This window comes from Cynocephalus volans, chromosome 10 (assembly GCF_027409185.1).
Source record: "Cynocephalus volans isolate mCynVol1 chromosome 10, mCynVol1.pri, whole genome shotgun sequence".
Classification (NCBI taxonomy): domain Eukaryota; kingdom Metazoa; phylum Chordata; class Mammalia; order Dermoptera; family Cynocephalidae; genus Cynocephalus; species Cynocephalus volans.
In genome coordinates, this window is record NC_084469.1 from 58,818,175 (window position 1) to 58,962,353 (window position 144,179).

The 144,179-nt window shown below is 41.3% G+C and overlaps 1 protein-coding gene across 1 annotated transcript; it reads left to right on the forward strand.

The window, feature by feature from the left end:
- Positions 1-9,734: 9,734 nt before the first annotated feature.
- LOC134387422 (carcinoembryonic antigen-related cell adhesion molecule 5-like) lies at positions 9,735-63,677 on the forward strand. The gene is made up of 12 exons (XM_063109900.1): positions 9,735-9,798; positions 10,790-11,149; positions 14,698-14,976; positions 15,365-15,619; positions 17,043-17,321; positions 19,238-19,492; positions 20,898-21,176; positions 23,093-23,344; positions 27,069-27,127; positions 27,860-27,967; positions 61,844-62,027; positions 63,313-63,677. The coding sequence occupies exons 1-12, from the start codon at positions 9,735-9,737 to the stop codon at positions 63,675-63,677; spliced, it is 2,739 nt and encodes a 912-aa protein (XP_062965970.1).
- The last annotated feature ends 80,502 nt before the right edge of the window (positions 63,678-144,179 follow it).

A 144,179-nucleotide genomic window follows, 5' to 3' on the forward strand; every position in this document is an offset into this window, starting at 1 on the left:
GTGGGGATTAAGCTTCAATGGTTTTGGGGGGACCATTCAATCCATTGCTGGTGTTGACAAGAGCCATGGAGGGAACAGAGCAGAGAAAGGTCAGAAAGTGAGGAACCAGGGTCTCTAGAGAAGGTGGTCAGGGAAGGCATCTCCCAGGGATGACCTGAATGTGAGCAGGGGTCTGAGGGCAGTTAGAGGGTGAGCCTTAAAGACACTGAGGACTAGTATTACAGAGGGAATGATAAGTTCAGAGTCTCTGGGGGAACGGAGGTCACACTGTTGACCCTAACCTAGCAGGACACACACACACACACACACACACACACACGAAACTCGAAGGATAAAGAGACCTGCTTAGGACTCAGGGTTCCATGTTTTTATCACAATCCATATGTCCCAATGTTGGCTCATTTCTCTCCCTTCCTTCCTGTCCTCACTTGTAACCTTCTGGAACCCTCCCACCACTGCCCAACTCACTATGGAATCTGTGCCATTCAATGCTGCTGAAGAGAAGGATGTTCAACAATCTTGTCCACAATCTGCCAGAGTATACTCAAGTTGTGTCTGCTACAAAGGAAAAAGGGTAGGTGCTAATCTTCGCATCGTAGCATATATAATATTCACTCAAGAAAATACCCCAGAGCCTGCATACAGCAGTCAAAAGACATTATTTCCCAATCGACCCCTGCTGTTCCGTAACATCACCACGAGGGACATAGGACAATAAACACTACAAATCATAGATGCAAGTCTCAGCACTGTGCAAGTATCTGGACAGTTCCGCGTACACCATAAGTGATTCCTCTACACCTCTAGGTATTGGGGTGGAGTCAATTCTACTTCACACACACTAGACTGTCAGGCCTGGAATGTGCCTACATCCCCCTCTGCATTATGTCCCATGTTGGGGTTTGAATAGTAGTGCAGGACACACACTGTGGAGACAAACTTCAAAAGATCAGAATTTCTTACTCCAGATTTCTGACCCTGCAGACACCGGCTGCAGAGAGAATGACACTCTGATGGGGTAACTCAGCAGAAGGACACCAGTCTCAGTCCAGCCCCCTGTCACCCCACCCACCCAAGGATATGACCCTGAGGAAGATTCTGCAGGACTTGGTCAGGGTCTGGCCTGAGGAACCTCTGGGATCCTCACAGGGAAGCTTAGCAGCAGGAAGCCTCTACTGCAGACCCCTGTCCCAAGGTTCTTGATTGCAGGTGACCTAAAGCCTGTGGCCAAGGCTGGGTTTTGGCCTCCTGGGCAGAGCTTATGGGGAGCAATGATTTACCAGCTGCCTGAGTCTTATCACCAGTCCCTAGAGCTGGACAACAGCCAAGACTCAACCCCAAGAGCTATATCAAGGCAAGGACAGAGGCTATTCCTTCACCTACTTGAGGTGGAGATAATAGACAGGTGCACCAAGACATTAGCCAATTGCCCTTGGGAACTTAGGAGATTCCCTAGGAATGTCAGCATGCCCAGGGGGAGAAACAGAGGAGAGAAGATGCTCTGGAAGCTCCTTGTCCACCAGGGATCAGGCCCAAAGATAATGAACATTACTCTTATCCACCCATCCCAGAAATTGGCAAATCGTAATCACAGGCTGGATCTGTGCTGGACAACAGGTCTCTCACTCCGAGTCACAATGAACAATACAGGACCCTACGAACGCAGAACCCAGAATCCAGTGAGTGTCAGCCACAGTGACCCATTCACCCTCGATGTGCTCTGTAAGTAACTTCTGTTCCCTGGTGGCCCTGGCTGCCAACCTAAAATCACACAGCCAAGTGCCACTTCACTTAGTCCCTCCCAGATCCAAGTACATAGACCCTCACCCCTGGACACCCAGAATGGCCATGTGCTTCTGCCCTAAGCAAATGTGGCAGGTTGAGCCTTGAGCCAAAAGCAGGAAGTGGGGGGCTGCTCCTGTCTTGAGAAGCTTGGGGTCAACAATCTGTGATGGGAGAAACAGGTTAATGTCTCAGACCCAGGCTCAGCAAACACAGGGGGATATGATTGAAACTTATTTTTTTCAAATTTTTTATTGTGCTAAAATATACATAACATGAGTTGCCATTTTAAGCATTTTTAAACATACAATTTTGTGGAATTAATTACATTTCAATGCTGTGCAACTACTACTTCTATTTCCCAAACTTGTTTGTCATTCTAAACATAAACTCTGAACCCATTGAGAAGTCACAGTGAAGCAAGAAAAAATATCCAGGATATGAAGGAGGAAATTTACAAAGAGATTAATAACATAAAAAATAATGTAACAGAATTCCTGGAAATGAAGGATTCTCTGAATGAAATACAAAACAGAACACAAAGCTTGAGCAGCAGGCTAGAGCAAGCAGAATAAAGAATCTCAGAACTTGAAAATGGTCTTTTGAAATAACCCAGGCAGACAGGAAAAAGGAAAAAGAATTTTTAAAAATGAGGATAATTTAAGAGAGCTAGCAGACAACCTCAAGTACACAAACATCCAAATCATGGGTATTCCAGAAGGGGAGGAAATAAGAAAAGGGATTGAAAATTTATTCAAGGAAGTAATAGAAAACTTCCCAGGTATCGGTAGGGATGCTTATCTTCAGATCCAGGAAGCCAAAAGATCTGCAAACAGATTCAGTCTAAAAATATCTTCTCCACACACGTAATAATCAAACTGGCAAAACTCAAAGACAAAGAGAAAACTCTTAAGAGCAGAAAGAGAAGAGCACCAAGTCACCTATAAGGGAGCCCTCATCAGACTAACAGCAGACTTCTCAACCGAAACCTGACAGGCCAGAAGAAAATGGGATGATATATTCAAAAGACTAAAAGAAAAAATTGCCAGCCAAGAATCCTATATCCAGCGCAGTCATCCTTCAGAAATGAGGGAGAAATAGTTCATTTCCCTGACCAACAAAAGATATGGGAGTTCACTACCACATGACCAACCCTGCAAGAAATAGTCAAAGGAGTATTGGCATCTGGAGTCTGAAAAATGATAATCAATATCATGGACTAACAAGAAAGAGCAAAACCCGCTGTTAAAACCAAAATGCAAATGAGAAAGAAAAAGAAGCTAAATCATACCACCTCAAAACCCAACTAACACTGAAGATGAAAAATAAGGGGAAGAAAGGGACAGATGATGTTTAAAACATCTAAATAAAAAGCAATATAATGACAAGAGTAAAGCAATAGTTATCAATAACAACCATGAATATAAATGGATTAAACTCCCCATTCAAAAAGCACAGATTGACTGGGCCGGCCCCGTGGCTCACTCAGGAGAGTGCAGCGCTGGGAGCGCCGAGGCCGTGGGTTCAGATCCTATATAGGGATGGCCGGTGCGCTCGCTGGCTGAGCATGGTATGGAAAACACTGAGCCAGGGGTTATGATCCCCTTACTAGTAAAAAAAAAAAAAAAAAAATACACCGATTGACTGATTGGATTAAAAAGCTAGACTCAACTATATTCTGTCTTCAAGAGACCCACCTCACCTATAAAGACAAACAGACTAAAAGTGAAGGGATGGCAAAAGATATATCATGCAAATGGAAGCCAGAAACAAGCAGGGGTACCTATCCTTATATCAGATAAAATAGACTTCAAACCAAAAACCATAAAAAGAGATTAAGAAGGCCACTATATAATGATAAAGAGACCTATCCAGATAGAGGACATAACAATCATAAATATGTATGCACCCAACGGTGGAGCACCTAGATATATAAACCAAACACTCTTAGACCTAAAAAAAGAGATGAACCCAAATACAATAATAGTGAGTGACCTGAACACCCCTCTCTCGCCATTAGACGGATCTTTCAGGCAACAAATCAACAAAGAAGCACAAAATTTAAACTACAGCTTAGGCCAGTTATATCTGGGAGGCATCTAAAGAACATTTAATCCAACAACTAGAGAATATACATTCTTCTCATCAGCACATGGAATATTCTCCCAGATAGACCACATACTAGGTCACAAATCAAGTCTTAGCAAATTTTTAAAAATTCAGTTCATCCCAAATATCTTTTCAGGACACAATGGATTAAAACTGGAAATCAATAAACAAGTAAAATTCTGGAAACTACTCAAGCGCATGGAAACTGAACAACAGACTCCTGAACAATCTATGGGTCCAAGAAGAAATTAAACAGGAAATCAAAAATTTCTTCAAACTACCGAAAACAAAGATACATCATACAAAAACCTATGGGATACTGCAAAAGCCATTCAAAGAGGGAACTTTATTGCAATAAATGCTTACATCAGAAGAGTGGAATGTTTTCAAATAAATGACCTAACACTATGCCTCAAAGGAATACAAAAACAACAACAATCAAATCTCAAAAGTAGCAGATGGAAAGAAATAATCAAGATCAGGGCAGAATTAAATGAAATAGAGACCCCAAAAAACAATTAAAAAGATCAATGAAACAAAAGTAGGTCTTTTGAGAAGCAAAATAAAATAGATAACCATTATTTAGGTTAACAACAACAACAAAAAAAAAAAAAAGAGAGAGAGAGAAAGAGAAGATCCAAATAACAAAAATCAGGAATGAAAAAGGAGACGTTACAACTGATGCCACAGAAATAAGAAGAATCACTAGAGATTATTATAAACAATTGTACACCAGAAATTATGAAAACCTGGAAAAAATGGATAAATTTCTGGACACATACAAACGACCAAGACTGAACCAAGAAGAAATAGAGAACATGAACAGGCCAATAGCGAGCAATAAGATTGAAGCAATAATCAGAAATCTTCCAACAAAGAAAGACCAGGAATAGATGGCTTTAGAGCTGAATTCTACCAAACCTTCAAAAAAGAAGTAATACCATTTCTCTTCAAACTTTTCCAAAAATTGAAATAGAAGCCATTCTCTCCAACTCATTCTATGAAGCCAGCATCACCCTGATACCAAAACAAGATAAAGACACAACAAAAAAGAAAACTGCAGGCCAATATCCTTGATGAGCATAGATGCAAAAATCCTCAACAAAATATTGGCAATCAGATTACAGCAGCACATCAAAAAATTATACACCATGATCAATTGGGATTCATCCCAGGGATGAAACGTTGGTTCAACATATGCAAGTCAATAAATGTGATACACCACATCAAAAAACCAAGGACAAAACCATATGATTATCTCAACTGATGCAGAAAAGGCAATCAACAAAAGTCAACATTGCTTCATGAATAAGATGCTCACCAAATTATGTATAAAAGGAAATTATCTCAATACAATAAAAGCAATTAATGATAAACAAATCACCTGAATGGGGAAAAGCTGAAAGTGTTTCCCTTAGGAACAGGAGCAAGACAAGGATGCCCATTCTCACCACTCCTGTTTTAACATAGTATTGGAAGTACTAGCCAGTGCTGACAGGCAAGAGAAAGAAGTAAAGGGCATCAAGATTGGAAAGGATGGGGTCAAACTGTCCTTGTTTGATGATGACATGATCTCATATATAGAAAAACATATAGACTCTACCAAAAAACTCTTACAGCTGATTAACAAATTCAGTAATGTTGCAGGTTCCAAAATCAACACCCAAAAATCAATAGCATTTTTACAGTCCAATAACAAACTGCAGAAAATGAAATCAAGAAAGCAAGCCCATTCACAATAGTCCCCCCCAAAATAAAATGCCTAGGTATCAATTTAACCAAGGAGGTGAAAGATCCCTACAATGAGAACTACAAAATGTTAATGAAAGAAAGTAAACAGGACACAAAAGAGTGGAAACACATACCATGCTCTTGGATGCGAAGAATTGACATTGTCAAAATGTCCATTCTACACAAAGAAATCTACAGATTCAATGAAATCCCCATCAAAATACCAATGACATTCTTCACAGAAATAGAAAATGCAATCCACACATTCATATGGACAAACAAAAGACCCTGAATATCCAAAGCAATCCTAACCAAATAAATAAACAAACAAACAAATAAATAAAGCTGGAGACATAACACTACCTGACTTCAAATTATATTACGAAACTATTGTAATCAGAAGAGCATGGTACTGGCATAAAAACAGATGCTTGGATCAATGGAACAGAACAGAAAACCTGGGAATCAACCTACATACTTATAGCCAACTGATCTTTGAAAAAGCAGCAAGAACACACATTGGGGAAAAGACTGCCTCTTCAATAAGTGGTGCTGGGAAAATTGGACATCTACATGCAGAAAAATGAAATTGGACCTGTACCTCTCACCATATACCAAAATCAACTGAAAATGGATTAAACACTTAAATATAAGACCTGAAATCATAAAATTACTGAAGGAAAATATAGGGGAAACACTCCAGGTGATAGGACTGGGGAAAGACTTTATGAACAAGACCCTAAAAACACCAGCAACCAAAGAAATAATAAATAAATGGGATTATATTAAACCAAAAATCTTCTGCACAGCAAAGGAAACAATCAACAGAGCAAAAAGACAACCTATGGAATGGGAGAAAATACTTGCATACTGTACATCCAATAAGGGATTAATATCTAGAATGTACAAAGAACTCAAGCTATACAGTGAAAAAACAAATAATCCAATTAAAAAATGGGCAAAGAAGGTGAGTAGACACTTTTCAAAGAAGACATACAAATGGCCAACATGTACATGGAAAAATGCTCAGCATCACTAGTCATCAGAGAAATGCAAATCAAAGCACATTGAGATATCATCTCACCCCGGTTAGACTGGCCATTCTTAAAAATGATTGAAAATAACAGGTGCTGGCAAGGATGTGGGGAGAGAGGACTCTTCTACACTGTTTGTTGGTGTATAAGCTGGCATAGTCATTATGGAAAACAGTATGCAGTTATCTCAAACAGCTACCATAGGATCCAGCAATTCCACTGCTGGGGACATATCCAGAGGAATGGAAATCACCATTTTGAAGGGATACCTGCACTCCCATGTTCATCACAGCTCTATTTACAATAGCCAAAATATGGAACCAACCTAAGTGTCCATCGTTGGATGATTGAATAAAGAAAATGTGGAATATATACACAGTGGAATACTACTGATTTATAAAAAAAGAATGAAATGCTGCCATTTGCAGCAACATGGATGAGTCTGGGGAAAATTGTGTTAAGTGAAATAAGCCAGGGTAAGAAAGAGAAAAACTGCATGTTCTCACTCATAACTGGCTGCTAGGAACAAAGGAAGGGAGGGAGAGAGGAGGAAGGAAGGAAGGAATGAAGGAAAGAAAGAAAGAAAAGACCGCAACAATGCATTGAACTTTCAGAAGGAGAGAACAAACCTAAGGATGCTAGAGATGGGGGCTAGGGAGGGAGGGGGTTTTGGAAGTGAGAGTTCAGGCAAAAGTTATAAAGAAATATCACAATTTTGAAGAGTGAATATGCTAATAATAAATAAAATTTTAAATAAAAAAAGAATTTCAGCACACTGACATAATGGTATTATATTACATACAGGAAATTTCTAATTGTAGTTCTCCTTGTGACAACACAGGTCACATCCTGTGAAGCTGGCCCCTTCACAGGCTCTGGACACACCGGATTTTGTCCCATCACAGCCCTGCTCTCCATTATTACTAACTCCTTAGTTCCACGATGTTCACTGAGTACCCATCTTCACTGCCACTAAGAAACTCCACAAATTCAGGGACCATGTCTATCCTGGTCTCTATGGAATTCCCAGAACACAGCACAGTGCATGACATGAAGAAGATGCTCAATTAACACTCATTAAATGCATGGTGTCTGGACGGGCAACCTATGTCCTTCCTCTTCTCACAAAGATGCCTGACCGGTCACAAACTGTGCATCCTCCATCCCAGCTGGAGTGATGACCAAGACAGGACTGAGCTCCACCCTGACCACAAAGAAAGTCATGGGGGGACTCCTGATCTCCAAGGGTCCAGATGTGTGGGGACACCTGGCTAGGGCCCCTGCAGATCCTCCACAACCCAAGGAGTCCTTGGGGAATGAGGGGAACTTCCCATGCAGGACAGGACAGGATAACCCAGGATCTGCTTATGCAGCAGGGTGGAGGGCCCACAGGCCTCCTCTCCCTTCACAGAGGAACCCACAGATCCCCTTCTAAGTCTTCAGATGGGAGCTTCTCCAGTTCCTGGGACCTGTGGGGATGTCTAGGGCAGACAACAGACAGAGACACAGATGACTTTGATGGCTCACCCCTAGTGCTGTGATGGAGGGAAACACTGGGCATTCAGGAGACCAGCAATCCAGGCAGCATCCTCTCACTAAAGCCTCAAGACTCCTCCCCAGGCCCTTCCCCTAATACCCCGGGGACATATGGCTCCTTCCAAGGCAGCACATTCCTCTGATGAACAGTCCTCACAGACATGAACCCAGAGTCCTCTGGACAAACTCCAATCCTCTCTCTCAGCTCACCCTACAAGGCAATAGAGTCGGAAACCTGGGGACCCACAATGAGCAGGACCCTGGTTTACCTGACCCTGTAGCCAGTAGGTTAGAGCCCATAGTGATGGGGTCTTCCCAGGAGTCACAGCCACTCACACCATTTGGAACCTGGTCAGCATCCCTGGTGCAGCCCGTGACACTGGCCACAGGTCTCCACATACCCTCCAGGGGGCAATATCGGGATGCACAGACAACAGTATATAAATTCATCTGAGACATGAGCCTAGCTTTCGCTAAAGAGGTAACGGTAGTGCTTGATTTCTATCTCTTGCTCCAACAAAACCTTCTGGGTCACTCCTTTGCACCTGCTCTGCCCCATTTGCTTTTTCTAAGGGTCTTTAAGAACTCTGCTCTGCCAGTGGTCCCTTGCAGCTCCCATTCCCTCCTGGATCTTCCTGGGGAAAGGTGAGATGACCACAGGAGAGTCAGCCTAGCAGAGGACAGAGGCCACCCAGAACAGTCAGGGAGATCACGGATCGGACCTGAGTCACAGCTCAGCCGACAGACATATGGAGGGAGGGTCTCCATGAAACCTTCCCCTAGGGCAATGGAGCACCTGACTTCTGTTCCCACAGTCCTCTCTTCTCAGGACATGCAGGACCCCTACCCCTTCATAACCAGGACCTGAAGCTCCTTCTGAAATACCCATGTCTGGGTCTCTGTCCCTGGATCTGAGGCCAAGGTGGTGACACTGAGATAGAGGGCAAGTCCTCTCACCAGTTATCACTCAGCTGCCCCTTTCTAGCCCCCAGAGTCAACTCTGTCACCTCCTGCTGGGAGTGCCTTTCCCACCACATTGGAGACCATTGAGAAGAAACAGGTGATTAGCTGATTTCTGTGTCACATAGAGAAAATCAGACCTAGATTTAGGGACCCAGAGCCTCTCCGTATGGTACTGACAGACCCAAGGCCAGGACACAGCAAAGGTCAGAGCTGGGGCTTGTGGGACATCCTCCTGGTGGACAGGAATCCCTATCATCATTGGTTCTCAAAGTGTGGCCTGAGGAAATGAAACAGACAGGGGGAAAGGGGAGATATGCACAAAGAAGGTAGGACTGAGAGGGTAAGGGAGAAAGGTATCCTGGCTGAGACCCCGCCCCTGCCCATGTGACCTGGGAAGTGCTCCTGCCCCAGGAGGCTCAGTGCAGAGGGAGGAAGGACAGCAGAGGTGACACATCTCAGCAGCAGTGCTTCAGAGCATTACTGGAGCAGAAGCTCTTCTCCACAGACGGAGGACAGAGCAGGCAACCGAGCTCTGCAGGCAACCGAGCTCTGTCTTCTCCACAGAGCAGGACAGAGACCATGGAGCCCTCCTCAGCCTCTCCCTGCAAAGGTCACATCCCATGGCAGGGACTCCTGCTCACAGGTGAGAGGGGACCAATCCCTGGGAGTGGGCAGGTGGATGAGAGCACAGAGACTGGCTGGCATGTTCTTGAGGAGGACAGGGCTCTGAGAGGGAACAGGCGGCTTCTGTTTGGAACCTGAAGGGAGAAGACACCAAAGAGACAGAGAAGTCTCAGCAACAGGAAAATCACATTTCTCTGGGATTGAGAAGGGGCAGAAAAATCTCATTTGCTCTTTGTTTCCCAAGTTAATCATCACCAAACACTACATTTTGGAAAATGATAATAATAACTTGGTCAGAAGGACACTCCATATAAGAACACAACTGGGGCATTAAACACTGTGCTTAACCACCTACCTCAGAAACTAGCAAAAAACCACCAGGACTCACAGGGCCCTGGGAACACTCATCAGTTCATCCACAGGTATCGTCAGCCTGTTCCAGGCACTGAAATACATAAATGATCACACAAGCCCCTGCCTTCATGGAGCTCGTGCTGTAGTGGGGAGGAAAACACACAAGCAAAGAGATCTAGAAGGTGAGGTTAGGGGCCAACAAGAGCCAAGGAGGGAACAGAGCAAGGAAAGGTCAGAAAGTGAAGACCCAGGGGCTCTAGAGGAGGAGGTCAGGGAACATTTCTCCCAAGAATGCCCAAATGTGAGGAGGGATCTGAGGGCAGTGTGGGGGAGTCCTGCAGACAACGGGGAAGAGCATTCCAAATAGAGGGAATGGCAACTTCAGAGGCACTGAAGCAGTAGTGGTCACACTGCTGACCTTGACTGAGTAGGAGACACACTCACTCACACACACATACTCACTCACACACACATGGACACACACACACATACATACTCACACATACATACATGTCATATACACATGCATGCACACACACATACACACAGAAACCCCAAGCTGAAAGATAAGGAGACCTAGTCAGAACCCAGGGCTCCATCCTTCCAACCCAATACGTAGGTCCCAATATTTACTTATTCTCACTCTTCCCTCCTAGTTTCACTTTTAACCTTCTGGATCCCACCCCACACTGCTCAACTCACTGTTGAATCAGTGCCCTTCAATGCTGCTGAAGCGCAGGATGTTCTTCTGCTAGTCCACAACCTGCCAGAGAATCTTCTAGCCTATCACTGGTACAAAGGGCAAGGAGTGCTCAACAACCAACTTATTATATCATATGTTATATATAATCAAGTAAATATCTCAGGGCCTGCATACAGCGGTCGAGAGAGAGTATTCCCAAATGGATCCCTACTGTTCCAGAATGTCACTGTGGAGGACACAGGATACTACACACTACAAACCACAGATGCGTATCTCAGCACTGAGCAAGTATCCGGACAGTTCCATGTATACTGTAAGTGATTCCTCTATGACCTCTGGTTGTTGGGGTGGGGTCAATTCTACTTCACACACACAGAGGACTGTATGGCCTAGACTGTGCCTACATCCCCCTCTGCATTATGTTCACTAAATGGTGTCCCATAATTCTCATAAGCTTTCTTCATGTATAAAAAAATTTCTTTTCCCCTCTGATTGGGCTATTTCAAAAGATCTGTCTCCAAGTTCAGAAATTCTCTCTTCTGCTTGATCTAATCTGTTGGTGAAGCTCTCAGTTGTATTTTTCATTTTATTCATTGAATTCCTCACTCCAAGATTTTTGTTTGGTTCTTTTTCCTGATTTCATCTTTTTGTTAAATTTCTCATTCAGATCCTGAATTGTTTTCCTGATTTCACTGAACTGTTTGTCTGTATTCCCTTGTATCACATTGAGTCTCATTGAGATCATTATTTGAAATTCCTTTACTGGCATTTAGTAACTGCCCTCTTCTTTGGCATCTGTTGCTGGAACCTTACTGTGTTGCTTTGGGATCATCACGTTCCCTTGCTTTTTCATGTTTCTGTATACAAACCCTGATATCTGCATGCATAACTGAGTAGATGCTTTTCCAAATTTTACGGAGTGGATTACATGAAATGATTTTTTGCCCTAAGGTGAGTCCTAAGGTATCTGTTGGATATATGGCATTGACTTTGTTCTGCATGGACTCAGTAGCATAGTTTCTGGGTCATTTCTTTGGTTGTAATCCCCTTACGTGATATCTGCAGGAATGTGTGCAAACACTTGTACTGTTTTACTGGGTTGGAGCTTCCTGGCTAGTTGTTGGGCCAGGCATGTGTGGACACAGAGAGCCAAATGGCTGTTTGCTGATCTCTCTGAGGCTCAGAGTTTCGGCCTGCTCATCTATTAGGCCATGGGTGGGTGCAGCTCTGATGCTGTCTCCAGGTGGTGGTGCACTGCCTGATGAGATTTTGGACTGGAAATGGGTGAGCCTGGGTACAAGGTGGGACAACTTTTCCAAGGCCTGTCAAAGGAGTGGATGTCACTGTCTGGGCAGCAACTGGCATGCATAGGCACAGCAGAGCCAGATGGCTTTATGCAGGCCTGCCTGAGGATGCAAGACACCACCCAATTCACTGTTCAGCACGTACAGGCACACACCAGTGCAGCAGAGTCTGGCGGTTCTGGGGAGGGTTGCTGGATAAGCAGTAAAGCCTGGAGCATGTTAACAAGGATGTAGCAAGGTCTAGCAACTTCATTATGGCCTACCAGAGAGAGGCAAGGCCACCGCCTGGTTCACTGTCAGACAAGCAGTAGGCATACACCAGAGCAGCAGGGACCAGCAGCCCTGTGGAGGGCTGCTGGATTAGCTACTAAGCCTGGACCAAACCTGCAAGGGTGCAGGCAGGTCTGGCAGTTCTGCGGAGGCCTACTGTAATAAGGAAAAGCTGTTGCCCTTTCTGCTGTCATTCAGAGAGCAGGTGACTAGTGCTGCAGGGTCTCACAATTCTGTAGAGAGCCATTGGATCAGGCATTGGGCCTGGAACAAGCCTACAAGGGCACAGCCAGGTCCAGAAGCTCTGTAGAGGCCTTTCATGGAGGGTCACAGCCACTGCCTGCTCTGCTGTCATTCAGGAAACAGCAGAGTCTGATGGATCTGTAGAGGCTTGCTATGAGAAGGCAGTCCACTGCCTGACCATTGTTGGTCTGGGAGCAGGTGTACACTGGTGAAGCAGGCCCTGGCAGCTCTGTAGAGGGTCAGGGGGAAAGGAAGGGCTACTGGCAGACTGGTTGTTGGCTGATGTGGGCACCTGTGGGCTTACCAGGCCCATGGGTTGTGCAGGGCAGGTGTGTGCGAATGTGGTGGACCACCACTTACTAGCAGTTTCCCTCTGAGCAGGTAGGTCTGTTTGTTTACCTGGGAGGGTGGGAGCAGGGGATGCCATGTGGGTTCAAATGCTGGGGTATCGGTCTTCTGTCTAACCTAGGCACCAGGCACCTGGAGTCGTGGTCCTGGAGACACCCCTGTGAATGTGGTGGAATGAAGGTGGGCCCTGAGGACAGAGGAAGACTGTTTCCACCAGCTGCCCAGGCAGGCTACACTCTAGCCAAGTGTTTAGCTTCAAGATGACACTGTAACTTAACTGCTTAGGCTGGGGGTTGGGTTCCTCTCCCTGGTCTTCTACTATGAGGTGGTGAAGCTGCACAAACTCCCAGTTACTCTCCAAGTGGCTTTGGGACCTGTGAGGACTGGGGGACCCTCCTCTGGCAGAGATTAGTGACGATTGTGGCAGCAGTGTAAACAGATGGGGTTTTTCCAGCTCACCTTTTCTCTGTCTGACCCCAAGCCAGTCTCTGTAGTTCTGCTCTCTACGGTGCTATCTTCTGTGTTCCATAAGGTTTCTTCACTCCGCTCGTGCTCTGCAGCATACTTCTTCAGTCATTCCAGTCCAAATGCAGTTGTTTGTCGCTTTGGTCTCTTTTGTGGGGAGGGGGACAAGCGCCAGACTACTCTACTTGGCCATCTTGCTCCACCCTCTTCATTCTCCCTTTATATAATTGAGACACCTCAGCCTTCCCCTCTGACCAGTTCTGTCCTCTTAACAGCACTCACAGGTCTCTCTCTACCAAGGGAGTCGCTGATTTCAAAGTGACTTTAGCATCTTCCTTTGAGCATACTGTGATCCTGCTGGACTTCAGAGCTGTGCCTAAGACCTTACCCTGCTCTGCAGAGATATACTCCTTTCAGAAATTGGTTCTAGATCCTGGGTACTAGTAACAATGTTCATCTATGGCAGAAATTTAACTTTTCCAACTTTTATCCCACATCCACCAAACACACATGGTCCATACAGGTGCAGTGGGAGAATGGACATCAAAGAGCAAGGATAGAGAACATGGCTTTGCTGCCAAAGCCAACAGCTACTGCCTGTTCCCCTCACTCTTTTCTAGCTCATTCCTTGGATTATGCTTCACTATTATTAGTTCACTAGATCAAGTCAGTCACCATCAAACACCTGGGCAGAACTTTCCCACCTTGTGGCCCTGTGCCCTCATTGCTGAACTCACTCCATACTTGCCCCTGGTCTCTGTTTGTCATTTCTGCTCAAACACCCAGTTCCCATCATGACCCATCCTAGAATATCCTTTAAAAGGGAAGTCTCAGAGAAAACTTTCCTAGGTGGAGCAATGTAAGACTGTACAGCTGGAAGAGACTCAGAACCCACATGTCCCCAGGTTTGTCAGGGAGTCAGCTTGTGAGTGAGGAACTAGGAGAGAGGCCAGGGGGTCTGTAACTCCCGGTCTTATGTCTGTCCATAATGAAGTGCTGCTGCTCAGTTCACATGTGAGAAAGCATGCTTCTCATAGACACAGAGCAGGTGGCCTCACATTCTCTGAGCCCCCAAATTCTCATACATCTATTTTGTGACACATACACCTGCCTGGTTCTTTTAAGAACTTAGGTTGGCTGAAAGATGAAAGATGCCAACTGTGATTGAAAAATGCCTTTGGAGGAATCAAAGGTATCACACAGGACAATCTTCTCTCTGTTCTCTGTGCAGTGGAGTTACCTGAGCCCTCTGTCACAAGCAACAACTCCCACCCTGTGGAGGACAAGGACTCTGTGGCATTAACATGTGAACCTGAGACTCAGGACACAACCTACGCGTGGTGGGTAAATGGTCAGAGCCTCCAGCTCAGTTCCAGGCTAAATCTGTCCGCGGACAACAGGACTCTCACTTTACTCAGTGTCATGAGGAATGACACAGGACCCTATGAATGTGGAACCCAGAACCCAGTGAGCACTGGCCGCAGTGACCCAGTCACCCTGAATATTTCCTGTGAGTAACTTCTGTTCCCCCTGACCCAGACTGCCAGCGCAAGTCACAACAGCCAAAGGCCAGACCACTCAGTCCCTCAAGTCCAAGTACAGAGACCCTCACTCCGAGACACTCAGGATGGCCATGATATCTGACCAAGGCAAATCCCGATAGGTCAAGCTTCGAGGGAAGAACAGGAGGGGAGGGCCTGCTTCTGTCTTGGGAATCTCAAGGTCAACAGAACGGGAAGTGAGAAACAGGTTAGGGTCTCGGACTCAGGCTCAGTGAACATGGGGGATTAAAACAAGGTTGGGACACAGATCAAAGCAATACTATGGCCCTTCAATAGACCAGGAGTATCCCCTTCTCCCAGGTGACATCATGTGTGGCTTTATTCTCTTTGTTCCAGATGGCCCGGACACCCCCACCATTTCCTCCCCAGACTCACCTTACCGTACAGGAGCAAACCTCATCCTCTTCTGCTACGCGGCCTCTAACCCACCCGCACAGTATTCGTGGCTTATCGATGGGAGGCCCCAGCAATCCACCCAAGAGCTCATTATCCCCAACATCACTGTGAATGATAGTGGATCCTATACCTGCCTTGCCTATAACTCTGCTACAGGCCTCAACAGGACCACAGTCAAGACGATCACAGTCTATGGTAAGTGGATCCCTGCAGCATCGACACCAAGCTCTGGGGTGCAATCTACCAGGTTTGCAAAGAGAATCCAGGAAAACATTTCTTTCTCAGCTGGTGTCACATAGGTACAAGCAAAAGCCTAATTATCCCCATGAGTCCTCCCACTCCATCTCTGCAGATTCTCTCCTCCCCTTGCTTCTCTGATTTCTCATGGCTGACCTTGGAACAGCTTCATAAAGACCCATACAGTGGCAGGGGCTTCAGAGAGTGGGGAAAAAAGAAGAGTCCTCAAGGTCAGGTTTCTTCTCTCTGTCACTAACACATCCCGTCCTGTCACCTCTTTGTTTTCTTTTACCTACTCCACGAGCTACAAGGAACACACAAGCCTTTGAAACAAGCTCATACTGTATTTCCCCAAATGAAAGGAGGAAACGCCACAGATGAGGATGAGCAAATCGTAGCTCTACTTCCTGCTCTGCTCCCGGCTCGCCCAGTCACTGCTCTGCTCTGACACCATCTAGGGTGGGAATGGGGCAGGTGGAGAAGGTGCCCAGGTGGCCTGTCCTGAATCTGGCTAAACGTGCCACCAGTGGGCACCAGGGCCTCCCTCAGGTCAGGTTGCAGGGAAATGGGATGAGAGCGAGCGTCGGGACAGTTGCCTGTGAGCTGTGTCCTGGCTCTGATGTCACCAGTTGTACAAACCTGTGGACACCATCGCATGAGATGACCACATATGACAGTGAGTGATGTTCACTTGGAGAAGCAGAGAGACTCAGCCATGGAGTCCTGCATGGAGGGAAGGGGCTGTGCCAAAATGTATATACAGAGAGAGAGAATGAAGAGGACTGGGCCTATACCAATACATGTATGGTGTGAGTGTGGGTGTGAGTGTGTGGGGGAGGGGGTGTATCCCCACCTTCTGGCACACACCCTGACTACTAAACTGATCACCAGGCTTGTTCCTGGTATTTCATGTGTTTTATTTCTGCTCAAACATCCAGTCCCCATCATGGCCCATCCTAGATATCTTTGAAAAGAAAGGCCTCAGAGAAAACACACCTCAGCTAGGCAGTGTAGGACTGTGCAGCTGGAAGGGACTCGGCACCCACATGTCCCAAGGTCAGTCAGGCAGTCACCTGGTCAGCAACAAACCCGGAGAGGCAACGGGAGACCTGCGACTACATGTCCTGTGTCTGTCCACAACCAAGTGCTGCTGCTAATTTCCCATGTGAGAAAGTTGAGTTTCTCGCAGACAGAGCAGGCAGCGTCACATTCTCTGAGCACCCAGATCCTACTGCATCTGTCTTGTGACACAAACACCTGCCTGGTTCTCTTAGGAACTCAGGTGAGCTGAGAGGTGAGAGATGCCAACTATGATTGAAAGATGCCTTTGAGGAAATCAAAAGCACCACGCGGGGCAATGTTCTCTCTGTTCTCTGTGCAGCGGAGTTACCCAAACCCTCCATCACAAGTAACAACTCCCACCCTGTGGAGGACGAGGACTCTGTGGCATTAACGTGTGAACCTGAGACTCAGGACACAACCTACGTGTGGTGGATAAATGGTCAGAGGCTCCAGGTCAGTCCCAGGCTGGATCTGTCCCTGGACAACAGGACTCTCACTTTACTCAGTGTCACGAGGAATGACACAGGACCCTACGAGTGTGAAACCCAGAACCCAGTGAGCACCAGCCGCAGTGACGCATTCACCCTGAATATTTCCTGTGAGTAACACCTGTTCCCATGTCCCAGGCTGTCAGCCCAAATCCACGCAGCCAGAGTCCAGGGCACTCAGTCCCTCCCACGTCCAGGTACACAGACCTTCACTCTCGGACACACAGGCTGGCCATGTCTTCCTGCCCCACGCCTATTCGGGCACATTCAGCCATGAGCCAAGAGGAGGGGAGGGCTTGCTCCTGTCTTGAAAGGCTCAGGATAAACGACATGAGATGGGAGGTACAAGTTAATGTCTCACACTCAGGCTCAGTGAGCACAGGGATTATAGTTGGAACTTTTAAAAAAATTTTTCATTGAATCATAATTGATTATACTTATTTTGGGGGTTTAATGTTGACATATGTTGATCAAATCAATATTACTAGCATATATATTGTTACAGTTTATACTTATTCTTTATGCCCCTTGTCCAATCTCTCCATAGCCCCTCTCCCTCTCCCCTCCCACCTCTGATAACCCTAGATTTCTTCTCTCTTTCTGAAAGAGTAATAGTTACTCTGTTGATTTCTTGCCTAGATCATCTGTCCAATGATGAAAGGTATGTTTGGGTCCCTCAACATTATTGCAGAGCAGATGCTTCTTCTTTCACTCTGGAATGGGCTTTGTGGAGAGAGACATCCTCTTATTTTCTTTGGTCTCCGCTGGTGACTCTCCTTCTGTCAATGCACTGCAGTGGCTGGCAGGCCATCTGCATGATGGTTGTGATGTCTAGCCACTTTTGTGGCAGCCGTGCTTACTGTGGTGTCTGTGGTGGGCCACCCACATGGAGGTGATGTTTTTGGCATGCTCTTTGATGCTGGTGGTGTGCCTGGGTGTGGAGAGGGGGTCCAAACCCCATATCCTCACCTCAGGTCCCTGGGTAGAACTTGAGGCACTGGCGATGTGCCTGGTTGTGGGAGGTGGTCCGGTGTCTGCCTTCATGCCTCAGGACCCCCAATGGGCTCCAAGGCACTGGTGGTGTCCCTGAGCTGGGACTCATTTTTTGTCCTTTGCTTACATCTAAAAGAGGGGAACTTCATGATTGGACCATTACTTGAGCTGTGTGGTTTAGATAAATTGCTGCTTTTCTTCTGCTTCCCTAGGGAAGGCTTTTTGTGCAGCTTAGGGTGTAATGGTTGACTTATACCTGCTTCTGGCTCTCCAGGGACCTGGTGCACCTGGGTTGTGTAGAAACTCTGATCTGGGCCTGAGTCTTTTCATCAAACTGCACCCCATGCAATTCTATATTCTAGACCAGTCTCCTCTGAGTCATCCTCCACAGATTGGGGTGCAGGTCAGCTGTCCTTGCTGTGCCCCAGTGTTCCCTGGGTCAGCCTGTATCCCCCACCGCCCACATGGGCCATGTGCTAGATCCTTGTGATGACTCACTGGCCTCTAAGTAGCTCCTTTTTTTCAGTTGTGGCTCCTCACTCTTACGTGGGTCCACGGGAACCCTCTTAGTGGTTTTGCTGGTCTGGGGCCACCAAGGCCCTCTTCTCTCCTGCTGCCTCAAAGCAAATTCATCCAAAGGGCACAGCTGTGGCTTTTGCCGGCTCCTGCTCTGTGCATTTGGCAGCTCCAGCCTTAAAATGGCCCTAGCAGAAAATGGTCAGAGCAGTTTTTTCTTTCTCTCATCATGGCCTCTCCTGCCTTCATGCCCTCTGTAGGTCTCTCCTCCTCTTCCCCTGAGCTCTATCAGCCCCAGCTTGACTGTTGTTGCTTTGTTATAGTTGTAAATTGGTTAATTTGTGTGAGAGAGTGATACTGGGACTGCCTATTCCTCCATCTTGACCACAAGCCCATGGCTGGAACTTTTTAAAGCAAGTTTGACATGGCTCAGAGGGATACAGTGACCCTTCTACAGACAAGGCGTGCTCCTTCCCCCAGAGGACATCATGTGTGTCTGTATTCATTTTTGTTCCAGATGGCCCGGACACCCCCACCATTTCCTCCCCAGACTCATCTTACCGTACAGGAGCAAACCTCAGCCTCTTCTGCTACGCGGCCTCTAACCCGCCCGCACAGTATTTGTGGCTTATCAATGGGAGGTCCCATCAATCCACACAAGAGCTCATTATTCCCAACATCACTGTGAATGATAGTGGATCCTATACCTGCCTTGCCTATAACTCTGCTACAGGCCTCAACAGGACCACAGTCAAGACGATCACAGTCTATGGTAAGTGGATCCCTGCAGCATCGACACCAAGCTCTGGGGTGCAGTCTACCTGGTTTGCAAAGAGAATCCAGGAAAACATTTCTTTCTCAGCTGGTGTCACATAGGTCCAAGCAAAAGCCTAATTATCCCCATGAGTCCTCCCACTCCATCTCTGCAGATTCTCTCCTCCCTTTGCTTCTCTGATTTCTCATGGCTGACCTTGGAACAGCTTCATAAAGACCCATACAGTGGCAGGGGCTTCAGAGAGTGGGGAAAAAAGAAGAGTCCTCAAGGTCAAGTTTCTTTTCTCTGTCACTAACACATCCCATCCTGTCACCTCTTTGTTTTCTTTTACCTACTCCATGAGCTACAAGGAACATACAAGCGTTTGAAACAAGCTCATACTGTATTTCCCCAAATGAAAGGAGGAAATGCCACAGATGAGGGTGAGCAAATCGTAGCTCTAATTCCTGCTCTTCTCCCGGCTCTCCCAGTCACTGCTCTGCTCTGATTCCATCTGGGGTGGGACTGGGGCAGGTGGAGAAGGTGCCCAGGTGGCCTGTCCTGAATCTGGCTAAACATGACACCAGTGGACACCAGGGCCTCCCTCAGGTCAGGTTGCAGGGAAATGGGATGCGAGCGAGTCTTGGGACAGATGCCTGCGAGCTGTGTCCTGGCTGTGATGTCACCAGTCGTACAAACCTGTGGACACCATCGCATGTGATGACCACATACGACAGTGAGTGATGTTCACTTGGAGAAGCAGAGAGACTCAGCCATGGAGTCCTGCACAGAGGGAAGGGGCTGTGCCAAAATATATATACAGAGTGAGAGAATGAGGAGGACCGGGCATATACAAATACATGTATGGTGTGAGTGTGTGCGTGTGTATCCCCACCTTCTGGCACACACCCTGACTACTAAACTGATCACCAGGCTTGTTCCTGGTATTTCATGTGTTTTATTTCTGCTCAAACATCCAGTCCCCATCATGACCCATCCCAGATATCTTTCGAAAGGAAGGCCTCAGAGAAAACACACCTCAGCTAGGCAGTGTAGGACTGTGCCGCTGGAAGGCACTCAGCACCCACATGTCCCAAGGTCAGTAAGGCAGTCACCTTGTCAACAACAAACCTGGAGAGGCAACGGGAGACTTGTGACTACATGTCCTGTGTCTGTCCACAACCAAGTGTTGCTGCTCATTTCCCATGTGAGAAAGTTGAGTTTCTCCCAGACAGAGCAGGCAGCATCACATTCTCTGAGCACCCAGATCCTACTGCATCTGTCTTGTGACATACACACCTGCCTGGTTCTATTAGGGACTCAGGTAAGCTGAGAGGTGAGAGATGCCAACTGTGATTGAAAGATACCTTTGAGGAACTCAAAGGTACCACACAGGGCAATGTTCTCTCTGGTCTCTGTACAGCGGAGTTACCCAAACCCTCCATCACAAGTAACAACTCCCACCCTGTGGAGGACGAGGACTCTGTGGCATTAACGTGTGAACCTGAGACTCAGGACACAACCTACATGTGGTGGATAAACGGTCAGAGGCTCCAGGTCAGTCCCAGGCTGGATCTGTCCCTGGACAACAGGACTCTCACTTTACTCAGTGTCACGAGGAATGACGCAGGACCCTACGAGTGTGAAACCCAGAACCCAGTGAGCACCAGCCGCAGTGACGCATTCACCCTGAATATTACCTGTGAGTAACACCTGTTCCCATGTCCCAGGCTGTCAGCCCAAATCCACGCAGCCAGAGTCCAGGACACTCAGTCCCTCCCATGTCCAGGTACACAAGCCTTCACTCCCGGACACACAGGCTGGCCATGTCTTCCTGCCCCAAGCCTATTCGGGCACATCGAGCCCTGAGCCAAGAAGAGGAGGGGAGGGCTTGCTCCTGTCTTGGGAGGCTCAGGATCAACGACATGTGATGGGAGGAGCAAGTTAATGTCTCAGACTAAGGCTCAGTGAGCACAGGGGTTATGGTTGGAACTTTTTAAAAATTTTTTCATTGAATCATAACTGATTATACATATTTGGGGGGTTTAATGTTGAAATATGTTGATCATATCAATATTACTAGCATATATATTGTTACAATTTATACTTATTCTTTATGCCCCTTGTCCAATCTCTCCATAGCCCCTCTCCCTCTCCCCTCCCACCTCTGATAACCCTACATTTCTTCCTCTTTCTGAAAGAGTAATAGTTACTCTGTTGATTTCTTGCCTAGATCATCTGTCCAATGCTGAAAGGTATGTTCGGGTCCCTCAATATTATTGCAGAGCAGATGCTTCTTCTGTCACTCTGGAATGGGCTTTGTGGAGAGACATCCTCTTATTTTCTTTGGTCTCTGCTGGTGTCTCTCCTTGTGTCAATGCACTGCAGTGGCTGGCAGACCATCTGCATGATGGTTGTGACGTCTAGCCACTTTTGTGGCAGCCGTGCTTACTGTGGTGTCTGTGGTGGGCCACCCACATGGAGGTGATGTTTCTGGCGTGCTCTTTGATGCTGGTGGTGTGCCTGGGTGGGGAGGGGTCCAAACCCCAGATCCTCACCTCAAGTCCCTGGGTGGACCCCGAGGCACTCGTGATGTGCCTGGTTGTGGGAGGTGGTCTGGTGTCTGCCTTCATGCCTCAGGACCCCTGATGGGCTCCAAGGCACTGGCGGTGTCCCAGAGCTGGGACTCATGTTTTGTCCTTTGCTTACTTCTAAAAGAGGGGAACTTCATGTTTGGACCATTACTTGAGCTGTGTGGTTTAGATAAATTGCTGCTTTTCTGCTGCTTCCCGAGGGAAGGCTTTTTGTGCAGCTCACGGTGTAATGGTTGACTTATACCTACTTCTGGCTCTCCAGAGACCTGGTGCACCAGGGTTGTGTAGAAACTCTGATCTGGGCCTGAGTCTTTTCATCAAACTGCACCCCACGCAATTCTATATTCCGGACCAGTCTCCTCTGAGTCGTCCTCTGCGGATTGGGGTGCAGGTCAGCTGTCCTTGCTGTGCCCCAGGGTTCCCTGGGTCAGCCTGTCTCCCCCACCGCCCACATGGGCCATGTGCTAGATCCTTGCGATGACTCACTGGCCTCTAAGTAGCTCCTTTTTTTCAGTTGTTGTGGCTCCTCACTCTTATGTGGGTCCACGGGAGCCCTCTTAGTGGTCTTGCTGGTCTGGAGCCACCAAGGCCCTCTTCTCCCCTGCTGCCTCAAAGCAACTTCATCCAAAGGGCAGAGCTGTGGCTTTTGCCGGCTCCTGCTCTGTGCATTTGGCAGCTCCAGCCTTAAAATGGCCCTGGCACAAAATGGTCAGAGCGGTTTTTTCTTTCTCTCATCATGGCTTCTCCTGCCTTCATGCACTCTGTAGGTCTCTTCTCCTCTTCCCCTGATCTCTAGCAGCCCCAACTTGGCTGTTGTTGCTTTGTTATAGTTGTAAATTGGTTAATTTGTGTGAGAGAGTGACACTGGGACTGCCCATTCCTCCATCTTGACCAGAAGCCCATGGCTGGAACTTTTTAAAGCAAGGTTGACATGGCTTAGAGGGATACAGTGACCCTTCTACAGACAAGGCATGTCCCCTTCCCCTAGGGGACGTATTGTGTGGCTTTATTCTCTTTGTTCCAGATGGCCTGGACACCCCCACCATTTCCTTCCCAGACTCATCTTGCAGTACAGGAGCAAACCTCAGTCTCTTCTGCTACTCAGCCTCTAACCCACCCACACAGTATTCGTGGCTTATCAATGGGAGACCCCAGCAATCCACACAAGAGCTCTTTATCCCCAACATCACTGTGAGTGATAGTGGATCCTATACCTGCCTTGCCTGTAACTCTGCCACAGGCCTCAACAGGACCACAGTTAAGACAATCACAGTCTGGCAGCTTCGGCACCAAGCTCTGGGGTGGTGTCTACCTTGTTTGCAAAGAAATGCCAGAAAAAAAATTTTTTTCTCAGCCTGCATCTCCCAGGCACAAACAAAACCCTAATTCTCCCCATGAGCCCTCCCACTCCATCTCTCCAGGCTCTCTCCTCGCCTTTCTTCTCTGGTTTCTCATGGCTGACCTTAGGACCTTACTGGAATGTGAGAAGGGGGTTCTCTCAGCCTTTAGAAGTTCCATGTAGTGGGAAGAGCTTCACAGAAGGGACAGGAAAAAGAGTCATCAAGGTCAAGTTGCTTCTGTCACTAACAGGTCCCCTTGTCACCTTTTTGCTTTCTTTTACCTACTGCATGTGCTACAAAAAATATAGTAAGCTGGTATATCATTGTGGTTTTGATTTCCATTTTCCTGATGATTAGTGATCTTAAGCATCTTTTCACGTGCTTGTTGGGCATTTGTTTATCTTCTTTGGATGAGCGTCTATTCAAGTCATTTGCCAATTTTTAATTGTGTTCTTTAGTTTTCCTGTTGAATTGTAGTCATTCTTTATATATTCTGGATATTAATTTCTTAACAGATATATGATTTGCAAGTAATTCTCGCATTCTGTAGGTGGTCTTTTTACCTTCTTAGTGATGTTCTTTGATGTACAAAAGATTTTAATTTTCATGAAGTCCAATTTTTCTTTTGTTGCCTGTGTTTTTGTTGTCATAGCTGAGAAATTATTGCCAATCTAACATCATGAAGCTCTCACTCTGTGTTTTCTTCTAAAAGTTTCATAGTTTTAGCTCTTTCATTTAGGTCTTTGATCCATTTTTGAATTAATTTTTGCACGTGGTGTTAGGTAAAGATTGAACTTCATTGTTTTGCATAAATATCCAGTTTTCTCAAAATCGTTTGTTGAAAACATTATCCTTTCCCCATTGAATAGTCTTGGCACTCTTGTCAAAAATCTTTTGGCCATATATGCGAGCATTTCTTCCTGGGCTTTCTATTCCATTCCATTGGTCTATATGTCTTTCTTTATGCCCATACTACACTGTCATGCTACACTGTTTTGGTTTTTGTAGCTTTGTGGCAAATTTTGAAATCAGTAAGTGGGAGTCCTCCGGCTTTGTTTTCCTTTTTCAAGATTGGCTATTTGGGTTCCCTTGCAATTCCATGAATTTTAGGATTGATTTTCTATACCTGCAAGAAATGTCCCTGGAATTTTAAAAGGGATTGCATTGCATATTTAGATTATTTGGGGTAGAAATGTCATCTTAACAACATTAGGTCTTCCAACCCATAAAAATGGGATGTCTTTCCATTTATTTAGGTCTTCTTTAATTTCTTTCAACAATGTTTAGTAGTTTTCAAGGTACAAGTCCTGGTTAAGTTTATTCCTATATATTTTATTCTTTTTGAAAATCTAGTAAAGGAAATATTTTCTTAATTTGCTTTTGGAACGTTCATTGTTACTGTATAGAAATACAAGTAATTTTCATGTGGTGATTTTGTATCTTGCAACTTGGTGGAATTTCTTTATTAGATAAAGGGGTTTTTCTTCAGATCTGTAGGTTTTCTACATTTCAGTTCATGTAATGTGCAAACAGAAATGTTGTCAATTTTTTCCATTTTGGATACAAATTGTTTACATTTTTTTCCCTAATTGCTATGGCTAGGACTTCCAATACTATGTTGAATAAAACTGGCAAAGGCAGGCATCCTTACCTTGTTCCTGATCTTACAGGGGATGTCTTCAGCCTTTCACCACAGAGTATGATGTTCACTGTGAACTTTTTATATGTGGTCTTTATTATGTGGCAGTAATTTCCTTCTATTCCTAGTTTGAGTGCTTTTATCATGTACGAATGCTGAGTCTTGTCAGATGTTTTCACTGATTTAATCTCCTTACTGTTATAGGACTATTCAGATTTTTAATTTTTTCATGATTCCTTCTGGTAAGTTTTGTGTTTCTAGGAATCTGTCCATTTCATCTAGGTTAACCAATTTGTTACCATACAATTATTCATAGTACTCTAATAATTCTTATTTTTTCTGCACAATTAGTAATGTCTCTACCTTCATTTCTGATTTTAATGATACGAATCTTCTCTGTTCTTGTGTTAGTGAAAGTATTTAAAGGTTGCGAATTTTTTTAAATTTTGGAAAACCAACTTTTTGTTTCATTTTTTTTTACTGTTTTTCTCTTCCCCATTTTATTTATCTCCAGTCTAATTTTTATTGTTTCCTTTTCTCCACTAGCTTTGGCTTTAGTTTGTTTTTTTTAAATATATCTTTAAGTGGGAAACTTAAGTTGTTGATTTGAGATATTTCTTCTTTTTTAATGTATGCTTTTGCAGTTTTAAATGTCTTGTACATGATTCTTAACGTAGCTGAGCCTCAGATTCCTCATCTGAAAATTACAATGACTACCTTCTTCATGGTATTATTTTGAAGATTTTATGTAACAGTTAATCAAAACTTCAGCAAAATGACACACGCAGAAGAATTGTTCCATAACTCTTAACTGATATTACTACCATTGTCATTAGCCTTGAAGACAGGTAGTTCTAAAATTAAATCCAAGATCCACCTCATACTAGCCCTTTGGGTAAGTTTTTCACCACCCTAAGCTGCAATGGTTTCATCTGTAAAATGGAAATACTGACTACCTGACAGGGTTATCATATGGATCAAATGAGATAGATGTAAAGAACTTAACACAAGAACTGGCATATAGTAAGTGCCCTGTAACAGTAAATAGCATTAGCATCAATCATCAGCCTTCAGTTCACTGGAGAGTGCTCCACCCAAAATGGTTCCAACATAAATAAAGAACAACAAACAGATGCAAAACTTATTATATACATGGGGGAGAGGGCACTATACGAAATACCTACTAGGACATGGTTACTGCATAAATATGGGAGAAGGAAAAAAGGAATTAAAAGGCAAAGTCTCAAGCCTGTTGATTTAGTTTTTACCCCCTGAGATGCAGCCAAGATGAGACATGCATGATATCTATTACAGAAAACACTGGTGAGGTAAAGTGGGGCAGGAGTGGGAGGAGCCTGAGAGAGCCCTGCACCATGAAGTGGAGCGGATCCCTGTGAAGGAGAAAGAGAAGCAAGGAAGTTTTAGCCTGCAGCACAGTTCGATGAGAGTTTCTGCAACACTGATGGGAGTCCTTGAGGCAGTCCCCATCAGAGGAAAACCATGTCTCTTGGAAATGGTCTTGCCTACATACCTCCACTGGGAGCCCGTGGGTAGCATGATCTCTGTGCAAAGGAGGTCGTGAATTCAGAAAGCAGTAGCCTGGGGCTTCCATCAGTTAAGCCCTTGCCATAGGAGACCTGAGAGCCACATATTCATGGCTGCCCTAAAAATGGGACACTGAGAAAAAGATGCAACCAGGAAAGTAGGAAGTTACAACAACATACCAAAAGAGCAGTCAGCCTTTCTCACATTTCCAAAGCCTTCAAAAACATCTGAGTGCAGAAAGGCCAAGATGGAATTGAGCGAAGACTTATCACCAACCTAGAAACACAGTGAGAGAGAAGAAAAATCACAAGGATATACTTGCCTAATCACCTCCCAGCAACCTTCCCAGAGAAAATATATTTCTTGAAGGAACAAATAGAGACTATTCAGGCTGAGAGTCATTACCCAGGACACCCATACTGTAAAACAATTCCACCTTCATTCTTTCATCTTTTTCTTTTCCATGACAGATAAGCCAGTAACAGGAAGTTCTCCAGGCATTTCAGCTGGGTTGCTTGTTGGCATCGTGATTGGAGTACTGCCGGGGTGGCTCTGACATAGCAGCCCTGGTATGTTTGGGGGAAGATTGGTAGGTATGATATCTTTTTCTTTGCTTCTGTTTTATCCAAGGCTCACTGCCATGCTCGGGAGAGGAAAAGGTCTTCTTCACCTCCATCTCTGTGACTGGATCTCCTCCTCCTCCTACCTGAACTCCTGTTTCTTGGCACTAATTTCTGCAGGTCTCTTCTTCCCTGGTCTTCATGCTCTCTGTACCCCACTGTCTCTTGTACATGGTTATTCCCATCCCCATCTGGGTTAGAGGAACAGGCCCAATGATGTTCCTCTGTCCCCCAGTGAAAGAAGCCAAAGTCCAAGAAGAAATATAAATGAGGAGATGAAAGGAGCTGCAGGGGAAAGCTCTGTTGGCCACAGTAGCAGGAGGAGGGAGAGATAGAAAGAAAACCTAAGAGAGAGAAGAAACAACCAAAGTTCTCTGGGACAATAAGTAAAGTGACAGAAAACCAGAATCTACCCCTGAAATACAAAACAGGAAATGTCTTAGGGTAAGAAGTACCAACAGAAGCAGTCAATAAAGAATGGACCTAAATGTGAACACCCAGCAAAAAGGAAAGGAGTAAACACTGGAAGGGATCATGGTTAGATTAAAGAATGAGGCCCCAAGGGAAAAGGCAGTACCATCCACAGTATGAATGAACACCAAGGAGCCTCAAGGAATCATCTACTGACCATGTCCTTCCTAATTCAGGGAGCAGAGATCCTGGACTTTGGAATAACAGTCACAGTGTCTGATATTTATTTAGGGCAAGTGACCAGCACAATCAGACAGAGCACAAACCCTCAGCCTCCAACCACAGTAAGTAAAGCCAACCACCCATTGAGAACTGGTGTGTTCCACCACGTGCCCTGCCCTGGAAGGGAGTCCTGGATTCCCAAACCACTCCCTCTCTTCTGAATTTTTACAGAGGGAGGCTCCACTTCCCAACCCTCAGTTGGCTTAGGTCTCATATTCTTCCTAGCCACAAGAGGCCCCTGAGAAATCCCCAGAAGAGAGGCTCACACACCTAGGCCAGGCAGGCCTGAGTCAGATCCCATGTCTCTAGGACCCATTTCCTCATCCTTACTCCTTCCCCCTCCTGCCTCTGTTACAGATGTGGGCATTCTCCCTGGGTGAGACTTTCCTTGTCTTGTGCATGCTCTGGGAGCTGTGGACCTCAATGCCCCCCTTGCCAATGTGACGTGTTACTGAGAAACACATTTGATAAAAAATCAAGGCATTGAGAACTGGTAGAATCCTTCAGAAGTGGATTGAGGCCTCCTGTGGCTCTATCCCTGCTCCCACTCTGGTACTAATGCTGGATCTGCACCAAAGGCTCTGAGGGAAGCAAATTCTTTCAGTGATCATGGGCTACCTCCCCCCAGTCCCCCATCTGCCACCTTCCTCAGCTAGAAACTACAGGCCATAAGTTGGCTTTGCATTTCCAGAGATTGATAACTCTTCTTTGTGTCCCTATGTCAGGACCATTCTGACAACTCCCCTAACAGAGTAAACACAGCCAGTTCCATGGCTCATTTTCTCATGGAAATGTCTCTGCATAGAATGGGATATTTCTGAAGACACAAATGTGAGGTCAAGTTTGGGTCAAAGTTCCTCAATGCAGCAACAACAAAGAAGTATTGATTAATCATGCCCCTCAGTCTACTCATAGCAAGAATGTGCACTGGAACTATCCCTATTCTGTGTTTGAGACCAGGTGTGACTTAGTGGTTTTGTGACCTTGGGCAAGTAACTCTACATTTTTGATTCTTGTCATCTGTAAAATTCTGCCTACTTCAAAAAGAAGTTGAAGGGATGAAACAAGATAACATTTATAAAGCACCCAGCACAATGCCCAGAACAAGGAAGGCACTAAATTATTCTGTCTTCCCTACCTTCAGTCTGGCTCTGCTCTTATTGTCAAAAGGGTAATTTCCATTCTAATGGCTCTGAGGTCCTGGTTCCTTTATTTTATAATTATTTTACACAGCTTTTCTCATCTTAACATCTCAATGGAGTACACACATATATACTGAAAAGTGTTCAAATTATAAACATGCTTTCACAGTGTATGAACTTTCACAAGCTGGACACATGCATGTAAGCAGAGCCCAAATCAAGAAATACTACATGACCCCTCCCTCCTGAAAAACTCTTCCAGTCACTTTTGTCCTTAGAGAAAGCATAATCCTTTCTTCCAAAGCTCTAGATTAATTTTGCCTGTTTGTGCTCTTACATAAATGAAAAAAAACAGCATAACCCTGTGTGTGTCTGGCTTCTTTCACTCAACATGGTTCTGAGGGATTTACCCATATTGTTCTATGTATTTGTGGTCTGTTTGTTCTCATGGCTATACCGACATATTACACTATGAGCAGCATAATCTGTCTTTTCCAGTGACCTTTCATCAGGATGCTAGCAAGCAATCGGTAACATTCTCTTAGCTTCTCCATAGTGAAAAGAGGAATCTGCATGTGGTGCTGAATCATGCTAGGCAAGGCAAGACCCTGACCTGTGACACTGACTTGACTGATCACTGCTCATACTTTTCAGATGGATGAAGTTGTATATTCCCCCTTGAACTTCAATGCCTGGCAATCAACACAACTGTCTTCAGCCTCCCCATCCCAACAGACACAGAAACAGTTTATTGAAAAGTAAAAAAGAAGGAATGCAGCCTGTCCAGCTCACTGCACTGCAGAAGTATTCCAAGTCTCTCACCCTCATTCCTAGGGGATCCTTTTCCTTCAGGGCAAAAGGAAAGAAGTCTCCCCTATATTTTCCTCCTTAATGCAGCACCTTCAGGTGCCTGGTACAGCCACTCCCTTCAATGTCAATAGATAAAAAGGTACATCCAGGACTCTGTAGGAAAACTAACGTGTACTGTCACCGAAATTTGGCAAAGCTGACTTTGGGAGAGAGCTGTCATAACCCCTCACCTTTCCCCCTGTCCCGATCTAGACTTGTTTTAAACTTACTGGTAAACCGTATTTATGGGAGACCATCTATTTGAACACCAAACCAATATTGAGTTAACTGCTGGAGGCTCTGTAACCAATTAACCAATTAAGCTGTAACAAAGTAAACTGTTTTTACCCTGTGCTTACATTTTCTAATAATGTTGTCAAATCATGTTATTGGTTGAAGTTTTCTGATCCTGCTCTGGTTCAGGGGGCTGATTAATACTTGAATAATTTTTGTTTTACTTTGCTTCATTTTGCTCTGTTTTGTTTTGAGTTTTCTTTTCTCGAATAAACTCAGTTGAAACTTAAATTTGTCTAAGGTTTTTCTCTTTGGTGTATTTGGTGCAGTTGACAGGATCTGAAGCAGAGCTCCGGTGATCCCCAGGAGCATGAAGTAACCAGGCATAGGTACCTGCTGAGCTCATTGTGCTCACTCTTTACTTGCCGCATCTGGGGATTGTGAATAAGTTCTCTCTCAGATTCCAGTGCTCCAAAGATTTGCATTTTCAGCTATGTAAGTTTGTATGGGAAAATTTTAGATCCAAACTGGGTTTGAATGTCACAGCAAAACAGACCTGGGTTCAGTAGGTAGGTTAGGTTACTAGAAGACAGGAAATCATGGGGTTGATTTGGATCCAGGGCATCTAGATCTCCACCTTCTTGAACTTCATCCAGAAGTTAGTTTCTGTTGTGAGAGGGCATATGACCCTCTGGGGGTTTTAATTGGCTGTCTGGGCCAGCCAGAAACTGGACTGAGTAAATGGTGCAGAACTCCTCCATTTGAAACTCCAGTCAATGTTATGTATGAAAATTCTCCAAACCTGTATTGTTTTGTTTGTGCTCTAGAGAAGTGTGTGAACATTACCAAGGTAATTTGGAATCACAATAACCATAAGTGACGCAGTTTTGATTTGGTAAAGTTGTTTTTCTCGGGGTATAAACGGAAAGATATCCCATGCTCTTCGATCATAAGAATTAACATTATGAAAATGTCCATATTATCCAAAGTGATCTACATATTCAATGCAATCCACATAAAAATTCCAATGACATTTTCCTCAGAAATGGAAAAAACTATCTGGACATTCGTATGGAATAAGAAAAGACCAAACATAGTGAAAGGAATCCTGAGCAAACAAACAATAATAACAAAAAAACCCTGCAGGCATAACACTAACTGACTTTAAACTATACTATAAAGTTATAACAACCAAAACAGCATGGTACTGGCATAAATACAGACACACAGATCAACAGAATAGAATAGAGAACTCAGAAGTCAACTGATACACCTACAGCCATCTGATCTTTGACAAAAGCAACAAGTTTACACACTAGGGAAGAGACTACCTCTTCAGCAAATGGTGCCAGGAAAACTGGATATTCATATGTAGGACAATGAAACCAAACCCGTACCTCTTGCTATATACCAAAATCAACTCAAAATGGATTAAAGAATTAAATATACATCCTGAAACAATAAAACTCCTTAAGGAAAACATAGTTGAAACACTCCAGGAAGTAGAAGTGGGTACAGACTTCATGAATATGACCCCAAAAGCACAGGCAAACAAAGGAAAAATAAACAAATGTGATTATATGAAACTAAACAGAATCAACAGAGTGAAAAAGACAACCAACAGAATGGGAGAAAATATTTGCAAAATGTTCATATGTCAAAGGACTAATATCCAGAATATAGAAGGAACTCAAACAACTTTACAGCAAAAACCCCAAATAACCCAATTAAAAAATGAGCAATGGAGCTGAATAAGCATTTCTCAAAGGAAGATATATGACTGCTAAAAAGACACATGAAAAAATACTCTTCATCACTCATCATCTGGGAAATGCAAATAAAGACCACTTTGAGATACCATCTCACTCCAGTCAGGATGGCTAGTTTCTAAAAGACTGAGAATGATAAGTGCTGGAAAGGTTGTGGAGAAAAAGGAACTCTCATACACTGTTGGTGGGGCTGCATAATAGTGCAGCATTTATGCAAAATGGTATGGAGTTTCATCAAACAATTGCAGATAGATCTACCATATGATCCAGTTATTCCAGTGCTGGGAATATACCCAGAGGAATGGAAATCATCATGCTGAAGGGATACCTGAACTCCCATTTATTGCAGCCCTATTTACAATAGCCAAGAGTTAGAACCAGCCCAAATGTCCATCATCAGATGAGTGGATAAAGAAACTGTGGTATATCTACACAATGGAATACTACTTTGCTATAAAAAAAGAATGAAATACTACCATTCACAACAACATGGATGGACTAAGAAAACTATATTAAGTGAAACAAGTCAGGCACAGAAAGAGAAATACCACATGTTCTCACTTATTTGTGGGATCTAAAAATAAATAAATAAAAATTACAAACTGATAAAAGGGAGGGGAAGAAGACACAACAATCATTACTATTCCTTGAACTTGCTAAGTGAACAGTTATGATGTAGTGGCAGGGGGAAGGTGGGAGGAAGAAGAATGGGTAAAGGGACATGAAGATCAACTACAATGCATAGTGAGAAGTTAAAAGAAAATTAAATTAAAATCAAAAAAATGAATGAAAGAACGAAAAGGGAGTATCAGAACCCCTACAGCAACAATGCAATATATTTTTAATTTTTTTATATTAGTATTTTATTTTATTTTATTATCATTGTACATGTTCACGGGGTACAGATTGTTCTTTCATTGAATGCATATATTGTATAGCGATCCAATCAGAATATTTCCTATATCTATCATCTAAACATTTGTCATTGCTTTGTGGTTCTAACTTTTGAGATCCTCTTTTTTGGCTATTTTGATATATATATATATATATATATATATATATATATATATATATATATATATAATACAATATTATTAGCTATAGTCACCCTAGAGCACCAGAACTTATTCTTCTTGTCTACCTGGAACTTTGTCACTTTGTACTGGTCAACCAACATTTCCCCATCCTCTCTTCCCTCCTCCCTTTACCTACCATGGGTAACAACTGCTCTACTCTCTTTTTCTATCTCTTTAATTCATTTTCTTTGAGCCATCATTTTTACGTACATGTATGGTTCATAATATGATATTTGGGTCCATTCTTATTGTGCACAATGATCATATCTGAGCACTTACTATATCCATCACATCGAACATTTGTCATCTCTTTGTGTTGGGAACATTTAACATCATCTTTACCAGCTACTCAGAGATATACAATACTTTGTTGTTGACTGTAGTTTCTCTACCTTACTATGGAACACTAGAGCACATTCCTCCTATCTCCACTATTTTGTATCCACTGACCATGTCGAGAAATTTATCCATTTCCTCCAGATTTTCAAATTTCTTAGCACATAGAAATTTATACTAGTCTCTAATGATTTCTCATATTTTTGAGTTGTCAGTTGTAATTTCACCTTTTTTATTTCTAATTTTTGTTATTTGGGTCTTCTCTCTTTTTTTCTTAGTTAAGTTTGCTAAAGGTTTTCTATTTTATTTATCTTTTCAACAAACCAACTTTTTGTTCATTGATCTTTTGTATTGTTTTGCGGGTTTCTCTCATTTAGTTCTGCTCTGATTTTAATTATTTCTTTCTCTCTACTAGCTTTAGATTTTGATTGTTCTTGTTTTTCCAAATCTTTAAGGTGAAGCATTAGGTTGTTTATTTGCCATCTTTCCATTCTTCTGAACTAAGCATTTAATGTGATAAATTTCCCCCTTAGTACTGCTTTTTCTGTATCCCACAGGTTTTGGTATGATGTGTTATTATTTTCATGAGTTTCAAGAAACTTTTTGATTTCCTGTTTAATTTCTTCTTGGACCCATATGTCATTAAGCAGAATGTTGTTTAATTTCTATGTGTTTGTATGGTTTCCAGAGCTTTGTTTCTTATTGATTTCTAACTTTAATCCATTCTGATCGGAAAAATCACATTGTGATGGAATAATTACAATTTTTTTGGATTCGTTGAGACTTGCTTTGTGACCTACCATGTGTTCTATCCTGGAGAATCTTTCATGCACTGATGAGAAGAATGAATATTCTGAGGCTGTTGGGTGGAATGTTCTGTAGATATCTGCCAAGTCCAAATGGTCTAAAGTGTTGTTTAGATCTCATGTTTCTCTGTTGATTTTTTGCCTAGATGATCTGTCCAATGTTGAGAGTGGGATTTTCAGGTCCCCCATTATTATGGTGTTAGTGTCTGTCTCCTTCTTTAGATCTAAAAGGGTTTCCTTTGTAAATCTGACTTCTCTGACATTGGGTGCATATATATTTATGATTGTTATGTCTTCTTAAGGGATAGATCCTTTTATCATTATATAGTGGCCTTCTTTATCTCTTTTTATGGTTTTTCCTTTAAAGTCTATTTATCTGATATGAGAATAGCTACTCTAGCTCATTTTTTATTTCTATTTGATATATGATATATCTTTTTCCATCCTTTCACTCTTAATTTATGGGTGTCTTTACAGGTCAGGTTGGTCTCTTGAAGATAGCATATTGTTGGGTCCATCTTTTTAATCTGGTCAGTCAATCTGCGTCTTTTCAGTGGGGAATTTAATCCTTTTACATGTAGAGTTATTATTGAAAGGTGTTGATTTACTCCTAATATTTTAATCATTTTTGTTTAGATGACTTAAGTCCTTTTTGTTCCTTTCTTCCTAAATTTTCTGTTTTTCTTCTGTATTTGTTGGTTTCTTGGGGTGGTCGATAAACTATGTTTTTTCTTTATTGTTAGAATTTTTGTTTTGCTGGTAGGTATTGTTCTTTCTCGAGTATTCATGGCAGTGATGGTTGTTTATGAGGTATCAAACCCACTACTTCCTTGAGAATTTCTTGTAAAGCTGGTTATGTGGTAGGGAACGCCTGCAGTTTTTGTTTGTCTGAGAATTATACTATTTGTCCTTCATTTGGGAAGGATAGCCTTGCTGGGTTAAGTATTCTTGGCTGGCAATTTTGGTCCTTTAGTATTTTGAATATATCATCTCATTCTTTTCTGGCTTTAGGGTTTCTCATGAAAACTCTAATGTTATTCTAATTGAGGCTCCCTTATAGGTGACTTGCTGCTTCTCTCCTGCAGCTTTTAAGATTCTCTCTTTGTCTTTGAGTTGTGCCAGTTTGAGTATAACATGTCTTGGAGACAACCTTTTTGGGTTGAATATGTTAAGGGATCTTTGAGTTGCCGGAATCTGGTGATCTGTGACTTTCCCTATACCTGGGAAGTTTTCTGCTATTATTTCATTGAATATGTTTTCAATGCCATTTCCTTTTTCCTCCCCTTCTGGAATACCCATGATTTGGATATTTGAGTGCTTAAGATTGTCTGTTATCTGTCTTAGATTTTGGCAATTTTTCAAATTCTTTTTTCTTTTTTCTGTTCTGTCTGTGTTAATTCAAACAGCCTGCCTTCAAGCTCAGAAATCCTCTCTTCTGCTTCTTCTAGCCTGCTGGTTAGACCCTCTGTTGTGTTTTGTTCCATTGAATAAATCCTTCAGCTCCACAAGGTCTGCTGTGTTCTTTTTCAAGGCATTGATTCCTTTGTACATTTCTTCTTTCATATTTTTTCTCATTTCATTATGCTGTCCAACTGAGGTTTTTTGTATCTCACTTAGTTTCCTTAGAATTTTTGCTCTAAATTCCTTGTTCGTCATTTCAAAGACTTCCTGTTCTATAGGATCTAGAGCTTGAGAGTTATTTTTTATCTTTGGTGGTGATGTACTGTCTTGATTTTTAATATTTCTGTTATCTTTCCTTTCATGTTTTGTCACTGTGGCAGAGGTTATCACAGTCCACTCATTTCATCCTGAAGTCTGACTTGGATCCTGAAGGGACTGCCAATTCCGGGCAGCAGGAACTACTCTGGGCTGGGAGTCCTGTGATACCTGTCTATTCCAGCATGGCTGTCTCAGGGCAAAGGGGTCCTGAGGCTCTTAAGTCTGTGTAAGCAGCAGGGAATGACCTGGACTGAAGGTCCCACAGTGCCTGCCTTTTCTGGCATGGTTACCTCAGAGCATGTGGGCCCCGACGGTATTAAGTCTCTGTAAGTGGTGGGTACTGACCTGGGCTGAAGGCCCCACAGCACATGCCTTTACCGGCATGGCTGTCTCAGAGCATGTTGGCCTCAAGGCTCTTAAGTCTCTGTAAGCAGGTGGTACCGATCTACACTGAAGGTTCCACGGCATCTGCCCTTTCTGGTGCAGCTGGCTCAGAACATGTGAGCCCCATGGCTCTCAGGACTCTCTGGGCAGTGGACAATGGCCTAGACTGCAGTCCCACGGCACACAGCTCTTTCCTCTTTAGGCACAGATCTCACATCTCTTGTTGTTGCTTTTTAATATTTTATTGTTGGTCGCTATGTGAGAGCAAGCCACTCTATGAACCGTCTACTCTGCCTTCTTGACCAGAACTCTCTGTTACATTGTCTTTTAAGGTTTTAATCTCTTTGTAAACTTCCTCCTTCATATCCCGGATTTTTTTTCTCATCTCATTATGGTGTCTAAATCAGTCATCTCATATCTCATTGAGTTTCCTTACGACTGGTGCTCAGAATTCCTTTTCAGTTATTTCAGGGGCTTCCTGCTTTATACAGTCTTGTTTTTGAGAATTACTGCATTATTTGAGTGGTATAATATTTTCTTCTTTTTTCATATTTCTAGTATCTGCATGTGGATGTCTGGCCATCTGGTAGAGCAGTTGCTTCCTCTACTACTTTGGATTGGTCTTTGAGGAGAAAGAACTTTTCCTTCCTTTGCTGGCCTCCATTGGTGACTCTTCTTCAATGCAGTCAAGTGGGTGGTGGGCCACCTACATGGTGGCTATGGCTGCTATTGTAGTGGCTGGCCACCCTTATAGCAGGAGTGGCTGTGACTGTGACTGCACAGAAGTGGTGGTTTTGGCATGCTCCTGCCTAGGACTCTGGGCATGCTCCTGCCTTCTGCCTGGTGGTGGGGGCTGCCTGCAGTCCCTGCCCAGAACTCCAGGCATGCTCTTGACTTCTGCCCATAACATGTTCTTTTAACCACCCATACTGCAGCAGAGGTTCAGCTCCTTGAAATTTGGGCCAACATTTTACAACTTAAAAGGCCCCTCCCTTCAGTTTTTGGAAATGTATACCACTTGGAGACTTTAAGGTAAGAAAGCCAATTACAATATTTTAGATATGGACATCTTCTTTCCAAGGCATCAGAACAAGACACTTATCATAACAAGACTTACCCCTCTTAATTTTACCTTGCTTATGCCAGCCTTTCCTTTTTTGACAGGATAATGTTGTAGCTAGGCTTCTGAACCTACGTGTTCTCACTCCCTGTTTAATTTAGCCCAGTCATGAAGTGGTAGATTACTTACTAGCTGAACAGGGAGGAGTTTGTGCCATGTAATACTTTTGCTGCACAAGGAATAATATATTGGATTTTGTAGAGACTCAGTCACACACACAAAAATACTAACAGACCGTTTGGTTAAAATAAATAGAGTATCCTTTGATGAATTCAATTTGAGTTAGTTTGGTTATGAGGACCCGAGTTAAGATGCATACTCCAAATTCTTGGTATTATCCTTCTGATAGTCATAATAGTAGCCTCCCTTGTGCACTATATTCTCTCAGAAGGTTTGAATGTCTACATGCAGCCACCTGCTGACTGCTAAATGGTCTGTCTTCGATGGAATGATAAGAATTCAAAGGAATATGTAATCATGCAGACACCATAATCTATAAATGATTTCTTGAGACCAGTAATCCAGGACGATGGTTACTGAGAGTATCACAGATGCCCTAAATTTTGGTGACATCCTCAGTGCAGGTGAGAATCTGACTGTGGGGGATGGGGAAATGTTAAGTAAAATATGTGGGAGGCCATTGATTTGAACTAGGTTCTTGCACTAAGCCTAGCAAACCAAACCAATAAGAAGTTTAACTACAGTAGCTGAGCTTTAGTTAATTGCAACAAGCTCTTTCACCTACAAACCAATTAAGCTGTAACCAATTAAGTTGTCTGTACACTGTATGTCCACTTCCTATAAATGCTGTCAGATCATGTTATTGCTTGGAATTCTCTGGAACTGCTCTGGTTTGGAGTGCTGCCCAATTGGTGAAGCATTTTTGCTTTCCTTAATCTTGCTCTATTTTTTTATTGCTCTAATAAACTCAGTTAAACTTTAAATTTGTGTAAGGTTTTATTTTTATTATTTACCATTACTAATTCAGAGTACAATCATTACTTCCCACCCTAGTCCTGTCTTATCAGAGTCTAACTGGAATTTGCCTTAACCTTAAGGGTTCTGTCCTTTTCCACTAAAGTATATTGGCCAGGAAAACAGAGAGCAAGAAAGTAAACTCAGAAATGGCTTCTCCTATCTCTCCAAAGTCCAGTGTTACTCCACCATACACAGGAAAATCAAATATATAACCAATAGTGAAGTGGAAAATTCTACACCTTTTTCCACTGTCAGGGTTGCTGACCTGTAGAATCAGCATCTTAAGCACCTTGCTGCTGAGCTAGAATACCACCTAAGCACTTTGCCAATCCTGTCTTCAGAGCAACCACTAGAAGAAACAAGGAAACCTTTTACTAAGATCTATAGGCAATTTCTAATGGAAAATGCCAAAGTACATGTACATTTTAATATTTTTTATGGGATTTATTCAAGGAAGTGCCCAGAGAGATTACAGCTTTAGAGGGAAGTCATCTTTTAATAGACACATATTTTGGGAATTTGGGAAAGAAATCAAAGAGCTACTCCTCAGAAGTTATTTAAATTATTGTTAAAGAATTCATAATTGGGGGTATTGTGTTTCCTCCTTTTCTGAGACATTTCATCGTTAAAATTTTTGTAATTGCTTATGTATGTGAAAAAAGAGTATTTTTACTTAGATTAGCTTTATAAAACAATCTGCCTCCCTTAGGTGAAAGAGCTCACCAAAATCCCTAAGGTCCATTTAGCGAGGAGCCTCTCAAGGCATTTTTTCGGGGGCTTCAAATACAAAATATAAGGCTGTTCTTCTTCGTGGTGAGAAAGGAATTTAGCTCAGTTTCTCAAAATTTCAGATCAATCATCAGCTATCATTCTTTTCCGTGTTCCTGCAACTGTGTCTTATATCTTCTGCCCCACTCACATTTTCAGAAAACCTTGGCCTTTGCCAAATTGTGATTTTCCCTTAGAAAGTGGAGTGCCATAATGGAAACACTATCACTTATGCTGATGGCATTGTTTGCATCAAAAAAAAATTAAAAATTGCAAATAAACTACCTAACAATGCACTTTAAGAAACTAGAAAATGAAGAACAAAACAAACCAAAAATAAACAGAAAAAAATAATAAAAATCAGACCAGAAGTAAATGAAATTGACAGTAAAAATATAATACAAAAGATCAACCAAACAAAACACTGGTTTTTTAATAAACAAAATTGACAAACTATTCGATAGACTAACCAAAAAGAAGAAGACCCAAATAAATGAAATTGGAAATACAAAGGGAGACAGTAAAACTGATACCACCAAAATCTGGAGGATCATTAGTGATAAATATAAACAACTATATTCCAATAAATTGAAAATCTAGAGGAAATGGGTAAATTCATGGACCCATAGGACCTATCAAGACTAAACCAAAAATAAATTAAAAACCTGAATAGACCAATAAAAAGTAAAGAGATTGAATCAGTAATAAAATGTCACCAAAGAAAACCCCAGGACCAGATGACTTTCCTGCTGAATTCTACCAAACATTTAAAGAAAACCTACTACCAGTACATCTTAAACTATTTCAAAAAACTGAAGTGGATGGAATTCATACAGTCATACTACAAAGCCTGCATTACATTGATACGAAAACCAGGCAAGGACACAACAGAAAAGAAAACTCCAAGCCAATGTTCCTCATTAACATAGATGCAAAATTCTCGATAAAATAATGGCAAACAGAATCCAACAGCAAATCAGTAAGATTATACACCATGACTAAGTGTGATTTCTCCAAGAATGTAAGGATGGATCAACATACACAAATCAATAAACGTGCTACATCACATCAACAGAATAATGAAAATATATATGCATATAAGCATCTCCATGGATGCTTAAAAAGCATTTTATAGAATTCAACATCCTGTAATGGTAAAAACTCCCAAGAAATAAGGTACAGAAGGAAAGTATCTTTGCACAATAAAAGCTATACATAACAATCTCAATGCTAACATCATGTTGAATGGGCTTTTCCCCTAAAAACTGTAAAAAGACAACATATCCATTCTCTCCACTTGTATTCAAAATAGTACTGGAAGTCCTAGCCAGATCATTTAAGAAAGAGAAAGGAAATAAAGAGTATACAAATTGGAGAGGAAGAATTCAAGATGTGGCTCTTTGAGGTGACATGATTTTATATAGAGAGAAACCTAGAAACTCTACAAAAATTCGTAAACTTGATAAAGAAATTCAGCAAAGTTGCAGGATACAAAATCAATATACAAAAATCGTTAACATTTCAATACACCAACAACGAATGTGCAGAAAAAGAAAGATAGTAATACCATTTACAATAGCAACAAAATAATAATACCTAACAATAAATTTAATCAAGAACAATCTCTATAAGGAAAACTATAAAACACCAATTAAAGATATTAAAGAAAACACGGAAAATGGACAGACATCCCATGCTCATGAATTGGAACAACCAATATTGTCAAAATGACCACACCATCCAAAGCGATCTACAGATTGAATGAAATTCCCATCAAACTACCAATGACATACTTCACAGAAATAGGAAAAAAAATTCAAAAGTTCATATGAAACAATAAACACCCTATATAGCCAAAGCTATCCTGAGCAAAAAGAATAAAGTAGAAGGTATTACATTCCCTGCTTTCAAAATAAACTACAAAGATATAGTGATCAAAGCACTATGACACTGGCACATGAAGAGACACATAGAGCAATGGAACAGAATAAAGAATCCAGACATAAATCCACATACCTACAGAAGACTGTTTTTTGACAAAAATGTCAAAAACATACATTGGGGAAAGGACAGTCTCTTCAATAAATCGAACTGGGAAAGCTGGAGGTCCATGTTTAGAAGAATGAAATCAGAACCCTATCACTCACCAAATACCAATATCAACTCAAAATGGATCAAAGACATAAATGTAAGACCTGAAACTACAAAACCACTAGAAAAATCATAGGGGAAATGCTTCAGGACATAGGTCTTGGCAAACATTTTACGAATAAGACCTCAAAAGCACAGGCAACAAAAGTGAAAATAAACAAAGGGGATTTTATCAAACTAAGGGATTTCTGTACAGCAAAGAAAACAATCAACCGAGTGAACAGACAACCTGCAGAATGGGAGAAAATACTTGTAAACTATGCGTGCAACAAGAATATACAAGTAACTCAATAGTAAAAAATATAATAATTCAGTTAAAAAGGGACAAAGGAACTGAATAGACATTTCTCAAAAGAAGACATACTAATGACAAACAGGTATATTTAAAAAATGCTGAATATCACTAATAATCAGAGAAATGCAAGTCAAAACCACAATGCGATATTATCTTACCAGTTAAAAGGCTATTATCAAAAAGACAGAAAACAACAAATTCTGTCAGGGAAGGCGAGGAGGGGGAATTCTTATACATTCCTGGTCGGAATGTAAATTATTGTAGTCATTAGGGAAATAATATGGTGGTTTCTCAAAAAACTACATATGGAAGTACAATACAATTAAGCAATCCCACTTTGGGGCATATATCCAAAGGAAAGGAAATCAGCATGAGGAAGGGATACCCACACTCCTGTGCTTACTGTGGCTCTATTCACAATAGCTGAGATGTGAAACCTACCAAAATGTAAATCAACAAAAGACTAGGTAAAGAAAATGGTATATTTACACAATGGAATGCTGCTCAGGCATAAAAAAGAATGAAATTCAGATATTTGCAGCAACTTGGATGAACTTGGAGAAAATTATGTTAAGTGACATAAGCCAGGCACAGAAAAAGAAAAATATTGCTTGTTCTCACTCATATGTGGAAGCTAAAAAAGTTGATCTCATAGAAGGAGAGAACAGAATAGTGGTTACTAGAGACTGAAAAGGAGGGAATGGGTCATCAGTGGATACAAAACTGTAGAGACATAGGAAGACTAAGATCTAGTGTTCTATAGTAATACAGGAAGACGACAGTCAACAACAAATTACTATGTAACTTCAAGTACCTAATTAAGAGGATCTCGAATGTTCCTACCACAAAGAGGTGACAAATTTTTCAGGTGATGGATATGCTAATTAGCCCGATATGATTATTGCACTCTGTATAAATGTACCCAAATATCACATTTTACTCCATAAATATATACAATTATCATGGGTCAATTAAGAAAAAAGTAAATTAAAAAGACAGAAAATTTTAGAGGCAGAAGTAGACTACAGGTTACTAGAAATGGGGGGAAGTAATTAGAAGTAATTGCTTAATGAGTGCACAGAGTTTATGCTTAGGATGACAAAAAAGTTTTGGAAATAGAGATAGTTCTTACACAGCATTGTGAATGTGACTAATTTCACAGAACTGTATATTTTATTTTATTTTATTTTTTAATTTAATTTTTTTTGTCAATATACAATGTGGTTGATTATTGTGGCCCATTACCGAAACCTTCCTCTCTCCTCCCTCTCCCCCCTCCCTCCCAACAACCCGATATCCCTTTGCTTTCTCGTATCAACTTCAGGAATTGTAATTGTTGTGTCTTCTTCCCTCCCCCACCCCAGTTTATTTCTGTATTCATTTATTTATTTCTATCTCCCACAAATAAGTGAGAACATGTGATATTTCTCTTTCTGTGTCTGACTCATTTCACTTAAATAATTCTCTCTAGGTTCATCCATCTTGTTGCAAATGGCAGTATTTTATTCTTTTTTATAGCAGAGTAGTATTCTATTGTGTAGATATACCACATTTTCCATATCCACTCATCTGATCATAGACATTGGGCTGGTCCCAACTCCTAGCTATTGCAGAGTGCTGTGATGAACATTCGGGAACAGGTACACCTTTGACTTGATGATTTCCATTCTTCTGGGTATATTCCCAGCAGTGGGATAGCTGGGTAATATGGTAGATCTATCTTCAATTATTGAAGGAACCTCTCTACCATTTTCCATAGAGGCTGTACCATTTTGTAGTCCCACCAACAATGTATGAGAGTTCCTTTTTCTCCACGACCTCACCAGCATTTATCATTCAGTCTTTTGGATATTATCCATCCTAAATGGGGAGGGATAGTATCTCGGTCTGGTTTTGACTTGCATTTCTCAAATGCTGAGTGATGTTGAGCATTTTCTCATGTGTCTGTTGGCCATTCATATATCGTCCTTTGAGAAATGCCTATTTAGCTCTTTTGCCCATGTTTTAATTGGGTTACTAGTTTCTTTGTTGTAAAATTGGTTCAGTTCTTTGTATGTTCTGGATATTAATCCTTTGTCAGATGTATATTTTGCAAATATTTTCTCCCACTCTGTTGGTTGTCTTTTAACTCTGTTAATTGTTTCTTTTGCTGTGCAGAAGCTTTCTAGTTTGGTATATCCCATTTATTTATTTTTCCTTTAGTTGCCCATGCTTTCGGGGTTGTATTCATGAAGTCTGTGCCCAGTCCTACTTCCTGAAGTGTTTCTCCTATGTTTTCTTTAAGAAGTTTTATTGCTTCAGGGTGTATATTTAATTTTTTAATCCATTTTGAGTTGATTTTAGTATATGGTGAGAGGTACGGGTCTAGTTTCATTCTCATGCATATGGATATCCAGTTATCTCAGCACAATTTGCTGAAGGGGCAGTCTCTTCAAAAAATTTATTGAAACTAAGGAAAGCAATGATACATCATACCAAAACCTAAGGGAAAAAAAGCAAAAGCAGTACTAAGGGGGAAATATATCGCATTAAATGCTTACTTCAGAAAAATGGAAAGATGGTGAGTGAACTAAAGAACTAGAAAAACAAGAACAATCCAAATCCAAAGTAAGCAGATGGAAGGAAATCATTAAGATAGAACAGAACTTAATGAAATTGAAACCCCAAAAATGATACAAAAGATCAATGAATCAAAAAGTTGGTTTCTTGAAAAGATAAATAAAATTGACAAACCATTAGCACGGCTAACTAAAAAAAAAGAAGAGAGAAGACCCATATAACAAAAATTAAAAATGAAAAAGGTGATATCACAACTCACTCCTCTGAAATACAAGGAATCATTAGAGACTACTATAAATAATTATATGCCAACCAATTTGAAAATCTGGAGGAAATGGATAAATTTCTGGAAACACAGTAACTACCAAAACTGAGCCAAGAATATGTAGAAAATCTGAACAGACCAATACTAATAAAACAGATTGAAGCTGCTATCAGAAGGATCCCAACAAAGAAAATCCCTGGACCAGATGGATTCACAGCAGAATTCTACCAAACATTCAAAGAGGAATTGACACCAATTCTCTAGAAACTATTCCAAAAGATTGAAACAGACACAGTTCTCCTCAACTCGTTCTATTAAGTAAACATCACCCTGATACCAAAGCCAGGCAAACATACAACTAAAAAAGAAAACTACAGGCCAATATCCTTGATGAATATAGATGCAAAAATCCTCAATAAAATACTAGCTAAGAGAATACAGCAACACACACACAAAATTATACACCATGATCAAGTGGAATTCATCCCAGGGATGCAAGGTTGGTTCAACATATGCAAATCAATAAATGTGATACGCCATATAAGTAAAATCAAACACAAGAGCCATATGATCATCTCTGTAGATGCTGAAAAAGCATTTGATAAAATTCAAAACTCATTCATGATAGACTCTACAAGTTAGGTATAGATGGAAAGCATCTCAACATAATTAAAGCGATATATAATAAACACACTGCCAATATCATACTGAATGGGGATGATAGAACTAGAACAGGAACTAGACAAGGATGCCCACTCTCACCACTCCTATTCAACATAGTGTTGGAAGTACTAGTCAGAGGAATCAGAGAAGAGAAGGAAATAAAGGACATCCAGATTGGAAAAGATGAAGTCAAACTGTCCCTCTTTGCAGATGACATGATCCTATATATTAAAGAGCCTAAAGCTGCTACAAAAAAACCTCTTGGAGTTGATAAATGATTTCAGCAAATTTTCAGGATATAAAATCAACACACAAAATTCAGTAGCATTTCTATTCTCCAATATTGAACAGGCAGAAAGACAAATCAAGAAAGCTTGCCCATTTACTATAGCTACTGAAAAAAAAAAACTTAGGAATTGAGCTAACCAAGGATGTGAAAAATCTCTATAATGAGAACTACAAACCACTGCTGAGAGAAATTAAAGAGGGTGTCAGATGAAAAGCTATCCCATGCTCTTGGATTGGAAGAATCAACATTGTGAAAAGGTCCATACTACCCAAAGTGATATACAAATTCAATGCAATCCCCATCAAAATTCCAATGACATTTTTCTCAGAAATGGAAATAACTATCCAGACATTTATATGGAATAACAAAAGACCACACATAGCCAAAGCAATTCTGAGCAAAATATAAATAAAGCTGGACACATAATCCTGCCTGTCTTTAAACTATACTGCAAAGTTATAATAATCAAAACAGCATGGTACTGGCATAAAAAACAGACACACTGATCAATGGAATAGAATACAGAATCCAGAAATGAACGTGCATACCTACAACCATCTGATATTTGACAAAGGCAGCAAGCATCTACACTGGGCAAGACTAGTGTTAAAAGGTAGACAGAAGACCCAAATAACAAAAGTCAGTAATGAAAAATGAGACATTACATCCAGATTGACCAAAGTACAAAAAATCAATAGAGATTACTATGAAGAACTATACACTAACAACTTTGAAAACCTGGAGGAAATGCATAAATTTGTGGATACATACAAACTATCATAACTGAACCTAGAAGAAATAGGGAACCTGAACAGACCAATAACAAGCAACAAGACTGAAGCACTAATTACCAGTCTTCCAACAAAGAAAAGCCAAGTACTAGATGGCTGTACTGCTGAATTCCACCAAGCCTTTACTGAGGAATTAATAACAAACATTTTCAAAATATGTTTAAAACTTGAAACAGATGCCATTCACCCAAACTCATTCTATGAGGCTCGCATCACTCTGATACAATACAAAAAGAAAACTCTCAGGTAAATATCCTTGATGAAGATAGATGAAGATAATTCTCAACAAAATATTAGAAAACAGAATACAGCAGAACCTCAAAGTATTATACATCATGGTCAACGGGGATTCATCCTGGTGATACAAGGATCATTCAACATACACAAGTCTATAAATGTGATACACTGCAGCAACAAAGCCAAGGACAAAAACCATATGTTTTCTCAACAAATGTAGAAATTCACTGACAAAACTCAACATCCCTGCATGTTGAAGACTTTCAACAAGTTAGGTATAGAAGGAAAATATCTCAACAAAAGAAAAGCCATATACAACAAACTCACCACCTAAATCATCCTAAATTGGGAAAGATTTTACTTTAAGAACAACAACAGACCAAGGATGTGCACTCATCACTAATATTTAACATAGCATTGGAAGTACTAACCAGAGCAATCAGGCAAGAGAAGGAAATAAAGAACATCCAAATTGGAAAAGATGAAGTCAAATTGTCCCTGTTTGCAGATTACTTGATCTTATATATAGAAAACCTAAAGACTTTTCCAAGACACCATTAGAGCTGATAAATGAATTCAGTAAAGCTTCAGGATACAAAACCAATATACAAAAATCAGTAGAATTTTTATACTCCAACACTGAATTAGCAGAACAGGATCAAGGAAGCAAGTTCATTTACAATAACTAGAAAAATATAAAATAACCAGGAATAAATTTAACCAAGAAAGTGAAAGATTGCTACAATGAGAATTACAAAGCACTGCTGGAAGAAATTGAAGAGGACACAATAAAGATAGAAAGACATTCCATGCTCTTGGATTGGAAGAATTAATGTGGTGAAAATATCCATACTCCCCTAAAGGATCTACAGATTCAATGTGATCCCCATCAAAATACCAATGACATTCTTCACTGAAATAGAAAAAAAAATACTAATATTCATACAGAACAACAAAAGGCCCCAATTAGCCAAAGTAATCCTGAGTGAAAATTAATAAATCTAGAGGCATTACACTACCTGACCTCAAAATATATTACAAAGCTACAGTAACCAAAATGGCATGGTACCGGCACAAAAACAGACACATGGACCAAAGAAATAGAATTAAAAATCCTCAAAAAGAAGCCCACACACTTCCGGATGACTGATCTTCATCAAAGGCGCCAAGAACATATATTTGGGAAAGGACAGTCTCTTCCATAAATAGTGCTGGGAAACCTGGGTATGTGTAGAAGAATGAAACTGACCCATACTTCTCACCATATACCAAAAATCTATTCAAAATGGATTAAAGACTTAAATACATGACCTGAAACTATAAAACTCCTAGAAGAAAAAGCAGAAGAAACACTTCAAGATGTAGGACTTGGCAAAGGCTTTACAAATAAGATTTCAAAAGCACAGGCGGCAAAGAAAAAAATAACAAATGGAATTACATAAAACTAAAAGGCTTCTGCACAGCAAAGGAAACAACCAATAGAGTGAACAAACAACCTTCAGAATTGGAGACAATATTTGCAAAGTATACACCCAACAAGGGATTAATATCTAGAATATATAAGGAACTCAAACACCTTCAGTACAAAAGAATCCAACTAAAAACTGGGCAAATGAGCTGAATAGACATTTCACAAAGGAAGACATACAAATGCCCAGCAGGTACACGAAAAATGGTCAACATCACTAAGCCTCAGAAAAATGCAAATCAAAACCATATTGAGATATCATCTCACCCCATTTCACTGGCTATTATCAAAAATATACAGAAAAACAACTGCTGGCAATGTTGCAGAGAAAGGAGAATGCTTCAACACGGTTTTAGGAAGACATTGTAGAGAATTGTATGGAAGCTTCTCAAGCAAGTACACATAGAACTGCCATATGATCCAGCAATAACACTAATTCGTATATACCCAAAGGAATGGAAATCATCATGTCAAAGGGGTACCTGGGCTCCTATATTCATGACAGCTCCATTTACAATAGCCAAGATATGGAACCAACCAAAATCTACACTGGCGGATGACTGGATAAAGAAAATGTTGTATATATACATTATGGAATACTACTCACCCATACAAATGAATGAAATTCTGCTGTTTGCAGCAACATGGATGAGCATGGGCAAAATTTGGGGAAATAAAAAAAAAACAGTCACAGAAATATCACATCCTCACTCATAAGTTGGGAGCCATGAAAATAAATAAATTAAAAAGAAAGAAAGAAAGTAGGAAAGAAAGAAAGAAACAAAAATCACTAATACACTGAATTTTCAAAAGGAGAGCAGAACTGTGGTTACTAGACACAACAATGGGGGAGGGGAGGAGGTAGCAAGAAACTAGTTAAGGGTCACAAATAGTGATCACATTTTGTAATGATGAATATACTGATTATCCTTATTTGATCATCACATATTGTACACAGGCATTGTTATTCAACTCTGTAACCCACAATATGTGTGATCAATTATGTTTCTATAAAAAAAGAACTAAAAATCAAATCAGTATATTTGCAGGATACAAAATCAACACACGAAATCAGTAGTGTTTCTGTATGCCAAGAGCAAACTATTTGAAAAGGAAATCAGAAAGTAATTCTTTTATAATAGCTACAAGAAATAAAATAAAAGACTTAGAAGTAAATTTGAACAAGGAGGTTAAAATTTTTTATAATGAAAACTATAGAATTTCAATGAACAAAGTTGAAGCCACAAGTAAATGGAAATATATCCTGTGCTCATATACTGAAAGAATTAATATCATTAAAATGTCTATACCACCCAAAGTCATCTACAGATTCAATGCAATCCCTTTCAAAATACCAATGACATTCTACATGGAAATAAAAAATACAATCCTGAAATTTGTATGAAATCACAAAAGACCCTGAATACACAAAGCAGTCTTCAGCAAAAAGAACAAAGTTGGAGGTATCACCCTTCCTGACTCTAAAATATACCGCAAAGCTATGGTAACCAAAACAGCATGGAACTGGAATAGAAACATGAACATGCACCAATGGAACAGAATAGAAAGCTCAGAAACAATTCCACCCATTTACAGCCAAACGGCTGTTGACAAATGTGAAAAAAAAATACACATTGGGCAAAGGAAGTATATTCAATAAATGGAGCCAGAAAAACTTTATACCCACATGCATAAGATTAAAACTAGACCCCTATCTCCCACCATAAACAAAACTCAACTCAAAATGAATTAAAGACCTAACATTTCATATACAAAACTATGAATCTTTGAGAAGAAATTATAGGGAAAATTCTTTATGACATTGAAATGGCTAAGGAGTTTTTGGATAAGACTTCAAAGCTAGAGGCAATGAAAGCAAAAATAGACAAATGGGATTACATCAAACTAAAGAGCTTCTGCACAGCAAAGGAAACATTCAGCAGAATGAAGAAACAACCTAAAGAATAGAAAAAAATATTTGCAAACTATGAATCTGGCAAGGGGCACATATCCAGAATACAAAAGAAACTAAAATAACACAACAGCAAAAAACCTTCCAAATAATCCAATTAAAAAGTAGCCAAAAGACCTGAATAGACATTTCTCAAAAGAAGATATACAAATGACCAACAGGCATATGAAAAATGCTCAACATCACTAATCATCAGGGAAAACAAATAAAAATCACAATGAGGTATCACCTCACCCCAGTTAGACCATCTATACTGAAAAAGAAAAAAGAACAAATGCTGGTGAGGATGTAGAGAAAGGGGAACTTTCATGCACTGTTGGTGGTGTAAATTGTACAGCCAGTAAGGATAGCAGAATGGAGGTTTCTCAAAAAATTAAAAAATAGAACTATGTTATGATCCAGCACTCCCACTACTGAAGATACAGCCAAAGGAAAAGAAATCAGTATGTCAAAGAGCTATCTTTATTCCCATGTTTATTGCAGCACTGTTCATAATAGCCAAGATATGGAATCAACCTGAGAGTCCATCAACAGAAGAACTGATGAGTAAAATGTTGTGTACTTCAACAATTAAATTCTATTCATCCATGAAGAAGAATGAAATTCTCTCATTTGTGATAACATGAAGGACCCTGGAGGACATTATGTTAAGTGAAAAAATGCAGATGCATGAACACAAATACCACAAGACCTCACCCATATGTGGAAGCTAAAGAAGTTTGTCTCATAGAAGTAGAGGGTAGAATAGCAGTTATGGGGGATGGGGAGGGTAGGGGAAAAGATGGGGAGAGTTGGTGAACAGGTACAACATTATAGTTAGATAGAACAATTTCTGGAGTTTTATACACAATAGGGTGACTAAAGCTAATAATATAGTATGTGTATTTCAAGATGGCTAGAAAAGAGGACCTTGACTCACAAAGAAATAATACATGTTTTGGTGATGGATATAATAACTACCCTGACTTAATTATTAAATAATGTATGTATATATTAAAACATCACACTCTACCCCATAAACATTTACAGCTATGTGTCAGTTATAAACTTTTTAAAGCTACAAAAAAGGAAAATGACAGTAAAAGAGTAAAGGAAGATATGTAAGGCATTAAACACAGTGCCTCGTATGTGATGAGTCCTCGGTAAATATTACTTTCAATCCTTTCCTGTTGCCATCCCATTTTGTCCTTTGTCTCTTTTCTCTTCAGTGACTCAGTCTAGCCTACCATTGAGCATAGAAGGCCATACTATGCACTCCCTAATGATTCTGTGCAAAGATTCTTGTGACACGGTCTGCTGTCTACTCAAGGAACCCACTATATTTATATAGAGTCTGATTTTTAAAAAGTTACATTCACAAAAACTAATACACTTCTTATCTTTACACACCAGTCTCAATCCTGTCCTGTTAATTTATCCATTCATTTCCTTATTTCATGCTTCTTCAGTCTTTCTCTTTACACCTTACAAAAAAGGTTACCACAGAGACAAAAATAGTGACCTGGGTAACAATAGGGAGTTCCTTTAACAAGATGGATGTTTTCTTTTGGTAATATGAATGTTATTAGCAAGACACCACCTGAAGCCTGTTACTGGGTTTGGCTTTCAGCAACACCGTTTGACTCTAGGACACATTCCAAGACCCCCAGAAGACAATAACTGTGAGAGAAGCCACAGCTACTCTGGGTATTTCTGCTGTTGGGAAGGGTTTTCACAGAATGCTGTGCATGAGTTACTGCTCCCCAATCCTTCCACTCCAGGAAGTTAAGCCTCCCCCTATCATTTTCATCTCCAGCTGAACTGCCAGGACACAGGCTGGGAAACACTTCCCACCCTAGGTGACCAAGAGGGTCCCTCTGCCGATAGTTATAACAGCTGACACAGACTTAGCACTCATTAGGTGAACTACGGTCTTCACAAAGATCCCGTAAGTGCCAGCATCCCCATTTTTACAGATTATACAAAACAAAGTAGAGAAGTTACATAATGTGCCCAACATCACACATCTCCATAATTTAATCTCATTCCCCAACCTATCTGGGCAGTGGGCATCCTAAGATTTCTGAGGTCCCCTGAATGATGTCCACCATCCAAAATGATTTTGCCTCCTCCACTTTCAGGATTTGACCAACAACCAGCACTTTGTTTTCTTTCTCACCATCATGTACGCACACGCTCCCTAAACCACACTCACAACTTCACAGCCCTTCATAAAATCTTGCTTTTATGAACCTCGACCTCTTTTGGGAAAAGCAGAGCAAGGTTCCCAGTTATCATAAAAAGCCATTTTTACTGAATTGTCAACTATTTGCACAGCCATTCTGTGGCCATAAAAAGGGGTGCACTAGATAAAGAAAGTGTAATGAGAAGGAAGTAGGAGGAGGGAGAGGCCCTGGAGTTGTCACAAAGAGAAATAGATTCCAAAACCAAAATCAGTCATAAGACACACCCAGAGTTTATGGCCTGTGAACAACGGCAGCCCCACCTGTCTCTTTCTGTGCCTGTGGGCATCTGACTCCCTTCTCAGCCCACAGAGGCCTGGGAGCTGGGGCCAGAGCAGGGAGCTGTGAGGATGGAGGAAGCAGAAAACAGAGAAGAAAGCTCAAAACATAGGGGACTGACTCACCTATGTACACATCACCTGGGTGGGGGACAGATCTGTGAAGTGTTGCTGTGCAGGACTCATGGGTAAAGAAGTTATACTAGGTAGTTGTACTTGCTCAATGTGTCTGACAGAAGGCACCACAGCTTCTTCCCATTTAGAAACTAATCATCCCTCCCTTTTCCCTCTGTGGAGTTACGTTCCTCTGTCCATATTTACTGAGTTGTGTTCCTGGAAATAATTCAGTACAAATCCTTAAAGTCCCAAGAATTCAGTTCAGCTCAAGACTGTTGGTCATATTAGTGATGGCCAGGAGAAATATTTTTTAAAGGCTCTGTAGTACATTTTGATAACCCAATATACATTTCAGGATCACTGAACTACAAAAATGAAGAGGAAGGAACCTACTATGTGCAGGGGACCTTCATGTTTGCACCTCATCTAATGCTCACAATCATCCTTTGAAGAAGGTACTATTATCCCTATTTTCTAAGAAGCCAGACTTCTGGTCAAGATGGCAGAATAGATGGTCCCCAGTGTCACTCTCTCCCACAAATCAACCAATTTACAATGATAAAAATATAACATCAAGTGCGTATGGAATCGGGAGATGTCCATGGGGGGAGGCGAAAGCTCCATGGAGACCACATGCCCTGTGGGGCTGCTGTCATGTGATCCAGCAGATAGGCTTCACCACCACCACCTGGCTCCATTCCCAGCCTGGCCCAGTGCACATGGAGTGGGGAGACATCCATCAGTGGAGGCCGAGGCTCTGCAGAAACCACACACCCTGTGGGGCCACCACCACTCAGTCCAGCAGGTAGGCTTCACCGCTGACACCTGGCTCCATTCCCATCCTGGCCCAGTGTGCACAGAGCAGGGAGATGTCCAGTAGGGGAGGTGGGAGCTCTGCAGAGACCACAACACCACTGTGCAATCCAGTAGCCCAGCCCAGGGCACACGGAGTGGGGAGACATCCAGTGGGGGAGGCAGAAGCTCTGCAGAGACCACATGTCGCCTGTGGCTGCCATCACGTGATCCAGCAGGTAGGCTTAACCACCACCACCTGGCTCCATCCCAAGCCCGGCCCAGCATGCACTAAGCAGGGAGATGTCCAGCAGGGGAATTGGAAGCTCCACAAGAGACCACATGCTCTACGGTGCCTCCGCACATCCCAGCAGCCTGGCCCAGTGTGTGAGGAACACGGAGATGTCCAGCAGGGGAGGTGGAAGCCCGGCAGAGACCACACACCCTGCAGTACCATCCCATGACCCAGCAGCCAGCCGAGTCCAAGCTGACCAGAGAGGTGGCTCCCTGGAGAGGCCCAAGACCTGAGGCAACCACACACGCAAGGCACTAGTGGCCAACTGAGCAGTCACTGAGGTAGCCATACCAAATTGGCAACCCCAGCAACATCCTAGTCAGACAATAGTGTCAAACCTGTGGACTGTGAAACCCCCTGCCACAATGACTAAACATCAAAGGAAAGATACCAGAAATACAAAAAAATCAAAAAAGTACACCACCAAAGGGTAACATCTCTCAAGCTCTAGATCCTATAGAACAAGAAACCCTTGAAATGTCTGACAAGCAATTTTGAGTGATAATTCTAAGGAAACTGAATGAGATACAAGAAAACTCAGCTAGACATGATGAAATGAGGAAAAGTATACAGGACCTGAAAGAAGAAATGTACAAGGAAATCAATGCCCTGAAAAAAAATGTAGCAGAGCTTGCTGAACTGAAGAATTCATTCAGTGAAATAAAAAACACAATGGAGAGTTTAACCAGCAGGCTTGCAAAAGTTGAAGAGAGAACCTCTGAATTTGAAGATAGGCTATTTGAAATAATACAGGCAGACAAAAGAAAAAAGAATCAAAGGCATTGAAGAAAATCTGAGAGAGAAGTCAGACAACCTGAAGCACTCAAATATCCAGCTCATGGGCATTCCAGAAGGGGAGGAAAAAGGAGATTGCATTGAAAACATATTCAACAATATAGTGGCAGAAAACGTCCCAGGTATGGGAAAAGTCACAGATCTTCAGATCCAGGAAGGTCAAAGATCCCCAAATGTATTCAACCCAAAAAGGTCTTCTCCAAGACATGTTATAGTCAAACTGGCAAAACTCAAAGACTAAGAGAATCTTAAAAGCTGCAAGAGAGAAGCATGAAATCACCTATAAGGAAGCCCCAATCAGACTAACATCAGACTTTTCATCACAAACCCTAAAAGCCAGAAAGGAATGGGATGATATATTCAAAATACACAAAGACAGAGATCACACTGCCAGGTTGACCTACAGACACACAGCATTGCTGACAATGGTCTCTGCCTCCTCTCCTTTGCTCAGCTGCTGCCATCTCCTGGAGGATGACTGATAAGCAGGATGACAGACCATGAGAGCTGGTCCCACTGCTAATGAGGGACACAGAATTCTGCCTCCAGAGGCCTCTCACCCTGGTGGGCACAGGGGTGCTGTTCATAGCAACTCCATTGACCTGGGGGTGGGGGAAGGTTGGTATCAGGAGAGTTGAGCAGTCAGACAGAGCTGCATAGTGCAATGGGGACACTGGGCTGATATAGGACTGAGGGTCTCAGAGGTGTGGGGTGGCTGCAGCTGGGAGCTCAGGGAGCAGAATTGAGGACCTTAGCCAGAAGCACTGAAGAGTGAGGGTCTTAAATGTTTGCAGGGAAAAGACTCTGTCCACTCAATGTCAGTAGAACTCTCTCCCCAAGTTCTGACAACCAAAAATGTCTCCAGGCATCACCAAATTCACCCTGGAAGGTAAATTGTCCCTAGCTCAGAATCACTGATCCATATTAATCTCTAATGACTGTTCACCACATGAAATCCTATGTGCAGAGAGATAGAAATGCATGTTTTCAATATCTATGAAATGGATTTTTTTTGTTAAATATTTATTAAGAAGTTTTAAATATAAAACAAATAGAATACAGGAACAATTTGCTTACAAAATAACCTCCTTCAAAAATGGTGGAATTTAGGTAAATATTTTTGTCTAATAATTCATTTACTTAATAACTAAATGTCCCAGGAGAAGACATATTTAAATGTGATGACCATAAGGCTACCTGCACCTCAGCAGCAGGAAAGGTGGGAGCTTTTCAAGGGTCTGTAATCACAAATGAGAACGACACTGGCTGGGTTATGTCACAAAGTGGGACATGGGAAATACTCTAGACATTGGGAAGAGGAAATACCCAATATGAATCTGCACCCCAATGCACTGGAAAGTTCACTCTTATGCTCTTGCCAACATAGGGGCATCTTAGCCATGAGTGCAAAGACAGTTCTGTCAGTAGGAAGAAATGTCTTATTAAAAGGAAAAGTATAGCACAGGAATTTCCTTTATGTTTGAATTCGTATACTTTTGGATCATTCCTTAAGCAGAATCCATCTCAATATAGACCTAGTAACTGGACAGTGTTGGGGTCTCATTTCCTGCCCCTGTGAGCTGACAGCATCCTGCGACCGCACCCTGGTCACCCTCTGAACTACAGGAGGCTTGGACGCTCCCTCACCAGAGGGGAGGGGGCAGGGTTCACTTGTGACCTTACCATTCACCCACCCATAAGGATACACATATGGACCAATGGAACAGAACTGAGAGTCCAGAAATGAACCCTCACATTTATAGTCAATCGATCTATATCAAGGGTATCAGATAACTTAGTGGGGGAGAAAAATCTTTTGAAATAATGTTATTGAAAGAAGTAGGTAACTATGTGCAAACGAATAGTTTCAGAACTCGACTTCTCATCATATTAATCAAATATTTCAAAATGGATCAGCAAGTTAAATATAAGTGCTAAAACCACAAATACCCCCTAGAAAAAAAGGGGTAAATCTTCATGACCACAGATGTAGTAATGAATTCTTACATATGATGCAAAAGTATGAGCAACAAAAAACAAATATAGATAAATTGAACTTTATCAAAATTAAAACCTTTTGTGCATCAGAGGACATTATCAATAAAGTGAAAAGACAACTTACAAAATGAGAGAAAACATTTCCATTTCATACATATAATAATGGTTTCATGTCCAGAATACATAAAGAACTACTACAACTCAACAACAAAAAAAGCAAACAGCCCGATTTTAAAATGGGCAAAGAACTCAAGTAAACCCTTCTCTAAAGAAGATGTACAAATTATCAATAAGCACATGAAAAGGTCTTCAACAGCATAAACCACTAAGGAAATGCAAATGAAAATCACAAGGACGTATCACTTCACATCCCCTAAGACAGCTATAAATTTTTTAATGAAATGTTAAATTACAAGTGTTGGCAAGGCAGTGGAGAAGTTGAAATCATGGCCACTTATTCAGATCTTGCTGTAGAGTTGAAAAGAGGAGGTAATGAGGTCTGTCTCCTGAACACTCTGTGTGAGGACACGGGACCTTCCATTAGGTCTCCACACAGGGCTCTGACCATCTGGGCATTGTAAGGAGGGTTCTATATCAGGCTCAGGGAAAATGTGGAGTATACCAATATTTATAAAGCAAATGTATTTCACAGGGCCTGATTTTCCAAAGCCTTGCAGTTTCAGGTTTAGCCTAACTTCTTAAAAGTACGTATAAAATGTTAACCCTGCAAAAGACAGGAAATTTTTCCTCAGGCTAGTCTCTGTTGTAGGATAAAGAATTGCAGCACAGCAAGGGCGCTGGCTCAGAGGACAGACAGGTTACTGATTGATATGTAAAGATACTGGGAAATTGCTGTAAGGAGAGAGAATGTTTGCTAAGATCAAGCTTTTGTTGGTGGAGAGACTTAACCTCTTGCCAATTTCATTATGGAATGTCATCTGGCTTGTTTTACTGAATGTTATCAGCCTATAATGTTGAACTATAACCCCACCTATGTTCTCTTCCTGTAACTTCCTGGTCTAGAGAATAAATGGTGGAAGAGAACCCCAATTTGTGGTTAACTTCCCAAATGGAAGGAATGCCTCTCTCTTGAGGGTTCTGGGAGATTAACCCCTTTGGGGCTTCTCACTGCTCAGAAGAGATGGGCTTTGAGTAATCCTTTGTGGCTCCATCACCCAGGGGAAGAGGGGTGACAAATCTGTGTGAGGCAAAGCAAGAGGAAAACACAAGAGTATCAGCTACAGAGAGGAACAAGGAGCTAGAGGAGCTGGTAGACAACACTGAGCATGGTCCCTGCAGTTCACAGGTCCAGCTCAACCTGGAGTGGTGCCCACTGTGATCCGGTCACCTCTGAGACACAGCTCCCTTCTGTGACCTCTTTCCTGGTGGTACTTCAGGGCCCCTCACTCTCAAGCTGTGCAGACATTGCAGCACCTTGGACAGCATCAATATCTGCTTCGCCTTTTTCCCTCACAGGAACCAGGGTTCAGAATACGTGACAGAGGCCAGTGAGGCCAGAGCTTGTGCGGGGGCAGTGACAACAGGGACAGCTGCCTGAAATAGGCATAGGTGGGGTCACTGGCCAAGGGAGTCAGTGGAGGCCCAGGGAGACAGTGCAGGAAAGAAAACCCAGGAATGAGGAGGGGTAAGAAGAGGAGGAAAACAGGCTCTGTGGGGTGCAGCCCAGTGCAGGACTGAGAGTGAAGCCATCTCAGCAGGTGAGACCAGGTGCTGGTGAGCAGAAGGGGAAGCAGCTCCCACCTCACCTGACCCAGGGACGAGAGAGGGCTGTGGTTCTGTGTGTCCTTGAGCCAGGGTCTCCTGTCCTGACACCAGGCCCAGGGAGTGAGAAGTGAAGTTGACTTTTCCATCCTTCCCCTCTGCTCCCCTGACACTGACCTTCCCTCCTGTCCCTCTTTCTTCTACTCACAGATCTCCACCCAGTGCTCAGCCCCAGACATCACTGTCCCCAGCAGTGAGCATGGCAAAAATTACTAGAGACAAAAACAAAGGAATACATATTGCTGGAAATCTCAGTTTGGGCATCTCATTGAAAAGGTGGTAAGAATGAGCATACTTGGAGCAATACAGACTGAGCCTCATGAAGCTGGAATGTGGTGGAGCAGTAACATGACCTGTGACCCATGGGAAATGCCTGCAGATTTGTGCTGAATAAAACATGCCGCCTGGCATGGTGCCTCTGCCATCTACACTTTCTTTATCATCCACCAGAAGGCAGCAAAGTCCCCACAACCTGGGGCCTCCCGCGAGGCTGCAGACCCCCCTCAGCATGACCCACAGCCCAGCAGGGTCCGACCCTCACCAGCTTCAGCTCAGTCCACAGTCCTCCTCGTTCTCTAAGCCCCCCACTAATGACCTTTCTGCTTCTCCCTCTAGCCTGGCATCTTCCACCTCAAGGCTGCTCCCTCTGCAGGCAGCTCCTGCCTCCACATCCCTCATCCTTTCCTGGGGACGTCCACTCGGCATCATGTCTCAGCCAAAAGGGCACTTTCAGGGGAGCCCCTATGATCCTTAGACTAGCTCAGCCCAAAACAGGCTCCAGAATCTCCAGACACTGTCCCTTCACAGCCCTTCTCGGCATGACCATTATCTCCATAGTTCCACGATGCCCATCTCCCTGTTACAGGGAAACCATGAATGCAGGGACCGTGTCTGTCCTATTCTCTGTGGGACTCCCAGGGCCCAGCCCAATTTCTGATATGAAATGGATTCACAATAAATACTCCCTAAATGGATGGGGGAAAACATACATTAGAAGCACATCACCTCCATGTGACACCTGGAGCTCAGAGCATGTTCCCTGTGGACACAGGTCACAGGCATTAGCAGGGGAAGAGACTGGTAAGTGCCTGCAGCTGTCCCAGTGACAGGGCTTTTACCGTGGTACCTTTAGCAGAGGACAGGGACCCCCTAACCATAAGGGGTAAGAACCCGATTGGTACCTAGAACATTGACACCCACTACCCAACTCTGACTTGTGAGCAATAAAATACCTTCCAAGAGGGACTGGACAGGCAGTCCTTGTCCTTTACTCTTCCTCTTCTCACAAATACATCTGACCTATCACATAATCTCTGTCCTCCATCTCAGATGGAGTAACCACCAGGGCAAAGCCAAGCTTCACCCAGACCACAAAAGAGGTCAGAGGGTAACTCTCCAACAATAAGAGTCACAGGCCTCTGGGGACACCTGGCTATGGTCCCTGCAGATCCTCCCCAGCCCAAGGAGTCCCGGAGGGCAAGGTGAACTTCCCATACAGAACAGGACAAGATAACCCAGGATCTGCCTGTGCTTCTATCTCAGAGGGGCTGAGGGGCCACAGAGCCTCCCCTCCCCTAACAGAGGAACCCACAGATCCCCTGCTGAGTCTCCAGGTGTGAGCTGCTCCAATTCCTGGGCCCTCTGTAGGGAGGCCTAGAGTAGATGACAGACAGGACATAGATGACTTTCAGGCTTCACTCCTAGGGCAGTGATGGAGGGAAACAGGGTGTTCTGGAGATCAGCCTTGCAGGCCAGCATCTTCTCACTAAAGCCTCAAGAAAACCCTCCCCAGGCTCTCCCTTTGAAACCTTGAGGACAGATGGCTTTTCCTGAGGCAACACATCCCCCTGGTGGACAGTTCTTCCAACAGTGAACCAGGAGTCCTCTGGACAACGCCTGTCCTCTCCTTCAGCTGACCCTCCACTGGGATGGAGTTGGCAGCTTGGAGACCCACAGTGAACAAGACCTGGGCTGAACTGACCTTGCAGCCAGGAGGTCAGAGGCCGCTTCTGTACAGGGGTCATGGCCACACACATCATTTGGAGTCTGGTCAGCATCCCTGGTGCAGCCCCTGACATTGGCTGCAGGTCTCTTGCCCTCCCAGAGGTGACATTGGGATGCACAGACAACACTCAGGAAATGAATTCCCCTCAGACAGGAGCCTGGCTTTGGCAAAGGAGGTGGAGGTGAAACCTGATTTCCATCCCTTGCCCCAACAGACACTTCTGGAATCCTCCTACATGCCTGATCTGTCCCTCCTGCTCCTTCCTGAGGCCTCTAAGGATCCTGGTCTACCAGGGGTCCCTGTAGAGCTCCCACTCCCTCCTGGCACCACTCATGGGGAAAGGCAGGATGACCACAGGAGCGTCAGCCTGGCAGAGGACACACGCTGCCCAGGATGGTAAAGGAGAACATGGACAACCCCTGAGCCACAGCTCAGCTAACAGACACAAAGAGGAAGAGGAAGGGTCTCCCTGAACCCTTCCCCAAGGACAATGGAGCCCACAGCACCCGACCTCCCACCACCGCAGTCCTCTCTTCCCAGGACATGCAGGACCCCTCCACTTTCACACCCAGAGCCTGCAGCTCTTTCTGAGACACCATGTCCTGGGTCTCTTCCCCTGGATCAGAGGCCAAGCTGGTGACACTGAGACAGAGGGTGTGTCCCCTTAACAGTCATCACTCAACTACCCCTTTCTAGCCCCACAGTTGATTCTGTCACCTCCTGCTAGGAGTAAGTCCAACCTTCCCAGCACATTTGAGAACATTGGGAAGACCCAGGTGTTTAGCCGGCGTTCTGCATCACAAAGAGACATTAACCCACACAGTTGGGACCACAGAGGTTCTCTATGTGTTGCTGACACACAGAGACTCAAGGCCTGTCCATGGCAGAGGTCAGTGCTGGAGTAGCCAGTCTTCCTCCAGGGAGACAGGGGTCCCAATCTGCCTTGCTTCTGACAGTGAGCTCCCAGGACAGTACCGTCAGCATCACCTGACAGCTGGAAGATGCAAACTCTCAGGTCTACTCCACAACTGCCAAGTCTGAACCTGCATTTTAACAGGGTCTACAGACACTCTGTGTGCACAGGGAGAAGACGACCACCACCCCAGCCCTCACATTGAGTCTCACCCTGGCTGGACATCGATGTCACTTGTGCCACTGAGGCAGCATTTCTGAGGCATCACCCAGGATTCTCAACATCTTTATAAAGTTCCCCTGGTGATTGTGAGGTACAGGAGGGGTGAAATCTCTGTGACAAGAGTTCCTGGTGCAGACTCCTGGCTTCTGCTCTGAAGGGAAGAAGAGATGGATGAGAGTTCTGCAGGGGAGGCTGTCTGTGCACCCCAACCTGTACCTGTGGGGGTGGCAGGACACTGAGGGCCCAGGACGCTTGTTTAGCCAATGCTGTGTGTGTATATGTGGGTGTGTCTGTGTGTGTGTGGTTGTGCATGTGTGCATCTGTCTCTCTGTGTGTGTCTATGTGTGGTTGTGCATAAGAGTATCGGCCTGTGTGTGTATTTTTGTGTACATGTGATTGTGCATGTGTGTATCTGTGTGTGTCTGTGTGTGTGTCTGTGCGTGTATGGGCAGCTGGAGGAAGAGTCATAACTGAAGAACGCAAATGTTCTCAGAAGTTCCTAAGAAACCCAAATGTACACAGGTGGGAAAAAGGGAAGAAGGAAAACAAGAGGCAGGAATAACAGAGAATGGGACAGGGAGACCTCCTGGGCAGAGACCCCGTCCCCATCCCATGTGAACCTGGGAAGTGCTCCTGTCCTGGGTCCAGGCTCAACACAGATGGAGAAAGGACAGCAGAGCTGACACACCCCAGCTGCAGTGCTGTGAGCATTTCCGGAGCCGAAGCTCTTCTCCACAGAGGGAGGACAGAGCAGGCAGCAGAGACCATGAGGCCCCCCCCCCAGACCCTCCCCACAGACAGCACATCCCCTGGCACAGCCTCCTGCTCACAGGTGAGAGGGGAAGGTTCCCTGGGAGTGGGTGGGAGGATGGGAGAACAGAGAGTGGCTGTGGTCTGCTGGTGAGGAAAGGGCTCTGAGAGGGGACAGGGGGCTTTTGCTTGGAGACTGAGGGAAGAGGGCAGCAAAGAGACAGAGGAGGCTCAGCAACAGGAAAGATTCAGTGAGTTGGAATTGGAAACGGGCAGGACAATCTCAATTGCTCTTTGTTTTTGAAGTTATTTATCACTGAACACTGAATTTTGAAAACTGATGATAATAACAATTTACATCACGGTGAAAATCAAGAAAAGCAAAAAAAACCAGGGGCACTAACCTTTGCATTTACAAACCTCAGAAATTAACAAATAAATAGCAGGATGTGGACATCCTGAGAACACTTCTTAACTCTTCCACAGGTATCTGCAGCCTGTCCTAGGCACTGGGGTACAACAAAGACCACACAAGGCCCTGACCTCAAGGAGCTCACGCTCCACTGGGGAGGAAGACAAAGAGATCTAGAAGGTGAGGTAAGGTGTTGTATTACACCATTTCTCTTCCTTATAACTAAATACTTAGAACTGTGTATTGTGTAAGAAAGTGAAATTTATTGCTGACAGTTTCCAAGGCTAGGAAGTCCGAAGTCCAAAGTCCAGGGAACACATCTGGTGAAGGCCTTGGCAGTGACACTAATACAGGCGTCTCACATGGCAGAAAATGGCAGACCAGAGATAGAGAGACTCATGTGCTCTCCTTTTAAAGCCCTCAGAACCACGTCCATTCACGATAGCATGGTCCTTACAATTAATCACCTCTATAAGTCCCCTCCTTTTGTGATCATAATAGGATTTCCCATCCTCAACAGTTACAGTGGGGATTAAGCTTCAATGGTTTAGGGAGAACCATTCAATCCACTGCTGGTATTCACAAGAGCCATGGAGGGAACAGAGCAGGGAAAGGTCAGAAAGTGAGGGCCCAGGGTCACTAGAGGAGGTGGTCAGGGAAGGCATCTCCCAAAGACACCCTGAATGTGAGCAGGGGTCTAAGGGCAGTGAGGGGGTGAGCCCTGAAGACACTGAGGACTAGTACTCCAGAGGGAATGACAAGTTCAGAGTCTCTGGGGGAATGGAGGTCACGCAACTGACCCTAACCTAGCAGGACACACACACACACACACACACATACAAAAACACATGCCAAGGCTGAAGGATGAAGAGACCTGCTCAGGACTCAGGGCCCCATGCTTCTATCCCAGTACATACATTCCAATGTTGACTGATTTCTCTTTCTTTCCTCCTGTCCTCACATGAAACCTCCTGGAACCCTCCCACCACTGCCCAACTCACTATGGAATCTGTACCATTCAATGCTGCTGAAGAGAAGGATGTTCCACAGTCTTGTCCACAATCTGCCAGAGAATACTCAAGTTATGTCTGGAACAAAGGAAAAAGGGTAGGTGCTAATCTCATTGCAGCATATATAATATACACTCAAGTAAATACCCTAGGGCCTGCATACAGCAGTCAAAAGACATTATTCCCCAATGGATCCCTGCTGTTCCAGAACGTCACCCGGGGGGACACAGGACACTACACACTACAAATCGTAGATGCAAAGCTCAGCACTGACCAAGTATCTGGACAGTTCCACATACACCATAAGTGATTCTTCTGTACATCTGGGTGTTGGGGTGGGGTTGATTCTACTTCACACACACATGACTGTCAGGCCTGGAGTGTGCCGACATCCCTCTCTGCATTATGTCCCACATTGGGATTTGAACATTTAGCGCAGGGCACACACTGTGGAGACAAACTTCAGAAGATCGGAATTTCTTACTCCAGATTTCTGACACTGCAGACACCGGCTGCAGAGAGAATGACAGCCTGATGGGGTAACTCAGCAGAAAGAGACCAGTCTCAGTCCAGACACCCGTCACCTCACCCACCCAAGGATATGACTCTGAGGAAGATTCTGCAGGACTCGGTCAGGGTCTGGACTGAGGAACCTCTGGGATCCTCACAGGGAAGCTCAGCTGCAGGAAGCCCCTACTGCAGACCCCTGTCCCAGGGCTCCTGATTGCAGGTGACCTATAGCCTGTGGCCTAGGCTGGGTTTTTGCCTCCTGGGCAGAACTAATGGGAAGCAATGATTTACCAGCTGCCCAAGTCTTATCACCAGCCCCTAGAGCTGGACACCAGCCAAGGCTCAGCCCCAAGAGCCATATCTGGGGAAGGGCAGAGCCTAGTCCTTCACCTACTTGAGGTGGAGATAATAGACAGACAGGTGCACCAAGATATTAGCCAATTGCCCTTGGGAACTTAGGAGGTGCCCTAGGAATGTCAGCATGCTCGGGGAGAGAAACAGAGGAGAGAAGATGCTCTGGAAGCTCCTTGTCCACCAGGGATCAGGCCCAAGGGCAATGAACATTACTCTTATCCACCAACCCCAGAAATTGGCAAATCACAATCACAGGCTGGATCTGTCCCTGGACAACAGGACTCTCACTCTACTCAGGGTCACAAGGAATGATACAGGACCCCATGAGTGTGGAACCCAGGATCCAGTGAGTGCCAGACACAGTGAACCATTCACTCTGAATGTGCTCTGTAAGTAACTTCTGTTCCCAGGTGGCCCAGGCTGCCAACCCAAAATCACACAGTGAGAGGCTAGGTCACTCAGTCCCTCCCAGGTCTAAGTACACAGACCCTCACACCTGGAACCCAGACTGGCCATGACTTTCTTCCCTAAGCAAGTATGGCAGGTCCAGCCTTGAGCGAAAAACAGGAAGTGGGGGGCTGCTCCTGTCTTGAGAAGCTCGGGGTCAACAACCTGTGAAGAGAGAAACAGGTTAATGTCTCATACCCAGGCTCAGCAAACACAGGGGGATATGGTTGAAACTTATTTTTTTTCAATATTTTTTATTGGGCTAAAACATACATAATGAGTTGCCATTTTAAGAATTTTTAAACATACAATTTTGTGGAATTAATTACACTTCAATGCTGTGCAACTACTACCTCTATTTCCGAAACTTGTCATCCTAAACATACACCCTATACCCATTGAGCAGTCACAGTGAAACAAGATAAAATGTCCAGGATATGAAGGAGGAAATTTCCAAAGAGATTAATAACTTAAATAACTTAAACAATAATGTAACAGAACTCCTGGAAATGAAGGAGTCTCTCAATGAAATAAAAAACAGAACAGAAAGCTTGAGCAGCAGGCTAGAGCAAGCAGAAGAAAGGACCTCAGAATTCAAAACGGTCTTTTGGAATAACCAAGGCAAACAGGAATAAGGAAAAAAGAAATTTAATAAAGGAATAAAATTTAAGAGAGCTAGCAGACAACCCCAAGTGCACAGACATCCAAATCATGGGTATTCCAGAAGGGGAAGGAAAAAGAAAAGGGATTGAAAATTTATTGAAGGAAGTAATAGAAAACTTCCCAGGTATCGGTAGGGATATCTTCAGATCCAGGAAGCCAAAAGATCTGCTAACCGAGTCAATTCAAAAAGGTCTTCTGCAAGACATGTAATAGTCAAACTGGTAAAACTCAAAGGCAAAGAGAGAACTCCAAAAGCAGAAAGAGAAGAGCACCAAGTCAGCTATAAAGGAGCCCCCATCGTCACGAAAAAAAAAAAGAAAGAAAAAAAAAAAAGTCCTTGTAAGGAGCCCCCATCAGACTAACAGAAAACTTCTCAACTGAAACCTTACAGGCCAGAAGAAAATGGGATGATTTATTTAAAAGACTAAAAGAAAAAAATTGCCAGCCAAGAATCCTATATCCAGCAGAGTCATCCTTCAGAAATGAGGGAGAAATAGTTCATTTCCCTGACCAACAAAAGATATGGGAGTTCACTACCACATGACCAACCCTGCAAGAAATAGTCAAAGGAGTATTGGCATCTGGAGTCTGAAAAATGATAATCAATATCATGGATTAACAAGAAAGAGCAAAATCTGCTATTAAAACCAAAATGGAAATGAGAAAGAAAAAGAAGCTAAATCATATCATCTCAAAATCCAACTAACTTGAAGATAAAAAATAAGGGGAAGAAAGGAACAAATGATGTTTAAAACATCTAATAAAAAGCAATATAATGGCAAGAGTAAAGCAATAGTTATCAATAACAACCATGAATATAAATGGATTAAACTCCCCATTCAAAAAGCACAGACTGACTGATTGGATTCAAAAGCTAGACCCAACTATATTCTGTCTTCAGGAGACACACCTTGCCAATAAAGACAAGCAGATTAAAAGTGAACAGATGGCAAAAGATATATCATGCAAATGGAAACCAGAAACAAGCAGAGGAAACTATTCTTATATCAGATAAAATAGACTTCAAACCAAAAGCCATAAAAAGAAATTAAGAAGCCCACTATATAATGATAAAGAGACCTATCCAGGTACAGGACATAACAATCATAAACATAAATGCACCCAATGGTGGAGCACCTAGATATATAAACCAAATACTCTTAGACCTAAAAAAAAGAGATGAACCCAAGTACAATAACAGTGAATGACCTGAACACCCCTCTCTCACCATTAGACAGATCTTTCAGGCACAAATCAACAAAGAAGCACAAAATTTAAACTACAGCTTAGACCAATTATATCTGGGAGGCATCTAAAGAACATTTAATCCAACAAGTAGAGAATATATATTCTTCTAATCAGCACATGGAATATTCTCCAAGATAGACCACATACTAGGTCACAAATCAAGTCTTAGCAAATTTTTAAAAATTCAGTTCATCCCAAATATCTTTTCAGGACACAATGGATTAAAACTGGAAATCAATAAACAAGTAAAATTCTGGAAACTACTCAAGTGCATGGAAACTGAACAACAGACTCCTGAACAATCTATGGGTCCAAGAAGAAATTAAACAGGAAATCAAAAAATTTTTTGAAACTACTGAAAATAAAGATACATGATACAAAAATCTATGGGATTCTGCAAAAGCAATACTAAGAGGGAATTTTATTTCAATAAATGCTTACATCAAAAGAAGGGAATGTTATCAAATAAATGACCTAAAACTATGCAACAAAGGACTAAAAAGACAACAACAATTGAATCTCAAAAATACTAGATGGAAATAAATAATCAAGATCAGGGCAAAACTAAATGAAAGAGAGACCCTTCCCCCCAAGAAAAAACAATTAAAAAGATCACTGAAACAAAAAGTAGGCTTTTTTGAGAAGATAAGTAAAGTAGATAAACCATTAGCTAGGTTAACAATAAAACAAAAAAGAGAGAGAGAGAAGATGCAAATAACAAAAATCTGAAATGAAAAGACAGACATTACAACTGATGCCACAGAAGTATGAAGATTCACTAGAGATTAATATAAACAATTGTATACCAACAAATATGCTAACCTGGTAAAAATGGATAAATTTCTGCACACATACAAAGGACAAAGACTGAACCAAGAAGAAATAGAAAACCTGAACAGGCCAATAACATGCAATGATGTTCAAGCAGTAATAAGAAATGTTCCAACAAAGAAAGCCCAGGAATAGATGGCTTTACAGCTGAATTCTATCAAACCTTCAAAGAAGAGTTAATACCACTTCTCTTCAAACTTTTCCAGAAACTTGAAACTGAAGCCATTCTCCCAAACTCATTTTATGAGGCCAGCATCACCCTGATACCAAAACCAGATAAAGACACAACAGAAAAAGAAAACTACAGGCCAATATCTTTGATGGGCACAGATGCAAAAATCCTCCACAAAATACTGGCAATCAGATTACAGCAACACATCTAAAAATTATACACCATGATCAAGTGGGGTTCATCCCAGGGATGCATGGTTGGTTCAACATATGCAAGTTAATAAATGTGATACACCACATCAACAAAACCAAGGACAAAAACCATATGATTATCTCAATTGATGCAGAAAAGGAGTTTGACAAAATTCAACATTGCTTCATTATTAAGACTCTGAGCAAATTATGTATAGAAGGAAATTATCTCAGTACAATAGAAGGCATTAATGACAAACCAATCACCAATATTATCCTGAATGGGGATAAGCAGAAAGTGTTTCCCTTAGGAACAGGACCAAGACAAAGATGCCCATTCTCACCAGTCCTCTTTTAACATAGTATTGGAAGTACTAACCTGAGCAATCAGACAAGAGAAAGAAATAAAGGGCATCAAGTTTGGTGAGGATGAGCTCAAACTTTCCTTGTTTGCTGATGACATGATCTCATATATAGAAAAACTATAGACTCTACCACAAAACTGGTATAGCTGATTAACAATTTCAGTAATGTTGCAGGATACAAAATCAATACCCCAAAATCAATAGCGTTCTTATACTCCAATAACAAACTAACAGAAAATGAAATCAAGAAAGGAAGCCCATTTACAATAGTCACCAAAGAAATAAAATACCTAGGTATCAATTTAACCAAGGAGGTGAAAGATCTCTACAATGAGAACTACAAAATGTTAATGAAAGAAACTAAACAAGACACAAAAAAGTGGAAAGATGTACTGCACTCTTGGATGGGAAGAATTAACATTGTGAAAATGTCCATTCTGCTCAAAGCAATCTACATCAAAATGCAATCCCCATCAAAATACCAATGACATTCTTCACAGAAATAGAAAAAACAGTCCAAACATTCATGTGGATAAACAAAAGACCCCGAATATCCAAAGCAATCCTAACAAAATAAATAAATAAATAAACAAATAAATAAATAAATAAAGGTGGAGTCATAAAACTACCCAACTTTAAATTATATTACAAAGCTATTGTAACCAAAACAGTGTGGTACTGGCACAAAAACAAATGCTCAGATCAATGGAACAGAATAGAAAACCTGGAAATCAACCCATACTTACAGCCAACTGATCTTTGACAAAGGCAGCAAGAACATACATTGGGGAAAAGACTGCCTCTTCAATGAATTGTGCTGGGAAAATTAGACATCCATATGCAGAAAAATGAAATTGGACTTGTACCTCTCGCCATATACCAAAATCAACTCAAAATGGGTTAAACACTTAAATATAAGACCTGAAAACATAAAATTACTAAAGGAAAATGTAGAGGAAACACTCCAGGTAATAGGACTGGCAAAAGACTTTATGCACAAGACTCCAAAAGCACAAGAAACAATAGAAAAAATAAATAAATGGGATTATATCAAACTAAAAAGCTTCTGCACAGCAAAGGAAACAATAAACAGAGAAGAAAGACACCCTATGGAATGGGAGAAAATATTTGCAAACTATACATTTGATAAGGGATTAATATCCAGAACATACAAAACTCAAACAACTATACAGTAAAAAAACAAATAACCAATTTAAAAATGGGCAAAGGAGGTGAATAGTGAATAGAAATTTTTCAATGGAAGACATACAAATGGCCAAGAGGTACATGAAAAAATGCTCAGCATCACTAGTCATCAGAAAAATGCAAATGGGGGAGAGGGAAGAGGGAAGGAGGTTTTTGTAATGGGTCACAATAAGCAACACGTTGTATATTAACAAAATAAAATAAAATTAAAAAATAAAATAAAATAAAAAACAAAAACAAAAAAACCACATTGAGATATCATCTCACCACAGTTAGACTGGCCATTCTTAAAAAGATCAAGAATGACAGATTCTGGTGAGGACGTGGGGAGAGGGAAACTCTTCTACACTGTGGGTGGGACTGTAAACTAGCATAGGCATTATAGAAAACAGTATGGAGGTTTCTCAAACTACTACAGATAGAGCTACCACAGGATCCAGCAATCCCACTGCTGGGTATATATCCAGAGGAATGGAAATCACCATTTTGAAGGGATACTGCACTCTCATCTTCATTTCAGCTCTGTTTACCATAGCTAAAATATGGAACCAAACTAAGTGTCTATCGATGGATGATTGGATAAAGAAAATGTGGAATATACACACAATGGAATACTACTCATCCACAAAAAAGGATGAAATACTGCCATTTACAGCAACATGAATGAGTCTGGAGGAAATCATGTTAAGTGAAATAAGCCAGGCAAAGAAAGAGAAAAACTGCATGTTCTCACTCATAACTGGCTGCTAGGAACAAAGGAAGGGAGGGAGGGAGGACAGAGGGAAGAAGGAAGGAATGAGGGAAAGAAAGAAAAGACTACCATAAGGTGAACTTTTAGAAGGGGAGAACAAATTGAAGGATGCTGGAGATGGGGGAAGAGGGTTTGGGAAGTGATAGGTGGGGCAAAGAGCATAAAGAAATATCACAATTTTTAAGAGTGAATATGCTAATAATAAATAAAATTTAAAATAAAGGATTTCAGCACAGTGACATAATGACATTATATTAAGTATAGGAAACTTCTAATTGTAGGTCTCCATGTGAAGACACAGGTCACACACTGTGAAGCTGGCCCCTTCACAGGCTCTGGACTCCTCAGTCACTATCCCTTCACAGCCCTGCTCTCTATTATCACTAGCTCCTTACTTCCATTATGTTCACTGAGTACCTATCTTCACTGCCACCAGGAAACTCCACAAGTTCAGGGACCATGTCTATCTATGGAATTCCCAGAACACAGCACAGTGCATGACATGGAACAGATGCTCAGCTAACACTCATTAAATGGATGGCATCTGGATGGGAAACCTATGTCCTTCCTCTTTTCACAAAGATGCCTGACCTTGTACAAACTGTGCATCCTCCATCCCGGATGCAGTGACCACCAGGGCAGGATTGAGCTCCACCCTGACCACAAAGAAAGTCAGGGGGGACTCCCCATCCCCAATGGTCCCAGGACTGTGGGGACACCTGGCTAGGGCCCCTGCAGATCCTCCACCACCCAAGGAGTCCTCGGGAATGTGGGGAACTTCCCATGCAGGACAGGACAGGATAACGCAGAATCTGCTTATGCAGCAGGGTGGAGGGCCCACATGCCTCCTCTCCCTTAGCAAAGGAACCCACAGATTCCCCAGCTGAGTCTCCAGATGGGTGCTGATCCCGTTCCTGGGACCTGTGGGGAGGCCTAGAGCAGACAACAGACAGAGACACACGTGACTTTAAGGGCTCACCCCCACTGCTGTGATGGAGGGAAACACGGGGCATTCTGGAGACCAGCAATCCAGGCAGCATCCTCTCATTAAAGCCTCAAGACTCCTCCCCAGGCCCTACCTCTGATACCCCGGGGACATCTGGCTTCTCCTAAGGCAGCACAAAGACAGCACATTCCTCTGATGGACAGTCCTCCTAATCCTGAACCGACAGTCCTCTGGAGAACCCCAATACTGTCTCTGGGCTCACCCTACAAGGGAATTGAGTAGGCAACCTGGGGATCCTCAGTGAGCAGGACCCTGGCTGACCTAACCCTGCAGCCAGTAGGACAGAGCCCATAGTGATGGGCTCTGCCCAGGAGTCATGGCCACTCACAGCATTTGGAGCCTGTTCTGCATCCCTGGCGCAGCCCCTGACAATGCCCACAGGTCTCCTCATATCCTCCAGGGGGCAATATCGGGAGGCACAGACAACACTCAAGAAATTAATTCATCTGAGACATGAGCCTGGCTTTGCCTAAAGAGGTAAAAGTGGAGCTTGATTTCTATCCTTTGTTCCAACAGACCCTTCTTGGTCCCTCCTTGGCACCTGCCCTGTCCCGTCTGCTTCTTCTAAGGGTCTCTAAGAACTCTGATCCGCCAGTGGGCCCTAACAGCTCTCACTTCCTCCTGGAACTTCTTAGGGAAAGGTGAGATGAGCACAGGAGAGTCAGCCTAACAGAGGACAGAGGCCACCCAGAACAGTCAGGGAGAACATAGATGGGCCCTGAGTTACAGCTCAGAAAACACACATGAAGAGGGAGGGTCTCCATGAAATCTTCCCAGGGGACAATCGAGCACCAACCCTCTCTTCCCACAGTCCTCTCTTCCCAGGACATGCAGGATCCTTACCCCTACACAACCAAAACCTGCATCTCCTTCTGAAACACCCATGTCTGGGTCTCTGTCCCTGGATCTGAGGCCAAGGTGGTGACACTGAGATAGAGGGCAAGTCCTCTCGCCAATCATCACTCAGCTGCCCCTTTCTAGCCCCCAGAGTCAACTCTGTCACCTCCTGCTGGGAGTGCCTTTCCCACCACTTTGGAGACCATTGAGAAGAAACAGGTGATTTGCTGATTACTGTGTCACATAGAGAAAATCAGACCTAGATTTAGGGACCCTGGGCCTCTCCGTGTGGTACTGACAGACCCAAGGCCAGGACAGAGCAAAGGTCAGAGCTGGGGCTTGTGGGCCATCCTCCTGGTGGACAGGAATCCCTATCATCTTTGTTTCTCAAAGTGTGGCCTGGGGAACTGAAACAGGCAGGGGAAAGGGGAGAAATGCACAAAGACGTTACGACTGAGAGGGTAAGAGAGAAAGTCCTCCTGGCAGAGACCCTGCCCCTGCCCAAGTGACCCTGGGAAGTGTTTCTGCCCTGGGAGGAGGCCCAGTGCAGAGGGAGGAAGGACAGCAGAGCTGACACATCTCAGCAGCAGTGCTTCAGAGCATTACTGGAGCAGAAGCTCTTCTCCACAGACGGAGGACAGAGCAGGCAGCAGAGACCATGGGGCTCCCCTCAGCCTCTCCCTGCAAAGGGCACATCCCATGGCAGGGACTCCTGCTCACAGGTGAGAGGGCACCAATCCCTGGGAGTGGGCAGGTGGATGAGAGCACAGAGACTGGCTGGCATGTTCTTGGGGAGGACAGGGCTCTGAGAGGGAACAGGGGGCTTCTGTTTGGAACCTGAAGGGAGAAGACACCAAAGAGACAGAGAAGTCTCAGCAACAGGAAAATCACATTTCTCTGGGATTGAGAAGGGGCAGGAAAATTTCATTTGCTCTTTGTTTCCCAAGTTAATCATCAGCAAACACTACATTTTGGAAAATGATAATAAAAACTTTGTTAGAGGGACTCTCCATATAAGAACACAACTGGGGTATTAAACATTGTGCTTAACCACCTACCTCAGAAACTAGCAAAAAACCACCAGGACTCACAGGGCCCTGGGAACACTCATCAGTTCATCCACAGGTATCGTCAGCCTGTTCCAGGCACTGTGATACATAAATGATCACACAAGCCCCTGCCTTCATGGAGCTCATGCTGTAGTGGGGAGGAAAGCACACAAGCAAAGAGATCTAGAAGGCGAGGTTATGTGCTGACAAGAGCCATGGAGGGAACAGAGCAAGGAAAGGTCAGAAAGTGAAAACCCAGGGGCTCTAGAGGAGGAGGTCAGAGAACATTTCTCCCAAGAATGCCCAAATGTGAGGAGGGATCTGAGGGCAGTGTGGGGGAGTCCTGCAGACAATGGGTAAGAGTATTCCAAAATAGAGGGAATGGCAACTTCAGAGGCACTGAAGCAGTAGTGGTCACACTGCTGACCCTGATCAAGTAGGAGACACACTCACTCACACACACATACTCACTCACACACACATGGACACACACACACAAATACTCACACATACATACATGTCATATACACATGCATGCACACACCCCCCAAGCTGAAAGATAAGGAGACCTAGTCAGAACCCAGGGATCCATCCTTCCAACCCAATACGTAGGTCCCAATATTTACTTATTCTCACTCTTCCCTCCTAGTTTCACTTTTAACCTTCTGGATCCCACCCCACACTGCTCAACTCACTGTTGAATCAGTGCCCTTCAATGCTGCTGAAGCGCAGGATGTTCTTCTATTTGTCCACAATCTGCCAAAGAATCTTCTAGCCTATCACTGGTACAAAGGGCAAAGAGTGCTCAACAACCAACTTATTATATCATATGTTACACTTACTCAAGTAAATATCTCAGGGCCTGCATACAGCAGTCGAGAGAGACTATTGCCCAATGGATCCGTACTGTTGCAGAATGTCACTGTGGAGGACACACTACAAACCACAGATGCATTTCTCAGCACTGACTAAGTATCTGGACAGTTCCATGTATACTGTAAGTGATTCCTCTATGACCTCTGGGTGTTAGGGTGGGGTCAATTCTACTTCACACACACAGAAGACTGTATGGCCTGGACTGTGCCTACATCCCCCTCTGCATTACATTCACTTAATGGTGTCCCATAATTCTCATAGGTTTTCTTCATTTTTATTTTTATTATTTATTTACTTACTTACTTACTTACTTATTTATTTTATATTATTTTGTCAAAATACAATGTGCTTGATCATTGTGGCTAATTACTGAAACCTCCCTCTCTCCTCCTTCTCCCCCCTCCCTCCCAGCACTGTCCTTTCTGTATGCTTGTCGTATCAATTTCAAGGAATTGTAATTGTTGTGCCTTCTTCCCCCCTGCCCGGGCTTTTTTTTGTGTATTTATTTATTTATTTTTCACTGATTTAATCTCCTTACTGTTATAGGACTATTCAGATTTTTAATTTTTTCATGATTCTTTCTGGTAAGTTTTGTGTTTCTAGGAATCTGTCCATTTCATCTAGGTTATCCAATATGTTCTCATACAATTATTCATTCTACTCTAATAATTCTTATTTTTTCTGCACAATTAATAGTAATGTCTGAATCTTGATTTCTGATTTTAATGATACAAAACTTCTCTCTTCTTCTCCCAGTCAATGTAGTTGCGGGTTGTGAATTTTTTCAGTTTTTTGGAAAAACTGAATTTTGCTTCATTGATTTTATTTTCACTGTTTTTCTATTTCTCATTTTATTTATCTCCACTCTAATTTTTATTGTTTACTTTCCTCCACTAGCTTAGGCTTTAGTTTGTTTTTTTATTTTTATTTTTTTATTTTTCTTCCAAATTTTATTTTATTTTGTCAATATACAATGTGCTTGATTATTGTGGCACATAACCGAAACCTCCCTCCCACCTCCCTTCCTCCTCCCCCTCCCCCATCCCTCTTATCAACCTCCTTTCTGTTTGCTTCTCATATCAATTTCAAGGAATTCTAGTTGTTGTGTCTTCTTCCATCCCTGCTCCTGGTTTTTTGTATACTTATTCATTTATTTTTAGCTCCCACAAATAAGTGAGAACATGTGATATTTCTCTTTCTGTGCCTGACTTGTTTCACTTAATATAATTCTCTCTAAGTCCATCCATGTCATTGCAAATGGCAGTTTTTCATTATTTTTTATAGCAGGGTAGTATTCCATTGTGTAGATATACCACATTTTCCGTATCCACTCATCTGATGATGGACGTTTGGGCTGGTTCCAACTCTTAGCTATTGTAAAGAGTGCTGCAATGAATATTGGGGAACAGGTATACCTTCGACTTGATGATTTCCATTCCTCTGGGTATATTCCCAGCAGTGGGATAGCTGGGTCGTATGGTAGATCTATCTACAATTGTTTGAGAAACCTCCATACCATTTTCCATAGAGGCTGCACCATTTTACAGTCCCACCAACAATGTATGAGAGTTCCTTTTCCTCCACAACCTTGCCAGCATTTATCGTTCAGAGTTTTTTGGATACTAGCCATCCTAACTGGGGTGGGACGGTATCTCAGTGTGGTTTTGATTTGCATTTCCTGAATGCTGAGTGGTGTTGTGCATTTTTTCATATGTCTGTTGGCCATTTTTATGCTTCCTTAGAGAAATGCCTATTTAGCCCTTTTGCCCATTTTATTGCATCTTTTTTTTTTTTTAATTTTATTTTGTCGATATACATTGTGGCTGATTATTGCTCCCCATCACCACAATCTCCCTCCCTTCTCCCTCCCCCCTCCCCCCAACAATGTCCTTTCTGTTTGCTTGTCGTATCAACTTCAAATAATTGTGGTTGTTATATCTTCTTCCCCCCCCCCCGTTTGTGTGTGTGTGTGTGTGTGTGTGTGCGTGTGTGTGAATTTATATATTAATTTTTAGCTCCCACCAATAAGTGAGAACATGTGGTATTTCTCTTTCTGTGCCTGACTTGTTTCACTTAATATAATTCTCTCAAGGTCCATCCATGTTGTTGCAAATGGCAGTATTTCATTCGTTTTTATAGCTGAGTAGTATTCCATTGTGTAGATGTACCACATTTTCCGTATCCACTCATCCGATGATGGGCATTTGGGCTGGTTCCAACTCTTGGCTATTGTAAAGAGTGCTGCGATGAACACTGGGAAACAGGTATACCTTCGACTTGATGATTTCCATTCCTCTGGGTATATACCCAACAGTGGGATAGCTGGGTCGTATGGTAGATCTATCCGCAATTGTTTGAGGAACCTCCATACCATTTTCCATAGAGGCTGCACCATTTTGCAGTCCCACCAACAATGTATGAGAGTTCCTTTTTCTCCGCAGCCTCGCCAGCATTTATCGTTCATAGTCTTTTGGATTTTAGCCATCCTAACTGGGGTTAGATGGTATCTCAATGTGGTTTTGATTTGCATTTCCTGGATGCTGAGTGATGTTGAGCATTTTTTCATATGTCTGTTGGCCATTTGTATATCTTCCTTAGAGAAATGCCTACTTAGCTCTTTTGCCCATTTTTTAATCGAGTTGTTTGTTTTCTTCTTGTACAGTTGTTTGAGTTCCTTATATATTCTGGATATTAATCCTTTGTCAGATATATATTTTGCAAATATTTTCTCCCACTCTGTTGGTTGTCTTTTAACTCTTTTAATTGTTTCTTTTGCTGTGCAGAAGCTTTTTAGTTTGATATAATCCCATTTGTTTATTTTTCCTTTGGTTGCCCGTGCTTTTGGGGTCGTATTCATGAAGTCTGTGCCCAGTCCTATTTCCTGAAGTGTTTCTCCTATGTTTTCTTTAAGAAGTTTTATTGTTTCAGGGTGTATATTTAAATCCTTAATCCATTTTGAGTTGATTTTAGTATACGGCGAGAGGTATGGATCTAGTTTCATTCTCCTGCATATGGATATCCAGTTATCCCAGCACCATTTGCTGAAGAAGCAGTCTCTCCCCCAGTATATAGGCTTGGTTCCTTTATCAATGATGAGATGGCTGTACGTGTGTCGGTTGATTTCTGGATTCTCTATTCTATTCCATTGATCAGTGTGTCTGTTTTTATGCCAGTACCATGCTGTTTTGGTTATTATAGCTTTGCAGTATAGTTTAAAGTCAGGTAGTGTTATGCCTCTATCTTTATTTATTTATTTATTTATTTGCTCAGAATTGCTTTGGCTATATGTGGTCTTTTGTTATTCCATATAAATGTCTTAATAGTTCTTTCCATTTATGAGAAAAATGTCATTGGAATTTTGATGGGGATTGCATTGATTTTGTATATCACGTTGGGTAGTATGGACATGTTCTCAATGTTGATTCTTCCACTCCAAGAGCATGGGATATCTTTCCCTCTTCTTGTATCCTCTCTAATATCTCTCAGCAGTGGTTTGTAGTTCTCATTATAGAGATTTTTCACATCCTTGGTTAACTCAATTCTTAAGTATTTTATTTTTTTGGTGGCTATTGTAAATGGGCAAGCTTTCTTGATTTCTGTTTCTACATGTTCATTATTGGAGAATAGAAATGTTACTGATTTTTGTGTGTTGATTTTGTATCCTGCTACTTTGCTGATATCCTTCATCAATTCCAAGAGTTTTTTTGTAGAGGCATTAGGCTGTTCGATATATAGGATTATGTCATCTGCAAACAAGGATAGTTTGACTTCATCTTTTCCAATCTGGATGCCCTTTATTTCCTCCCTTCTCTGATTGCTCTGGCTAGTACTTCAAACACTATGTTGAATAGGAATGGCGAGAGTGGGCATTCTTGTCTAGCTCCTGTTCATAACGGAAAAGCTTCCAGCTTTTCCCCATTCAGGATGGTATTGGCAGTGGGTTTATCATATATGGCTTTAATTATGTTGAGATACTTTCCATCTATACTTAACTTATAGATAATCTTTGTCATGAATGAGTGTTGAATTTTATCAAATGCTTTTTCAGCATCTTTAGAGATGATCATATGGGCCTTGTGTTTGATATCATTGATGTGGTGTATCACATTTATTGAGTTGCATATGTTGAACCAACCTTGCATCCCTGGGATGAATCCGACTTGATTGTGCTGTATAATTTTATGTATGTGTTGCTGTATTCTGTTTGCTAGTATTTTATTGAGGATTTTTGCATCTATATTCATCAAGAATATCTGCCTGTAGTTTTCTTTTATACTTGTATTTTTAGCTGGTTTGTTATCAGGATGATGTTTGCTTCATAGAATGAGCTTGTGAGATTTGCCTCTGTTTCAATCTTTTGGAATAGTGTGTAGAGAATTGGTGTCAATTCCTCTTTGAATGTTTGGTAAAATTCTGCTGTAAGTCCATCTGGTCCTGGGCTTTTCTTTGTTGGTAGCCTTCTGATAACAGCTTCAATCTCATTTATTGTTATTTATCTCTTCAGATTTCTACATCTTCCTGGCTCAGTTTTGGTAGCTTATGTGTGTCTGGAAATTTATCCATTTCCTCCAGATTTTCAAATTCGTTGGCATGTAGTTTTTTAGAGTAGTTTTGAATGATTCCTTGTATTTCAGGGTTGTTAGTTGTAATACCACCTTTTTCATTTTTAATTTTTGTTATTTGGATCTTCTCTCTTCTTTTTTTAGTTAGCTGTGCTAATGGTTTGTCAATTCTATTTATCTTTTCAAAAAACCAACTTTTTGATTCATTGATCTTTTGTATTGTTTTTCAGGTTTCAATTTCATTAAGTTCTGCTCTGATCTTAAGGATTTCTTTCCGTCTGCTAACTTTAGGTTTGGATTGTTCTTGTTTTTCTAGTCCTTTAAGGTGAAGTGTTAGGTTGTTCACTTGCCATCTTTCCATCCTTCTGAAGTAAGCATTTAATGTGATAAATTTCCACCTTAGTACTGCTTTTGCAGTATCCTACAGGTTTTGGTATGATGTATCATTATTTTCATCAGTTTCAATAAATTTTTTGATTTCCTGTTTGATTTCTTCTTGGACCCATATGTCATTAAGTAGAATGCTGTTTAATTTCCATGTGTTTGTATAGTTTCCAGAATTTCATTTGTTATTGATTTCTAATTTTAATCCATTGTGGTCTGAAAAAATACATGAGATAATGCCCATTTTTTTGAATTTGTTGAGACTTGATTTGTGACCTAATATGTGATCTATCCTGGAGAATGATCCATGTGCTGATGAGAAGAAAGAATATTCTGAGGTTGTTGGATGGAATGTTCTGTAGATATCTGCCAAGTCCAATTGGTCTAGAGTATTGTTTAATCTTGTGTTTCTCTGCTGATTCTTTGACTAGATGATCTGTCCAATATTGACAGTTGGGTGTTCAGGTCCCCTGCTATTATGGTATTAGTGTCTATTTCCTTCCTCAGGTCTAATACAGTTTGTTTTATAAATCTGTCTGCTCCACCATTGGGTGCATATATATTTATGATTATTATGTCTTCTTGATGGATCAATCCTTTTATCATTATGTAGTGTCCCTCATTGTCTCTTTTATGGTTTTTAGTTTAAAGTCTATTTTATCAGATATAAGAATAGCTATTCCAGCTTGTTTTTTATTTCTGTTTGCATGGTAAATCTTTTTCCATCCTTTCACTCTTAGTCTATGTGAGTCTTTATGGTTGAAGTGGGTCTCTTGAATGCAGCATATAGTTGGGTCCTCCTTTTTAATCCAGTCAGCCAGTCTATGTCTTTTGATTGGGAAATTTAATCCTTTTACATTAAGAGTTGTTATTGAAAAGTGTTGATTTACTCCTAGCATATTATTGAGTTTTGTTTGGATATCTTAAGTGTCTTTTGTTCCTTTCTTTCTGATTTACTGTTTGTTTTCTGTATTTGTTGGTTCCTTGGGTTGTAGATAACCTTTTTGTTTGTTTGTTTTCTCTTCATGGATGCCATTTTTATTATACTAGTGGGTTTCAATTTTTCTTGCATTTTTGTTTCAGTGGTAGTTGTTTTTCAGGTACCAGACCCAGTACTCCCTTGAGAATTTCTTGTAAGGGTGGTCGTGTGGTAGTGAACTCCTGCAGTTTTTGTTTGTCTGAGAAATATACTATTTGTCCTTTATTTTGGAAGGATAGCCTTGTGGGGTAGAGTATTCTTGGCTGGCAATCTCTGTCTTTGTGTATTTTGAATATATCATTTCATTCCTTTCTGGCTTTTAGGGTTTGTGATGAAAAGTCTGATGTTAGTCTGATTGGGGCTTCCTTATAGATGATTTTATGCTTCTCTCTTACAGCTTTTAAGACTCTCTCTCTGTCTTTGAGTTTTGCCTGTTTGACTATAACATGTCTTGGAGAAGACCTTTTTGGGTTGAGCACATTTGGGTATCTTTGAGCTTCCTGATTCTGAAGATCTGTGTCTTTTCCAATAACTGGGTAGTTTTCTGCCACTATTTTGTTGAATATGTGTTCAATGCAGTCTCCTTTTTCCTCCCCTTCTGGAATACTCATGATTCGGATATTTGAGTGCTTAACTTTGTCTGATATCTCTCTTAGATTTTCTTCAATGCTTTTAATTCTTCTTCTTCTTCTTCTTCTTCTTTTTTTTTTTTTTTTGTCTTCCTGTGTTATTTCAAACAGCCCATGTTCAAGGTCAGAAGCTCTCTCTTCTACTTCTGCAAGCCTGCTGGTTAATCTCTCTTTTGTGCTTTTTATTTTGTTTAATGAGTTCTTCAGTTCAGCAAGCCCTGCTACATTCTTTTTCAGGGCATTGATTTCCTTGTACATTTCTTCGTTCAGGTCCTGTATACTTTTCCTCATTTCATCATGTTGTCTATCTGAGTTTTCTTGTATCTCATTCAGTTTCCTTAGAATTATCACTCGAAATTCCTTCTTAGACATTTCAAGGGCTTCTTGTTCTATAGGATTTAGAGCTTGAGGGTTATTACCCTTTGGTGGTGTACTTTCTTGATTTTTCATATTTCTGGTATCTTTCCTTTGATGTTTAGTCATTGTGGCAGGGGGTTTCACAGTCCCCTGTTTTGACACTATTGTCTGGCTAGGATGATGCTGATCTGAGGTCACCAATTTGGTATGGCTACCTTAGTGTCTGCTCAGTTGGCCACTAGTGCCTTGTGTGTGTGGTTGCCTCAGATCTTGGGCCTCTCTGGGGAGCTGCCTCTCTGCTCAGCATATACTTGGCTGGGCGGCTGGGTCATTTGCCGGCACCTCAGGGCATGTGGTCTCTGTGGAGATTCCTCCTCCCCTGCTGGACATCTCCCTGCTCCACACGCACTCGGACAGGCTGGGATGGAGTCTGGTGGTGGCAGTGAGGCCTACCTTCTATGTCACGTGCTGGCACCACAGGGCCTGGACATCTCCCTGCTCTGCACACCTAGATTTGGAGGCTGGGAAGTCCAAACTCTAGGGAACATGTCTAGTGAGGATCTTCTTTGGCGGTGGCTTTACAGCAATGCAAGGGTGGTTTCTGTGGCTTGGAAGTCCAAAGTCCATCTGGAGGTGACAACAGTGTCCCGGGGGTCTCACATTGCAAGATAGTGGAAGCAGAGAGAGCCTGTAGCTTGTTTGTTTAAATATATTTTAAGTTGTAAAGTTGTCAATTTGAGACATTTTTTCTTTTTTAATGTATGCTTTTACAGTTTTAAATGTCTTGCCTATGATTTCTAATGTATCTGAGCCTCAGAATCCTCATCTGAAAATTCCAATGAGACTACCTTCTTCATGGTATTATTCTGAAGATTTTATGCAACAGTTAATCAAATCTTCACCAAAATGCCACACACTAAGGAATTGTTCCATAACTCTTAGCTGACATTACTACTACTGCCATTAGCCTTGAAAACAGGTAGTTCTAGAGTTAAATCCAAGATCCACCTCTTACTAGCCCTTTCATTAAGTTTTTTCACCACTCTAAGCAACAGTGTTTTCATCTGTAAAATGGAAATACTGTCTACCTGACAGGGTTATGATATGGATTAAATAAGATACATGTAAAGAACTTAGCACAAGAACTGGCATATAGTAAGTTCCCTGTAACAGTAATAAGAATTAGTATTAGCCATCAGTTTTCAGTTCACTGGTGAGGGTTCCACCCCGAATGGTTGAAACATAAATAAAGAAAAAACAGATGCAAAAGTTATTATATACATGGGGGAGAGGGCATTACACAAAATACCTACTGGGACATGGTTCCTCCCTAGATATGGGAGAAGGAAAAAAGGAGTTAAAAGGCAAAGTCTCAAGCCTGATGATTTAGTTTTTACCCCCTGAAATGCAGCCAAGATGAGACATGAATGACATCTATTACGGAAAACACTGGTGAGGTAAATAGGGGCAGGAGGGGGTGGAGCCTGAGAAGGCCCTCGCACCATGAAGCAGAGCTGATCCCTGGGAAGGAGAAAGAGAAGCAAGGAAGTTTTAGACTGCAGCACAGTTTGATGAGAGTTTCTGCAACACTGATGGGAGTCCTCGAGCCAGTCCCTATCAGGGGAAAACCATGTCTCTTGGAAATGGTCTTACTTTCATACGTCTGCTGGGCACCCGTGGGTAGCGTGATGTCTGTGCAAAGGAGGTTGTGAATTCAGAAGCAGTAGCCTGGGGCTTCCATCAGTTAAGCCCTTGCCATAGGAGACCTGAGAGCCACATATTCATGGCTGCCCTAAAAATGGGACACTGAGAAAAAGATGCAACCAGGAAAGTAGGAAGTTACAACAACATACCAAAAGAGCAGTCAGCCCTTCTCACATTTCCAAAGACTTCAAAAATATCTGAGTGCAGAAAGGCCAAAATGGAATTGAGGCAAGACTAATCACCAGCCTAGAAACACAGTGAGGGAGAAAAAAATCGCAAGGATATAGATGGCTAATTATCTTCCAGCAACTTTCCCACAGAAAATATATTTCTTGAAGGAAGAAATAGAGTATTCAGGCTGAGAGTTATTTCCCAGGGCACCCACACTGTAAAATAATTCCACATTCATTCTTCCATGTTTTTCTTTTCCATGATAGATAACCCAGTACCAGGAAGTTCTCCTGGCGGTTTAGCTGGGTGGTTTGTCAGCATCATGATTAGCGTCCTGGCCCAGGTGGCTCTGATAAAGCAGCCCCTGTGGGTTTTCTGTATTTTGAGAAGACTGGTAGATATGATGTCCTTTCTTTGGGTTCCATCTTCTCCAAGGCTCACTGCCATGCTTGGGAGAGGAAAAGGTCTTCTTCATCTCCATCTCTGGGCCTGGATCTCCTCCTCCTTCTCCTCCCTGAACTCCTGATTCTTGGCACTGATTCCTGCAGGTTTCTTTTTCCCTGGTCTTCATGCTCTTTGTACCCCACCATCACTTGTACAAGGTTATTCTCATCCCAATCTGGGTTAGAGGAACAAGCCCAATGATGCTCCTTTGTCCCACAGTGAAAGAAGCCAAAGTCCAAGAAGTAATATAAATGAGGAGATGAAAGGAGCTGCAGGGGAAAGCTCTTTTGGCCACAGGAGCAGGAGGCAGGAGGGATGGAAAGAGAACCTAAGAGAGAGAAGAAACAACCAAAGTTCTCTGGGACAATAAATAAAGTGAGAGAAAACCAGCATCTACCCCTGAAATACAAAACAAGAAAGTTCTTAGGGTAGAAGTACACACAGAAGCAGTCGATAAAGAATGGACCTAAATGTGAACATCCAGCAAACAGGAAAGGAGTAAACACTGGAAGGGATCATGGTTGGATTAAAGAATGAGGCCCCAAGGGAAAAGGCAGTACCATCCACAGTATGAATGAACACGAAGGAGCCCCAAGGAATCATCTACTGACCGTGTCTTTCCTAACTCAGGGAGCAAAGATCCTGGAGTTTGGAATAACAGTCACAGTGTCTGATATTTATTTAGGGCAAGTGACCAGCACAATCATACAGAGCAGAAACCCTCAGCCTCCAACCACAGTAAGTAAAGCCAACCACCCATTGAGAACTGGTGTGTTCCACCATGTGCCCTGCCCTGCAAGGAAGTCCTGGATTCCCAAACCAGGCACTCTCTTCTGAATTTTTACAGAGGGAAACTCCATTTCCCAACCCTCAGTTGGCTTAGGTTCTCATAATCCTCCTAGCCACAAGAGGCCCCTGAGAAATTCCCAGAAGAGAGGCTCACACACCTAGGCCAGGCAGGCCTGTGTCCGATCCCATGTCTCTAGGACCCATTTCCTCATCCTTACTCCTTCCCCCTCCTCCCTCTGTTACAGATGTGGGCATTCTCCCTGGGTGAGACTTTCCTTGTCTTGTGCATGCTCTGGGAGTTGTGGACCTCAATGTCCCCCTAGCCAATGTAACGTGTTGCTGAGAAACACATTTGATAAAAAATCAAGGCCTGGGAACTGGTAGAAATCTACAGAAGTGGATTGAGGCCTCCTCTGGCTCTATCCCTGCTCCCACTCTGGTACTAATGCTGGATCTGCACCACAGACTCTGAGAGTAGGAAATTCATTCAGTGATCATGGGATACCTCCCCCCAGTCCCCCATCTCCCACCTTCCTCAGCTAGAAACCACAGGCCATAAGTCGGCTTTGCATTTCCAGAGATTGATAACTCTTCTTTGTGTCCCCATGTCAGGACCATTCTGACAACTCCCCTAACAGGGTAAACACAGCCAGTTCCATGGCTCATTTTCTCATGGAAATGTCTCTGCATAGAATGGGATATTTTTGAAGACACAAATGTGGGGTCAAGTTTGAGTCAAAGTTCCTCAATGCAGCAACAACAAAGAAGTATTGGTTAATCATGCCCCTCAGTCTACTCATAGCAAGAATGTGCATGGGAACTATCCCTATTCTGTGTTTGAGACCAGGTGTGACTCAGTGGTTATGTGACCTTGGGCAAATAAGTCTACATTTTTTATCCTTTGTCATCTGTAAAATGGGCATTTTGCCTACTTCAAAAAGAAGTTGAAGGGACGAAACAAGATAACATTTGTAAAACACCCAACACAATACCCAGAACAAGGAAGGCAATAAATTGTTCTGTCTCCTCCACCTTTAATTTTGCTCTGCTCTTATTGTCAAAAGGCTAACTTCCATTCTAATAGTTCAAAGGTCCTGCTTCCTTTATTTTATAATAAGTTTACACAATTTTTCTCATCTTAACATCTCAATGGAGTACACACATATATACTGAAAAGTGTTTAAGTTTTAAACATGCTTTCACAATGTATTAACTTTCACAAGCTGGACACATCCATGTAAGCAGCACCCAAATCAATAAATACTAAAAGACCCCTCCATCCTGAAAAACTATTCCAGTCACTTCTGTCCAAAGAATAACTATAATCCTTTCTTCCAATGCCCTAGATTAATTTTGCCTGTTTCGGCTCTTACATAAATGAAAAAAACAGCACAACCTCGTGTGTGTCTGTCTTCTTTCACTCAGTATGGTTCTGAGGGATTTACCCGTATTGTTCTATGTATTTGTGGTCTGTTTGTTCTCATGGCTATAACAACATATTACATTATGAGCAGCATAATCTGTCTTTTCCAATGACCATTCATCAGGATGCTAGCAAGCAGAGAATGGGTTACATTCTTTTAGCTTCTCTATAGTGGAAAGAGGAATCTCCATGTGGCGCTGAATCACACTAGGCTAGGCAAGACCCTGACCTGTGACACTGACTTGACTGATCACTGCTCATACTTTTCAGATGGATGAAGTTGTATATACTTCTTTGAACTTTGATGCCTGGCAATCAGCACAACCATCTTCAGCCTCCCCATCCCGACAGACACAGAAACAGTTTATTGAAAAGTAAAAAAGAAGTAATGCAGCCTGTCCAGCTCACTGCACTGCAGATGTGTTCCAAGTCTCTCACCCTCATTACTAGGGGATCCCTTTACCTTCAGGGCAAAAGGAAAGAAGTCTCCCCTACATTTTCCTGCTTAATGCAGCACCTTCAGGTGCCTGGTCACAGCCCCTCACTTCAATGTCAATAGATGAAAAGGTACATCCAGGAGTCTGTAGGAAAACTAACTTTTCCTGTCACTGAAATTGAGCAAAGCTGACTTTGGGAGAGAGTTGTCATAACCCCTCACCCTTCCCACTGTCCCGATCTAGACTTGTTTTAAACTCACTGGTAAACAGTATTTGTGGGAGACCATCTATTTGAAAACCAAACCAATATTGAGTTAACTGCTGGAGGCTCTGTAACCAATTAATCAATAAAGCTGTAGCAAAGTAAGCTGTTTTTACCCTGTGCTTACATTTTCTAATAATGCTGTCAAATCATGTTATTGGTTGAAGTTTTCTGACCTTGCTCTGATTCAGGGGGCTGATTGACACTTGAATAATTTTTGTTTTACTTTGCTTCATTTTGCTCTGTTTTGTTTTGAGTTTTCTTTGCTCGAATAAACTCAGTTGAAACTTAAATTTGTCTAAGGTTTTTCTCTTTAGCATATCTGGTGCAGTTGAGAGGATCTGAAGCAGAGTTCCAGTGATCCCCAGGAGCATGAAGTAACCAGGCATAGGTACCTGCTGAGCTCATTGTGCTCACTCTTTACTTGCCGCATTTGGGGATTGTGAATAAGTTCTCTCTCAGATTCCAGTGCTCCAAAGATTTGCATTTTCAGCTATGTAAGTTTGTATGGGAAAATTTTAGATACAAACTGGGTTTGAATGTCACAGCAAAAACAGACCCGGGTTCAGTAGGTAGGTTAGGTTACTAGAAGACTGGAAATCATGGATTTGTTTGGATCCCAGGCATCTAGATCTCCACCTTCTTGAATTTCATCCCAAAGTAAGTTTCTGTTGTGAGAGGGCATATGACCTTCTGGGGGTTTCATTTTACTGTCTGGGACAGCCAGAAACTGGACTGTGTGAAGGGTCTGGAACTCCTCCATTTGAGGAGGAGTTTTTTGTTTGTGCTCCATTTTGTTTGTGCTCTAGAGAAATGAGTGAACATTACCAAGGTAATTTGGAATTACAATAGTCATCAATGAGAAAGTTTTGATTTGGGTTAAATTGTTTATTTTGGAGGTATAGATGGAAAATATCCCATGTTCTTGGATTGGAAGAATTAACATTGTGAAAATGTCCATATTACCCAAAGTGATCTACAGATTCAATGCAATCCCCCTCAAAATTCCAATGACATTTTTCTCAGAAATGAAAAAACAATCCAGATAGTTATATGAAATAACAAAAGACCACACATAGCCAAAGCAAAAAGGAATAAGGCTGGAGGCATAGCAATCCCTGTCTTTAAACTACATTACAAAGCTATAATAATCAAAATGGCACAATACTGATATAAAAACAGACACACAGATCAATGTAGTAGAGTAGACAACCCAGAAATCAACCCATATAAATACACCCATCTGATCTTTGACAAGGCACCAACTCTACACCCTCAGGAAGAGACTGCCTCTTCAGTAAATGGTGCTGCAAAAACTGGATACTCACATGTAGGACAATGAAACTAGACCCCTACCTTACACAATATACCAAAATCAATTCAAAATGGATTAAATAATTAAATATACATCCTTAAACAATAAAATTCCTTAAAGAAAACATAGGGGGAAACACTCCAGGAAGTAGGAGTGGGTACAGACTTCATGAATCTGACCGCAAAAGCATAGACAACCAAAGGAAAAATAAACAAATTGGATTATTTCAAACTAAAAATTTTCTGCACAGCAAAAGAAACAACCAACAGAGTGATAAGACAATGAACAGAGTGGGAGAAAACATTTGCAAAATATCCATCTGAGGAAAGATTAATATCAAGAATATACAAGGAACTCAAACTTTACAGCAAAAAAACAAATAACCCAATTAAGAAGTGGGCAAAGGAGCTAATAGGCATTTGTCAAAGGAAGATATGTGAATGGCCAACAAACACATGAAAAAATGCTGTACATCACGCAGTATTAACGAAATGCAAATCGAAACTGTTTTGAGATACCATCTCACTGGAATTAGGATGGCTACCATCTGAAAGAGTGAGAATAATAAATGCTGGTGAGGTTGTAGAGAAAAAGGAACCCTCAAACACTGTTGGTGGGACTGCAAAATGGTGCAGCCTTTCTGGAAAATGGTATGGGGGTTCCTCAAACAATTACAGATAGATCTACCATATAACCCAGCTATCCCACTGCTGGGAATATACCCAGAGGAATGCAAATGATCATGCTGAAGGAATACCTGTACTCCCACATTTACTGCAGTCCTATTTACAATAGCCAAGAGTTGGAACCAACCCAAATGTCCAACAGCTGATGACTGGATAAGGAAACTGTGGTTTCCCTACACAATGGAATAGTACTCTGCTATGAAAAAGAATGAAATACTACCATTTGCAACAACATGGATGGACTTAGAGAAAATTATGTTGAGTGAAACCAGTCAGGCACACAGAGAGAAATACCATGTGTCCTCACTTCTTTGTGAGATCTAAAAATAAATAAATTAATATACAAACTAATAAAAGGAAGGGGAAAAAGACACAACAATAAAAACAATTCTTTGAACTTGTTAATTGGAGTGAATAGATATGATGTAGTTGGGGGAGGGGTGAGAGGTGAGAGAAAGAGGAATGGGTAAAGGAACACAAAAATCAACTACAATTTATATGTAGAATTTAAAATAAAATTAAATTAAAAATTTTTTTAAAAGAAAGCAAATGGAGTATTGGAACCCCCACAGCAACAATGGAATTTTTTTTAATTTGTATATTTCTATTTTATTTTATTTTATTATCATTGTACATGTTCTTGGGGTACAGTTTGTTCTTCCATTGAATGCATATATTGTATAGTGATCCAATCAGAATACGTCCATATCTATAAACCAAACATTTATCATTTCTTTGTGGTTATAACATTCAAGATCTTCCTTTCTGGCTATTTTGATATATATAATACAATATTATTAGCTTTAGTCACACTAGAGCACCAGAACTTATTCTTCCTATCTATCTGTAACTTTGTTCTGGTCTAGCAGCCTTTCCCTGTCCTCTCATCCCTCCACCCTTTACCTACCTCTGGTAATAACTGTTCTACTCTTTTTCTCTTTCTCTTTTTAATTTATTTTCTTTGAGCCATCAAATTTATATACATTTATGGGGTATAATATGATATTTGGGTCCATTCATATTGTTCACAATGATCATATCTGGGCACTTACTATATACATCACATTGAACATTTGTCATCTCTTTTGTTGGGAACATTTAAAATCATCTTTACTACCTCTTCTGAGATATACAATACTTTGTTGTTCACTGTATTCTCTCTACATTACTACAGAACACTAGAGCCCATTCTTCCTATCTCTACTATTTTGTATCCACTGACCACCCTCCCCTCAGCCCTCTCTTTCCCCCATCAGTCTCTAGTAACCACTATTCTACTCTCTGATCCTATGAGATCAATTATAGCTTCCACATATGAGAACACATGGTATTTCTCTCTCTTTCCTTGGCTTATTTCATTTAACATAATTTTCTCCAAGCTCATCCATGTTGCTGCAAATGGCAGAATTTCATTTTTTATGGCTAAGTAGTATCCCATTACATGTATATAGCACGTTTTCTTTATCCACTCACCCAAAAAAGAACATTTAGATTTCTTTCAATTCTAGGCTGTTGTGAATAGGGCACAATAAACATGGGAGTTCAGATATCCCTTCGACTTGTTGATTTCCATTTCTTTGGATACATACTCAGTAGTGGGATTGCTGGATCATATGGTAGTTCTATCTGTAGTTGTTTGAGAAATCTCCATACTGTTTTTCACAATGGCAGTACTAATTTATGTTCCCACAAAAAATGTACATAAGTTCCCCTTTCTCTGCATCCTCACCAGCATTTATTATGTTCTATCATTTTGGTAATGGCCATTTTAACTAGAGTCCACTGATATGTCATTGTGGTTTTGATTTGCATTTCTCTAGTGATAGGTAATGTTGAGTATTTTTGATATGCGTGTTGGCCATTTGTATGTCTTCTTTTGAGAAATGTTTATTCAGTTCCTTTGTCCATTTCTTAATCAAATTATTATTACTTTTTTTACTATTGAGTTGTTTGAGTTCTTTATATATACCGGACATTAATCTCTTGTCAGATGCATATTTTTCAAGTATTTTTTCTCATTCTTCATGTTCTCTTTTTGCTCTATTGATTTTTTCCTTTGCTGCGCAGAAGGTTTTTAGTTTGATATAATGCAATTGTTAATTTTTGCTTTTGTTTCCTGTACTTCAGAAGTATTGCTAATAAAATATTTGCCCAGTCCTATGTCCTGAGGTATTTCCCCTATGTTTCCTTCTAGAAATTTTACATTTTCGGTTCTAACATTTAAGTCTATTTTTTGTATATGGTGAGAGACAGGGGTCTAGTTTCATTCTTCTGCATATGGGTCTCCAATTTCACAGCACAATTTATTGAAGAGACTTTCCCAAATATAAGTTTTTGGCTCCTTTGTCAAAAATCAGTTGGCTGTAAATATGTGGATTTATTTCTTAATTATCTGTTCCATTGATCTATGTGTCTCTTCCTGTGCCAGTACCATGCTGTTTTGATTACTGTATCTTTGCAGTATATTTTGAACTCAGGGAGTGTGATATTCCCTGTATTAGTCCATTTTTGTGTTGCGCTAATAGAACTACCTGAGACTGGGTAATTTATAAGGAAAAGAGGTTTATTTGGCTTATGATTCTGGGACAGCTGCATCTAGCACGGGCCTCAGGCTGCTTCTACCTATGGCACGAAGTGGCAGGCAGCCAGTGGGTACAAGCAGATCACATGGCGAGAGGAAGCAAGAGAGAGAGAGAGAGGGAGGTGCCAGTGTCTATTAACAACCAGCTCTTCTGGGAACTAATAGAGCAAGAACTCACTCATTACTCCCCCCACCTAAGGAGAGCATTAATCCATTCATGAGGTATCCAACCCCAAGACTCAATCAGTCTCCCACACTGCCACATTGGGGATGAAATTTCCACATGAGATTTGGAGGGGACAATACATCCAAACTCCATTACTGTCCCACTTTGTTGTTTTTGCTCAGGTTTGCTTTGGCTATTTGGGATCATGTTGTTCCATATAAATTTTTGGATATTTTTCCATTTCTGTGAAGTATGTCATTGGTGGTTTGATGGGGACTCACTTGAATCTGCAGATCACTTTGGGTAGTATGCTCATTTTGACAATATTGGTTCTTCCAATCCATAAACTTGGGATGACTTTCCACTATTTAGTCTCTTTAAATATCTTTCACCAGCATTTCAGAGTTTTCCTTGTAGAAATCTTCCACCTCCTTGGTTAAATTAATACCTATGTATTGTTGTTGTTATTGTTATTATAAGTGGGATATCATTCTTGATTTCTTTTTCTCTGAGTTTTTTGTTGGTGCATAGAAATGCCACTAATTTGGTAGGTTGGTTTTTTGTCCTGTTACTTTAGTAAATTTGTTAATCAGGTCTAGGAGTTTTTTTGTTTTGTCTTGTTTTGTTTGTTTTGATAGAGTCTACAGGTTTCTCTGTATATAAAATCATGTCCCCTGCAAACAGGGACAAATTGACGTCTTCCTTTCTTATTAGGATGCCCTTTAGTTCTTTCTTTTGCCTAATTGTGCTAGCTAGGACTTCCACTACTATGCTGAATAAAAGTATTGAGAGTGAGCATCTTGTCTTTTTCCAGTTCTCTCCAGAGCTGAGAGCTTTTTCCCATTTGATATGATGTTAGCTGTGAGTTTGTCATATATAGCCTTTGTTGTATTATAGCCTTTGTTGTATTCATTCTACACCTAATTTGTTCAGAGTTTTTTTCTTGAAGAAATTGTGAATTCAATCAAATAGTCTTTCTGCTTCTATTTATATGATCATGATTTTTCCCTTTCATTCTGCTGATATGATGTATTACATTTCCTAATTTGTATATGTTGAACCACCCTTGCATCTCTGGATATATCCCACTCTATCATGGTGTATAATCTTTTGGATGTGCTATTGGATTCCATTTGCTAGTATTTTGTTGAGAATTTTTCCATCTGTGTTTATTAGGATTATTGGCCTGTAGTTTACTTTTTTTGTTATGTTTTTGCCTTGTTTTGTTATCAGGGTAATACTCACCTCATATTATGAGTTTAGAAGAATTTTGTCCACTTCAATATTTAATTTTTATTTATTTTTTAATTTATTCTAAATATTTTAACATTTACTTATACATATTTGTGAGGTACAGTGTGTTATTTCAATACATGCAAATGCTGCACAATGATTCACTTAGAATAGATAGTACTGTTTTGTACCCATTAATCCACCACTTTTCCTTCCACCTCCCCACACCTCTAATAACAATTATTTCAACTTCTATGAGAATCTTTTTTTTTTTAAGATTCCACATATGAGTGACATCATGAGGTATTAGTCTTTTTGTGCTTGATTTACTTCACTTAACATGATGGTTTCCAGTTCCATCCATGTTCGTGCAAATGGTAGGACATAGTTCTTTTAAGAGTTGAGTTGTATTCCATTGTGTACATATACCACAATTTTTTATCATCTATTTTTTATTATCTGTTGATGAGCATTTAGGTTGATTCCATCTCTTAGCTATTATGAGTAGTGCTGCAATGAACATGGGAGTGCAGGTGTCTTTTTTATGTATTGATTTATTGTTGCTTAAGTATTTACCCTGTAGTGAGATAGATGTGTCATAAGGTGAAACTATTTTTAGTTGTCTGAGGAATGACTGTACTATTTTCTACAGTGGTTTTGTAAATTTATACTCCCACCAGCAATGTAGGAGAGTTCCTTTTTCTTCACATCCTAGCCAGAATTTTTTATTTCTTGTCTTGTTGATAAAAGCTCTTCTAACTGGACTGGGATGATATCTCATCATGATTTTAATTAGCATTTCACCTGGTGATTAGTGATGTTGAGCATTTTTTAATGGGCCCAATGGTCATTTGTATGTCTCTTTTGAAAAATCTCCTGTTCAGTCTTCTGCCTATTTTTTCATCGTTTTCTTTTTTGTTGTTTTGTTTTGTTTTTTGTTTTTTGCTGTTGAGTGAATTTCCTTATATTTTCTGAGTATTAGCCCCTTGTTTGATGTGTAGTTGTCAAACACTTTCTCCATTTCTGTAGGCTGATTTGTCACTTTGTTGACAGTGTCCCTTGCCATGCAGAAAATTTTTAGTTTCATTAGTCTCATTTATGTATTTTTGCTAAGTTGTCTCTGACTTTGTAATCTCACTCGAAAATTTGCTACTGCTCCCATTTTACATAATGTTTTCCCTATGCTTTCTTCTAGTAGTTTCATACTTTCAGGTCTTAAATGTAGTCTTTGATCCATTTTGAATTCTTTTTCATGTGGGATGAGAGGTAGCGGTCTAGTTTCAATTCTCTGCATGTGGATATCCAGTTTTCCCAGCACCATTTTTGAGGAGGCTGTCCTTTCCCAAGTGTCAAAAATCAGTTGGCTGTAAGTGTGTAGGTTTATTTCTGTGCTCTCTATTCTATTCATTTCATCGATTTATCTGTTTATCTGCCAGTACCATGTTGTTTCAATTACTATAGCTTTATACTAAATTTTGAAGCCAGGAAGTTTGATGTCTCCAACTTTGCCCTTTTCATTGAAGATTACTTTCTCTATAAGTGGCTTTTGTTTTGCCATACAAATTTTAAGATCATTATGTCTATCTCTGTGAGAAATTTCATTGGTATTTTGATGGGGATTGTGTTGAATCTGTAGATCACTTTCAGTAGTCTGGACATTTTCATGTTAATTCTTCCAATCCAATAGCACAGAATGCTTTTTTTTTAATGTCCTCTTTAATTTTTTGTGTGTCTCCTTTAATTTCTTCCAGCAGTTATTTCTACTTGTCAATGTAGAGATCTTTCACCTCCTTGGTTAAATTGTTTCCTACGTGCTTTATTTAATTAATTAATTAACTTACTTTGGTGAATATTGTAAATGGGCTTAATTTCTTGATTTCTTTTTCTGCTAGTTTGTTATTGGTGTAAAAATGCTGGGTTTTGTGTCTTGATTTTGTATTTTACAACTTTACTGAAATCATTTATCAACTATAAGAGTTTTTTGGTAGAGTCTTTAGGGTTTTCTATGTATAATATCGTGTCTTCTACAAACAGGGACAATTTCCCTTTGTCTTTTCAAATCTGGATGCCCTTTATTTCTTTCTCTTGCTTGATTGCTCTGACTACTACTTCCAATACTATGTTAAATAGGAGTGGTGAGAATGAGCATCCTTCTCTTTTTCCTGTTCCTAAGAGAAAAATCTTCCAGCTTCTCCCCATATTGAATGATGTTGATAGTGGGTTTGACATATATGGCTTTTATTGTGTTGAGATACTTTACTTCTGTAGCTAACTCATTGAGAGTCCTTATTGTGAAGCAATGTTGAATTTTGTCAATTACTTTTACTCTGTCTTTTGAGTTAATCATATGGTTTTTATCATTGACTTTGTTGATGTGGTATATCACATGTATTGATTTGTGTATGTTGAACCATTCTTGCATCCCTGGGATGAATCCCACTTGATCATGGTGTATAATTTTTTGATATGTCCCTGTATGCTCTTTGCTAATATTTTGTTGAGGATTTTTGAGTCTCTTATGTTCATTAGAGATATTGGCCTGTAGTCTTGTTGTTGTTGTTGTTGTTGTTGTTGTTGTTGTTGTTGTTGTATCTTTGTGTGGTTATAGTATCAAGGTGATACTGGCCTAATAGAGTGTGTTTGGGAGAATGGCGTTTTCTGGAATAGTTTGAACAGAATTAGTCTTAATTCTTCTTTAAAGGTTTGGTAGAATTCAACAGTAAAGCCACCCAGTCCCAGGCTTTTCATTGTTGGGAGACTGCTGATTACTGCTTCAATTTCATTGCTTGTTATTGGTCTGCTCACATTTTTTATTTCTTCTTTGTTTAGTCTTGGCAGTTTGTATGAGTCAAGAAATTTATTCATTCCCTCCAGGTTTCAAATTTGGTGGTGTAGAGTTGTTTGTAATTGTATCGAATGATTCTTTGTATTTCTGCAGTATTCGTTGTAATGTCTCCTTTTTCATTTCTGATTTTTGTTATTTGGGTCTTCTTTCTTCTTTTTTTACTTGGCCTAGCTAACGTTTGTATATTTTGTTTAGCCTCTCAAAAAAAAAAAACTTTTTGTTTCATTGTCTTTAGTATTTTTATGGGGTCTATTTCAATTATTTCTGCCCTGATCTTAATTATTTTTTTCCATCTACTGCATTTGGTTTCAGATTGTTCTTGTTTTTCTAGTCCTTTGTGGTGTAGTGTTAGGCTGTTTGTTTAAAATCTTTCCATTATTTTGATGTATTTATCATAACAAACTTCCCTTTTAGTACTGCTTTTGCAGTACTCTACAGGTTTTGGCATGACATGTGTTTATTTTCATTAGTTTCAAGAACTTTTTAATTTTCTGCTTAATTTATTCTTAGACCAATAGGTCACTCAGGAGCATATTGCTTAATATCCATTTATTTGTACAGTTTCCAGAGTTTTGATGGTTATTGATTTCTACTTTTAATCCTTTGTGGTTTGGAAAAATACTTCAAATGATTTCAGTTTTTAAAAATTTGCTCTGACTTGATTTGTGACCTAACATATGTTCTGTCCTGGAGAATGTTTCACATGCTGATGACAAAAGTGTATATTCTGTTGGATGAAATATTCTGTAGACATCTTCCAGGTCCAACTGGTGTAAAGTGTAGTTTAAATTCTGTGTTGCTCTGCTGATTTGTTGCCTAGATGATCTGTCCAGTGCTGAGAGATGGGTCTTCAGGTCCCCTATTATTATTGTGTTTGGGTCTATCTCTTTCTTTAGGCCTAATAGTGTTTGCTTTATATATCTGGCTCCTCTGATGTTGGGTGCATATGTATTTATGGTTATCAGGCTTTCTTGATGGATAAATCTCTTTATCATTATATAGTTGTCTTCTTTGTCTCTTTTTATTGTTTTTGGTTTAAAGTCTATTTTCTCCAATGTAAGAATAGCTACTCCTGTTCAGTTTTGGTTTCCATTTGCATGGTATATCCATCCCTTCACTCTTAGTCTGTGTGCATCTTCACAGGTGAGGTGTGTCTTTTGAAGACAGCATATAATTAGATTTAGCTTTTCAATCAGTCAATCATTATTTGTCTTTTGAGTGAGAAGTTTAATCCATTTACATTTAAGGTTGTTACTGAAATACATTGTCTTACTCCTGGCATTTTATGGATTTTCATTTCAATGTTTTAAATATCTGTTGTTCCTCACTTCCCCTTTTATTGAGTGTCTTTGATATTTGTTAGTTTTTTCAAGTGGTAAGATTTAGTTTCCTTTTCTTTATCATTTTCATTTTTGTTCTATCCGTGGGTTTTGTTCTTTCCTATATATTTACAGTAGTGATTTTCATTCTACAGATTCCAGAGATGCAGGACACCCTTGTGGATTTCTTGCAGGACTGCTCATGGGGTGTTGAAATTCTGCAGTTTTGTTTATCTGGGAAATACACTATTTCTCTTTCATTTCTGAAGGATAGCTTTGGTTGATATCGTGTTCTTGGCTTGCAAATTTTTTCTTTTAGTATTTTGAATATATCATCCCTTTTTATTCTGGCCTGTAGAGATTTTGTTGAGAATTTTGTTATTCTGATAGGGGATCCCTTTTAGATGACTTAACACTCTTCTCTTGCTGCTTTTAGAATTGTTCCTTATCTTTGAGTTGCGCCAGTTTGACATTTTGTGTCTTTGAGAGGATCTTTTTGGATTGAATCTGCTTGGAGATTTCTGAGTCTCTTTTTTCCTAAGTCTATGTCTCTCCCCATAACTGGGAAATGTTCCATTATTATTTCACTGAGTAGGTCTTCAATGCCTTTTCCTTTCTCTTCACCTGTGGAACTCCCATGTGTGTGTGTTTAGGGTTATCTGCTAGCTCTCTTGGATTTTCTTCATTTTTGAAACTTCTTTTTTCCTTCATTGGGTATTCCTGAGTTATTTTGAAAAGACTATCTTTGAGATCGGAAATTTTTCTGCTTGGTCTAACCTGTTGCTTAAACTCTCAGTTGTGTTTTTTATTTCACTGAGTAAATATTTCAGTTCCATGAGTTCTGATACATTGTTTTTTAAGGTTTTAAATTCTTTGTAAATTTTCTGCTTCAAATCCTGGAGTTTTTTTCTCATCTCATTATGGTGTCTGAGTCATCTCATATCTCATTGATTTTCCTTTAGATTGGTGCTCAGAATTCCTTTTCACTTATTTCAGGGGCTTCCTGCTTTATATGGTCTTCTTTTTGAGAATTACTGCATTATTTTGATGGTATCATATTTTCTTATTTTTTCATATTTTTAGTGTCTGTACATGGATGTCCAGTCATCTGGTACAGCAGTTGCTTACTCTAGTACTTTGGATTGGGCCTGAGGAGAGAGAACTTCCTCTTCTTTTCAAGGCCTCCATTGATGACTCTTCTTCAAGGAAGTCAAGTGGGTGGTGGGCCACTTATACAGTGGTTATGGCTGCTATTATATTGGCTAGCCACCATTACAACATCAGTGTCTGTGGCTGTGGCTGTGGTGGACAACCTGCATGAAAGTGGTGGTTTTGGCATCCTCCTGCCTTCTTGCCAGAGGGTGATACTACTCAAGATCCTGCCAAGGACACTGGGTATGCTACTGCCTTCTGCCTGGTGGTGGGAGCCACCTGCAGTTTCTGCCTAGGACTCCAGGCATGCTCCTGACTTCTGCCCATAACATGTTCTTTTCACCACCCACACTGCAGTAAAGGTTCAGTGCCTTGAAATTTTGGCCCACATTTTACAACTGAAAAGGCCTCACCCTTCAGTTTTTGGAAATGTACAACTCTTGGAGAATTTGAGGTAAAAAATCTGGTACAATACGTTAGATGTGGATGTATTTTTTCCAAGACATCAGAACAAGACACTTACCATAACTAGACTTACCACTCAATTTTGCCTTGTTTATGCCAGCCTTTCCTTTTTGGAAGTATGATATCATAACTAAACTTTTTTTTTTTTGACCAGTAGGGGTAACACAACCCTGGGCTTGGTGTTGTCTGCACCATGCTCAGCCAGTGAGCGCACCGGCCACCCCTATGTAGGATCCGGACCTGCAGCCTCTGCGCTCTAAGCACTGCCCTCTCCCGAGTGAGCCACAGGGCCAGCCCAATAGCTAGACTTCTGAACCTGCTTATTCTCACTCCCTGTTTCATTTAACCCAGTCATGAAGTGGTAGATTACTTACTAACAGAACAGGGAGGAGTTTACATAGTGTAACCCTTTTGCTGCTCAAGGATAAATATATTAGATATTGTAGAGATTTAGTCACACACACAAAAAATACTAACAGACTGCTTAAAAGAAATAGACTATCCTTTGATCAATTTGATTTGAGTTAGTTTGGTTATGAGGACCCTGGTTAAAAAGTGCATACTCCAAATTATTGGTATTATCCTCCTCATAGTAATAATAGTAGCCTCCCTTGTGCACTGTATCCTCTCAGAAGGTTTGAATGTCTACATGCAGTCACCTGCTGATTGCTAAATGTTCTGTCTTCGATGGAATGATAAGAATTCAAAGGAATATGTAATCATGCAGAACCATAATCTATAAATGACTTCTTGGGACCAGTAATCCAGGACGATAGTTACTGAGAGTAGTACGGATGTCCTAAATTTTGGTCACATCCTCAATGTAGGTGAGAATCTGACTGTGGGGGATGGGGGAATGTTAAGTAAAATATGTGGGAGGCCACTGATTTGAACTAGGTTCTTGCACTAAGCCTAACAGACCAAACCAATAAGAAGTTTAACTACAGTAGCTGAGCTTTAGTTAATTGCAACAAGCTCTTTAACCTACTAACCAATTAAGGTGTAACCCATTAAGTTTTCTCTACACTGTACGTCCATTTCCTATAAATGCTGTCAGATCATGTTATTGCTTGGAATTCTCTGGAACTGCTCTGGTTTGGAGTGCTGCTCAAATTTTGGAGCATTTTTGCTTTGCTTTATCTTGCTCTATTTTTTTTATTGCTCAAATAAACTCAGTTAAACTTTAAATTTGTCTAAGGTTTTATTTTTGTTATTTACCATTACCAATTCAGAGCACAGTCATTCCTTCCCACCCTAGTCCTGTCTAACTTGAATGTGACTTAACCTTAAGTGTTATGTCATTTTCCACTGAAGTACATATGCCTGAAAAACAGAGAGCAAGAAAGTAAACCCAGAAATGGCTTCTCCTATCTCTCCAAAGTCCAGTGTTACCCCCAGCATACACAGGAAAATCAAATGTATAACCAATAGTGAAGTGGAAAATTCTACACCTTTTTCCACTGTTGGGGTTGCTGACCTGTAGGACCAGGGTCTTAAGCACCTTGGTGCTTAGCTGGAATACCACCTAAGCATTTTGGTAATTCTTTCTTCAAAGCAACCACTAGAAGAAACTAGGAACTCTATTCAATTCCATTGATCAGTGTGTATGTTTTTATGCCAGTACCATGCTGTTTTGGTTATTATAGCTTTGTGGTTAGTTTAAAGAGAGGCAGTGTTATGCCACCAGCTTTATTTTTTTATTTTATTTTATTTTTTGGCTCAGCATTGCTTAAGCTATGCATGGTCTTTTGTTATTCCGTATAAATTTCTTAATAGTTCTTTCCATTTCTGAGAAAAATGTCATTGGAATTATAATGGGGATTGCATAGAATTTGTGTATCACTTTGGGTAATATGGACATTTTCACAATTTTGATTCTTCCAATCCAAGAGCATTGGATATCTTTCCATCCTCTTGTGTCCTCTTTAATTTCTCTCAGCAGTGGCTTGTAGTTGTCATTATAGAGATTTTTCACCTCCTTGGTTAACTCAATTCCTAAGTATTTTATTTTTTGGTGGCTATTGTAAATGGGGGAGCAGTCTTGACTTCTCTTTCTGCATGTTCACTATTGGAGAATAGAAATGCTACTGATTTTTGTGTGTTGATTTTTTATCCTGCTACTTTGCTGAAATCATTTCTCAACTCCAAGAGTTTTTTTGTAGAGGCTTTAGGCTGTTCGATATATAGGATCATGTCATCTGCAAAGAGGGACAGTTTGACTATATCTTTTCCAATCTGGATGCCCTTTTTTGCCTTCTCTTCTCTGATTGCTCTGGCTAGTACTTCCAACACTATGTTGAATAGGAGTGGTGAGAGTGGGCAACCGTTGTCTTGTTCCTGTTCTCAAAGGAAAAGCTTTCAGCTTTCGCCCATTCAGGATGATATTGGCAGTACGTTTATCATATATGGCTTTAATTATGTTGAGATACTTTCCATCTATACCGAAGTTATAGAGGGTCTTTGTCATGAATGAATGTAGAAATCAACCCACACACCTACAGCCATCTGATCTTCGACAAAGGCACCAAGCCTATACACTGGGGAAGAGACTGCCTCTTCAGCAAATGGTGCTGGGATAACTGGATATCAATATGCAGGAGAATGAAACTAGATCCATACCTCTCACCATATACTAAAATCAACTCAAAATGGATTAAAGAATTAAATATACACCCTGAAACAATAAAACTTCTTAAAGAAGTTTATAGGAGAAACACTTCAGGAAGTAGGAATGGACACAGTTCATGAATACGACCACAAAAGCACAGGCAACCAATGGAAAAATAAACAAATGGGATTATATCAAACTAAAAAGCTTCTGCACAGCAAAAGAATAATTAACAGAGTTAAAAGACAACCAACAGAGTGGGAGAAAATATTTGCAAAATATACATCTGACAAAGGATTAATATCCAAAATATACAAGGAACTGAAAAACCTTTACAACAACAAAAACAAGTAACCCAATTAAAAAAGAGCTAAATAGGCATTTCTCAAAGGAAGATATACAAATGGCCAACAGACATATGAAAAAATGCTCAAGATCACTCAGCATTTGGGAAATGCAAATCAAAACCACACTGAGATACCATCTCATCCCAATTAGGATGGCTAATATACAAAAGACTGTGAATGATAAATGCTGGCGAGGTTGCAAAGAAAACGGAACTCCCATACATTGTTGGTGGGACTGCAAAATGGTGCAGCCTCTATGGAAAATGGTATGGAGGTTCCTCAAACAACTGCAGATAGATCTACCATTTGTCCCAGCTATCCTACTGCTGGGAATATACCCAGAGGAATGGAAATCATCAAGTCGAAGGTATACCTGTTCCCTAGTGTTCATCGCAGCACTCTTTACAATAGCTAAGAGCTTTAACCAGCCCAAATGTCCATCATCAGATGTGTGGATAGGGAAAATGTGGTATATCTCCACAATGGAATACTACTCTGCTATGTATAAAAAAGAATGAAATACTGCCATTTGCAACAACATGGATGGACCTAGAGAGAATTATATTAAGTGAAAGAAGTCAGGCACAGAAAGAGAAATGTCACATCTTCTCACTTTTTTGTGGGAGATAAAAATAAATAAATAAATACACAAACAACCAGGGAGCAGGGAAGAAGACACAACAATTACAATTTCTTGAAGTTGATAAGCCAAGCAAACAGAAAGGAGATTGTTGGGAGAGAGGGGGGAAAGGGAAGTGGGAAGGAGGTTTAGGTAATGGGCCATCATAATCAACCACATTGTGTATTCACAAAATAAAGTTAATTTTTTTTTAAAAAAAGAAAGGTATTGTGTAACTCCTGGCATTTAATTGCTTTTGTATGGTTGTATTAAATATCTTTTGTTCTGTTCTTTCACTTTTATTCTTTGTCTTCATTCATTAATGGTGTTCATTCATTTTTGAGGTTGTGTGATATAGCGTCTTTGTCTTTCTCATTTGTATATATGCTCTACCAGTCATATTAGTTCTTTCTCATGTATTCATGGTGGTGATTATCATGTTTTGGATTCAAAATCAGGAGTCCTGTGAGTACTTCTTGTAGGGCTAGTCAAGTGGTGGTGAACTCCTGCAGTTTTTGTTTGTCTGCGTAATACACTATTTCTTCTTCATTTCTTATGAAGAGCCTTGCTGGGTATACTATTCATAGCTGGCAGTACTTTTCTTTTAGTACTTTGAATAGATCATCCTATTCTCTTCTGGCCTGTAGGATTTCTCTTGAGAAGTCCACTTTTAGTCTGATGGGGGCTCTGTTAGATGTGACATGGCACATTTCTCTTCCTTTCTAAAAAGGTTCTCTCTTTTTCTTTGACTTTTGACAGTTTTACTACAATGTCCCTCAGAGGGGACCTTTTTGTAAATAAATCTGTTTGGGGATCTTTGATTCTTTTGAATATGGAACGCTATATCTCTACCAATACCTGTGAAGTGGAAGTTGTCTGTTATTATGTGTTGAATGTGTTTTTGAGGCCTTTTCCTTCCTCCTCCCCTTCCAGAACACCCATGATTTAGATGTTTATGGGATTGAGGTTGTGTAATAGCTCTCAAAGATTTTCCTCATTTCTCTCTCTCTCTCTCTCTCTCTCTCTCTCTCTCTCATATGCTTGGGTTATTTTGAAAAGGCTGTCTTTGATATGAGAACTTCTTTTTTTTTTGGACCAGTAAAGGGATTGCAACACTCAGCATGGTGTGGTCTGCACCACGCTCAGCCACTGAGTTCACTGGCCATCCCTATATAGGATTCAATCCTGTGGCCTCAGCACTACCAGTGCTGCATTCTCCTGAGTGAGCCATGGGGCTGGCCAAGAACTTCTTTCTTCTGCTTCTTCTAGACTGCTGCTTACGCTCTTGAACATAGCTTTTACATTGTTGAATGTGTCCTTCAATTCTAAGAGTTCTACTGCATTCTTTTTTATGGCATTTATCTCATTATAACTTCCTCCTTCATGTCCTGGATTGTTTTTCTCATTTCATTGTGTCATCTGTCTGAGTCTTCTTGCATCTCATTGAGTTTCCTTAAAATTGTTGCTGAGATTTCTGTTTTGAACATTTCAGGGTTTCCTGTGGTTTTGAATCTGGTGTTTGAGATGTATTGCATTCTTTTGGCAGTGCCATATTTTCTTGTTTTTTCATATTTCTACTATCCCTACAATGATGTCTGGTCATCTGGTAGAGAAGCTGCTGCTACATTTACTCTGGGGTGGTTTTTGAGAAAAGAGACTCCCTCCTGCAAATTCATTTTATACTGTCTACTGGGTGGTAGGTTTTAGTTTATTTTCTGGGTAGGATATATAGATTCACTAGTGCTGGGTACACTCAGTTATTCTGGGTGGTGATGGCAAGTGTGGTTGCAGCTGAGGGTAGCTGGAGCCATGTAGCAGAGGTTGCTAGTGGGTGCTGCTACAGCTGTGGGTGTCTAAGGCTGTGGCACTGGGCTCTGGCAGTGGGTTCTGGCAGCTGTGGCCACACTGTGCAGGGGTAAAGAAGCTGTGGCCATGGTCACATGGTGTGGGAATGCAGTGTCTGTGGCTTTGTGGTGCAGGCCTCAGGTAGCTGGGGCCAGGGCTGTACAGTGGCTGGTGCTGGGGCCATGCACCAGCTAGGGCTGGGGCCCATGGTGCAGGGAGTGCTGGAGGTTGCTGTGGAGAAAGGGACAAACTCCTGGAGGGGGAGATGGACCTTGGATCTGGGACTAGACAATGGTGCAAGCAACCACAGCAGTAGTAAGGCATGACAAAGATGATGGTTACCAATTGGGAGTGCTTGTGGCCAAATAGATTATTCTTGCCACAAGAGAGAATTCCTCCTGCACCAATCCTAACTGTGCATTCCTGCTCTGGACACTTTCTGCAGGAGGACCACATGCTGGAAATCTCTAGTCTGCCATCTTGCAAACAAACAAACAAACAAACGACAACAACAATAACAACAATACCCTCTGCCAATTTAGGAAGAAGCCTCATTCTGTTCCACAGGTAACTGATCTAGGAGCCCTGACCAAATGCGTGAGATGTCAGGCAATGAAAAGCCAGAGTCCTCTGAAGCACAGTCAGAAAAGTGATTATTAAGCACTGCCTTCCTGAGGGGGGAGCCCCTCTACACAGTCACCCAGTTTTAATTCTTCTGTTTTTCTTTTGTGTCCTGTCAGACGTCATTGGTATTGCCACATTTGTGAAAGCAGGCTTCCTTATTCTGATGGCAACAGCTACCATTTACTGAGTGCCTACTCTTTACCAAGCACAACACCCATTGCTTCAAATTCTTTTTGTTTTTTCCAGTTAATCTTTGTTAACACTGTGTACTATACAGTCTACTGCATTAGTTTAGGACACAGCTTCTGGAATTACACTATCTAATTTCAGAATACCAATATGCTGCTTACAAATTATGTTAATGTGGACATGATACTTTCCTTTCTATGCCTTAATTACATCCTCTGAAAAATGACAAATCAAATAGCATCTAATCTGTAGAGATGTACAAGAATTAACTGGATTAATAAGTGTAAAATGCTCAACATATGTTAGCTATTATTGTACCTATTATTTGGGTATTATCTCCATTTTGCAGATGCAGCAACTGAGTCTCAGAGAGTTTAAGTCAATTGCCCAAGTTCACACAGCTAATAAAGGACAAAGTGGATTTAAATCCACATCTGCATGTGTTCTCTCTCTCTCTCTCTGAACTGTAATTAGAGACATCTGGGCTGGAAAAAGAGTTTCAGTAGGACACAGAGTAGAATTAAGTTCCCAGGGCCATACTGGAGAAGTGTAAATATAGGGCCCAGAGCCAACACTAAGATTATGAAGTCTAGAAAATTTCACTGGCCCTATCCCAGTAATTTCACACATTATATCAAACCAAAATAAATATCAAAGGCAATACTGAAGTGAGAAAGAAGTCACAAAATGGCACCATGAAGCCTTAGCAGAATGGGAGAAAATGCAGGAAGGATGTCCTAGCCTGGCTGCCTTGGCAATTTGGTTTGGTAGACGGGACACAAACTACTGTGTAAACCTCAGAGAAAAATTGGAACCAGTTTGAGCATTTTTGTGCATCTCCCCCCACCCAGACACCTACTCCAAATCAACTGCTCAACATCCTCATCTGAACAAAATGAAGCAATCATAGTTCTCTATAGATATCTCTCAAGGCTCTACTATTCCCTTCCATCTTCCTGCTAATGCCATCTTGCTGCCTTGTTCTAAGAATAGCTAACAAATTCCATTTGGGATCCCCCAGGGAACACACCCTTATTCTCCATCCCTTCGAGCGCTAGAGTCTCTTATATCTTGAGGAGCTGAGAGACTATCACAGTTGCCATGCACACCATGTTAGATACCACAGCATTTCCTAAGGAGCCAGTTTCCTCCCTTCCCATGTTCTCTGTGCTCCTGAAACGGAGAGTTGGAAAGTGGCCAAGGACTGGACTACTGTCCCACATTCCTCCTCCAGCCACTCCACCATCTGAGCTCGCCTGTCTGATTCTGAGAGCTCCAACGGTTTACAAGAGAGCTGGATACTGAGGGAATTTCCCCAGGATGCCATGTTCTAGGAAAGGCAAACTGTTAGTTCCTGAGGATAGAGATATATTTCATTTACCTCCAAAAATTCAGCACCTGGCCCTTGGGAGGTATGTGACTAATATCAGTGACATTGAATTCTTTCTAAAGGTCAGAATACCTAAATATTTGTTAGAAACAAGGCATGAATCTGACCAGTTTCCTGCTTGTCAACTTGTCTATAATCTTCCCAGAGCAGATGATACCTTTGTCACAGAAACTCTCAAATCCTTTGGATGTTACTCATGAATCCAAGGGTGGTGATGGATAAATGATCAACATGTAATTTCTGAGACCTGACCTCAGACTGTTCAGAAAGATCTGGATATTTCATCATCCACCTTCCCAGCACCTCACAGGATACACTCCCAGGAATAAAATAAGGTGGACTTCAGACTGGATTGAGGACATTTCTAGAATCTTACCAACCTTTGGCAACACAAGTTACCAGGACATTGCGCAAAAAGTAGACACATAACGGAAGCAAACTCAGCTCTTGAATCACTTCCTCCAGGCACCACCTACTATTGACCTCACACTCAGGCTCATGTGCACACACCCAGACATGAGACACTCTCATAAACATTCACAGCATCACCATAAACTCTAAAGTGGCAGTGACACAGAAGCCATTAGGACTCTACACAGTTCACATATGTGTTATAGGAGCTACCCAGACAACATTAACCATCCCATAAGAATTAAAACTTCAACCCACTTCCCCCTTCACCATATATGAATACTGGGAGCTAGAGCATGCACATGATTCTCTGTGTCCTGTTGTTCTGTCAGGTTCCATGGAGAAAAGGAAAACATGAAGCAGAGACCTTAATGGCCATGAAAAAAAATTCCTGCTATTTATTTCAGTGAAGTACAGGCAGGAAACAGCCAGCAAAGTTGTCAAAACAATCATAGCCCACCCAGAAGCTGAATGTGATGCTCAGGGGTAGTTTGTAGAAGGAGGTGGGATAACAAAAAGGGAAGCTAGGTCAATACCAAATCATGAGAAGTCTGTGCAATGGCAGGGAACCTCTCAACTTAACCCTCCTTTCCCAGGGCCGAGGGCGCTCCTGTCTCCAGAGACTCCCCACCACAAACACAGTGGGCATCTTTGGCCCACTGAAACACAGAGCTTTAGAGAAGAGACAAACAGAACACACAGCCTTCTCACTTGGGGGAGGCAGAAACATGTGACAAACAAACAGCATTCAGAGATCTGCCACTCCTGGCCCTATGCCCTGTGACAGATCACAGAATCAGAACTTTAGAGCAAAAGGAACACAAAAGACTATCTCACTCTAGTTCAACAATTTACAAATAAGAAAATGCAAGTCCAGAGTGGGTCAGGGACTTTCTCATAGTAACAAAGGAAGCTGGCAGGTCACCTGACACAGAAGCTGGTCTCACCATGCCAAACCCAAGGCCCTCTCCTTGCTTCTGGATCTCCCTCAGGCCAGATATCTCCAGTAGACATCCCAAAACATGAAACACATAACCCTCTAATGTCCTCACCCAAGGTAGGGAGTGTAACTGGATCAGTCCTCCAAACTTGCTAGTGGATGAGGTGGAGGGAGAAGGATTCATATTTATTCTTGGGTATGCACTGCCATGTTCAAGGCCCTTAGGGAGATTAACACTCCATTTCAGAAAATGTGGGGACATGCATGCACTGCTGCCACAGATAAGAGGATCCCCACTTCACACCCAGGCTGTAGTTCCACGACTCCCCACCCACTGCTCTCAGCAGGTCCCTGTTCTTGAGCAAAGCAGCTAAACTTCACGTAGAGCTCCACCTCCATTACAGAGGTGGCTGGACTGAGAGGAACCTCACTGTGATTGCTCCTCTGCCAGTGTTCATCCCTGACTGAGCACCAAACCACACACAGGGCCCACCCAGGTTACAAGACTCCCACGGGTAGGAAGAGAAGTGAAACCTATCTCTAAGGGGGAGTAGCTAGAAAAATAGGTAAGAGGAAAGAGATTCTAATGAAGGGAAAAAGGAAATGTGAATAAGAGACACTGCCTCAAAGTGCCTCCTCTAGCATAAATGCCAGCATGACTTCATGCACTTTTGGTCCCCCATCCATCCCTCCACAAGCCGAGAGAAGAAAAGAACACATAGGCTACGTGGTTGATTTCACAGAGGAACAAGACTGGAGAAGCCAAGATTCCACTGCCTTCCAGAACCAAGACATCCAGCCCCAACTCAGCAGGTCTCAAACAGTTTTTGACTAATTCAGCTTTCAGTCGGACCAAGTGAGACCTATAGATCTCAGTTTTTACAAACATGCCAAACAAATCACATGCAGATGTGGACCTGAACAGACCTGAACCCCTTCCCCCACCCTTAAATATTAACTGAATAGATTTTCTGCTTCTGTAATTAGCTTGTGCAAGGTTTTACAAGCCCCTGCAGGTGGGACTTTCTGGTAAGGGCAGAGAAAGTACTTTCCAAACCGCCCAAAGTTCACCCAATTCCAGGTAGGGCCTAACCACACAAGGGGTGGGCTGTTGGGCAATTTCCCAGTTCCTCGTCTGTATACCACCCCACTGAAAGCCACCATTGAATTTAAAAGTCACCTCAGATGACCAATAAGCTGTATACAACTCATCCTGTTGCCAAAGTCTGCCTACCAAACTATATAAAAAGTGCTTGTGTTAAGAGCTCGGGGCCGCTTCTGTCCTGAAAACGGAGCGACCCCAGCATGCTGGAATAAACACTTCTTGCTGGATTGCATTGATCTCTGTCTCTTGGTCTCTGTGAGATGTGCCGTCTCAGCCAGTAGGACTTACACTATTGGTGTAGTCTTACACAGACTGTCCAAGGAATGCTAAGAAAAGTCCTGTCTCATCACCTTCCCCAGCCTTCCTGCTGTCAACATGGGAGTCCTGCAGGCACACTTTCTTTACCTGAACTGCATCTTATCTATGTCTTACTTTAATAGAAAAAAAAAGGTATGTGCTGAACTACACTGAACTGCTGAGTGGTTAAGAGCAGATGCTATCAAGTCCACCAGGTAGCATGGCTTCACATCCTAGCTGCAGCACACAAGCCCCAAGTTCCTGGGCAAATGACTGGACCTTAGTTCTCTCACCTATAAAATGGGGCTAATAAAAGAACCACCTTGCATGCTGCTGTGAGGATCAAGTGAGGTAATCTATTGAAAGTGTTTAGCTAACTAACTGGCATGTACTAAGCATACAACATTTGTTGGCTATTAGCTGTACTATTAGTACACATTTATTTGTATTGGTTGCACTAGATGTGCTAATTATAAGCACACAGTATTCCTTGGCTATTAGTATTTTATATTGTAATGGAAACATGTAAAATGCATTACTCCCAAGTCGTTGAATAAGCACAGTAATTTTTAAGTGATAGGGAGCCTGCCAAGGAGATTTCTTGACCTTGTAGCCCAGCTTTTGAATTCATCCTTCATCTTTACCCCCCTAGTCTCACTCCTTCTTCTGACCCATGGACACGAAGATCTCAATAGAACTTTACACTCACATTGTGCTTCTTATGGTTTATAATGAATGTTAAAGTGACAGCCCATTCAGTAGTTCCACCTGGATGGCCCACAGGCATCTTATCTAAGCCCATCAAAGACTGAGCTCAGCCTCTCATGCCCTAACCAACCTAATTCTCATCCTTACCTCAAGGTAAATGACATTTGATCCATCCAAAAGCTCAAACTTGACACAGCTCAGAGCCATCTTCAGGCTCCTCCTCACCAATCCCTCCTCTCTGATCACTCACAAAGACCTGCTGGTTCTTCCTCAAATGGCTCTCACAATCCCTGCTATCTGTGCCCTCTGATCTCCCAGTTCAGATCCTCTCTCACATGGACTCACCACAGCCACAATTCTCCCAGCAAAACAGCTGCCAGAGTGTGTGTCCTCAATTATGAATAAAAGCCAATTAAATTAATAACTAATCTTGTATGTTTGTCTTTTGACCATTCTGGCAACTTACAATGTGACCTGAATGATACTGCTTTTGATTTCCAAAACCCCTTAGTAATGCATTAGAGGTGCAACAACACCTTTAAAAGTCCCCTGTCTCCCTTACAAAGCCCTAAGCCTTCTAAGTAAGTTCCTCTATGGTTGTACTATGCTCTTTTTGTAATGAGCCCCTCTATCTTTTTGAGTGTCAAAGCCAAGCTCAGTTTGTGCTGTGAGAGAGTGTACGAATTTGCAGTGGGCACCAAGTTTGAGTGAGTGCTATAACAGAGCATGTGACCTTTCAGGGTATCCAGTGGCTAATGAGTTGATGGCAAGAGCTCCACTTTTAATGGTAACTGACAGAGGTTGCAGTAGGGGCATGAACTCTGGCTTTCAGAATTCACATGGATTTGAGTTATAACATCTTTCATATTTTCTTGCATGTTTACGTAGTGGGTAATCATTGGATAAGTTGATCAGGGATCAGAGCCAAAAACACAGCTTTGATTTGTGGGAACTGTTCAGGTACTTATGCAGAATGCATAATGGGGTTATGCCCACCAGCCTGATAAAAATGTTCATGTGATGAGGTACACTGTGAAAGCATTACATGACCCAACCCTGTGATCTTTCCCTGTTAGGCTATTATCTACGATCTAACAGACCCTAGATTCAATGTAAATATGAAATCCTTAACTTCTACAAAACTGAAAACTCCACCTTCTAAGTACACCTGCCTTTTACACATATATTAGGACATACAAGCTGTAATTACTTACAAATGTGGCAAAATCTTATTAGAGATAATTTAGATTTATGATGGCCACATGCACAATGTTCCAGATAAACAACCCTGCATTTTAAGAAGTGCATTTACAAAATTAGGGCTCCCAAACGCAACAATCAACAAAGTGAAGAGACAATTTTGGGAATGGAAGAAATATCTGCAAATTAATTATCTGTCAAGGGATTAATGTCAAGAATCTAAAAGGAACTCAAACAACTCAAATAATAATCTGATTTAAAATGGGAAAATGAGATAAATAGATATCTCTCAAAAGAAGATATGCAGAAGACCAACAGGCATAGAAAAAAATTCTCAACATCACTAATCATCAAGGAAATGCAGATCAAAACAAAAATGGGATACCACTGCACTCCAGTTATAATGGCTATTATCAAAAAGATAGAAAATAACAAATGCTGACAAAAATGCAAAGAAAAGGGTACTCACACTATCAGTAAGGATGTAAATTAATATAATCATTATGGAAATAGTACAAAAGTTTCTCACAAAACTACACATTGAACTACCATATGATTCAACAATCCTGCTACTGGGTGTACATCCAAAGGAAAGGAAATCATATGTCAAAGAGATATCTGTACTCCAATGTTTATTGCAGAACTATGTACAAGAGCCAAGAGTTGGAACCAGCCCAAATGTCCATCATCAGATGAGTGGATTAGGAAAATGTGGCATATCTACGAAATGGAATACTACTCTGCTCCAAAAAGAACGAAATACTACCATTCACAGCAACACAGTTGGACTTAGAGAAAATTATATTAAGTCAAATAAGTCAGGCACCAAAAGAAAAATACCACATGTTCTCACTAATTTGTGGAAGCTAAAAGTATATAAATATACAGACAAATAAGCAGTAGTGTGGGAAGGAAGAAGACATAACAATCACAACAATGCCTTGAACTTGTCAAGACAAGTGAACAGATATGATGTTGATGACAGGGGAGGTGGAATTGGCAAAGGAACATGAAAATCAACTACATTGTATATTGATAAATGAAAATAAGCTTTAAAAACTGATGAAGGACAAAAAAATAACAAATGAAAGAAACCTGGCCCCTTTCAATGCCAAATTATTTTGGCACAGGAGTCATTTTGTCCCATAAATGACTCATCTTTTTCACATAAAACTACATATGAGTTTGGCTCTAAGACACAATAGAGTCTTTGGAATGTCTAAATAGCTTGAGAAAAAAATTTACTTTGCAAATTCTGAAGTGTGAGGGAAGTGGACTTCTTCCTTCCTTCCTCCCTTCCTTTACTCAGGGAGGAATTTAGACCTTTGTAATTGTGGGTCTTTTTGCTGCACAATTCCCACTAGAAGGCTGCAGCAAGTCTCTGGAGACTTATTCTCTTAGAAGGAGTGCTCCATGCCAGATTCAGGAACCACTAGCTTTCTAGATTTTCCCGGTCTGTTTATCAATAGAATGAGCATTTAGGCATGTTCATAAAATTATTGAATGTTTTTCCTCTTTCTATTGGTAAAGAAATTGCTATAGTTTGAATGTCCCCCAAACACGCATATTGAAGCTTGGCCCCATTATAATATGTTAGGAGGGTGGGGGGGGGGGAAGAAAGAAAGAAAAAAAGACCTTGTGTGTGTGTGTGTGTGTATATATATATATATATATATATATATATATATATACACACAATGGAATACTATTCGGCTGTAAAGAAAAAAAAAGGATAATATCCTGTCACTCATGGCAGAAATTTTTCATTTTGGAGGACATTATATTAAGTGAAATAAGCCAGGCACAGAAAGAGAAATACTGCATATTCTCACTCACATCTGGAAGCTAAGAAAGTGATCTTGCAGAAGTAGAGAGTAGAATGGTGGTTACTAGAGGTTGGGAAGTGTAGGGCAGATAGGAAGAGAATGGTCACCAAATGAAAAATACATCTAGATAGAAGGAATAATTTTTTTTATTTTTCTACAACACTGATTGGATCATTAAACACTGTATACGTGTATTGAAATATCATACTGTACCACATACGTATGTATGTTGATTATGGATAAATTAAATTGCTGTACCTCACAGCTCTGTACAATCAAGAATGTTTCAATAAATAAATAAATTAAATAAATAAATAAATAGAATTTTTGAAAAAAGAAGAAAATAAAAAAATAGAGATCCCAAATTTGGCCCACCTCGGGATACCTATTAATATGCAGAAGCTTTTAAGTATATTTCAAAACATTTTAAATGACTCTTTACAAAAGGCAAATGAAAATCCTTAGTGAGAAATTGATTTTAAAATGGAATCCGCTAATCTTTTTACTTTCTTGCTACCCTACCCCAAAGGCAAAAGAAGAAGAACAAAAAAAAAAAATGTTTGATTAAAATGATTGTAACAGTTATGATATAGGAAGTGTTAAGTTTCCTGGGGTTCATTTCAGGACATGCCTCTGGGTTTCCAGCCACTCCCTGAGGTCTCAGGCCCCCTCCTCTCAGCTTTCCAATGGAAGAAAGTTACTGTTGCCAGTTAGACCTATTTTTAGCATCAACCCAGGGAAAATGAGACCACAAGGTACTGGCTTATGCAAATCCAGTGACTGAGCATGCTCAACAGAGAGCACAGAATATTCTTGAATATGCCTGGTGCATATCACTGAGTACAACCCCCTTAATTGAATATTCGATAGATAGAGAAACTATGAAAGCTGAATCCCAGCCAAAGGTGGGATTGTTGCTCACTTTCCTGGAGGCAACATGCACTTGGCTGGCTGAGGTGTGTATACTTTACTTTATACCAAACTCACTTTCAGCAAGCAGCTGCTCATTCTCTTGAGCCAGCCTGCACTTTGTACTGAACTTTAAGTATGTCTTTCTTACTTTTGTGTTATAATGTCTTGATGTCTGTACTGAAATTACTTTTGTGTTAAATTTGATGTCAGCTCTGCTCAGTCTCTGGAGCTATGCCACACTCTCTCTCTGTAGAACCTGTATGTCTTATCTGTTACATTAAACCTTTTCTCACTTTCTACTGCGACTATGCCCTTGAATTCTTTCCTGTGGTGGAGTCAAGACCCTTGTAAGAGGACTGCATGGGTTGAGGACAACTATTGGGCCCTGTAAAATCAGTTATGTCCTCAGGTTGAGCAGATTTGCTTCTTGCTCACAGGTATCTATGCTGAGACCAGGCATAGAAAATGCTTTATTGCTCCTGTACATTAATGAGCCCTAATCTGAACTCAGCAATCCAGTTAAGAAACAGAGGCTAAATTGAAAATGTTTAAGGGAAAAGGTGCATAAATAAATGAAGTATTCTCTCAGAAATATACAAACAACTTGAAAAGCCTTTTTAGTTCATGCGATCTGAAATAATCTTTGGCAAATAAGGCTAGTTTTAAAATTGTTGTTAAAAGAAAAATGAAAATGTCTTTAGACCTGCAAGCATTAGGTATAATGCAAGAATACACGTTACCTAAACTTACTAGCCAAACGATCTTTTAATCTGCTAGGTGTTTAAGATCATAACACTATAAATCCAATTTTCCCCTCAGGTGAACTCTGGGTGGATGATTGTCTTTAAGTTTGGAAGAACCCAGGTGTTCCTATTACTGGATGGCTTATGTAGGTTCTTGATCAAACCAAGTAAGGAGAACTTTACTTGGGGCCAATCAAATTCACAGTCCAGTGAGCTCAGTCAATGAGAACAAAAGGAAAGAAACTGACAAAAATACCAATTATAGGGCTTCATTGTGCAGAGAGAATATGCACCAATGTGAGCATGTAGGTGGCCTTGGAAAGAAAATGAGAACTGCCCTTGTATATTCCCAAGGAGAGGGTTTATATATCGTCCTGAGACAGGGGTGTCTCTCTATCCTCACTAGGGGGAGGAATATTCCTCTGTGGAGGAGAATCTAAGGTAATTAAGTCCTAATGTGGTAGTATCAGCATCTGGTCATTCACAGGAACTGCTTTCCTTAACCATGTCCTCTTCTTACAAGTGAAAGGTCATAAAGGTAGTGGCCTGCGCCTTCGTTCCTCCTTGTATAAAGGTGTGACAGTGTGGCATGCTGATTGGTTGTGTGATGTAGCTGTTGCCAGTGCATTATGAGTCCATGAACTGTCCAGCAAAAAGGTGGTAGTGCTGATCCAGCCTGAATATTTCAGAATAGCTTCCCTGGGGCATGTCACTATACTATTTCTGCCTCAATTCCCCCCTGAGAGAGTTTTTCTCCCCCCAAATTTTTGGGGTGCAGAAGGGAGTTGGTCCTGTCTATCTTCTGTAGCTGCTTCCTGCTGAGATGGGGCAGTTATCCCTACCTGTCCCTGGGAGCAAAATTAGCTAGACAGTCAAGTGGCAACAGGGAAGGCTCAGTTGTGTAGAAGTGCAAGGGTTTGTATCCTTCAAGCATCATGATGGTTTTTGGATGACAGTCACTCTGCTAGAACTTGGAGCAGGGAAGCTAATGCCCTAATCAGAGACTGAGCCTGAATTGCTCGACTCTGTTGCATAGTCTTGCCAAGATTCCACATGGTCCCTGCTCCCATCCTTTTTGTAACCTCAAGGTCCTGATGGAGGGGCAGAATCAGCATAGCTTTACTGAAGTCTTCCTTGGCTTCCCAGGTTCTGCCAGTCTGGAGCTTCAGGCTGGCTAGAAAACAACTCCACATTCATGTAAATAGTGTCATCTTGCTATAGGCAAGAGGGAACTCAGACAAATGTATACTAAGAAAAATAAATAACTGTACTCTTTTTAACCTTTTCTTAGAGCCCTTGTGGTTTTAGTCTCCAACATGGCTTCTGTTTTGCTCACTCCAACAATTTCTTACTGTCAGTGCTTAGAGTTAACATACTATATATTAATTGATATATCAACAATCTCAAGAACTTACATGAATCCTTTTGCTTAGGAACAGGATGTCTCATCCAAGTCATGAGCCCCCGCTAAAGATGGTGAATACTTTTAGAGAACTCTTTGTGTAGAGAAGACATCATTACCCTCTGTTAAATCAACATATTCATCCAGAAAGCATTGATGATCAATTTTCTGATTGACAAGGCCATTTCTTTGTACTGGTCCCTCAGTGCTGAGAAGACTTATTCTGAGGTACGCTGATCCCTTGGAGCTGGCCAAACTTATTCCCAGGAATTTATGTCCCACATTTGGGGTAAAGATGAAATAGCAGTTAGGCCAAATTAGGACAACATGAAGTGGGGTCTGGAACTTAGAAGAGCCATACTATTTTATAACCAATGTTTCCAATTGTATCCTGTTATAATGAGAGAGCAAATTCTTACCAGACCTATGCAAATAACCACATTGCCATAAAAATTACAAAGATACTCACAAAAAGTTTTCAACTTTTGGAGAAATCAAATAGGGAAAAAACAAATGCTTCCATCCCTGTTCATAAAGTATGCTTTGCCAAACTGCTACAAATTATAGATAGCTTAAGTGAGAAGGAGTTTCCTGAAATCTGGAAAGGACATTTACATAAACAACCAAAAAATACAAGTTACAAAATATTCTGCTCACCAGTCACTTAACTTCGTGTAATTACTTTTTGCTTTGCTTGATCTTGACTAGCAGTTTCACAAACCCATCAGTTTCTTTATTAAAGTTCTGAAAAACATTTACTTTGTCCACACATCTTAAAGTTATTTCAAACCTGTGCTTAAGAATTCTTTTCATTTTCACTGACTGTGAGCAACAAGTGTTAAAATTACCATGACAAGAAATTTTGGTTATTTTTGTGCTGTACAACAATTTCAAGTCAAAAACATTATGACTGATAGCATTTATACCTAGACACAGCAGTTTTCTTGGAACCTCATATAATTTAGGAACATCTATTAATAACATCTCAGTATAACACAAATAACGTCAAACATTACTTCTTGTTTTGGCAATGCTTCCCATATAGTTTAATCTATCAAATGAGCCAATTGGTTTTAATCCCTCTCTTTTATATATATCCTCTGAGAAGTTCCAGGGCCCATGGAACCTTTCAAATTTAGTTCAAGTGAAAAGACTGAAATGTTTCAGAATTTGGTTTTGGGAAGTTTGCCAAAGAACAAGTGTTTGTGTAAGAACACAAATGCCCCAAGGGATCACACCCGGATCACATAAGCCCTTCTCGGCGGCACCCCATCATGGAGCTGGTTGCCCTTCTCTTCCACATTCTCCTTCCCGCCAGTGTGAATCGCATGCCAATCAGCTTTCCGCCAAGCCCCATGAGGTATGCTAAATAGGGATTGTATTTTAAACCAATCAGCTTTCCCTTAAAACCCTATATATGTGTGTGTGTGTGGCCTAAAAAAACGAGCTCTCTCTGGTGGATCGTCAACTGGTGTCAACTCGTCCTTTTCATTGGTGCCGAAACCCGGGATGGAGTTCCCCTCGAGCGGCGACACTTTTTGGATCACAGCAGCAACACTTTCCGAGTCGCCCCTCGGGGTTCCCTCAAGCAGCAACACTTTTCGAGTTGCCCCTCAGGAAATCTGTCCAGCCAGGACCGGCCTCCCTTCCACCGCTCACCACTGATGGTCCACCCTTGTCCATTCTTTTTGGCGCTGGCTCCTTCCGCTCACCACCGGCTCATCATTAGGTAAGCCCCCTTTCCTAAAGGGCACCAGCCCTTTTTCAGGCTACCGCAGGGAGTCTAGCCGTGATCGTCCGGTAGCCCCTAACGCCCAATACCCCCACCCCACCACGGTCTTCACGACCACCATAAACTAAACTTTTACTTTCATTTTTGGAGCTTAAAAGCTCCATTCTGTTCTCTCCTTCTCTCTTTCACCCTCCTGTCCACCACTCTCTTCTCTCCACTTCCCGGATCCGGGACCCGACCAGAAATTCCTAGTGCTAGGCTCCTTCAGGCACAGGGCTTTTGCCCTAGAGAAGTGAAGGTATGAGTGATGACCCAAACCTCCCTTCTCTCCTCCTGGTTCGTACCTGAACCTGCTGGGACTGATGTGACCTACTGGGGATGCCCTCTAGGATCCCGCCTTTCCCAACCGGCCGAAGGATCTGTCTTATCACTAATCTCTGTCTGATTTCTGTCTAAATTCCCATTAAGAGACCAGAATGGGCGCTTCCTCCTCCTCCCTAGGGGACTCTCCACTTCAATGCCTTCTGAAAAACCTCACCAACCTTTCCCTCAGGCCACATATTAAGCCCAAACTCCTCACCAAATTCTGCATATGAGATTGGCCTTATTATCCTTTAGATAGTCAAAACACATGGCCCTCTGAGGGCACACTAGATCCTAACATTCTACGAGAGCTCTTTAACTACTGCCAGCGCCTAAAAAAATGGAAGGAGATCCCCTACATTGAGGCTTTTCACCTCTTGGTTCAGAACCCCACCCTCTGCTCCTCCTGTGCTCCCTCTCAAGTCCTTTTAGCCTGTAAACCATCTTCACAGTCACCCCTTGATTTCAACCCTGCTGATGAACCCCCACCCTACCTATCTCCTCCTCCCCCGGTGTCTCTGGTGCCTGCTCCTCCTCCCTCGTCATCTGCATCACCTTCTACACCTCCTGCGCTATCCACTCCTCCATCTTTACCCTCCCCTTCTCCTGACCCACTAAGCCCCCCTTTCACGCATTCCCAAGGACATCCCCCCACCCCTTTAACAATCGCCCCACTACGTGAGGTAGCTGGGGCTGAAGGAGTAGTTAGGGTCCATGTTCCCTTTTCCCTAGCTGACCTTACAGAATTAGAAAAAAGAATAGGCTCTTTCTCTACCGACCCTACCACCTACATTAAAGAATTCCAATGGATCCTGCAGGCCTACAGCCTCACACATCATGACATCTTCATGCTCCTAGCCAATAACCTCCTCCCCGAGGAACACCGCAGGGTCTGGGATACAGCCCAAACCCATGCCACTGACACCCATCGTACCAATCCGAATCACCCGCCAGGCCCCCAAGCAGTCCCAGAACAGGAACCTAATTGGGATTATAACACAGCCCAGGGAATCCAGGCTCGAGACTGTTTTGACTCTTGCTTAATAATTGGCCTCAAAAAATCGGCTCGCAAGGTCGTCAATTTCCAAAAAATTCAAGAAATTGTCCAAAAAAAGGAGGAAACTCCCTCTGAGTTCCTCAATAGGTTAACTCAGGCCTTTCAACAATACACTAACTTAGATCCCAACTCAGAAGACGGCCGGCATGTCCTTATGACCTATTTCCTGGCCCAATCCTACCCCGACATTAAAACTAAACTTAAAAAATTAGAGCAGGGTCCTGCAACCCATCAGACCAAAATCCTGTCAGTGGCCTTCAAGGTTTTTTATAATTGGGAGGAGGAAAAGGAACGTTGAAAACAAAAGGCCGACCATGCCAACTTCCAGATGTTGGCCCAGCTTATCAAACCCCCTGGGGCCCTCCCACAGCCTCCACCTCTAAGCCTCCACCTGGAGCCTGCTTTAAATGTGGAAAGGAAGGGCATTGGGCAAAAGCTAGCCCCACCCCCAGGCCACCCACCACTCCTTGTCCAAAATGCAAAAAGAAGGGACATTGGGGATCTGATTGCCCCGTTGCCCGAAGGGGTGAGGGACCAACTGCCCCACAGTCCCCCGAACCGTGGACACCACCTATGGTGGGCCTCACTGAGGAGGACTGAAGGAGCCTTGGGCCCTTCCCGACCATCTCTATAACAAAGCAAGAGCCCAGGGTATCCATGGTTGTGGATGGCCACCCAATATCTTTCCTCCTGGACACTGGAGCCACCTTTTTGGTCTTAAGGGAATATAAAGGCCCCACCACCTCCAGCAGCTCTCCTATAGTCGGGGTAGGTGGTAAACAAATCTTTCCCCAAAAAACCCCTCTTTTAACCTGCTGTCTTCAAGGCACTCAATCCATTTTCTCCCATTCCTTTCTAGTCATGCCACAATGCCCCGTCCCCTTGTTGGGTTGGGACATTCTATCACGGCTTCAAGTCTCCATTACTTTGCCCCTGTCCTCTTCCTCTTCCCCCGTTTCCTTCCTCCTAGCACTAGTTCAAGCCCAAGATCCTACTAATTCCACCCCTCCAAAGAAGTCCTTACCCATGCTAACGCACCCTGTTAACCCCACAGTTTGGGACACTGCCAGCCCCGCTCTGGCCCAGTGTTCCCCTGTACACATAAAACTAAAAGACCCCTCCAAATATATTTGTCAGGCTCAGTATCCATTAACCACAATAGCCCTCCTCGGGTTAAGCCCCATCATTCAGGACCTATTAAAAAAGGGGTATCTCCGTCCCACTCGCTCCCCTTTCAATACTCCCATACTTGCTGTAAAAAACCTAATGGCACCTTTTGTCTCGTCCAAGATCTCTGCCTTGTTAACACCACTGTCATTCACCCCCTTGTACCTATCAAAACAGTTGGACCCCACTGTATGAGGCTGTGCACCCTGTCTAAGAGCCCTAGCAGCGGGGCAGTTACTGCATAAGGAGGCATCCAAATTAACATTTGGGGCACCTCTCACCATTCTCTCACCACATCACCTCAAAGACCTCCTTACCTATAAGGCTCTCCAATCCCTCCCACCTTCCAGAATCCTAACCCTCCTATTCTTGTTTCTGGAAAATCCTGCCCTATCCTTCAATACCTGCCCACCCCTAAATCCGGCTATCCTACTGCCTATACCAGATTCCCCCAACACCCCTTTGCACAGCTGCGTAGAAAGCCTTCAAAATTTCATACCTTACTGCTCTTCCATCACTGAGGGGCCCCTGTCTCACGCTGATCTCACATGGTTCACGGATGGGTCCTCATTCAAGGAAGGAAACACTCATTATGCAGGGTATGCCATAGTCTCCCTTGATTCAGTTATAGAGGCCCAACCTTTACCCAAGGGTACTACCAACCAGCAGGCCAAACTTATCGCTGCCACGCAAGCCTGCATTCTAGCTGAAGGAAGAACTCTTAACTTACACACTGACTCCAAATATGTCTTTCATATACTTCTCTCTCATGCCACCATATGGAAAGAACGCGTTCTGCTTAACATGAAGGGTAACACAATCACCAATTCAGCTTTAATCTCCACATTAATTGAGGCATCCCATTTACCTTGTGAATTAGGAGTCATTCATTGCAGAGCCCACCAGAGGGACGATTCCCCAATCACTCACAGGAATTGTAAGGCTGACCTCATCACACACACTGCGGCAATGCACCCACAGACACAAAACCAACTTCCCATTCTTCCATACGGCTCCCAAGGTTCACAAACACCCTCTCAGCCTCAACCACCTAATGATGATAAGTCCTCTCTCTTTCACTTGCTCCATGACATGTTTCACTCTAGCCCCCAAGCTTTATTCCAGTTTTTAATCTTACTGTCCCATGCCTTCTTGTCACCATCATCCCTCAACTCACTCTGTACTCCAATTCAGAACTGTTCTATCTTCTTCATCCACCCTCAAAACAAAAAGGGGCCGCCTTCCTCCCAATCATGGGTGGTATTTCCCTAACAACATCAGCTGTCGGAGCCGGCCTGTCAGGAGGCGCCTTAGGACACAGTTTATGGGCGGTCAAAGACATCAATACTAAACTTGAAGGGGCTCTAACTTCCACTGCTGAATCTCTTTCCTCTCTACAGAGACAAATCACCTCTTTAGCTCAGGTCACCCTCCAAAACCGTAGAGCACTAGACCTCCTCACTGCAGAAAAAGGAGGTACTTGCATCTTCCTTGGAGAAGAATGCTGTTATTCCTCATAACCTGCCTTTTCTTGCCCTGCATCATTCTTCAAGCCCAAGTGGGAAAAATTTCTAATCAGGCCTTTAACCAGCTTTTGCTTAGAAACTACCAGCTCCTAGATACCAATGAATCCCTCTCCTCATCTCGTGAGCACCTCAGCCAATGCTGAAGAGGTACCACCTTACAGAGGAAATGCATTCCTACACGCCCTCACCACTGATGCCTGGTTGCCCCCTCCAGTCTCCAACTACAAACAATGGAACTAGTTCATGTGTGACTTGTGGCTTCAAGGAACATTTATGGACTTCTCCCCTTTTGAAATTACTTGTTTCTCCACCCTCCTTTGGGGTTTCATAATGGGTATTTATGTACCTTCCTCCCTTTGCCCCCCCCAAAATGCCCCAGTTCAGCAGGAAGTAGCTCGATGACTTCAACGTCCCCTTTCCTAAAACAAGAAAAAAGAAGGAATGTATGAACCCAAATGCCCCAAGGGGTCACACCCTGATCACATAAGCCCTTCTCAGCCACACCCCATCATGGACCTGGTTGCCCTTCTCTTAAGCATTCTCCTTCCTGCCGGTGTGAATCGCACACCAATCAGCTCCCCCCCTAGCCTCATGCGTTATGCTAAATAGGGATTGTATTTTAAACCAATCAGCTTTCCCTTAAAACCCTATATATGTGTGTGTGTGCTGCCTAATAAACAAGCTCTCTCCGGTGGACCTCAACTGGTGTCGACTCATCCTTTTCAGTTTGAAACAGTTAAATAGGATCACAAATCACTATAAAGTAAAAACAAAGTGACAGAAGATTTCAAAGGCACAGAGCACAAGAAATTGTCTCAATGAAACATGGAATATGTTTCCTATGCTGGTTACCAACAAGGGTTTTTTTTTGAACTTTCACAATTTTCTATTAAGTGCACTTCAGGGCTTCCGAATCCCTATTTCATCCATGAAAAGAGAGCAAACTCTAGCGTTGCTATCAGAGTAATTTTGATGTTAATTCCCAATTTATAGAAAAACTTATACATAAATCACATTTAATTTTAGGCAATTTTTCTAAATTCTTTTATAAATTTACCCTTCACAAATCATTATTATGACTTAGGTTTTCTGTTTTTGTCCTATACTTCCTCCTTACTAAATAGAGTCATTTTGTTCTAGGACAAAAATTTACTTCACAAAAGTTCGTTTGTTTTTCTTTTTTTTTTTTTCTCATTTCAACCTTCTAACCACAACCACATTTTCATATCCACAGCTTCCTTCATATCTCCTCTTCTCCTACATTCTTGTTTCTTTTCTTATTAATGTTAAATTGGCCTCATTTGCCTAAGAATTGCACACAGAAGGATCTTTTTCTTTTAGTCTGGGTTCACAACTTTAACCTTAAAATCTTCTAGGAAAGACAAATGTAATCCTCCTTGATTAGTAAACCCAGACAAAAATATATGCTAATAATTCTGAAAGCATTTCTCATAGCAGTCTGATTTTAAAACTTTTACCCCCCACCACCTTTTTTTCTCTATGAGGCTTCTGCTTTAAAATTTGCAGAACTCTATGCACAGATAGACATATTTTTCCCAGAGACATAGCCAACTGTAACTCTGTGGATCAGCTTTTTGTTTCTCAAGCTTGCCTAGAGAAACTCAGAGAGAGAAAAAAACTTATTTCTGGTCATCAAGTTTTTAGCTCTCTAAATTACAACACCATCATACAATTGGATCTCATGTCACAGGGCACACTGATAAGGGAAAAATTCAATTATTCAATTCTGACTAACTTGTAAAATGTCTCTGTAACTAAATGTGCTTATCTCCCAGAACCCCCGGGTCTCAGGCTAGTTAATAATCAACTGCTTGCCAGCATTTTGCTTTGGTAATCTCACTAGCCTGCCCCACTTGCATTTCTAATTTTGCCTGTTCGCCTAAGTCACATGGGTGAGAAGGAACTAAAATCAACAGCTGTTTGTCTAAGATACAAGTTTAAACCTAAGCCTATAGTCTAGAAAAACCCTGTCAAATTGATATTCAGGGTCCCAGAACCTCAGGACATGAGGCCACCTGGGTCCTGCTACTGTTCCTGTCCCACTAGCATAATAAACTTCCTGACTCTCCATTTCTCTGCATGAGTGGAATTGTTTCCTCATCAAGTTCTTTCCATAATGCCATATGTGGGCTGAGGTCCCATATATCCAGGGTTTTATTCACTTATATCATGATCCAAAAGTAAAAGGAATTTTTCTCGTTTGCTATATGAGTATCCAAGCGAAGCCTACCCCTTCCACTGAGACTGACACCCTTGATGACCCCCCCATCTTAAATAGAACTGCAGGGTTCATTGAGACACATTGTGTAACATTCTGCCCTAAAGGTGAAAGGCCATAATGGTGGTCATGTGCATCTTTGTTCCTCTTTGCACACAGGAGTGATGGTGTAGCATGCTGATTGGTTGTGTGGTTTAGCTCTTGCCAGTGCATTATGACCCCATTAACTTCCAGGAAAGAGGTGCTAGTGCTGATCCAGCCTGAATATTTATAAGTAGCTTCCCTGAATCTTGTCCCTATGTATCCCTACATCGTTCCTACCCCTGGTTCAATTACATGAGGTTCCTAAGAACCATCTCCTACACCACCATCACACAGGAGAGGAGGGGAGGGATGAAGTCAGCTGAGAGGAGAGGAGCCCCATACACAAGGGGTCTTCAAAATATTCTTAAAACGTGACTTCAGGAGAGTGAAGTGAAATGGCTGCCTAGAGTTGTTGGGGGCTCGCACCCCCCATCCCCCTACAGAAAGAGAACAAAACAACAAATAAACAACTATATTTTCTAGTAGTTTTATGGTTTCAGAAAGACAACCTATTAAATACGAGAAAATATTTAACTGTACATCCAACAAGGGATTAATATCCAGAATATAAAAAGAACTCAAACAATGTCACAATAAAAAACTAATAATCTGATTTAAAAATGGGCAAAGGAGCTGAATAGACATTTTTCAAAGATAGACATACAAATCGACAACAGGTACATAAAAAATGCTCAACATCACTAACCATCAAGGAAATGCAAATCAAAACCACATTGAAATATCACCTCACCACACTTCGACTGGCCATTGTTAAAAAGACTAAGAATAGCAAATGCTGGTTAGGATGTGGAGAAAGGTGAACTCTTTTACACTTTTTCTGGAGCTGTAAAATAGTACAGCCATTATGGAAAACAGTATGCTGGTTTTTTAAACAAATACAGACTTAACTACTAGATGATCCAGGTATTCCACTTCTGGGTATATACACAAAGGAATGGAAATCACCATTTTGAATGGATATCTGCACTCCCATGTTCATCACAGCTCTATTTACAATAGCCAAAATATGGAACCACTAACAGATGATTGGATAAGGCAAATGTGGAATATATACACAATGGAATACTACTCAGCCATAAAAAGAATGAAATTGTGCCATTTACAGCAACACAGATAAGCTCAGAGAAAATTGTAAGTAAAATAATCCAGACACAGAAAGAGAAATACCACATGTCCTCTCTCATAAGTGGGTGCTAAGAAAGAAAAAAAGAGGAGAGAGTAGTGGATTAAATTGTGTCCCCTCAAAACTCCCTGAAGGTTGAACTGTGTCCCCCAAGTTTTATGCATTAGAAACTTAGTCCCCACTGAGACAGTTAAGAGGGTGGGAAATCCTATTATGGTAATTGAAAGTTGGAGCCTTGAAGAGGTGACTGTGTTGAAGTAACCTGCAGGAGGGAATTGATTAAAAAAGGTTCTTAGGGTGTGATTCTAAGGGCATTAAAAGAACAGGGAAGAGAGTCTCTCCCTCTCCCTGCTCTCTCTGCTTCCACTATCTTGCAATGTGAGACACCTGGGTCACTGTTGCCACCACCAGATGGACTTTGGACTTCCCAGCCTCAGAAACTGAAAGCAACAAATTCCATTTTCCTTATAAATTACCCAGTTTCATGCATTTTGTCATAAAAAAACAAAAACAGACTAATACAGGAAATTGGTACCTACCGTGGGGTGTTGCTTATAATAATTACTTGAAAATGTGTAAGGAGCTTTGGAACTTGGTGTTAGGAAAAGGTTGGAGGAGTTTGGAGGACTCAGAAGACAAAAAGATGAGGAAAAGTTTGGAATGTCTTAGAGACTGGTTACATGGTGGCAAATAGAATGCTGATAGAAACATGGATGGTAAAGACTACTCTAAGGAGTTCTCAGAAATAAAGTTTATTGGAAACTGGGACAAAGATCAACTGTGCTATGAAATGGCACGGAGTTTGGCTGCATGGTATCCATGCCCTAGACCTTTGTGGAAGTTAGAACTTAGGAGTTGTGAACCCGAGTATTTTGTGGCAGAAATTTCTAAGCAGCAAAGCATTAAGGAAGCTGCATGGCTACGCAACAGCCTATGCTGACTTATGGTGGCAAAGGCATGACATAAAGCCAGAATTTAAAAGATAAGCAGAGTGTAAAGATTTGGATAATTTGCAGCCTGGACAAGTGGTAGAAAAGCAGACAGCATTTTCAGAAGAAAGATCCAATGGTGCTAAGAAGACTAGTACAAAGGAGAGGGATAATCAAGGGAAGGAGGAAAAGGCCCTGAATGCTTTGCAGGAGCCTTTGGGGACAACTCTTCCATTTCAGGCCCAAAGACCTAGAGAGACAGAATTATCTCGGGGAACAGGCTTGAGGAGCCATCCATGGGCTTGCTGCCCAGGACCACCTCAGGAAACATCTTCCAGCACCAGCACCCCAGATGCTTTGGCTACTCCAGTTGTAGGCAAATTGGCCCCAAGTGTGGCTGGACATGGAGCTTTGGAAAATACAATCTGGAAACCTTGGCAGTGTCAGTGTGGTGTTAATTCTGCAGACTCACAGAATGCCAGAGCTAGGAAGGCTTGGGAGTCTCTACCCAGATTTCAAATGATGTATGGAAAAGTCTAGGGACCCAGGAAGAGATCTGTCACAAGGGTGGTGTCACCACAGACTGCCTTCACTAGATCAATGATGATCAGTAATGTGGGGTCAGAGTTTCAGCAGAGAAACCCCATCAATGCCATGTCTAGTGGAGCTGTGAGAGCGGGACCACCATAAAGACCTCAGACCTGTGGAGCTACCAGAGTGGAATACCAGACTAGGAGAGCTGAAGTGTGGCCTATGATCAGGAAAGCCATAGGAGCAGAGTTGCCCAAGGATTTGGGCACCCAACCCTCACAGCAGCATGCAGAGGAGGTTGAAAATGGCATCAAGTTAGCTGATTCGCCAGCACTGAGATTTCATGCCTACCCTGCTTTGTTTTAAACTTGCTTAGGCCCTTTTACTCCTTTCTTTTGGCCTATTTCTCCCTTCTGGAATGGGAATATGTACCCTATGTTTGTCCCACCATTCTATCTTGGAAGTAGATAACTTGTATTGATTTCACAGATGAGACTTTGAACTTTGGACTCTTGAGTTTAAACAAGACTTTGGGGATGAAATGAATGTATTTGCATGTGAAAAGGACATGAGTTGGGGGGGCAGAATGTAGTGGATTGTCTTGTGTCCCCCAAAGCTCCCTGAAACTTTAATTGTGTCCCCCAAGATTTATGCATTAGAAACTTAGTCCCCACTGAGACTGTTAAGAGGGTGGGAAATCCTATTATGGAAATTGAAAGATGGAGCCTTGAGGAGGTGACTGTGTCATAGAACCCTGCAGTAGTGAATGGATTACAAACGGTGGTTGGGGTGTGGTTCTGAGAGCTTTAACAGAAGAGAGAAGGGAGTCTCTCTCTCTCTCTGCTCTCTCTGCTTTCACCATCTTGCAATGTGAGACCCCTGGGCCACTGTTGCCACCACCAGATGAATTTTGAACTTCCCAGCCTCAGAAACTGTAAGCAATGTATTCCATTTTCTTTATAAATCACCCAGATTCAAGTATTTTGTTATAAGCAACAGAACGGAGGGAGGGAGGAAAGGAGGGAGAGAGAGAGAGAGATCACAGTCATACATTGAACTTTCACAGGGAGAAAACAAATCTGTAGTTACTAAAGATAGGAGTGTGGAGAAAGAGGGGGGTGTAGATTAAAATAATCAGAGACACGAAGGAAGACACAGCAGACAAGATGCTGGTGAAGAGCAGAGGGCCACTGCTCTCTCAGGTGAGTAGCCCCGACCCAACCGCTGTTACAGCTTTCATTACATTTAGCAAGCTTGTACATGCAAGATAAGCATTAATGCATAAATCCTGTTATATTTTTCTCAAGAGCAGAAGGCCGTTACCTCCCTTCTCAAGCACTTGGTTATCTATAATGCGCCTCCTGGAAACATCCCTAGACAACGTTCTCAAAACTTCAAATGTTCTCAAGGATTGTTTGCACTCCTTGATATTTCTTGGTTGTTTACTTGTATGTGAGTTCACCAAGTGAACACATCCTTGAGTGCTGACCAAAGATGTCCATTAACCATTTCCTTCAGGGGGATTCAAGAGCAATTGGGAAGGGACATAAAGAAAAATCATGAGTTCTGGTCAAGATGGCTGAATAGTTGTTTTCTGGTGTCAGTCTCTCCCATAGAATGACCAATTTACAACTATTATGGAGCAATGACAGAAGACCCAAGTTCTGTGCTGGAAAAGGCAGGAACCACATGCCACAGGACACCATTTCACGTTGCTTCCCACTGTGAAGAGAGATTAAAGAGGCTTGGGGCTCCCACACCCTGAGCCAACCAAGAGAGAGAAGGCAGGCAGGGTGGGACTTCCAGCCTGGGCTGCTCAACACCACCAGAAGAAATAAGAGTCTTGAGGACCACGCACACCAAACCAGCCACCCCAGAGAAGGCAGGTGGGGCTGGAATTCCAGCCCAGGCTGGTCCCCAACACTAGGAGAGACTTAAGAACCTCAGGGACCCCACACCCCGATCGAGCTGTCTCAGAACAACTAGGAACATTGGGAACCCTAACCCAGGCTAGTTCCTGCTGACCAGAAGTGGCAGTACCTTCAGGATCCAAGCCAGTTATTAGGGGAACATGACTTGGCTGTGATACCCCCAGCCACAATGACAAAATACCAAAGGAAAGATACCAGAAATATGAAAAATGCAGAAAATACATCACCACCAAAGGAAAATAATAACTCCCAACTGCTAGATCCTGTAGGACGAGAAGACTTTGAATTAACAGACAAAGAATTTAGAGTAAAAATTCTAAGGAAACTAAATGCAATACAAGAAAACTCAGTTAAACAACACAATGGAATGAGGAAAAATATAATGGATCTGAATGAAGAAATGTACAAAGAAATCAATGCCTTGAAAAAGAATGTAGCTGAGCTTGTGGAGCTGAAAGCTTCATTCAACAAAATAAAAAACGCAACAGAGAGTTTAACCAGCAGACTTGAACAAGCAGAAGAGAGAATTTCTGACCTTGAAGATAGGCTGAATTAACACAGGCAGACCAGGAAAAAGAAAAAACAAGCAAAAAAAAATGAAGAAAATGAAAGAGAAACTACAGACAACTTTGAGCGCTCAAATATCTGAACCATGGGTATTAAAGAAGGGAAGGAAAAAGGAAATGTCATTGAAAACATATTCAATGAAATAATAGTGAAAACTTCCCAGTTATTTGAAAAGTCTCAGATCTCCAGATTCAGGAAGCTCAAAGATTACCAAATGCATTCAATCTGAAAAGACCCTCTCCAAGACATGTGATAATCAGACTCAGAAAATTCAAAGACAAAGAGAGAATCTTCAAAGCTGCAAGAGAGAAGCAGCAAGTCACCTATAAGGGAACCCTAATCAGAATAACCTCAGGCTTTTCATCAGAAATCCTAAAAGCCAGAAAGAAATGGGATGATATATTCAAAACATTAAAGGACAAAAATTGCCAGCCAAGAATACATTACCCAGCAAGGCTATCCCTCCAAAATGAAGGACAAATAGTATATTTCTCAGACAAACAAACACTTCAGGAGTTCGCTACCACACAACCAGCTGTACAAGAAATTCTCAAGGAAGTACTGGGTTTGATACCACAAAAACAACCACCACTGCCATGAATACTCAAGAAAGAACAATACCTACCAGCAAAACAAAAATGCTAACAAAAGAGAAAAAAATAATTTATCTATCACACCAAGGAAGCAACAAATACAGAAGACAAACAGAAAATTAAAAAGAAAGGAAAAAATGTACTTAAGACATCTACACAAAAATCAGTAAAATTCTAGATGTAAATCAACACCTTTCAATAATTAACTCTAAATGTAAAGGGATTAAATTCGCCATTCAAAAGACAAAAACTGAGTGACTGGATTAAAAAGATGGACCAAACAATATGCTGTCTTCAAAGAGATTCACTTGACCTCTAAAGACACACACAGACTAAGAGTGAAAGAATGGAAAAAGATATATCTTGCAAATGGAAATGAAAAATGAGCTGGAGTAGCTATTTTCATATCAGATAAAATAGCCTTTAAAGCTAAAACCATAAAAAGAGATAAAGAAGGTCACCATATAATGATAAAAGGATCTATCCATCAAGAAGACATAACATTCATAAGCATATATGCATCCAATATCAGAGCAGACAGATATACACAGAAAACACTATTAGATCTAAAGAAAGACATAGACACTAACGCCATAACAGTGGGGGTCCTGAACACCCCACTCTCTTCATTGGACAGACCCTCTAGGCAAAAAATCAATAGAGAAATATAACATCTAAGCAATTTGTTATGGGCTTGGCAGATATCTACAGAACATTCCACCTAAAAACAGCAGAATATTCATTCTTCTCTTCAGCACATGGAACATTCTCCAGGATAGTCCACATGTTAGGTTGCTCAGCAAATCTCAACAAATCCAAAAAAAATTGGAATTATTCTATGAATTTATTCCATAGATTAAAATTAGAAAACAGTAATAAATGAAACTCTGGAAACTATACAAACACATGGAAATTAAACAGCATTCTACTTAATGACATATGGGTATAAGAAGAAATTAAACAGAAAATCAAAAAATGTCTTGAAACTAATGAAAATAACAACACATCATACCAAAATCTGTGGGATACTGCAAAAGCAGTAGTAAGTTGGAAATTTATTGCATTAAATGGTTACTTCAGAAGAATGGAAAGATGGAAAATAAACAACCTAACACTTCACCTTAAAGATCTAGAAAAACAAGAACAATCCAAATGTAAAGTTAGTAGACAGAAAGAAATAATTACAATCAGAGCAGAAGTAAATGAAATAGAAACCCAAAAAACAACACAAAAGATCAACGAAGGAAATAGTTGTTTTTTTGAAAAGATAAATGAAATAGACAAACCTTTAGCTAGCCTAGCTGAAAAAAACAAGAGAGAAGACCCAAATAAGAAAAATCAGATGTAAACAAGGAGACATTACAACTGATACCACAGAAAAACAAAGAATCATTAGAGACTATTATAAGCAACTATACACCAACAAATTTGAAAACCTGGAGGAAATGGATAAATTTCTGGTGCATACAAACTACCAAGACTGAACTAATGAGAAACAGAAAACCTGAACAGACCCATAATAAGCAACAAGATTGAAGCAGTAATCAGCAGTCTCTCATCAAGGAAAAGCTCAGGACCACATAGATTCACTGCTGAATTCTACCAAATATTTAAAGAGGAATGAATACCAATTCTATTCAAACTATTACAAAAAAATTGAGACAGAGGCCATTCTCTGAAACTCATTCTATAAGGCCAACATCACCCTGATGCCAAAATCAGACAAAGATACACCACCACTACCAAAACTACGGACCAGGATCTCCGATGAACATAGAAGCAAAAATCCTCAACAAAATATTAGCAAACATAATACAGCAACACATCAAAAAATTATACACCATGACCAAATGGGACTCATCCTAGAGAGGCAATGATGGTTCAACATAGGCAAGTCAATAAATGTGATACACCACATCAACAAAATTAAGGGCAAAATCAATGTGATTATGTCAATAGACACATAAAAGGCATTTGACAAAATTCAACATCCCTTATGATAAAGACCCACAGCAACTTAGACATAGAAGAAAAATAACTCAATACAGTGAAAGTCATATACAACAATCTCACTACCAATATTAGCCTGAATGGGGAAAAACTGAAAGATTTTCCCTTAAGAGCAGGAACAAGACAAGAACTCACACTCTCATCACTCCTATTAAACATGGTATTGGAAGTACTTGCCAGAGCAATTAGATAAGAGAAAGAAATAAAGGGCAAACAAATTGGAAAAGACCAAGTTGAATTGTCCCTGTTTGCTGATTACATGACTCAGTATATAGGAAACCCAAGAAACTCTACCAAAAAATTCTTTGAGGTGATAAATGAATCAGTAGGGTTATAGAATACAAAGTAAATATACAAAAATCAGTAACATTTTAATACCCCAACAACAAACTAACAAAACTGAAATTAAGAAAGCAAGTTTGGGGCTGACCCCGTGGCTCACTCAGGAAAGTGCGGCCCTGGGAGTGCAGCGGAGCTCCCGCTGCGGGCTCAGATCCTGTATAAGGATGGCCGGTGCGCTCACTGACTGAGCGCGGTGCGGGAAACACCAAGCCAAGGGTCGCGATCCCCTTACTGGTCACAGAAAAAGGAAAAAAATGAAAAGAAACCAAGTTTGTTGACTATAGTCACCAAAAAATAAAATACCAAGGAATAAATTTAAGCAAGGAGGTGAAAGATCTCTACAATGGGAACTACAAATCACTGCTGAAAGAAATTAAAGAGGGTGCCAAAAGATGAAAAGACATTCCTTGTTCATGGATTGGAAGAAGCAATTTAGTGAAAATGCCCATACTACCCAAAGCCACCTGCATATTCAATGTGATCCCCATCAAAATATCAATGCCGTTCTTCACAGATATAGAAAAAACAATCCTAACATTCATAAAGAATAACAAAAGTCACTGAATAGCCGAAACAATCCTGAGGGGAGGAAAAAAGCCAGAGGCATTACATTACGTGATTTCAAACCAAAACAGCATAGCACTGGCTTAAAAAGACACATGGTCTGATGGGATAGAATGGAGAACAGAGAAATCTACCCATGTATTTACAGCCACCTGATCTTTTACAATGGCACCAAGAACATACACTAAGGAAACAAGAGCTTCTTCAACAAATGTTGCAGGAAAAACTGGATATCCACATAAAGAAGAATGAAACTTGATCCATACCTCCTGCCATATAAATAATTGACTCAAAATGGATTAAAGACTTAAACATAAGACCTGAAACCTTAAAATACCTTGAAGAAAATGTGAGTGAAACACTCTATGATGTAGGACTGGGCAAAGACTTTATGGGTAACACCCTAGAAGCACAGACAACAAAAGATAAAATAAACAAAAGGGATAATATCAAACTAAAAGTTCCTGTACAGCAAAGGAAACAATCAACAGAGTGAAAAGACAGTATACAGAATGGGAGAAAATATTTGCAAACTATGCATCCAACAAGGGATTAATATCCACTATATACAGAATTTAAACAACTTTACAGTAACAACAATAATAATAATAATAATAATCTGATATAAATAATGAGCAAAGGAGCTGAATAAACATTTCTCAAGGAAGAGCATACAGGTGGCCAATAGGTATATGAAATAAAGTTCAACATCATTAATCATCAGGGAAATGCAAATCAAAACCACTTTGAGATAACATCTTACCCCAGTTGGACTGGCTATTATCAAAAAGACAGAGAATAACAAATGCTTACAATGATACAGAGAAAGGAAAACCCTTCCGCACTCTTCATGGGACTATCAGTTCATACAGCCCTTATGGAGAACAATATAGAGGTTTCTTAAACAACTACAGATAAAACTATCATATGATGCAGCAATCCCACTACTGGGTATATATCCAAATGAATGGAAATCATCATGTTGAAGGGATACCTGCACTCCCATATTATTACAGCTCTATTTACAATAGCCAAGAGTTGGCATCAACCTAAATATATATCAACAGATGACTGAATAAGGAAAATGTGGTATTTATACACAATGGAATACTACTCAGCCATAAAAGAGAATGAAATTTTGCCATTTGCAGCAACTTGGATGAGCTTGGTGGAAATTGTATTAAGTGAAATAATCCAGACACTGGAAGAGAAATACACATGCCCATATTCATAAATGGGAGCTAAGAAAGAAAGGAAGGAAGGAAAGGAGGGAGAGAGGGAGGGAGGGAGAAGGGAGGAAGGAAGGAAGGAAGAGAGACAGTGAGCGAACGAGCACAATAACATGTTGAACATTCAGAAGGAGAGAACAGACCTATGGTTACAAGAGGTTGGAAAAGGGGGAGGGGGAGAAATTGGATAAGGGACACAGAGAATAATTACAATTTTAAAAACAAACATCCTAATAATGATTTGATCTTCACATATTTTACACAAATAGTGATAGTCAACACTGCACCTCCAAAATATGTATAATCAATTATGTTTCAAAAAAAAAAAAGACCATTAAAGAAATTTATTTAAAAGAAAGAAAAAACAATCCTAAAAATGACCCCAAATAGCCAGAGCATCCTGAGAAAAACAGAGCTGGAGGCACCATACTACCTGACTTCAAATTATAATACAAAGCTACAGTAACCAAAACTGCATGGTACTGGTATAAAAACAAACACATAGACCAATGGAACAGAATAGAGAGCCCAGAAATAAACTCATGCACCTATAGCCAACTGATCTTTGGCAAAGGTACCAAAAATTCATATTGGGGGAAAGACAGTCTCTTCAGTAAATCATGCTGGGAAGACTGGATATCCTCATGCAGAAGAATGAAACTAGACCCTTACATCTTACCATATACAAAAATCAACTCAAAGTGGATTGAAGATATAAATGTAAACCCCAAAACTATGAAATTACTAGAAGAAAACATATGGGAACTGATCCATTGTATGTGGCTGAGCAAGGATTTTTTTTTTTTTTTTTTTTTATTGTCTCTCTTTTTTTTTTTTTTTAATTTTATTTTGTCGATATACATTGTAGCTGATTATTGCTTCCCATCACCAAAACCTCCCTCCCTTCTCCCTCCCCCCTTCCCCCCCGACAATGTCCTTTCTGTTTGCTTGTTGTATCAACTTCAAATAATTGTGGTTGTTATATCTTCTTCCCCCCCCCCCGGTTTGTGTGTGTGTGTGTATGTGTGTGTGTGAATTTATATATTAATTTTTAGCTCCCTCCAATAAGTGAGAACATGTGGTATTTCTCTTTCTGTGCCTGACTTGTTTCACTTAATATAATTCTCTCAAGGTCCATCCATGTTGTTGCAAATGGCAGTATTTCATTCGTTTTTATACCTGAGTAGTATTCCATTGTGTAGATGTACCACATTTTCCGTATCCACTCATCTGATGATGGGCATTTGGGCTGGTTCCAACTCTTGGCTATTGTAAAGAGTGCTGCGATGAACATTGGGGAACAGGTATACCTTCGACTTGATGATTTCCATTCCTCTGGGTATATTCCCAACAGTGGGATGGCTGGGTCGTATGGTAGATCTATTTGCAATTGTTTAAGGAACCTCCATACCATTTTCCATAGAGGCTGCACCATTTTGCAGTCCCACCAACAATGTATGAGAGTTCCTTTTTCTCCGCAGCCTCGCCAGCATTTATCGTTCAGAGTCTTTTGGATTTTAGCCATCCTAACTGGGGTTAGATGGTATCTCAATGTGGTTTTGATTTGCATTTCCCGGATGCTGAGTGATGTTGAGCATTTTTTCATATGTCTGTTGGCCATTTGGATATCTTCCTTAGAGAAATGCCTACTTAGCTCTTTTGCCCATTTTTTAATTGGGTTGCTTGTTTTCTTCTTGTAAAGTTGTTTGAGTTCCTTATATATTCTGGATATTAATCCTTTGTCAGATGTATATTTTGCAAATATTTTCTCCCACTCTGTTGGTTGTCTTTTAACTCTTTTAATTGTTTCTTTTGCTGTGCAGAAGCTTTTTAGTTTGATATAATCCCATTTGTTTATTTTTCCTTTGGTTGCCCGTGCTTTTGGGGTCGTATTCATGAAGTCTGTGCCCAGTCCTATTTCCTGAAGTGTTTCTCCTATGTTTTCTTTAAGAAGTTTTATTGTCTCAGGGTGTATATTTAAATCCTTAATCCATTTTGAGTTGATTTTAGTATACGGTGAGAGGTGTGGATCTAGTTTCATTCTCCTGCATATCGATATCCAGTTATCCCAGCACCACTTGCTGAAGAGGCAGTCCCTTCGCCACTGAATAGGCTTGGTGCCTTTGTCAAAGATCAGATGGCAGTAAGTGTGTGGGTTGATTTCTGGATTCTCTATTCTATTCCATTGGTCAGTGTGTCTGTTTTTATGCCAGTACCATACTGTTTTGGTTATTATAGCTTTGTAGTATAGCTTAAAGTCAGGTAGTGTTATGCCTCCAGCTTTATTTTTTTTGCTGAGCATTGCTTTGGCTATTCGTGGTCTTTTATTGTTCCATATAAATGTCTGAATAGTTTTTTCCATTTCTGAGAAAAATGTCTTTGGAATTTTGATGGGGATTGCATTGAATTTGTAGATCACTTTGGGTAGTATGGACATTTTCACTATGTTGATTCTTCCAATCCAAGAGCATGGAATATCTTTCCATCTTCTTGTATCCTCTCTAATTTCTCTCAGCAGTGGTTTGTAGTTCTCATTATAGAGATTTTTCACATCCTTGGTTAACTCAATTCCTAAGTATTTTATTTTTTTGGTGGCTATTGTAAATGGGCAGGCTTTCTTGATTTCTCCTTCTGCATGTTCACTATTGGAGAAAAGAAATGCTACTGATTTTTGTGTGTTGATTTTGTATCCTGCTACTGTGCTGAAATCATTTATCAATTCCAACAGTTTTTTTGTAGAGGTTTTAGGCTGTCCGATATATAGGATCATGTCATCTGCAAACAGGGACAGTTTGACTTCATCTTTTCCAATCTGGATGCCCTTTATTTCCTTCTCTTCTCTGATTGCTCTGGCTAGTACTTCCAACACTATGTTGAATAGAAGTGGTGAGAGTGGGCATCCTTGTCTAGTGCCTGTTCTTAAAGGAAAAGCTTTCAGCTTTTCCCCATTCAGGATGATATTGGCAGTGGGTTTGTCATATATGGCTTTAATTATGTTGAGATACTTTCCCTCTATACCTAACTTATAGAGGGTCTTTGTCATGAATGAGTGCTGAACTTTATCAAATGCTTTTTCAGCATCTATAGAGATGATCATATGGTCCTTGTGTTTGAGTTTATTAATATGGTGTATCACATTTATTGATTTGCGTATGTTGAACCAACCTTGCATCCCTGGGATGAATCCCACTTGATCGTGATGAATAATTTTTCGTATGTGTTGCTGTATTCTGTTTGCTAGTATTTTAGTGAGGATTTTTGCATCTATATTCATCAAGGATATCGGCCTGTAGTTTTCTTTTTTGGTTATATCTTTACCTGGTTTTGGTATCAGGATGATGTTTGCTTCATAGAATGAGTTTGGGAGATTTGCATCCGTTTCAATCTTTTGGAATAGTTTGTAAAGAATCGGTGTCAATTCCTCTTTGAATGTTTGGTAAAATTCTGCTGTGAATCCATCTGGTCCTGGGCTTTTCTTTGTTGGGAGCCTTCTGATAACAGCTTCAATCTCCTTTATTGTTATTGGTCTGTTCAAATTTTCTACGTCTTCACGGTTCAGTTTTGGGAGCTTGTGTGTGTCCAGAAATTTATCCATTTCCTCCAGATTTTCAAATTTGTTGGCGTATAGTTGTTTATAGTAGTCTCGAATGATTCCTTGTATTTCAGATGAATCAGTTGTAATATCGCCTTTTTCATTTCTAATTTTGGTTATTTGAGTCTTCTCTCTTCTTTTTTTTGTTAGCCATGCTAATGGTTTGTCAGTTTTATTTATCTTTTCAAAAAACCAACTTTTTGATTCGTTGATCTTTTGAATTGTTTTTTGGTTTTCAATTTCATTCAGTTCTGCTCTGATCTTAATGATTTCTTTCTGTCTGCTAACTTTAGGATTGGATTGTTCTTGTTTTTCTAGTTCTTTAAGGTGAAGTGTTAGGTTGTTCACTTGCCATCTTTCCATTCTTCTGAAGTGAGCATTTAATGCAATAAATTTTCCCCTCAATACTGCTTTTGCAGTATCCCACAGGTTTTGGTATGATGTATCATTGTTTTCATTAGTTTCAATAAACTTTTTGATTTCCTGCTTGATTTCTTCTTGGACCCATATGTCATTAAGTAGAATGCTGTTTAATTTCCATGTGTTTGTATAGTTTCCAGAGTTTTGTTTGTTATTAATTTCTAGTTTTAATCCATTGTGGTCTGAGAAGATACATGGGATAATTCCAATTTTTTTGAATTTATTGAGACTTGATTTGTGACCTAATATGTGATCTATCCTGGAGAATGATCCATGTGCTGCTGAGAAGAATGAATATTCTGAGGTTGTTGGGTGGAATGTTCTGTAGATATCTGCCAATTCCAATTGGTCTAGAGTCTTGTTTAGATCTTGTGTTTCTCTACTGATTCTTTGCCTAGATGATCTGTCTAATATTGACAGTGGAGTGTTCAGGTCCCCTGCTATTATGGTATTAGTGTCTATTTCCTTCTTTAGGTCTAATAGAGTTTGTTTTATAAATCTGGCTGCTCCAACATTGGGTGCGTACATATTTATGATTGTTATGTCTTCTTGATGGATCAGTCCTTTTATCATTAAGTAGTGTCCCTCATTGTCTCTTTTTATGGTTTTTAGTTTAAAGTCTATTTTGTCAGATATAAGAATAGCCACTCCAGCTCGTTTTTCTTTTCTGTTTGCATGGTAAATCTTTTTCCATCCTTTCACTCTTAGTCTGTGTGAATCTTTATGGGTGAGGTGGGTCTCTTGTAGGCAGCATATAGTTGGGTCCTGCTTTTTGATCCAGTCAGCCAGTCTGTGTCTTTTAATTGGGGAATTTAAGCCTTTAACATTAAGAGTTGTTATTGAAAGGTGTTGATTTATTCCTAGCATTTTATTGGTTGTTTGGTTGTCTTAGGTGTCTTTTGTTCCTTGCTTTCTGATTTACTGTTTGGTTTCTTTGTTTGTTGGTTCCTTAGGTTGTAGATAGTGTTTTTGTTAGCTTGTTTTCTCTTCATGAATGCCATTTTTATTGTACTAGCGGGTTTAGATTTTTCTTAGGTTTTTATGGCAGTGGTAGTTATTTTTCAGGAACCAAACCCAGTACTCCCTTGAGGATTTCTTGTAAGGGTGGTCTTGTGGTAGTGAACTCCCGCAGTTTTTGTTTGTCTGAGAAATATACTATTTGCCCCTCATTTCGGAAGGATAGCCTTGCAGGGTAGAGTATTCTTGGCTGGCAATCTTTGTCTTTTAGTATTTTGAAAATATCGTCCCATTCCTTTCTAGCTTTTAGGGTTTGTGATGAAAAGTCTGATGTTAACCTGATTGGGGCTCCCTTATAGGTGATTTGACGCTTCTCTCTTGCAGCTTTTAAGATTCTCTCTTTGTCTCTGAGTTTTGCCAATTTGACTATGATATGTCTTGGAGAAGGCCTTTTTGGGTTGAATACATTTGGAGATCGTTGAGCTTCCTGGATCTGAAGATCTGTGATTTTTCCTATACCTGGGAAGTTTTCTGCCACTATTTTGTTGAATATGTTTTCAATGGAATCTCCATTTTCCTCCCCTTCTGGAATACCCATGACTCGGATATTTGAGCGCTTGAGGTTGTCTGATATCTCTCTCAGATTTTCTTCCATGTCCTTGATTCATTTTTCTTTCTTTTTGTCTGCTTGTGTTATTTCAAACAGCCCATCTTCAAGTTCAGAGGTTCTCTCTTCAACTTCGACAAGCCTGCTGGTTAAACTCTCCGTTGTGTTTTTTATTTCGCTGAATAACTTCTTTAGTTCAGCAAGTTCTGCTACATTTTTTTTCAGGACATTGATTTCCTTGTATATTTCCTCTTTCAGATCCTGTATACTTTTCCTCATTTCATCATGATGTCTAGCTGAGTTTTCTTGTATCTCATTCAGTTTCCTTAGAATTATCACTCGAAATTCCTTGTCAGTTATTTCAAGGGCTTCTTGTTCTATAGCATCTAGAGTATGAGATTTATTAACTTTTGGTGGTGTACTTTCTTGATTTTTTGTATTTCTGGTGTCTTTTTTTTGGTGTTTATTCATTGTGGCAGGGGGTTTCACAGTCCACCGGTTTGAGACTAATGACTAACTAGGATGTTGCTGTGGTTGCCAATTTGGTATGGCTCCCGCCGTGACTGCTCAGTTGGCCTCTAGTGTCTTGTGTGTGTGGTTGCCTCGGGTCTTGGGCTTCTCCGGGGATCCACCTTTCTGGTCAGCTTTTACTCTGCTGGGCTGGTGGATCACGCACCACAGGGTGTGTGATCTCTGTTGAGCTTTCACTTTCTGTACAGGACTTCTCCCCGTTCCGTGTGCTCTGGCCCAGGCTGTTAGATCGTGCAGTGGCGACCCCACCGGGTGTGTGGTTTCTGTCGAGTCTCCGCCTCCCTGGCCGCACGTCTCCCCCCTCTGTGCACACTGTGCTGGGCTGGGGTGTGTCTTCTGCACCCCTCGTCTATCAGCTGGGCCTTCAAGACCCTGCTCAGCACCGCCTCGCCCAGGAAGTCTACCAGGTTTCTGCTAGGCACAGACGACCGGTCTCTCTGGGTGCCTTTGTAGCACTGTGTAGATCTTTCTCGGGTCTTGTTCACCTTTGTATCCCCCCGGTATAAACCGAGTCTAGTGCCCGCCTGCAGCCTGCTCTCCGGCAGGTTCTAGCGGACCTGGGAACTCTCCTATCACACTATTCCCAACCAGAAATTCGTTAGGCTTTTTTCCAAACTGGTGGTCGCAGAGATGGTATCTGCCTCCCAGTAACAGGAAGTTTACCGGGCCGGAGTCCAGGGTGTGGTGGAGTGACAGTCCGCCCGCCCGTATTTCCTAGCCCTCCCAACACTGGTCGGGACGCCCCACACCCCCAGCCCCGCCAGAGAACCGCGGAGGGAGTGGGAGAGGAGGCCGCCCGCAGGGTCCGGAAAGCCCCGCGCCAGGCCAAGCAAATGGGCTCAGTGATGGCCGATCAGGGCGGAGCTGCCCGCACCTGGGAAAATGGAGGCAGCACTGGGGCAGTGAGTGGCCTGGTGGTGCAGGCGGGAGCCGGGTGGGCAACCACCCCCCGAACAGAGCTGTGCCAGGGATCACTCACAGTGCTGTGCCAGGTCGGGTGTTCGCTCTCTGTCTCTGGTTTGTTGCCTTCCGTGTTCTCGGTGCTGCCGCCTCGGGCTGTTCAGTCGCGGCACCGCTCGGGCGCTCCCAGGAATCTTCTTTAATGCCGGCCTGAAACCTCGAATCCTGAATAGGGCAGCTGGCCGCCTTCAGTGCGGCCCCAGCCTCCGGGATCCTGGCTGCATCCACAGCAGCCCTGGCGCCGTGTTCCCTGTTTCAAGACTCGCTTTTGCAGCTAAGAATCAGTTCTTTTCCTGCTCCACACTTCAAAGCTGTTGCCGGTAAATGAGGCAGCCTCTCCTGCCGGGGGCAAAGTGGCGTTGAGCCCCCACGACCGGCCAGCAGCAGCAGTCCTCCCTTAAGAAATGGCCAGAGGAAGGTCCACAAGTTTCCCGGCTGCCTGAGGCCCAGTGGCCACCTTTTCCACCTCAGCTACTCCGCGCCAGCCGCCGCAGCCGCCGCCATCTTGAAACTGCTCTATTGTCTCTCTTTTGAGCAAGGATTTTTTAAGTAAGATTTAAACACCACAAGCAAAAATAGGCAAGTGGAATTACATGAACCTAAAAATCTTTGGCACATCAAAGGAAACTGTCACAGAGTGAAGAGACAACCTACAGAATGGAAGAAAATGTTTGTATACATCTGACATGGGGTTAATATCAAGAATATAAAAGAAACTTAAACAACTCAACAGCAAAAAAAAAAAAAAAAAGACAACCCAATTGAGAAATGAGCAAAGGATCTTAATAAACATCTCAAAAGAAGACATGCCAATGGCCAACAGGCATATTTTTAAAATGCTCGACAACACCAATTATCAGGGAAATGCAAATCAAAACATCAATGAGATACCACTTCACTCCAGTTAGAACGGCTATTAAAAAAAGGCAAAAGAAAACAAGACTTGGTGAGGATGTGGAGAAAAAGGAACACGTGCACACTGTTGGTGGGAGTGTAAACTAGTACAGCCATTAAAGAAAACTGTATGGAGGTCCCTCAAAAAATTTAAAATAGAACTGCCATATGATCCAGCACTCCCCCTACTGTGCGTGTTCCCAAAATAAATTGTCAGTATGTCAAAGAGATATCTGCACTCCCATGCTTACTGCAACACTATTTACAATAGTTAAGATATGGAATCAAACTTAGTGTCCAACAACAGATGAATGGATAAAGAAAATGTGGTATCTTTACTCAATGGAATACAATTCAGCCATTTAAAAATATGAAATCCTGTCATTTGCAGAAACATGGATGAACTTGGAGGCCGTTATGTTAAGTGAAGTAAGCCAGGAACAGATAGACAGATACCACACGATCTCACTCATATGTGAAATATATTTCAAAAGTTGACCTTAAGGCAATAGAGAATAAAATAGTAGTTACCAACAAATGGGGAGTGAGTGGGGGAAGTGAAAACAGGAAGAAGTTGTCCAACGGGTACAAAATTACAGTTAGGTAGGAGGAATAAGCTCTGAGGTTCTACTGCACAGTAGGTTGTCTACAGCTAATAGTTAAGCTTTGTATGTCAAATAATAGCTAGGAGAGAGGCTTTTGAATGATTTCGCCACAAAGAAATGATAAATGCATGAGGTGAACGAATCTTTATACAACATAGATTTCTATCAAGACATTAGATTGTACTCCATAAGCATGTACAATTACAATGTATCAACTAAAATAAACTTTTAAAAATACTAAAATCCCATCTAAGTGGAGAATGTACAATAAAAATAACTTGTTTGAAGTATAAGAGTTATGGAATAAAAGGGAGAGAAAAAAACATATTTAACTTTTTAGTTTCTTTGCTTCTGGAATACTTTGATACTTGCCTGATTTGTCAAAAGATAACTTTAAATGATGACTAGCCTTGTTCTCCATGAGCAGTTAAAACATAATTGCTAAAAGTGAGTAAATTAGGTAAATGTAAATAGGGTAAACATTTATAAATAAACTTTTCATAGTTTAAAAATTATTTTGAGTAACTTCGAATCTTAAAGTTACATTTTGTTAAATTAAGTAATAGATATTCATGAAATGTCTGTGTGATTTCTAAGTTAAAAAGCTGAAATATTGGGCCAGCCCCTGGCTAACTTAGGAGAGTGCGGCGCTGGGAGCGTCAAGGCCACAGATTCAGATCCTATATAGGGATGGCTGGTGCACTCACTGGCTGAGCACGGTGCAGGTCACACCAAGCCAAGGGTTTCAATCCCTTTACCGGTCACACACACACACACAAAAAAAAACTGAAATATTAATTGTAAATATAAGTTTAAAGTATGCATCTGATGACTAGGCTTCTGGGTCAAGGTCGTGTAATAGATCAAGACAGTCCCCAGCATCACTCTCTCCCACAATTGACCAATTTACAACTATTAGAAAAGCAACAAATGCAAAGCTGAGGCCACTAGAGCTCAGAGAAAGAGGAGGAGAGACCTACAGAGCTCATGGAGGTGGGAGAAGCTGTGATAAGAGAAAGAAGGGACCACTCTGACCACTTTGAACCACGGCCATATCAAGTCTGGCCCTGGAAAACACACAGGAGCAAGAGTTGGCAAAAACTGCAGGTGTGCCCTTTGTGTGAAATTGCTTAGAGGCTGCAGGGGGGAAGAGGGCCTTGGTGGACCTTAGGCCAAGAAGAGCACTGACAGGATTCCCATGGATCCACATAGGAGTGAGGGGCCACAGACAACTGAAAAAGGAGCCACTCAAATGCTGGTGAGTCATCACAAGGGACTGACACATGGCACAACACATGGGAAGAGTTTGGAGTGTGAGGGGTGGAGGAGATGGGCCCACTGTGGGAACACTGGGGCACAGAATGGACAGCTGTTCTGCCCCTCCCATGAGCATAGGCCCACTCAGTGTGGGCTGGTCAGAGTACAGACCTGCAGGGGGTGCAGTTCACTGAAAAGACTCAGGCCCAGATCCAAGTTTCCACACAACCCAGGTGTACCAGACCTCACAAGGCCTGGAAGGGCTTACAAGGCCAACCATTAAAACCTGAGCTGCACAAAAAGCCTTCCCCAGGGAATTAGCAGCAAGGCAGCAATTTGGCTCAACCATAGAGCTCAAGTGCTCATCCCCACAGGAAGTTCCCCCATTTTTGAAGTAAGCAAAGGACACCAAATTACTTCCAGTGCAGAGTTTAAGTGGTGGGGGTCGCTTGTAATCCAACACAGAAATGAAAGAAAACACAAAACACCCACAGACTATAGTTCTCACAGTAACCAGTAAAGATTTAACACTGCCAAAGAACACTTATAAAACCTGAAAGAGCTGGAAGTCTCTCACGCTCCTGAGCTGGGGAGGGGGTGCCAGGGCCTCAGCCACACCCCCTGACATCTGTATCCAGCCCAGCAAGAAACCAACCACCACTACAAGGCCCCTGGGATCCCAGTTTGTGGAAGACCGGGCTGAGAGACTGAGCCAAACCCCCCAACACCTGCATCCAGCCCATCCATGACTGATCTGGCACAAGAAACCTCCCAGGCTCTCAAACCAGAGTGGGGAGGGACTGCAGTCCTCAACTATGCCCTCCCACCCTACTGCCCTGCACAGGAAGGCCACCAAAGGAGCTGGCTGTAGGCCAGCCGCACCCCCACCTCCAACTCCATTTCCCTACCCCTCCACCTGCCCCTCTCACTGCTTCACAACAGCATCTTTGAACATTAAGAAAACAACAATAATAAATAAATAAATAATTTTTTAAATAAAATACATAAAAATGAATAAGTAAAATAAAAATATATCTATTTTCACACCTTGTTTTATACCCTATAGAGAAGCTAAATATATTTGGGTCTATTAATAAAAGTAAATATATCGCATTATTAGATAACATGTTTCTATATTAAAAAATGTGAAACAGTTCTCATCTACTAAATGCTAGTATAAAACAATTAACAATTACCTTCTAGTATTTTTCTAAAAGTTAATATTACTAAGAGTTAAAAATCTAATTCACATATAGGAATTAAAACTAGAAATAAAAAGGGAAACACCTTCTTATGCAAGGAAAGTATGGCATACTTTTAACAAGTGAAGCTTACATGAAAAATGTGTTTTTGGTAAGGGAAAAAGAGAGTAATTTTGTCTTAAAGTCAAATGATTGGTTTGTCCA

Coding starts and splice junctions, on each gene's coding strand:
- LOC134387422 (XM_063109900.1), top strand. CDS start 9,735: ATGGAGCCCTCCTCAGCCTCTCCCTGCAAAGGTCACATCCCATGGCAG. Junction 15,620..17,042: donor CAAGACGATCACAGTCTATG/GTAAGTGGATCC, acceptor TTCTCTGTGCAG/CGGAGTTACCCAAACCCTCC. Junction 62,028..63,312: donor GCACAGCCTCCTGCTCACAG/GTGAGAGGGGAA, acceptor CTTTCCTCCTGT/CCTCACATGAAACCTCCTGG.